Source organism: Choloepus didactylus, chromosome 2 (assembly GCF_015220235.1).
Source record: "Choloepus didactylus isolate mChoDid1 chromosome 2, mChoDid1.pri, whole genome shotgun sequence".
Taxonomy (NCBI): Eukaryota; Metazoa; Chordata; class Mammalia; order Pilosa; family Megalonychidae; genus Choloepus; species Choloepus didactylus.
In genome coordinates this window covers 158,594,160-158,738,338 of record NC_051308.1, presented here as the reverse complement: position 1 = coordinate 158,738,338, position 144,179 = coordinate 158,594,160, and the positions used below count along the sequence as shown (strand labels likewise).

At 38.3% G+C, this 144,179-nt stretch overlaps 1 protein-coding gene across 5 annotated transcripts; it reads right to left on the bottom strand.

Annotated features, from left to right (window-relative positions):
- Positions 1 to 28,261: 28,261 nt before the first annotated feature.
- On the bottom strand, positions 28,262 to 81,866 carry LOC119527103 (SSX family member 2 interacting protein). Of its 5 annotated transcripts, none has more exons than XM_037826757.1 (14): positions 81,738 to 81,866; positions 60,359 to 60,490; positions 59,600 to 59,769; positions 58,971 to 59,183; positions 55,247 to 55,357; positions 53,481 to 53,616; positions 46,575 to 46,650; positions 46,316 to 46,493; positions 43,622 to 43,772; positions 36,665 to 36,801; positions 36,129 to 36,302; positions 32,966 to 33,080; positions 32,359 to 32,521; positions 28,262 to 29,119 (listed from the first exon to the last, which is right to left on the bottom strand). In XM_037826757.1, the coding sequence occupies exons 2-14, from the start codon at positions 60,399 to 60,401 to the stop codon at positions 28,945 to 28,947; spliced, it is 1,842 nt and encodes a 613-aa protein (XP_037682685.1). In that variant the 5' UTR covers positions 60,402 to 60,490; positions 81,738 to 81,866; the 3' UTR covers positions 28,262 to 28,944. The 5 variants fall into 5 exon arrangements, with proteins under 5 accessions (XP_037682685.1, XP_037682688.1, XP_037682689.1 ...); XM_037826760.1 differs by having other exon boundaries at positions 36,129 to 36,299; XM_037826761.1 differs by having other exon boundaries at positions 60,371 to 60,490.
- Positions 81,867 to 144,179: the final 62,313 nt, after the last annotated feature.

Below are 144,179 nucleotides of genomic sequence, written 5' to 3'. Positions count from 1 at the left end.
CATTATCACATGTAACCATAAGTGCTCTCTGAGGAGTCAGGCCTGGTGTTGAACCTGCCCTGTTGAAGCAAGGAGGAAAATGCCCAAGAGCAGAGTGTGGGTCCTTCCTGCCCTTAACACCTCATTCCAACCGGCTGCAGGCCTTCCACAGGCTTGGCCCAAACGAGGCTTGGCTGCCTCTTGGCTTGAGAAACTAGTTGTTCTAGCCCCTGAGGAAGCTTGGCTTTTCCTCCTCAGTGAGGGGTGGGGAGGTCACATAAACTAAAGTTATCCCTTTGCAAGTAGGTGTCAATGACCAGTAGAGCAGGGGAGGAAAGACCATTAGCTTCATGGCAACTTTAAGTAACTAGAAGGTTCTAAGAGTATTTTGCCACATGGTGTGGCATCAACCCCTCCCCTGCTACTGTTTGACTAGTCCTTGTGGGCTCTTGCTTCCCTCTCTAAATAGTAGGAATATCCTTCAGGGCCTTTTGCGCCTTCCCTTTGCATCTGACAGGGCGCTGAAGTCTCTGGTTGCTCTTTTTGTCTTTTCCCTCCACACAAATACTTGTTCATATACTTGTGCCCCAGAGAAGAGCAGTTGCTGAATAAAACAGTGTGCTTGCTTTGCAAATGCAGCTTCCAGATGATGCTCACCACTCCCCTTCCAACTAGATTGCGGCCCCCAAGCAAGACCTCCATTTATGGAAACTCTGAAGTTGCCCGTCTCTGGGTGTGGTTAGATTTTGGGTTACAGTCTTGGTTTGGGAGTGGAGTATGTACTTCATAATTTGTAAGTAGCATCCTGGGCTCTCCTTCTTCACTCCCTCTCTCTTCTGGTTCTCTACAGCCCTGCAGAGAGAAGATTGCCAAAGATCCCTCTGTGATGGTGAAGACTTTGGTAGTGGGTAAGGGGATATCAAATCCTGTAGCTTTCATCTCTCCCATGAAATGAAATCTCTAGCAAGATCTACATTGTTCGGCGACGCCTAGTAGAGTGGTCTTTCCTCTATAGAAACATGAAGGACTGAATTCCTCTTCAAGTTCTGCTTGGATGAAAATAAAAGCTTCTGGTGATAAAAAGCCACCACCTGGGTGAAACTGGTAAGAGTGACAGGACCACACCTGGTCTGACCAGTTTGCCTTTTCTATAGAGCCAGCAGGTGAGGCAAGAAGTGTGCGGTACTCAGAGTTAAAAGGCCTGTGTGCTCCTTTGTTTCTTATTGGTTATGTGGTTATGTATAAATTACCTGATCTTTTCTGATTCAGCATGTTCATCACTAAAAGGGAATAATAACATTGTCTGCAGGTATGCTTCCATGATTGCTGTGAAACTCAAATGAAAATATTTATGAAAACCTCCTTATGTTTGATTCTCCTGCATCAACACTGAAGTCTCTGAGGTGACGGTGTGGGCAGCCTAAAGGAAGGGACACAACTTGGGATTGAACTAGAGAGTTCCTCCACCACATAGTGGCGGTGTCTCACACACGTCAAAGACCTTGAGCTAGTATTGTTTGTAACACAGTTGTAAAAAAAAAACAAGACCCAGAAAGGTTGAACAACTTGCTTGGCCATGTTAGGGCCAGGATTAGAACCCAGCCATAACGCTTTTAGCCAGACTGTCCTTTGTTTTCCTCTCTAATTGGAGATGGGAAAGAAGTGTTTCCTTGGGATCTTCCCAGGGTGTGACTATCCCAAAAAGGGGAGAGGATCTCAGACTTGTTCTAAATGTACAGTAATGGGAGGTTGAGCCCATTATTCATTATGCAGTTAGAAACTTTCTTTTTACTAATGCTCCTCACATGCTATAACAGTGTTGAACATGAATATAGAATTCTTTTGAAAATTTTATAGGCTGGAATTTCAAAATAGACAGCTTAATGGATTGCTTCTCTATTAAATGAGTCACTTGAAATTAAAATTCTCTGCATTTCTCAGAACTGGTAGGATAATTCTCTCTCTGAGGGACAGTTTGCAGAGATAGTTTGACCTGAACTTTGCCAGCCAAAATGCTCGCTGGTCTGCAGACTGTTCATCTTTCTTTACCAGTGTGCTGGTTTGTGTATATTATGTCTCCCAGAAAAAGCCGTATTCTTTAATGCAGTCTTGTGGGAGCAGATTAATTAATCTTTTTGATTAGGGTGTGACCTCTTGATTGAACGTTTCCATGGAGATTTGACCCCATCCATTCAGGGTAGGTCTTGATTAGTTTACTGGAGTCTTTTAAAGGGTGTTTACACAGAGAGCAGAGAGAAGAAAGCACCCCAGTATATGCTAAGCCAAGATCCAGATGTTTGCTGACACTTAGAGACTCTTGGAGATGCAGACAGAAGGACGTTTGGAGATGCTAAGTGAAGACAGAAGGCCAGAGACATTTTGGAGAAAGCCGTTTTGAAACACAAGCTGGGAGCAAAGGACCAATAGTCACCAGCCACATGTCTTCCCAGCTGACGGAGGTGTTCCAGACACCATCGGCCAATCTTCAGTGAAGGTATCATCTTGTTGATGCCTTAATTTGGACATTTTCATGACCTTTGAACTGTAAATTTGTAACCAAATAAGCCCCCTTTATAAAAGCCAATCCATTTCTGGTATTTTGTGTAACGGCAGCGTTAGCAAACCAGAACAATCAGTTTCAGGGACTAAGCCCTGAGCTGGGTTAGGACACAGATGTGGTCTCTAAGGATTGGGTATTTACACTTGACCCCACAGAAGATGGACATCTAGCTGTGAACTGGCTGAGTAACTGGTAGGAATTTTTCCATAATCACATGGTATACATCTTAAATCATGCTTACTTGTGCACAAGTTGGCTGTTTCTCCAGTGGACACTCAAACATAAGAGAATCATGTGGGAGCTCAGGGCCCAGGCCTCTCCCTGACACTCTGTGAAATTCAAAAGGCACACAGCAGCCTGTGTGACCCAGGTCAGCGAATGTTTACACTAACCTCCCTAAGGAGGGAGGGGTGTGCAGATGGTCAGTGGAAGCTGGGTGCCAGGCTCTCCTCTGTGTAGGATGCCAGCCCATGCAGTGCTCTTCTCTGGAGCCCTTAAGGTGTTATCTGACATTCTGAAGAAAGTGAATCTTTCCCCTAGTCACAAACCCCCTCGCCTTCATGTGTTTATGTCCTCATACTCTTGGGAATGTCTTTGTTTTGGCTTCTATAACTGGCCTTGCTAATTCCCGCCTAATTGCAGAGTACTTTCACACTGAGCTCTGTTCCAGCTGCCATCAGAGCAGCTTGACTGACTTCACTCCTGTAAGTTCCCACAATAAAGTTTATGTCTCACTTCATTCCTGGAGTTTCCTTTCATCTCCCTGCTGGACCAGCCCCCACGGGCCAGAACAAATCGCATCCCACCTGTTAGTATAATTAGATCCTGTTAGCCTGAAAGGGGCCTTGCTCCCCCCAGAACCCCTTTTCATTAACTAGACTGCTAGAGCACCTGCCCTCTGGCCCCCTATGCCCAGGTTTCCCCTGGGGTGCCTGAAAACAAGAACCAGAAACAGTTAGGGGTGACTTTTGGCAGAGAGGACAAGGTGAACATGCAGTGTCCCAGGAGCAAAACTGAACTTTAGAAATGAGACTTCTTTTGCAGTCCTGCTGGGGTTTTAATTTTGGTCTGTGTATATCAATAACTCACCTAAAGTGAGAATGTTTTCACATTAGGGTTGATTCTCCTCTTCGAAAGAGAAAATATAAATAAGTTCCCAAGTGCAAAGAATGGTAAAACAGCTTTCTCTCTCCCCCTGCTAAGGGCTCCAAGTATTCTCTCTTTCAGGAATTTTGTCTGTTCCTGCAAATTTACTTATTACCTCTATGCAGATGATTCCCAAGTCATTCTCTTTTTGTTTTTATACTACTCTTTCTACTCTATCTCCTAAACTCTAGCTCCTTATTCCTGTGACTGCTGGACATGGCAGTATATATAAATCACAATATGTACAAACCTTGAACTCATTATCCTATCCAAATGTACTTTTTCCCTGTTTTTGTTATTTAACATGATTGCTTCCCCCCAAGTATCAGGCACAGTATTTTGGGATCATCTCTGACAGCTCTCTTTTACTTACCATTGACAATCAGTTGGTTATCTACTCTTTTATATTGAGTTCTAAAATGTCTTTTGCACCATTCTATCTCCACACCCTTCTCTCTAGTTAAAGTTGTATCTTGCCCAAACTCTTAGGCAAGATACAGCTTCTTTGTGTGGACTCTACTTTCATTTTCTCCAAATTTTATTCCACTGCCAAATTGATTTTCCTTTCTGTATTTTAATTCCTGCATGAGAATTCACAATAGAGCTACATTGTCCCCTAAATAAATAAATGACCATGAATTGAAGGCCATCTGATATTTTGCACATGTCATTTTTCAGTCTTGCCCCATGACACCCCTACATGTATCCTTTGCCCCAGTAATACCGAACCATTGGACACTCCCTTATATTATCCCTTCTGATTCTCTGCTCCCTTGCCTTTACTCATTCTATCTTATCTGCCTTTCTTTCTTTATTTACATCCTGCCAGTTATACAAAGTTTGTCTCAAATGCTTTCTCATTTATTTAGCCACACCAGAAGAATCACTCTAGCACTTTGTTTCTCCCTTTCTTCTGACAAATACTTTTATTCAGCTTTACTTTATAGTTTGAGGGCTTAAGTATTTTCTACCAGATTGTATGTATCTTGAGGACTGAAACCGTTATTTTTTCTTTTTCATATATACTCTTTGTAACAGTTATTAGGTCTGCAATAACACAATTTTTTAGTTTAACTGATTGTTATTTTCATACTTTATTTTTTCTTCTTAGAGGCTGTTGATACACATGCTTCCGTTTCATGTTGCACATCTTTTAATGACAAATCAGTTTACTTGTTGATTTTTCTTTCATATCTGGTTATTAGAAAAAAAATGCTTCAAGCAATTTAGAATGTAAACTAAAACTTTTAGAGAGGTTACTTATATAAATTTTAAGTTATCACTTAGATTTTCACTTTCTATTTGATGACCCTTAAACTTTCCTATTAAATAATTGATCTATTTTAATTTTACCTTTAAGTAAAATCTTAAATTATTAATGTGATTCTAAAAATGATATCAACTAAACATGGGATCCCAAACAAAATAGCTGGATAATGGAAAGGTCTGGGTTAAAAATGAAGAAATATATTAAAATTTCTTTGGGGCCCTGACTTTATTGCTTATGGCAAACTTGATGCTAAAATGTGCCATACATCACTGCTATGACAGGTTTGAGAAAATGAAAAAGACAAAGCTTTACATAAATCAAGCAAAAAATCATATTAAAATGCATAACATTTTACAGAAAAATCAAAATTTTTACTTTTAACTATCCAGAAGCTCTCTTTTCCTTAGGTAATTGTTTGAAATTTCTAAACAGCTTTATGAGAAATGGTATTTCCAATTAATTGCTAGCAAAGCCATTGTGTTTTTAAAGAAATAAGGCTCACAGAAATTTAGCCCCAATTTTACAATATACCCAACTATCACTTAGTATTTAATTTTGTTTTACTTAAAATAATCTCATGGGATGACTGTGTATTTTATATAATTGTAAAAACTCACAATGTTAGAAATTGTAACTTTTGAAAGACACTTTCAGTCTTGTATCCTACTGTTGGTTCTTTCTGTTTTTATGCTTTACTTTAGAAATAAAAAATATTTTAAAAAATATACTATTCCACATGAAAAAAAAAAAATCAGTTGACCATAGATCTGAGGATCTACTTCTGAACTCTCTATTTGATTCTGAATGTTGCACTTTTAAGGCACAGTGGAATGTGGATTATTTTATTATCAAATTAGATATTAAAGCATTGTGTCATTATGCAATTACACTGTAGTTGTGCTGAAAGAATGCAATCCACATAGACATTACCACACAAAGCACTCATCACAGAATTCCTTACTCACAGGAAAGCAAGAGTCAGAAAAATTAGAAATTTAAAATCGAATATATCATCATGGCAGAATCTTCACAAAATAAAAAATGAAAATGAGGCTGCAACCAAGTGGCTTCATTTGTTAGCCAAGCAAGAAAAACCATCTGATAGCTTAGCAGTGGTAAAATTTTATTGCAATATTCTGAGCTCAAGGCCAAGACTGAAATTTTCTGAGCAGGAAGAATCACCCTCATCCATTATTATCAAACACTGAATGGCTTTGGAAATTAGCTTTTGCTACAGACTTGATAATGTTTCTTAATGAATTCAACCTAAAGTTATAAAGCAAAACAGCACTTACAGGTGAATATTATTCCGTTGTAAAGTCATTTAGATCACAACTAAATGAATCACAAATTGTCAAGCTGCTTAATGCATTTCTCATGCTGTCAAAATTTAAAGCAAATTTGTAGCAGATATTTTTTCTGATTTCCAAGTATAATTCCAGCAGTACTCTGCAGACGTTTTGCAAGTGAAATGGAAATTTCCACATTTCAAAGTCCATTTAACTGCGCAATTGAAGAGTTTCCACCTAATTTTCAATTGAAAGTGATTCATCTGCAATGTAATGACTTGCTAAAAGACAAAAATACAGTTCTATAAATGCCTTCCAAGCAATGAATATGCTTAAATAAAATCATATTTTCATGGATTGATATTGGTATTTGGCTTGACAGTAGTATCTGTGTGAAAGGACATTTTAAAAGATTAAATACATAAAATCTCATTACAAATCAGCATTAGCCAGTGAACATTAGCAATTAATTTTGATGATAGGGAGGACTAACTTTAAAATCCAATGAAGCAAAGAATTCCAATTTTCTTGTTAGTAGTGCTGTTACCAAAAAAATATTTGTACTTGATTATTATTACTTTATCATGAATTTCATCAATAAAAAATGTGGAAATACATTTTCTCCTTTGTTATATACATAAGCACCTACCTAATACCTTCAATTTTACCTCTTAGCCTACAAAACCTAAAATATTTACAATCTGGCCCTTTACAGAAAAAGTTTGCCAATCTAAATGCCTAGAACAGTACCTAAAATATAATAGGCACTCTATAACTATTTATTGAATGAACTTTGTTCTGGAATAAGTAATAACTGAAACTAAACATTAAGAATAAAGTTGTTGGAATGCTTCATTCAGAAATTTAAGCAAATAATATTATTGTAACAATCTCTTAGGAGGTCTAGAGTTGTGACCTAAACACTGTCATTGGAACTAGGGTTCACTTTCTATATTTTCTTAATTTTAAAATATAATCAATTGCAGATGCATAATGAATTTAAGTACAGCTTTTCAGGGAAACAAAAACCAATTATATTTAATGCACACATTGAATGTAAAATGTATTCTGGTTCCAGAGACTTTCAAATGTTAAAATACACACACACACTCATACATACATAAATAGATACATGGGATGTGTGTGTGTATGAATATAAAATTAGGAAATCCAATTATTTTCCACAGTTTCCATTCAATTTGAGTATAAGTTTTAAGTCCACATCAAATGCTTAACTATACTACCAGCCATCTAAGGACAGGAGATTCAGCTCTAGAGAAATAAGAGATTGTCTTGTCTCTTACGTAAACCAAGTAGAAAATTGCATATGGGATGTGATCTGAGTCCCCTGCACCTCCCAGACCTTGGCTGGGGAGGAAACACCTGTGAATAAGTCAGGATTCTCCAGAGAAACAGAACCAACAGGGTGTGTGTGTGTGTGTGTGAGTGAGAGAGAGAGAGATTTACTTTAAGGTATTGGTTTGTGTGATTGGGGGCTGACAAGCACGAGATCTGTAGGCAGTCTGGCAGACTAGAAATTCTGGGAAGAGTGATGTTGTAATCTTTAGTCTGAAATCTGTAGGGGAAGCCTGCAGCCTGGAAACTCAAAAAGAAGTAGATGGTATAGCCTTAAGGTAGAATTTCTTCCTTCAGGAGCTCTCAGTTCTTTGCTTTTAAGGCCTCCAACTGACTTAAAGTCAATTGATGGTAGGTGTCAATTCTATACACAAAATACCTCCACAGTAACATCTAGGCCAGTGTTTGGCCAAACAACTGAGCATCATAACCTAGCCAAGTTCACACATAAAATTAACCACCACACACTTATTACTAAATAAGTAAATTATATATCAGCTTAGAAGGTGATAATGACCATGGGAAAAAATAAGTAGAGCAGTGGAAGAGGTATTGGAATGTTGGGGGTTGGGATGCTTTGCAATTTAAAGTAATAGTTAAACAAAGACTTGGAGGAGAAAAATATAAATAGCCAATGAACATCGAAAAAGATCTTAAAGTTCAATTGTAATAAAACAAAAGCTGCAGAGAACAAGAAAATAGTTTATTTATAAAATCAGCAAAAATAACAAAAAAATACCTAAAAGTTCCCTTTTCTAGTGCTAGTGGACAGGTGAATTAACAACATTCTTTCTGAGGGTAGTTTCACAATACAAAATAAAAGCCTTAGTAGTATGCATACTTCTTGGCTTAACAATTCCAATTTGGGGATTTATCCTAAGCAAATAAATAAGTATATAAAGATACAGGTTTGAAAATCGTTATTAAACGTCAAACAAGGAAAGCCTAAACAAATTATTATACATTCCAGCAGTGGACCACGGTGATGGTCAAGTTCGTGTGTCAGCTTGGCTAGGTTATGGTGTCCTGCTCTTTGGTCAAGCAAGTGCTGGCTTCATTGTTACTGTGAGGATATTTCATGGATTTAAATCATTAGTCAGTTGGTTCATCAATGGCTGATTACATCTCCAATCAACAAAGGAAACTTCTTTCTTTAACGAGAGGTCTCATCCAATTAGTTGAAAGCCTTAAAGGGAGAACTGATGATTTCAGCAGCAAGAAAGAAGAACTTCTCTCTCTACTTAGGCCAGCCAGCTTCTCCTGGGAAATTCACCCAAACCTTCATCGGAGTTCCCAACTTGCAGTCTGTCCTACAGAATTTGGATTTGCCAATCCCCACAGTCATGTGAGCCAATTCTTACAATAAATCTTATGATCTGTGTGTGTGTGTGTATCCTGTTGGTTCTGTTTCTCTGGAGAACCCAAATACAATGCCTCACAACTAAAATTATGATGCAGATCTATGTATATTGACTTAAAGATGCCACTAACAATTCTGTGTGTGTGTATATGTGAGTGTGTGAGAGAGAGACAAAGAGAGAAGGGGTGGGGGGAGGGAAATGTTCTAGAAACTCTTTGGATAGTTTCAGGGTGATTTATCCATATTTTCCAAGTTTTCTACATGGCTACACCAGGGGTGGAAAGCAAATGCTATTTGGGGTAGATGTGATACACACACCTGGACTTCCTGCAGGGGAGGAGAAGGGTCATTGCCAAGAGCTCCCCTCATGGCGCCCATGAACACGAAGGTCTGACATCAGGCAGCCTCTGAGGAAGGTCCCTGGCCTGCTGGGCCTTGTTTTGCTGAACTGGTTGCTTTTTAAAATTACTTTAGGTAAATACCATGCTTTACAACTGAAATTTCATTTTAAACACAAGGTGCCATTGGTTTTCCTTCAATTTCAATCACTTCCCCCCAAATTTGTCTTCCTTAATTTTCCTAAGTCAACCTTCACTAGTGAAGGTGCTCATAAAGGGAAACTTAGGAGGGTACATAGTTAACAGCTCTTTATACAAGTTTACCATTTGACTTATTGGTAAGGGATTCCAATGATCCAGAAAAGGTCCCCTGCACTAGCTCCTGGGTGCCAAGGGTTCTGGTTTTCTCTGCCCCACTGAACCTTGGGGCCAGGCCAGACCAGCTATGCTTTTATTCTATTTGCCCAAGAGGATTCACTCCAGCACTAAATTAGCCCCCTACCCCCTCAATCCTAATCTAAGAGAAAGAGAAACAAAGATTAATTTAAAAATCTATTATGGAGATAGCAATATCATCATATTAAACATAAAATTCTTTAGAAAGCCTGAAATCAACCTGCTGCCCTGGCAAACCTCCAGATGGCAAGAATATATTCAGTTTATGCTTTGTGAGCTTTATCCCCCTACTTAAAAAAATGATTTGTGGTGACAAAAGATATGATTATTAAAATACTCCAAATGATCAATATTCTAGAGAGAAGGCAAATCAAGTAGGGTTGAGGGGTTGTGGTGGACAGGATATAGGGAGACCCCTTGATCCCCACCCTCTTGCATAGTCCACTCCCCTTGAGTATGGGTATGGCACGTGACAGCAAAGGTAAAGCATGTGATTACCTGTATGTGTCTACCTTGCTGGAGTCTCCTGCCTGCTGGCTTTGTAAGAGCAAGTAGCTGGTGCTGTGGGCTGCCTATGTTGGGGAACCCATGAGGCAAGGAATTGCGAATGGCCTCTAGGATCTGAGGGAGGCTCCCAACTGACAGCCAGCAAGAAATTGAGGCCATTCTTCCTCCAGCTACAAAACCTGCAGCCTTAGATGACACCTTGATTGCAACCTTATGAGACCCTAAGCTGAGGACTCAGCCAAGCTGTACCCAGACTCCACGCCCATAGATATTGTGTGTGTGTGAGATTTGCGGTAATTTATTATGTGTTCCAGTTTGCTAATGCTGCCATTATGCAAAATACCAGAAATGGATTGGTTTTTATAAAGGGGGTGTATTGGGTTACAAATCAGCAGTCCTAAGGCCATAAAAGTGTCCAGACTAAGGTGTGCCGGTTTGCATATTTTATGTCCCCCAGAAAAAGCCATATTCTTTAATGCAATCTTGTGGGGGCAGATTTGTGCTTTATCTTTGGATTAGGGTGTGACCTCTTGATTGAATGTTTCCATGGAGATTTGACTCCGCCCATTCAGGGTGGGTCCTGATTTAGTTTACTGGAGTCCTTTAAAAAGACCTCCACACCCAGACATGGCTGATGCTTAGAGATGCTTGGAGTTGCTGACAGAAGGACATTTGGAGATGCTAAGCTAAGGACACATAGGAGGTAAGAGAGGGCAAAATGCCCCAAGAGCAGCTGAGAGATAACATTTTGGGGATGGCCATTGAAAGCAGATGCTTGGAGACATCTGGGGATGCTAGCCCAGAGTTTGCTCTGAAGAAGCTAAGAGAGACAAGCCCAGAGACATTTGGGAGAATGCTATTTTGAAATGCAACCCAGGAGCACAGGAACAGCAGACACCAGTCACCTTAGTTTGGACATATGCCTTAGTTTGGACACTTTTATGGCCTTAGGACTGTAAATTTGTAACCAAATAAACCCCCTTTATAAAAGCCTATCCATTTCTGGTATTTTGCATAATGACAGCACAAGCAAACCAGAATATAAGGCATCAACAAGAGTATAGCTTCACTGAAGAACAGCCAGTGGCATCTGGAACAGCTCTGTCAGCTGGGAAGGCATGAGGCTGGCATCTGCTGGTCCTTTGCTCCAGTGGCTTTCTCTCTAAGCATCTGGGAGTCCTGTCTTAGCTGGGGCAAACTCTGGGCTTCATCTCTTAGCTTAGCATCTCCAAACATCCTTGTGTCTGCATCTCTAAGCATCAGCAAGCATCTGTGTCAGCTCTTGAGTTCTCTTCAGTAATCCAGTGAACCAATCAAGACCCACTCTGAATGGGCAGGGTCCACACTTCCAGGGAAATAATTTAATCAAAGGTATCACCCACAGTTGGGTGAGTCACATTTCCATGGAAACACTCAATCAAGAGTTTCCACCCAAGAAGATTGGATTAAAAGATCATGACTTTTGTGGGGGACATAATATATCCAAACCAGCACATGCATCAATAGAAAACTAATACAGGGCTTCAGGAAAATGAAAGTCCAGAAAGGGTATAGATGCAGTGAGAGATGTGGGTCATTCATCAAGTCAAAATTATGCCATGGGGAAATGCAATTTTAATTCTATCTTGGGAACTTCTTCCATGCTCTTCTCTGTGCTCTCATAGCATTTTACCACATAACTCTTATCACACATGGCAATTATTTCAGTACCTGATCCTTAAGGGCAGCAACTGTATCTTATCCATGCTTTTCTCTTCTCCAGAATTTAAATCATATACTGAATGCTTCAAAAGAAAACAGAGGATGGAATTATATGACAACAAAAAGTATCCCTATAAGTAATGACAGAAAATCAGTCATCTTCACTTAACAGGTAGAGGACATTTTCCCTTCAAAATATTCTTTCTCTATCCACTAGAGTCACACTGTCCAGTGAGGAAGCCACTAGCCACATAAGTCCACTGAGCACTTGAAATGTGGCTGTCCAAATGTGCTATAAGTATAAAATATACACTGTATTTCAAAAATTTAGAAACAACAAAAACAAATAAAACAGCATTAATAATTTTTATATTGATTACATTTTGAAATGATATTTTAGATATATTAGGTCAAATAAAACACATTATCAAAGTTAATTTCACCTATTTCTTTTTACATTTAAAAAAATGTGGCTAGTGGACAATGTAAACCACATATGTGGACAGTGCTGCAACTCTTATGAAAGACAGAAAATTACACATTCAGTAAGTACAGTGCACTCCAAACAGAATAGGTCCCAATAGACCTACTCCAAGACACTTACTGGTCAGATTGTCCAACGTCAAAGACACAGAGAGAATTCTGAAAGCAAGAGAAAAGCAATACATCACATACATGGGAAGCTCTATAAGACTATGTACAGATTTCTCCACAGAAACCATAGAGGTGAAAAGACAGTGGCATGATATATTTAAGATACTGAAAGAGAAAAACTGCCAACAAAGAATTCTATATCTGGCAAAACTGTCCTTCAAAAATGAGGGAGAGATTAAAATATTTTCAGACAAACAGACACTGAGAGAGTTTGTGAATAAGAGACCAGTGCTACAAGAAATACTGAAGGGAGTGCTACAGGCTGATAGGAAAAGACAGGAGAGAGAGGGTTGGAGAAGAGTGTAGAAATGAAGATTATCAGGACAGATAAAAGGAGAGAGAGGAAAAAATAAGATAAGACACATAAAATCCAAAAGACAAAATGGTAGAAGAAAGTGCTGCCCTTACAGAAATAACACTAAATGTCAATGGATTGAACTCCCCAATAAAAAGACACAGACTGTCAGAATGGATTAAAAAACAAGACCCATCTATATGCCGTCTGCCAGAAAGTCACTTTAGACACAAGGACAAAAATAGACTGAAAGTGAAAGGTTGGAAAAAGATATTTCACACAAACAACAACAAGAAAAAAATGGGAGTAGCTACATTAATATCAGACAAATTAGACTTCAAAAGTAAAACAATTAAAGAGACAAAGAAGGACACTGTCTAATAATAAAAGGGTCAATTCATCAAGAAAACATAATAGTCATAAGTATTTATGCATCAAGCTAGAGTGCCACGAAATTCATGAGGCAAACACTGAGAACATTGAAAGGAGAAATAGATACCTCTACAATGACAGTTAGAGACTTCACTACACTGCTGTCAACAGTGGATAGAACATCTAGACAAAGAGTCAATAAAGAAACAGAAGATATGTTGAATTGTGTAATAAATGAACTAGACTTGACAGACATTTATAGAACACTACACCCCACAACAGCAGGGTACACCTTTTTCTCAAGTGCTCATGGAACATTCTCTACGATAAACCACATGTTGGGTCACAAAGCAAGTCTCAACAAATTTAAAAATATTGATATTATACAAAACACTTTCTTGGACCATATGGAATTTAGTTGGAAATAAATGACAGGCAGAAGGTCATAAAATTCACAAATATACGGAGGCTAAACAACACCCTCTTAGAAAGCCAGTGGGTAAAGGAAGAAATTACAAGAGAAATTAGTAAATACCTCAAGGCAAATGACAATGAAAACACAGCATATCAAAACTTATGGGATGCAGCAAAGGTGGTGCTGAGAGGGAAATTTATTTCCCTAAATGCCTATATTAAAAGAGAAGAGAGAGCAAAAATTAAGGAATTAACTAACTGTTTACTGGAGGAACTAGAGAAAGCACAGCAAACTAATGCCAAACCAAACAGAAAGGAAGAAATAAAAGATTAGAGTAGAAATAAATGAATTTGAGAACAGGAAAACAATAGAGAGAATCAACAAAGCCAGAAGTTGGTTCTTTGAGAAAATCAATAAAATAGATGGACCGCTGGCTAGGCTAACAAAAAAAAAAAAGAGAGAGAGAGAGAGTGGATGTAAATATATACAATCAGAAATGGGAAAGGAGACATAGCTACTGACCCTGCAGACATAAAGGGGATAGTGAAAATATACTACAAGCACCTATATGCTAATAAACTAGACAACTTAGATGAAATGGACAACTTCTTAGAAAAACATAAACAACCAACATTGACTCAAGGAGAAACAGATGACCTCTACAAATCAATCACAAGTAAAGAGATTGAGTCCGTCATCAAAAAGCTCCCAAAAAAAGAAAAGCCCAGGACCAGATGGCTTCACATGTGAATTCTACCAAGCATTCAGGAAAGAATTAGTACCGATACTGCTCAAAATCTCCCAAAAAATTGAAGAAGAGGGAAAGCTACCTAACTTAATCTATAAAGCCAACATCACCCTAACACCAAAGTCAGACAAATACTACAAAAAAAGAAAATTATAGAACAATCTCTTTAATGAATATAGATGCAAAATTCCTCAACAACATACTTGCAAATCAAATCCAGCAGCACATTAAAAGTATTATACACCATGATCAGGTGGGATTTATTCCAGATAAGCAAGGTTGGTTCAACACAAGAAAGTTAATTAATGTAACACACCACATTAATAAATCAAAGAAGAAGAACCACATGATCATCTCAATCAATGCAGAAAAGACATTTTACAAAATTCAAAATCCTTTCTTGATGAAAACACTTCAAAGCATAGGAATAGAAGGGAACTTTCTCAATATGATAAAGGCAATATATGAAAAACCCACAGCAAACCTCATACTCCATGGGGAAAGACTGAAAGCTTTCCCTCTAAGATCAGGAACAAAACAGGAATGCCCACTGTCAACATTGGTATTCAACATTGTGCTGGAAGTTCTAGCTAGAGCAATTAGGCAAGAAAAAGAAATAAAAGGCATCAAAATTGGAGAGGAAGAAGTAAAACGTTCACTGTCTGCAGATGACATGATTCTATATGTAGAAAATCCAGAAAAATCTACAGCAAAGCTACTAGAACTAGTCAATGAATACAGCAAAGTGGCAGGCTACCAGATAAACATGCAAAAATCTGTAGTGTTCCTATGCACAAGTAATGTGCAACAAGAGGAGGAAATCAAGAAAAAATTCCTTTTATGAATAGCAACCAAAAGAATCAAGTATTTAGGAATAAACTTAACCAAGGCCACAAAAGACTTTTACACAGAAAACTACAAGAAAATGCTAAAAGAAATCAACAGGACCTAAAAAAATGGAAGAACATACCATGTTCATGGATTGGAAGACTAAATGTATCTAAGATGGCCATTTTACATAAACTGATTTATAGATTCAATGCAATACCAATTAAAATCCCAACAACTGACTTTGCAGAAATAGAAAAACCAATAACCAAATTTATTTGGAAGGTCAAGTTGCCCCAAATAGCCAAAATATCTTGAGAAAGAGGAATGAAGTGGGAAGTCTCACACTACCTGACTTTGAAGCATATTACAAAGCTATAGTGGTCAAAACAGCATGATACTGGCATAAGAATAGATATACTGACTAGTGGAATCAAATTGAATGTTCAGAAATAGACCCTCACATCTATGGACAATTGATCTTTGATAAGGCAGTCAAGCCAAAGCAACTGGGACAGAGCAGACTCTTCAATAAATGGTGTTTGGAGAACAGGATATCCATTTCCAAAAGAATAAAAGAGGACTCCTATCTCACACCATATACAAAAATTAACTTGAAATGGATCAAAAACCTAAATGTCAGTGCTAAGACCATAAGACTCTTAGAAGAAAATGTAGGACAATATCTTAAAGATCTTGTGATAGGAGGTGGTTTCCTAGACCTCACACCTAAGGCAAGAGCAACCAAAGAACAAATAGACAAATGGGATCTCCTCAAAATTCAACACTTTTGTACATCAAAGGACTTTGTCAGAAAAGTAAAAAGGAAGCCTATGCAATGCAAGATGATATTTGGAAGCCACGTATCAGATAAGGATTTAATATCCTGAATATGTAAAGGGATCCTACAATTCAACAACAGAAAGACAAACAGTCCAATTAAAATTGGGCAAAAGAAATGGACAGTTTTCTGAAGAGGAAATACAAATAGCTCAAAAAACATATGAAACAATGCTCAACTTCACTGGCTATTATGGAAATGCAGATCAAAACCACAATGAGATATCATCTCATACCTACCAGAATGGCCATTATCCAAAACACAGAAAATTACAAGTGCTGGAGAGGATGTGCAGAAATAGGCACACTTATTCACTGTTGGTGGGAATGTAGAATGGTGCAACCATTCTGGAAGACAGTGCAGAGGTTCCTCAGGAAGCTAAGTATAGATCTGCCATATGACCCAGCTATTTCATTGCTAGGTATATACTCAGAGGAACTGAAAGTTAAGACATGAACGGACATTTGTAAAGTGATGTTTATTGCAGCATTATTCATGATTGCCAAGAGAGGGAAACAGTACAAATGTCCATCCATGGTCGAATGGATAAACAAACTGTGGTATATACACATGATGGAATATTATGCAGCTGTAAGACAGAACAAAGACATGGAACATATAATAACATGGATGAACCTTGAGGACATTATGTTGAGTGAAGTTAGCCAGGACAATACTGTATGGTCTCACTAACATGAACTAACATTAATGAGCAAATTTTGAGAGTTAAAAGCTGATAACACAGGCTACCAGGAGATAGAAAGAGGGTAGAGATTGGGCATTTGATGCTGAAGGACTACAGAATGTTCAGCAGGATTGATTGTATAGAACCAGAAATAGATAGCATAGTACTGTGTGATGGTAGCACAATATTGTAAGTACACTGAACAAAGATGTCTGTGAGTAAAGCTGAAAAAGGTGGGATAGGGGAATGTATGACACCAGAGGTAAAGATAGATAGTAAAGACTGGGACTATATAACTTGGCAAAAACTGGAGTAGCCAATGACAGTTATTAAATGTACAAATATAAAACTGTTTTTACATGTGGGAGAACAAATGAATGTCAACCATGCAGAGTGTTTATTTGGTGCAGGATCTATATTTTCTAAACAATATAACTTCTACAGTCAGTTTGTTCAAACACCACAATTACATGGAACTTTGAATAGGAAGTGAGATATGGTAGGTTTGTATATGTTACAGTGAAATAGCAACACATCCCAAAGTAATTTGGGCAGAGAATAAAAATATATATGCAGGACCCCCCTAAGGAGGTGCGGAAAAATGTGGAAGTGTTGGACTTCCTCACCTGGATTGTTGTTGATGTTCTCACAAACATCAAGGACTGACAGCTTGGTATGCCAAGCCCTCTATCTTGGGACTTGCCCTTGTGAAGCTTGTTGCTGCAAGGAGAGGCTAAACCTGCTTATAACTGTGCCTAAGAGTCTCCCCCTGAGTGCCTCTTTGTTGCTCAGATGTGGCCCTCTCTCTTTAGCTAAGCCACCTTGGTAGGTGAACTCACTGCCCTCCCCCCTACGTGGGACCTGACTCTCAGGGGTGTAAATCTCCCTGGCAACACAGGATATGACTCCCTGGGATAAATCTGGACCCGGCATCATGGGATTAAGAACATCTTCTTGAACAAGCGCTGACAGATTTCAAATGGAGTCAAGAGGTTACTCTGATGGACATTCTTATACACTATATAGATAACACTTTTTGGGTTTTAATGTGTTAGAATAGCTAGAAGTAAATACCTGAAACTATCAAACTCCAACCCAGTAGACTTGGCTCTTGAAGAGGATTGTATAACAGTGTAGATTACAAGGGGTGACCATGTGATTGTGAAAACCTTGTGGATCACACTCCCTTTATCCAGTGTATGGATGGATGAGTAGAAAAATGGGGACAAAAACTAAATGAAAAATAGGGTGGGATGGAGGGTGGTTTGGGTGTTCTTTTTTACTTTTATTTCTTATTCTTATTATGATTATTCCTGGTGTAAGGAAAATGTTCAAAAATAGATTGGGGTGATGAATGCATAACTATATGATGGTACTGTGAACAGTTGATTGTACACCATGGATGATTGTATGGTATGTGAATATGTCTCAATAAAACTGAATTTAATTAAAAAAAAAAAAGTAGGTGAGGAGTTCCCCTGCACTCTGTCAGGGTAAATACCCTCTCAAAGCAGAATCATCTGGTGTCTCCTACTTTAGTTTACTGAGATCTTGAGGACTCAGCACACAATAGGTGCTCAATAAATATTGGTTACATCAGTTTAGGATTTCCTTAGCATTTCCTTTAATTTCCTTACAGTTCCCAATGACCTCAATGTTGCTGGTGTTTTTCTATCCTTATCTTACTCATCCTCTTTGTAATATTTCAACTTCCTTGAAATTCTCTCCTTCCTGGGATGGCTGAGGTCAACTTCTTGATATTCCCTCTCAGCTCCCTGACTATCCACTCCACAGAAAAAGCCTTGCTTCCACATGTGCTTTCTAAATGCCAGTGATCTCCAAGGCTCTACCTTCTACTTCTAATTCTCTCTCTCTCCTTTGTGAGCTGGTCTATGTCCATAGCTTTAACAACCACTTATGTGGTGACCCTCATATCTCAATATGAGGGTCTGGAATGACCTCTCTGCTGGGCCCCAAGCCATATGTACAATTGTCTACTGGACACATGAACTTGGATGCCTCAGAGAGGATAAATTGAACATGTCCAGAACAACTCATTACCTCTGTGTCAGGGGTCCCTAAGACCCCCCTCAGTCTTGATGATTCACTAGAAGGAGTCACGGGACTCAGAAAAACTGTTATACTAAGTTAGTTTATTATAGCAAAAGGATACAGACTAAAATCAGCAGAGGGAAAAGGCACATGTGGCAAAGTCCAGGAGAGACCAGGTGCAAGCATCCAGGTGTCCCCCTCCCAGTGCAGTAGCACAGGGATGTGCTTAGTTCTCCCAGAGTGATGTGTGACAATGTGTGAAGTGTTGTCAAGCAGGGAAGCTCCCCAGGGCGCTGGTGTCTAGAGTTTTTTGGCATCAGTCATTGACATACAGGCCCATGTGACTGACCTCAGATTCTCAGATTCCAGCCTTCCCAGGGACTAAAACAGGCCTTAGGATAAACTTATCTTGGTCACACTGGTCCATCTTGGCCCAAGGTCTCAGGCATACAAAAACACTCTTATCAGGCAGACTATGTCAAGGGCTCAAAGGTTATTTCCCAGGAGCCGGACAAGGGCCAGTCCTGAACACAGGCCTTTCCTGAGAATGTAGAGTTGGAGCAACCTAGGCCTCTGAGCTAAGCCATTTCTAAACAATCCCTCCAAAGCTGTCCTTTAACCACGATTTTCTGAGCCAGAAATCCTCGAATGTTTCATTTAACTCCAGAACAATCAGATTCTAGTTATAAATCCATAGTCTCCTCTCAATCACTTCTCATTTGTATTGCCAGAACCTGATCTCATCTCTGCTTTGCCATCCTTCCAGCAATTCCCCATATTGATTCCATCTGGAAATTACAAGTGTGATAAATGCTTTGACAGAAATATACGCAGTAAGACATTTGTACTAAATGCTTCAGTAAAGGAATGTTCATGGCGCTGTGAAAGGAGAGGGAATAAGTCTTCCTGTATCACATTTGTGCTTGAGTCATTCAGAATATCACCAAGCTTTCAGTGCAAATTCAAAATTCCTTTTATCCATGACACTTTCAGCCTGGCCTCTGCTTACCCCTACCACCAGGCTCCCACATCGTCTCCTCCAACCATACAAAAACATTCGTAGTCTCCCTAAACATCATGCAGTTTCCCATCCCTGGCCTCGAATGTCTGTTCCTTCTACGGGAATGTCTGTTCTTCAATATTTAACGCAAGGAGTCTCTCTTATCCCAACTCCCAAAGACTCTGTTCCCTCTTCTCTGCTCCTCACGCTGATACCTCTGCTCTTCAGAGCACTCATCCGGTTGCCTTAAATTGTTCATGTATCTTTTTCTCCTAGGAGACTGCTAGTTTCTTGAGGACAGTGATCAAGTCGTGTTCAATGTTCAGCACTTAGCAATCTTGATTCATTAAACTTTTAATGAATGAATAAAAGGAAGAAGGGATGTACAGTTCTGAGTGTAAAGAAGGGGTGACTGCCTGCCTGCAGAATCAGGGAAGGCTTTTAGAACATTTCAATTGATAATAGAGGAAAATAGTTCATCATGTTAAGCGGGAGAATGTGCCACGTAATTTCAACAATTCCTTGGACCACGGCTTTTTTGCACAAAATTGCATTTCAATTGCTCCACTATGGGAAGTGAGTGTCAAAAGTCAACCCCACTGAGTTATCCTATCAGATAGCAGTATGTTTAGCGGGGCAGTTGTGTTGAAGAGGTTCTAGAGTCAGAATGCCTGGGCCTAAATGCCAGCTCCACTGCATGTTGCTGTGTGATTTTGAACAAGCTACTTTACCTTTCTTTGCTTCAGTTTCCACAACTGTCAAGTGAGTTTAACGATAGGTCCTACCAACAGAGATGTTGGGAGAAGTAAAAGAAATTTTCTTAAAGCTTAGTATGGTGCCTAACACACAGCAAGGGCTCAATGCATTTTAGACAGCTATTTGAAATTTGAAGTTTCTGCCCCCAGTAACAGTTCTGCCACATATAACATTTTGTGATTTATGGATTGAAGAAAGTTGGCATACAATTTTGAGACACTACCCAGCAGTAAGAGTGTTATAAGTGGGGAGATAAAAGGCTGTTTTTTCCCCCTCAGTTTTGCTATAATGTGATATATACATTTCTAAAAATCATGTTATGCAAAATTGCACAAAAAAGCCACAGAGCTTTTGAGGAAAATGAATTAGATGCGCAGCACTCAACAACTTTGTCAATGATTCATTTTTAAAAAAAAGGAACAATAAAAATAGCACAGTTTTATACATGTTAAATGGTTAGAAAATATATTAACATTGTAATAAATATGGCACTTCACCTTGAAAAAAGTTTGATTGCAGAAGTGAGCATCAGAAGGATTGCAGTTTATGAGTTAATGTGAAGTGTTAGAAGGAAGTTTGCATTGTGCTCAAATTGTATGGTAATATATCAATTGCATTGCACCAAATTTGTGATTTTTTTTTAGGTTCTGTTTGTAAAACAAGTGTTACGGCAGAACTGTTAGGATAGACCACAATTTGATCCCATCTTTTAGAAACCACATCTGAGGCATACATTGAAGGAAATAGTTCTGGGGGATTTTGAACTAAACAATCAAAATTCAAGTCTGAGTTCTGATTACTTGACAAAGGCCTTTGGCCATACATAGGTAACCCTCTGTCCCAGTCTGTGCCTGTGGGTACACGCCTAATTATGGATAGCTCCTCCTTTCACTATCAGAAACTTCTGAGTTTGGACAACAGTCATCCTAGCTGTAATTTCTGAATCTCAGTTATGGAGTGTTTTGTGGTCTGTAAAACAAAAGTTTGCAAAGTCCAGAGAAACAGATTATTCAATCAACAGGAATGCATAGCTCCACGTTTCTTGTCACTGAAGTCATGACTTGGGATACACACACCTTTTTGGCCCTCACTGCAGAGACCAGACTCTTCCTCAAGTTTCTTCCTCCAAGATTAACCATAGTCATTTTGTTTTGTAAGTTGTAAAAGAATTTAAATTAAAAGGATTCATGAGCAGAGAGGTTGGGGCAAGATGGCGGCATAGAGAGGAGTGGAAGCGAAGCAGTCCCCCTGGAACAACTACAAAAAACCAGAAACAACTAGTAAATAATCCAGAATAACTGCGGGGGGACAAACGAGACCATCCACTCATCATACACCAACCTGAATTGGGAGGAATGCCCGAGAACACAGCATAAAATCTGTAAGTAAAACCTGCGGAACCAGGTCGGGAGACCCCCTCCCCCATAGCCCGAGCTGCGGAGCCGCGTGGTGCCAGAGAGAAGCTCTCTCCCAGCAAGCGAATACAGCTCAGCTGAGCTCCAACTGGGGTTTTAAGTAGCAAGTGTGAACTGCTCACTACAGGTACGCAGCCCCAAAAAACAGACAGAGGCTTTGGGTGACGACTGACCTGGGAGAGCCGGAGGGTCGCCTTGACTGGGTCTGAAGGGGACTATCTGTTTCTTTTTCGGCTCAGTGGAGAAAGCCCCAGTCATTTTAAGTTTCCAGGGCTGTGACTTGGGGAAGGGCGGAGACAGCACAAGCAGAGAGCGAGACCATTGAAATGCTAATGACCTCCACCTGGGGGCTCTGTCTTCTCTAGGAGGAAAGGGGTGGGGCCCTTTCCATTCAGAACCAGACCCCAGAGCCTGGGGGAACACGGCCACACCTCCTCACACCAGTCAAGAATTATAGGCTAACAGGCGTCACCTGCTGGGCAGAAAAGCACAGTGACCCTAGGCATCAAAGGGTGGAGCAATTTTCTAAGATACACCCGCAGGGAAACCAGATACTGAATATTTCTTCCCTCTGTTCTGGTCTGGGAAAACCTGATTTGGATAAACAAGGAAACCATGCCTAGACAACAGAAAATTACAACCTACACTAAGAAAAACAAAGTTATGGCCCAGTCAAAGGAACAAACGTGCACTTCAACTGAGATACAGGAATTTAAACAACTAATGCTAAATCAATTCAAAAAGTTTAGAGAAGATATTGCAAAAGAGATAGAGGCTGTAAAGGAAGCACTGGACATGTATACAGCAGAAATCAAAAGTTCAAAAAACCTACTGGTAGAATCTATGGAAATGAAAGGCACAACACAAGAGATGGAAGACACAATGGAAACATACAACAGCAGATCTCAAGAGGCAGAAGAAAACACTCAGGAACTGGAGAACAAAACATCTGAAAGCCTACACGCAAAGGAGCAGATGGAGAAAAGAATGAAAAAATATGAGCACCGTCTCCGGGAACTCAAAGATGAAACAAAGTACAATAATGTACGTATCATTGGTGTCCCAGAAGGAGAAGAGAGGGGAAAGGGGGCAGAAGCAATAATAGAGGAAATAATTAATGAAAATTTCCCATCTCTTAAGAAAGACATAAAATTACAGATCCAAGAAGCGCAGCGTACTCCAAACAGAACAGATATGAATAGGCCTACGCCAAGACACTTAATAATCAGATTATCAAATGTCAAAGACAAAGAGAGAATCCTGAAAGCAGCAAGAGAAAAGCAATCCATTACATACAAAGGAAGCTTAATAAGACTATGTGCGGATCTCTCAGTAGAAACCATGGAGGCAAGAAGGAAGTGGTGTGATATGTTTAAGATACTGAAAGAGAAAAACCACCAACCAAGAATCCTGTATCCAGCAAAGATGTCCTTCAAATATGAGGGAGAGCTCAAAATATTTTCTGACAAACAGACAATGAGACACTTTGTGAACAAGATACCTGCCCTACAGGAAATACTAAAGGGAGCACTACAGGGTGATAGAAGACAGGAGTGTGTGGTTTGGAACACAATTTTGGGAGATGGTAGCACAACAATGTAAGTACACTGAACAAAGGTAACTATGAATATGGTTGAGAGAGGAAGATGGGGAGCACGTGAGACACCACAAGAAAGGAGGAAAGATAATGACTGGGACTGTGTAACTTGGTGAAATCTAGAGTACTCAACAATTGTGATAAAATGTACAAATATGTTCTTTTACGAGGGAGAACAAGCAAATGTCAACCTTGCAAGGTGTTAAAAATGGGGAGGCATTGGGGAGGGATGCAATCAGCATAAACTAGAGACTGTAACTAATAGAATCACTGTATTATGCTTCCTTTAATGTAACAAAGGTGATATACTAAGGTAAATGCAGATAAGAGGGGGGGATAGGAGAGGCATGTTAGACACTTGACATTGGTGGTATTGTCTGATTCTTTATGGTGGGCAATGTCCATGATCAACTGTACAAATACTAGAAATCACTTCATGAACCAGAACAAATGTATGACAATACAATTAGAAATTAATAATAGAGGGGCATATAGGAAAGAACTATATACCTATTACAAACTATATACTACAGTTAGTAGTAGTTCAACATTTTTTCATAAACAATAACAAACGTACTATATCAATACTAGGAGTCAACAATTGAGGGGGGTTGGTTAGGGATAGGGGAGGATTAGAGTTTCCTTTTCTTTTTTTCTTTTTTCATCTTTCACTTTATTTCTTGTCTGGAGTAATGAAAAGTTTCTAAAAATTGAACAAAAATTAAGTGTGATGGATGCACAGCTGTATGAGGGTACCCAGGGGCAAGTGATTGTACACTTTGGATCTTTGGATAATTGTATGGTATCTTAACAATCTCAATAAAAATGAAAAAATGAAAAAAAAAAAAAAAAGATGTGATCCTAAAAAAAAAAAAAAAAAAAAAAAAGGATTCATGAGCAGTTTCCTGAGATCTCTGCTTTTGATAAAAATGAGCAATAGGGCTTCAGAAATACAGGATCCAAGCTGAACTTTCATGGTTTAAGATAAAAAATTTATTTCAGAACTAATATATGTGCTAAGACTTTGTGTAGCTAGTTGTGGCTGGATTTCTACTTTTCTTTGGGGGCACTAAACCTAGAATTTGAACAACCATTTGAAAAAATAATTTATAGAAATTTTCACTATTATTTAATGCTTCTTTGCTTAGAAGGAATAAGATCACACACACACAAAATTCCAAATCTAACAATTAATTACTTCTCAAGCTAAAACAGATTGTTGAAGAAGAGGCTAAGGGAAGGTTACTATATTGGTTAAAAATTGAGTAGATATTCCACATAAGCATTACTCTCCTGAGTGACTATTGGAGAACTGCATCTAATTGAATCTTTTTATTAATCAAACATTAGATGTACATAAGTTTATTCTGAGGAGGCAGTTCTAGGCTGAGAATTACAGAAGAAAAAATTTCAAGGTAAATATTTTAATTCCAACATAATTCATTATACTCAGGTTAACCAACAGGGGACTCTGCAGAGTATTTGTCAGGACTAAGAACCAGCAGTCTTTCCCATAACTAGCTGGGATGAATCATCAGCCACCTCAGTTTATGCCTCATGTATATTAGAGAGCTGATTCTAAGGACGGGAGGGCAGATTCTAGATCAGTCTAAGTGTTCTAGGATATACACAAAAGTTTACTTTTTTTCTAATTAGTACACCAGGCTGGGGCATGGCTTGCTTTAATTGAGCACTGTAATCAAGAATGAAACTGTCTGGTGAGACCAGAAACAAGGAAATTAGATACCTGAATACAGATGCAGCAGGGAAACCATAAACCTCTAGTTTTTAGTCTCCTTTCTCTAAATGGGCTAAAAAAATACATACAAGTTACCCAATTCCACTACTTTAACATTTTCATAATGCAACACTTGTGAAAAGGTGACTGGATCTTTGGACAACAAGCTACTTCTGGTCACTGTGACTATAGTGAGAGGGATGGCACACACACACTAACGTTGCCAGGAGTGAACCAAAAGGCAGTAGGGCAGTACATGCGCAGAGAAAAAGCAGGTTGTCTGCGTGGGAGTAGGAGAGAGATATTTTGGGATTACACAATGGTCTATTTAGGATTACCACTATCATATCTTAATGCCCTAATCTTGAAAAAGTAGAGGTCCAACCCTGAATAGGAATGCCATAGCAACCGTTCACAAAAACAAGGGTGAGACTTGCACATGGACCAAATGATCAAGATGTTTGGTAAGATTATTGGGTGGCAGCTAATGGGCCAAGAATCGAACAGACTCACTTAAAAAGCCATACCAGAAGATATTGTAGCGCTCTCTCTCTAAAAAAGAATGTATTTATTCTCAAGGGTTATTGAAAGAATGAAAAGAAAATGTGCTGTGAGCCAGTGATTGTATATTTCAAATGTTTTGCATGGTGTGTGAATATATCTCAATAAAACCGCATTTAGAAAAAAAGAAAACGTGAGTGCTCTGCATGCTGTAAATGTAAGCTATTTTAATAAATACGTAAAGCTACCATTTGAACATTTTGAAACATATTAAGGGAAGGCTAGGTTTGTAAGAAAAGCTTAAAAAAAAAAATAGACTAAGAATAACCTATTTCACAGTCTTTACCTACCTGGCCCCAATCTTTGTACATGCTTTTTCTACTTCGGTAATAATAAACATTCTTCTGGGGGAGAAAACCCTATAGTGCTTAGCAGGTCAATAATATTTTGATTGTTGAATGAAGACAAAATAAAAACAAAAACACCTGGCAAAACAGAATATATAGTAGCTCCCATAGGGAATGGGAATACAAAACTTTCTGAATAATAATAGTATTTCATTTATACCATGAGGTACACAATTTGCTGTGGATTTTCTTGTGAATTGAATCATTTAATATATTGTTTCTATAGGAAAACTCGTATTTGTTAAGTTAAATTTTAATTATGATTTTCTGGTATCATTGCTTCTTCAATTAAGTTTCACATCATAAATTGCAGAAACAAAATTAAGAGCAGAAAAGAGAATTTTTATCACAAATTTTGTCATTTTTATGCTCTGAAAATTCAAAATGGATATGTCATTTAAAAACAAAATCAAGATACAAAATATTTCAGATTTACAAATTATAAACACAAGATTATCTGGAGCTCTTTCAATAAGCTGACATATACTGTGGAACTGTGATCTAATCATGGCTAAATAAAAGATAGCAGCACAGCCATATTACCATATTGCAAATCTAATCATGGCTAAATATAAGACTGCAGCACAGCCATACTGCCAGGTTGCAAATACCTAGAAAGGGAAGGGAAACAAAATCCTAGGGTTTTTTGTTCTATCATGGAAACCATTCCAACATTATGTGAATAGTAGGGATGACTTTGGAGTTGGAATGTACAGCAAAACACAAGTACACTGAACCTGGCTATTATTTTACTGTTTCTTTCACATCTTAGAATTTAAATTAAGGCTCAAGGAATTCTTCTTTCCAACATGAGGATTCAACCAGTTTTTAAAACGCAAACAAACAAAAAAACAGATGTTGTTTTCTAGTAATCCATTGTCATGGAATACAGTATTCCCCAAAATAAGAAATTTACTTTAAAAATTAGAATGCAAATTGTTTCTGGCAAAGTACATTATGGAAATTCTTGGAAAAGACCAATCTTAAATGTATCACTGACTTCTTAATTTCAGATTACCTTTCCTTCCTTTTTCTTTGCTCAATAGCAAAAGAAAAATTATATCCCAGCTAGGGTTCTTCCTTTCTAATATGATAGTATGTCTGAAATTTGTAGCAATTCTTACTATTTTAAACAGTAAAGTAACCTTGCATCAAGCTAAGGTACTGAGTGACCTACCTACTTTTGCTCAAGAGCTGGATCTTTGAGACTAAAAATAATGGTTACTGTGTTATGAGTAATTTCATTAATGTCTCATAAGATACTCTCAACAATATCCTATTAATCCTGAAAAAATGGCTGCTGCTACACAACCCCAAAGAATTGTATACAGTGAATGGATGACAAAAATAGGCTTCTAGAAATATGATGAATTTAAAGGTAACAGCCACAGATAGGGTGAGTCTAAGTGGTTGGACTGCTAGAAAATGGGAGGACAGACAGCCCTGAACTACAATACCTAGCAAGGTTAGTTCTGTGTAGACCTCTATGCACAGAGACAAGCAGAGTTAGGCACTTAAATCCTGTGAAAAGCCTGGGCCTGTATTTATTATTATTACTGTCATAATAATACACTTTTCATGAAGAAACATGTAATAGAAACATCAGAGACAGAAAAGAGTGCAAGATTGCTCTGCAAAGGAACTGACACGCTTGTGCGGAGCATCATAATATCTGGATTATAAAATTAGATGCTCTTACAGTGTCCTGGCTCCATATCATTAGTGGTCACTAGCTTATTGAAAAATTATTGGCCACTATACAAAGCCCTATCTGGTATGGATGTTACTATACCTGGTACCCTTCTGGTAAAGAAAATATTACCAACCAAATATCTTAACTATCTTAATATCTTCTACCATCCAAATATCTTAAATCAATATTCTTAAATTGTTTTACTCAAAGGTACTTTTTTTGTCTCGTCCCTATTACTCTATAATCAATAGCTCTTTTTAAAATTATAATAGCCTATGTATATAAAATAAAAATCTAATGTAAAAATCTTTAAAATGTTAAATTTAGTAAGTTAATTATCTAAAGAACTCAACTTCATGGAATAGCTTTTGAACATTTATTGCCCAGATGGGTTCAGAAAATTCTTAAACGCAATGTGGCAATAGCCCCAATACATCTATAAAACAGAATACCACTAAAAAAATTTTATTGGCATGAAATACTATAATTATAATAGATGTGTGAAATTTTTAAATCTTAAAGTCTCTTAACATAATCATGTATATTTATGTACAAAACATACATAAATTTTACTTTAAAACATATGAAAGAGATAATTTCAAATTACACTAGACATAATAAATATAGAACTTGCTTTGTTAGAAATCTACAGTATACATTCAAGTAAAGGCTAAACTTCCAATGCCAACTATATTTGAGACAAAAATTAAACATTTACAATAATCAGTTTCCTAAAAGTGCTATTTTTAATTACCTATAAGAGGAAACTCATTCTAGTGCTTTTGTTTCCATTCAAACATCTATACATTCCTTTATTCACAGAACCAGATGTTTCTGTTACTAGAAACGTGTATCCAAAGCGTTTATATCCTTGTAAATCAATTTAACATTCTAGCTCTTTGGGGTGAGGACAGGGAAGTCCAAACAAACAACTCAGACCATCTTTCTTAAATTATTAGAGATGACTGACTTTATGACACACCCTGTTTCAACTTAGATGTGAAATTTTATGAACATATTATTGAAAAAAATTCAAGTCCACAATTTAAGGTAAGTCATCTTTTTCTACATGAGAATTTGTGTAGGTCAAGGAGCATCCACTAAAGCAACCTTCCCGTGATGTGGGTCTGGATGCCGCGCTCCATGTCTGGTTTATACATTCACTTCCAACTTGATTTGGTTTAGTTTCTTCAGGAGTTATATTCAGCATGCTGCTTGAACTGTTGGGAAAAGAAAGGCAGATCTTAATAATTGTCTCCTCCTTCTTTTAAACTTCAGATATGTCTGAATGTCTAAAGTCTGTCACCTTGTCTGGTGCTAAGAATCTGTTTACAATTCTGCCTTCAGAATCCCAAAAGCCATCTATAGATGAGATAAAAACAATGATAAACTAAGTTCTGTAAGTAACTTAATTCATGAGTTGGCATCCAAGGCACAGTCTTTATGTAAAATACTATCCTATACAGAAAGAGCAATGAGGATGTAGTTTTAAAAATTAGCTAGAAATATTTTTAATTATCTTGCTTTAATCTTATTACAAACCCAGATCCAAGGTGCTCCAGAAGCAAGGGATCCAAACATACCAAATAATTTCAAGAACCATGTCAAAGTACACAGCTTCTTTACTGGTAACTAGTTACACAACCCTTGTACGTTTGTTTCACTCGCAGAAGCTAGTAACCGTGAACAGCTTTATCGGAATTATTTTTAAGCTCCAAAATTCTGTTTCCATGCCATTGATACTGTTTACTATAGAACTCACAATATAAGAGGCAAAAAGGCATTTTATAATCCATTTATGTTTACATATATTTTAATTTTTATAGCCTGAATGTTTAAATGCTTTACATATTGTGCCAGTTTGAATGTATTATGGCCCCCAAAACACCATTATCTTTGATGCAATCTTGTGTCGGCAGACGTATTGTGTTGAACAGATTGTAATTCTTTGACTGAGTGTTTCCATGGAGATATGACCCACCCAACTGTAGGTGATAACTCTGGATAATTTCCATGGAGGTGTTGGCCTTGCCTATTCAGCATGGGCCTTGATTAGTTTACTAGAGCACTATATGAGCTCAGACAGAAGGAATGAGCTTGCTACAGCCACGAGAGACACTTGGAAGAACACACAGAGAGCTGAGAGCAAATGAGAGTGACATTCTGAAGAGGAGCTGCAGCTAAGAGAGGACAAAACACCCAAAGAGCAACATTTTGGAGAAAGCCATTTTGAAATGTAACCTGGGAGCAAGCGGACTCCAGCCACGTGCCTTCTGAGCTAACAGAGGTTTTCTGGACACCAATGGCCATCCTTCAGTGAAGGTATCCCCTTACCTTGAACACTTTATGGCCTTAAGACTGTAACTTTGTAACCAAATAAACCCCCTTTATAAAAGCTGATTCATTTCTGGTGTTTTGCGAAAAGGCAGCATCAGCAAACTGGAACACATATATTGACACTAATCCTCAGAACACCTTATGATGAAGACACTAAATGTTGGATTTCTTTATTAATAAACACAAAAACAATGTCTTTAAGGAATATTTACACCAAATATTGCATAACTAAAAATAATTATGTAAAAAAGGTAAAAATTTTAATGCAAAAAAAATTGCAGCAACTGTGTTATGCCCTATCGTAGATATAAAATGCATTATTTGTAAATGGTGACCAGAATTTGCAACTGTATCTATATTACAGATCTAGACAGTTCAGCTTGGTCAAATTTGTGAGATTTCGATGCCATTTTGTGTAAGAAAATAACCAAAATACCTTTTAATTATAAATTAAACTTTCCTTTTCCACTTTCAACCCATCAGCCAAACTATTTCAAAACAGCTCTAACTTCAAAATATATCCCAAACCCAAGTATTTCTATTTCCATGTTATGATCCTAGTCCAAATTTCTATCACCTTTTACCCCAACTCCAATGATGCTTCCTAATTACATCTCCTGGCTTATATCACTATCCCCTCTTATGTTTTCCGCATGATAAAACAGAGTAAGCATTTTTAAAACTTAAAAGATTTTTATTTCACTCTCCAGCTTAAAACTCTCCAATTCCTTTTCCATTGTCCTTAGAATAACATTTGAACTAAGAGTAGAGACTAAAATATTTTACAAATGAAATAATTTCTGGGATTAGCTTCAAAATAATCCTGTGTATGCATTGGGGGCGGGGGGACAACAGCAGAGTGGGATTATATATGAACAAGATTAGTCATGAATTGATAACTGCTGAAACTGGGTGATGGGTACACAGGGGTTCACGAACTTATTCTGTTTCTACAATATTTTAAGCAATAACAATTTTTAAACCCAATCTACTCACCCAGAGCCTACAAGGCCTTACAGGGTATGACTCCTGCCTATCACTTCATCCTTATCGCACCTCTTGCTCTTGCTCACTAACTACACTCACTCCCTCCATCTGCAAACATACCAAGTGTGTCCCACTCAGCGTTCCCTACATTTGCCTGGAGTGTTCTTCCCAGCAATTTTTTTTGCCTCCTTATATTTACTCAGAGTCCTCTTCCTCCCCATTTAAAAATCAACTTTTCCTCTTCCTTTTGCTGCATTATTTCTGTTTTAAAATTCTTCTACTTAACAAGTCTTGCCCAACCTGAGCACTGGGGCCAGTCACTTTCATGCCAGTCTCTCACTAGCACAGGCCGCGTGCTGCTGCTTTAAGCTCCTGCTTCCTAAGGTGCTTGCTAAACTGTCAGGCCCTCAATATCACTGTCCCCAACATCACTATAAGAGGAAAGAAATTACCACCACTTTCCAATTTACTCTTTTGCTCTTTCTATTCCTCTCTATTTCACTACAAATCTTCTGCTTCCTCTGCTCAGTTCAAAATTAATCTTGTAATAGGCTCTGAAGTAGAATATTTATATTAAATCTTAGAAAATGATTTACCAACTCAAGACAGAAGAAAATACCAAAATGCAGTGGTTAACAGTAATATATGGGCTTCCTAGGGGAAGAGAGCAACTTTGTTTTACACTGTCATACTTGGGCACAGAGTCCTCTTTATCACTCAAGATGAGGAGGCGGCTCTCAGTACTTTGCTCTTAGGTGCTAAATAAAAGAAACTTTAAAATATGTATTCTACAAAAACTGTTGAGACACTACACTTTTATTTAAAAGTTAAAATACGTAAAATCTTAAGTAACTCCTGTAAATTAGACCCTACTTTAAATGTGGAATAGAAAGACACACATTATATGATTTAGCTCCAAGGCAGGGACCACATCTACCTTGCTCACTATTGTATTCCCAGCCCCTAGCATGATGCCTATAATGGATAGCCAATAAATATTTGAAGCGTGAATCAATACACTAAATTCCTCAAGGTTTTTAACATTGCTAACTCTCCAGACATGGCAACTTTTCCTTTGTAGTGCAACTCGAGCAATAGTTAGAAATATGTGAAAATATTACCTATAGATTATTACCTATGTTCAGACACACAGGAACGTGCCTGGCAAAAGTCTGAAGTAGAAGGAGAAGCAGGAAGAGATTTAGTAAGTTTCAATGTGCAAACTGGAGACTCAGACACACTGTGAGGCTTCTTTTGCCGTGGTCTGGAGTGTACAGTAAGATCGTCCTGATCAGAACCTGTTTAAAAAAAAAAAGACAAAGAAAACAGTACATATGGTGAAATATTAAATATATTTAATCATAAAAAATGATTCATTTATAGGTCTACATGAGGTCTAAGAGAACAAATTAATCTGACAATCCATTCTAGCTCTATGAGTCTAGTCTATCTAATCTCATGATCTTTGTTATGTATATTCTGTAAACATTTAGAAGAACCTAGTTTAAAAAAATATTTCTAGATTGTGAAATGTCAAAAACTTGACATTATTTCACTCAAAACAAAAGTGATTTCTGGTATGCATTGTCATATCCATTTTGGCAATAGCAAAATAAAATATTAAAGTTGATTTTTTAACACTAATCAGAAAGATATTACTGGCATTCTCTAATGTTTTACATTACTAATTTTATCCTTTATTTACATGAATGTTCAGATTAAAGAGTTTATGAAGTACTCACTTCCTGAGAAGGCACTGAAAAGTTTCATATTTTCTGAATTCTGGTGGTCAAAGGTAGTCATATTTAAAAACTGTTGCTTTAACCAACTGGCTCTTTCTTCTTCAAATGCCTTTCTCTACCACAAAAAACAAACCAAAGAAATACCAATCAATACTTCAACATTCAATAATTCAACACTTAACTGCCATTTCACATGATTTCTCTAGCTATCTAAGTTTGTTCTCTGGCTATCTAGAAAACAACTTTCATTTTTAAAAGTCATATTTAAAAAATAAAAGTTCATATGTTTTTACCTAATAAACCAACTAATCACTATTTTCACTTCAATTTTGAATAAACTCCTATGTACAATGCAAAAGATAATGTAACAGAATATCAGTATAACTTTTAAACATAGAACTTTATAAAAATAAAAGTACATACTTCAGAAAAATATCCTACATTGTACAGCAGTCACTTGTGGAAAAAGATTTATGGCTTCATCAGGCATTTCTCCCATCCTCCAACCATCTACCAGTACCAGGAGCTACTACTCTTAAACCACAAGAGGGCATACGTAGATTATATCAAACATCCCCCTTCTGAACTAAACTAAATTATCTCCCACCCTTCAAGCTCTCTCACCTACCTTCTATCCTTCACTGCCCTGACTATCCCCAGTGGCCAGAGACAGCTAGATCTTCAGACAGGGAAAGACACCAGAGATCTGGGATGGCATGTAAAATAGTAAGAGTTATCTCCTAGAGTAGCATGGGAAAATAGGTTGAGAAACAGGTAATCTAATAAGATAGGTGAAAATGTTAGTGCAAATTGTTTTTGTTTCCTTGGGAAGATAGTTACTGATGAAACAGATTTTTACAATTGTAGAGAAAATCCATGTCAGCTACTTAAAATAACCAATATGTAGTCTTTCATTCCTAAATATTAATATAGAATCACAAGTCACCAGATATTTGAAGAAAACTAATGGCATAAGAGGAAAAGTCCAAGACAATTCAAGAGAACTGATTATAGATAATAGAGATAATTCATGAAATGGAAGAAAGCTCTTAAAAATTATGATGTATACTATGAGACAGATTTATGGGTATTTGAATAATATAATGCTATAGAAAAGAAAAGCAAAAAATAAGGACATTATTAGAAACTTTAAAAACATGAATTCTGCGATAAACTCAGTGGGTGAAGTGAATAAAACTGACCCTACTGGAGGCCAGGTTAATGATCTACAAGACAAATTTGAGGGAGTATCCCAGAATTTAGAACAAAAAGATAATGGGAGAAAAATATGATTCAGGAGACCAAATATTTGTCTAATAGAAGTTCCAGAATGTAAGACAGGAGTCAAAGAACAAAAGAAAATTTCCCTAAACTGAAGAAATATAGCATCCTCAGGCTGAAAGGATCTATTCCCATATCTAGACATATCCTGGTAAAATTTCAGAACTTTAAGAACAAACAGAAAATTCCACAAGTTCCAGAGAGGGGAAAGAAAACAAAACATGGGTATCTACAAAGTAATACAGGTTATATTACAACCAGGCTTCTCACTAGCAAAACCAAGCACTAGAAGAAATGGAATACCTCTTTCAAAGTTCTGAGGAGAAAAGATTGAAACCTAACCAATCAAGTATGAATGAATTTTTGGATATTCTAGAATTCATAATATTTACCACTCACACACTATTTATGAAAAAATTCTCGGGAAGGCAATTAAACAAAATGAAAAAGGAATCCAAGAGCATGAGATAAAAGAAATAAGACAACTGAATGTAATTCAGGAAATCATAAAGGAACTAGGAAGAATATAAAAGAATCGACTAGATGTTGATACTACATGGAAGATAACATTCTGGAAGGAAAAGTTTTAATAAAATAAAATATTTTTCTTTCATGGTCTAACATTATTTTATAATAGAATAATATTTACAGAATCACAATATTATGAATGTTGCTCCTGGTTTTCAATTTTTCAGTCTCAACCTTTGACAAAGTACTTACACCGGGATTATATTACAAAATGGATATAAATGTGATTGACTCTTGACATTGAAAATTAATATCACAAACAAAAATTGAGAAATAGAGGGCCGAGAGAGGTGGAACAAAGGGAAACCACAAAAATTTCCTCATCTTTCATTGCAGGTACAAAGTGATACTGTCTGAAGTTGAGCAAAAATACAATGAAGCACTAAGCATATTATTTACTTAAAAGTAAAAAGAGGCAACCAGGACAACAAAAATAGCAATATAATAAGGAAAGGGATGGAGGAAGAGTGTAGGTGGGAGGTACTTATTCTTCATTGTGGGGAATCAACAGGCCGAGGACAAGGAAAAAAAGGTTGAACTATTTTAAAGTTAAAATAGTACTTGCCCAAAGAATTAGGCAACAGAAACCTTTAAACAGCGGTTACATTTAGGGAATTAAATTGGGGATGGGGGAGAGAGAGATTTTCTCACTTTGTAGCTTTTTGTATAGGTTGAGTATTAGATTTTTTAAATCATGTTCAGATATTATTTCTATAGTTTTTGAAAGGGAAATATGTTAATGTTAATATGTTAATGTATTGTTACTACACATCAAGCTGAAGCATGCATATATATATATATATGTATATATATATATATATATATACATATATATATATATATAACAAAATTCTGTTAATTATTTAATGTATACATTCCTGGGTGAGGGACAGGACAGAGATGAAGAACTTTATTTTTTACCATAACTCCTTGATACATATTTTTAATTTTAACAACAAACATGCTCCAGGTTGCACTGTCTTCTGACACCACATCTATTGGCAGTGGATTAATAACAAGGCCTACAGAGTTCTCTCATGTGAAGCTAAATGTTTAATAGTAGAAAGCCAATCTGAAAAGGATAATGAATGCTTATAGCTTTTAAAGAGAAATCTTCAATTTCTAAATACGGTAAGGACAAAAAGATAACCTATAATACTTTATGTGCTTAGCCTTCCCCTTCCATTTCACATTATTTATGAGATCACTGGTAAAAAAAGCAAAAAACAAAAAAACTCTAGATTAAAAAAAAGGATATCAAAGAAACATTGAAAAGTAGAACTTAGATATATTCTATTGAGACCTACCCAGCATTTTCAAAAGCTCTACAAGGAAAGTTAATTGTTTAAAATACCTCCAATCCAAGGCGAATAGCAGCTTCTGTAAAGCTTCGTCTTTCTCTCTCAAAATTCTTTTTTTGTTCTTTGAATAGGGACCATTCCTCTTTGAGGCGTTCCTTTTCTTCCAACAAATAACAATCTCGTAGTAGTGAAGTGGTATCATCATCACATGCAGTAGCGAACTGCTGCTATTATAAGTTTAAAAACAGTGAGTTCCAGAGGGTCCCTGAAACACTCCAACAAGTTGAAATGAGGAGAAAACATGGGAAGGGAGGTCAACACTTTAGGAAAAGGACAGGAATTAATATAAAGAATCAGAAAGTCAGTTGAAGATTCCCATTTCCAAAATGCTACCACCCCAACTGGCAAAAGCATTGACTACTCAAGGAATGATATGCAATATATCTTTGAGCAAGCAGAAGAAGACTTACTTTAAAAGGGGGAAAAATGCCAAATACCACAGATCTTATGAAATAAAGGGAAAAAAATCTTTTAAGAGTCAGTAAAAATCTGGCCTTTCACATAGTTTTGAAACATAATTCACATTTACCTGTAAAAGTTGCTGCTGAGTTTTGATCATTTCCTTACATTGCTGAATTTCTAACTCAAGTTTTTCAGTCTCTTGTTCATGGTCTTGTCGTGAGATTACATCTTCATCATTAAAACCTTCTAGGTGTACTTTTGAAACTATCACAAAACCAGTAATTTGACATAAGTTTTAAAGCCACCATTTAGTTTAGATTCTTTTTGTACATATATTTAAAAATCAAGGTGATCAGAATTTCTTCTCTTAAAATCTCATAAACTACAATAAAATTACATTTATATTATTTTAACACTATGAATATTAAACAAAAAGCTAAGCAATTATGAAGGGCTCATACCAACTATAAATTCTTATTATTATGGGACTAAATGATATCCTTACAAATAGAATTCCACTGTCAACATTTAATTTATAACCCATATTTTTTCAAAACTACATCCTAATTAAAAACGGACAAACTGGTTATATTCACAGAAAAGAAAAATCATTAATAAACTCATAAACTACATTCGTGTTGATACTTCTTCAAAGATCAGTGCAGTGGGAGAAACTAAGATGGCGGCATAGAGAGGAGTGGAATTTAGTTAGTGCAGGAACAGCTAGTAAATAATCTGGAATAACTGCTGGGGGACAACCGTGACCGACCACACATCGTACACCAACCTGGACTGGGAGGAATGCCTGAGATCTCAGCATAAAATCTATAAGTAAAAACTGCAGAACCACGCCAGGAGCCCCCTACCCCCATGGCAGGCTGAGCTGCGAAACCTCACTGTGGTAGAAAGCAGCATTCTCTGAGCGAGCAAATATAGCTCAGCACACCTCCAACTGGGTTTTAATTAACAAATGTGGACTGCTGAACACAAGCTACAAACCTCTAACAAGCAGACAAAGGCTTCTAGAGACAACTGACCTTAAAGAACCAGAAGACTCCGCTGTCCTGGATGGGGAGCCCAAAAGACCAGGTATTACCTCTGGCCAAGAGTGAATATGGGGGACCATGGACTGGCTCTGAAAGGGGGCTTTCTGTCTCTTTTTCTCTCTTTTAACCTGAGGGGCTCAGTGGAGAGAACCTCAGCCATTTTCAGTTTGCAGTGCTCTGACCCAGACAGGGGTGGAGATAATAGAGCCAGAGAGATAAAGAAGCTATTCAAATGCAGACGATAACTCCTTAAGGGGTGTATATTCCTTAGGAAGAAAGAGGTGGGGCCCAGTTTTACTACCAGTCTTCCCTTCAGAACCAGATCCCAGAGCCTGGGGGAAAACAGCCAAAACAGACATTAAGGGAGTCACACCTCCTTACACCAGTCAGGAGCAAAAGGCTGATAGGTGCCACCTGCTGGGCAGGTTAGGAAAAGTACAGCAGCTAGAGACCTCACAGGAAAGTCTGTCAAATCTCTAAGACACATCTGCAGGGAGATGTGAAACTGAATATAATCCCATTCTGGGATCTGAACCCATTCTGGTCTGGGAAAATCTGATTGGGGTAACCAAGGAAACCAGATGCCTAGAAAATAGAAAACTACAATCTACACAAGGAAAAATGAAGATATGGCCCAGTCAAAGGAACAAACTTACGCCTCAATCAAGATACAGTTGAGATATTGTTTCACTTTAATGAAACAATCTATTAAAGATTTTCAAAGAGAAAATCAAATCAAAAATCAAATCAACAAGTTCAGGGAAGATATGACAAAAATAATGAAGGCTATAAAGAAAACTGGGCAAGCATGAGTAGAAATTGAAAGTTTGAAAAAACAACTGGTAGAATCTATGGAAATGAAAGGCATAGCACAAGACATGAAAAACACAATGGAGACATACAACAGTAGGATCTCAAGAGGCAGAAGAAAACACTCAGGAACTGGACAAGACACCTGAAATCCTACACACAAAAGAACAGATAAGGAAAAGAATGGAAAAATATGAGCAACATCTCAGGGAATTCAATGACAACATGAAGCACATGAATATATGTGTGTCATGGGTGTCCCAGAAGGAGAAGAGAAGGGAAAAGGGCAGAAGCAATAACAGAGGAAATAATCAATGAAAATTTCCCATCGCTTATGAAAGACATAAAATTACAGATCCAAGAAGTGCAGCGTACTCTAAATAGACCTACACCAAGACACTTAATAATCAGATTACCAAACATCAAAGACAAAAAGAGAATCCTGAAAGCATGAAGAGAAAAGCAATCCATCACATACAAAGGAAGCTTGATAAGACTATATGCGGATTTCTCAATAGAAACCATGGAGGCAAGAAGGAAGTGGGATGATATATTTAAGATACTGAAAGAGAAAAACCGACAATCAAGAATCTGATATCTGGCAAAACTGTCCTTCATATATGAGGGAGAGTTTAAAATATTCTCTGACAAACAGACAATGACAGAGTTTGTGAACAAGATACCTGTGCTACAGGAAATACTAAAGGGAGCACTACAGACAGATAGGAAAAGACAGGAGTGAGAGGTTTGGAACACAATTTTGGGTGATGGTAGCACAGTAACGTAAGTAAACTGAACAAAGATAACTATGAATACGGTTGAAAGAGGAAGGTTGGGAGCATGTGAGACACCAGAAGGAAGGAGGAAAGATAAAGACTGTGACTGTGTAACTCGGTAAAATCTAGAGTGCTCAACAATTGTGATAAAATGTACAAATATGTTTTCACATGAGGGAAGACAAGTGAATGTCTACCTTGCAAGGTATTAAAAATAGGGTGGTGTGTCGGTTTGAATGTATTATGTCTCCCAAAATGCCATTATCTTTGATGTAATCTTGTGTGGGCAGATGTATCAGTGTTGATTAGATTGTAATTCTTTGAGTGTTTCCATGGAGATGTGCCCACCCAACTGTGGGTGATGACTCTGACTGGATAGTCTCCGTGGAGGTGTGGCCCCGTCCATTCAGCATGGGCCTTGATTAGTTTACTAGGGCACTGTATAAGCTCAGACAGAAGGAGCAAGCTTGTTACAACCAAGAGGGACACTTTGAAGAATGCACAGAAGCTGAGCAAGTAGCTGCAGTTGAGAGACAGTTCGAAGATGGCTGTTGAAAGCAGACTTCTGCTCCAGAGAAACTAAGAGAGGACAAACAACCCAAGAGCAACTAAGAGTGACATTTTTGAGGAACTGCAGCCTAGAGAGGAATGTCGTGGGAGAAAGCCATTTTGAAACCAGAATTTGGAGCAGATACCAGCCATATGCCTTCCCAGCTAACAGAGGTTTTGGGGACACCACTGGCCATCCTCCAGTGAAGGTACCTGATTGTTGACGTGTTACCTTGGACACTTATGGACTTAAGACTGTAACTGTAACCAAATAGAGCCCCTTTATAAAAGCCAGTCCATTTCTGGTGTTTTGCATTCTGGCAGCATTAGCAAACTAGAACAGATTTTGGTACCAGAGAAGTGGGTTGCTGCTGAGTTTGAAAATACCAAACATGTTGGAATGGCTTTTTAAATGGATAAGGGGAAGATTCTGGAAGAACTGTGAGGAGCTTGATAGAAAAGTCCTAAACTGCTTTGAAGAGACTGTGGAAACATGGATTCTAAAGATAATTCTGATGAGGCCTTGAGCAGAAATAATGAATGTGCTGTTGCAAACTGGAAGGAAGGTGATCCTTGTTTTAAAGTAGCAGAGAATCTGGCAAAATTGAGTCCTCGTGTTGGATGGAAGGCAGAATTTGAAAGCAACGACCTAGAATATTTAGCTGATGCGATCTCCAAGCAAAATATAGAAGTAGAGCCTGGCTTTTACTTGTAGCTTATATTAAAATGTGAGAGGACAGAGATAAGCTGAGAAATGAACTCTTGGTTTCAAAGAAACCAGAAATTAGTGGCCTGAAAAACTCTGGGCTTCCAGGGGGTGAAACCCCAGAAGCTACAGCCCAACATGAGGATGTAACCAAACATGGAACCCAGCCACTATTTCAGTACAAGCCAAGACTGGAGAAGTTAAGCATAAAGGATTTGTGGAAAGTCCTATTGTCTGATGGCTTTGAGCCCTGTGTGCTTCATGCGAAGCCAACAGAATTTTTGCGAGCTCTTTACAGACAGCCCAGCTGCTGGTTGGCACTGGAGGAGACAGATAAGGAACAAACGGAAGGAAAAATTTCTTCAAAGACAGAGCCATGAAGGTTGAGGTCTGGAGTCAAGAGGTCTCAGGCTGGGAGAGTGGAGTGGCCCACACGCATGCAAAGGGTGAGTTTGCCCCGGAGGTCGAGGGTGGGCCTTCCACCTTGACGTTCAGGAAAGGTGTTGCCACCTCAGGCCTCAAAGAGGGTGGAGCACATTCCCAAGGGACTGGGGAGAGCCTGGCCACTACCCCACTGTTCTGAAGGGGTTGAGCATGTGCCACAAAGATGGAAAAGAATCCAGGTGCTGCCCCAATGTTTGAGGAGGGTGGGGCCAAGAAGGTGGTTTCCCTAATGCGTGGATATATTGGAGTACTCACCCCAGAGTTTGGAGAGGAAAGGGCTGCCATGAAAGCCTTTGGAAAGGGTTGGACTCCTGCTCTCTCAAGCCCCAAGGATGCAACGTCATTCTGTAAATGACTCTCAGAGTTTGAAATCTAATGGAGTTTTTTCTGCGGGTTTTAGGAACTGTTTTGGTCCTATTAATAACCCTATTTTCCTTTCAGTTTCTCCTGATGGCAATGGGAATGTTTACTATGACTGTCCCTTCTTTGTATACTGGAAGTACATAACTTGTTCTAAATTTCACAGGTCCACAGCTAGAGGGGAATTATGCTTTTCGATAGACCATGCCTGTAACTGATTTTGATGGGATCTTGTACTTAACTATTGTTAAACTGAAATGATTTAAGTTTCTGTGATATTGTTGTGGGATGAATGTATTTTATATATGGAAAGATCATGTCATTTTGGGGTTCAGGGGGTGGAATGTGCCAGTTTGAATGTATTATGTCTCCCAAAATGCCATTATCTTTGATGTAATCTTGTGTGGGCAGATGTATCAGTGTTGATTAGATTATAATTCTTTGACTGTTTCGATGGAGATGTGCCCCACCCAAACTCTGATTGGATAGTGTCCATGGAGGTATGGCCCCGCCCATTCAGCATGGGCCTTGATTAGTTTACTAGACCACTATATAAGCTCAGACAGAAGGAGAAAGCTTGCTACAGCCAAGAGGGACACTTTGAAGAATGCACAGAAGCTGAGAGAGTAGCTACAGATGAGAGACAGTTCGAAGATGGCCACTGAAAGCAGTCTCTTGCTCTGGAGAAGCTAAGAGTGGACAAACACCCAAAGAGCAACTAAGAGTGACATTTTTGAGGAACTGCAGCCTAGAGAGGAATGTCGTGGGAGAAAGCCATTTTGAAACCAGAACTTGGAGCAGACACCAGCCATGTGCCTTCCCAGCTAACAGAGGTTTTCTGGATGCCATTGGCCAGCTTCCAGTGAAGGTACCTGATTGTTGATGTGTTACCTTGGACACTTATGGACTTAAGACTGTAACTGTGTAACCAAATAGAGCCCCTTTATAAAAGCCAGTCCATTTCTGGTGTTTTGCATTCTGGCAGCATTAGCAAACTAGAACAGGTGGTACTGGGGGAAAAATACAATCAATGCAAACTAGGGACTATAGTTAACAGAACCTTTGTATTATGCTTCCTTTAATGTAACAAAGGCAATATACCAAGGTTAAATGCCTATAAGAGGGGGACATAAGGGAGGGGTATGGTATTCTTGGCATTGGTGATATTGTCTGACTCTTTTATTCACCTTTGTTTAATTCTATCTTTCCTTTCGTTGCTTTTTAGCTGTCATGTTTTTTTTTTATTTGTTTTTCTTTTTCTTTTGTCCCTCTACCTTCTTTGACTCTTATTCCTTCTTTGTGGAAGAAATGGAGATGTCCTTATATAGATAGTGGTGATGGTGGTGAATACATAAATATGCGACTATACAGGAAACCATCTATTGTTTACTTAGGATGGAAAGTATGGGGGGTGAACAAAACCATTTAAAAAAAAACATAGTTTGATGAAGAAACCTTGAGGGCACTATATTGAGTGAAATAAGTCAGACACATAAGGACAAATATTGCATGGTCTCACTGATATGAATTAATTATAATATGTAAACTCACAGACATGAAATGTAAGTTACCAGGATATAGAACGAGGCTAAAGAATGGGAAGCGGTTGCTTATTATGAGCAGAATGTTCAACTAGGGTGAACTAAGTAGACATCATTTACTGGGCAGAAACCTTGATTTTCCTGATTTGAAAACATGCAAACTGTTTTACAAATATCAGGGTTCCAGTCATTAATACAAATCTACTTATAATAAGAGGGAATAATGGTGTCTATATCATTACATTGTTAAGTTAAAAAAAAAAAAACTGCAAAAAATCATGTAATATTCAACTTTTTAATATATATTTCTAAAATAAATGCATATTTGCATATGCATAAAGAAAAGTCTAGAAAGATGTGCAAATTGTTAAGTATTACTTAAAGAGAATAGACCTGAATATTCTACTTGAGATACTTCTGAATTGATATTTTGCAATAAACATCCATTATCTTGAAAATAACTTTAAAATGATTAGGAATATAGAAATATGCAATTATCTAGGAATAATCAAGAATAAAAAGTTTATATATCTATACTATACTATAATTAATATTTCTCAATTTTCAAAATTTAGTAAAAGAGAATCTGTTCACTTAATTCAACAGTATAACATACTCAGAGAAGATGGATACATGATGCTCTCTTTTCAAGGAAAGATTCACTCTGAGAGCCAAGTTTATTTTTCTCACTGAGATTCAAACCTCACCTCAAGAAATATGCAGTATCTTGCTTTACAAACCACTAAACTGAGTCTTGGGTCTGAGCCCATAACATGGTTTTCCAAGTGACTAAAAGAGTAAGAACTTACTAAGTGTCACAATTACTTTCCTTGCATTTAAGCAAGTAGTTACCTTGGTTATCAAGTTTTTCTACATGATTTTTCAAAATCCTCCACTGTTTCCTGATGCTGTTTGTAAGTTGCTCTCTCACAGTTTCACAGGAAAGGTCCCACATACTCTCTCTACTCAGTTCCCCAGCATCATCTTCAAAATCAGAGATAACCTAAGAATGGTGAAAAATAAAAAGGAAAGAGCAGTATCTCAAAACGGCTTTACATACCTAAGTAGAAGTAATCAGACTGCCTGCCAGAGAGACTTACCAAAATCATTTCTGTGCTTTATCTTAAGCGTGTGTGTGTGTGTGTGTGTGTGTGTGTGTGTATACACATATATATATATCTTGAGAAAAAGCAATTAATAGTAAAGACAGAAATTCCCCAATTCAGGTCTTTTCAAACCTGAATTTGTATTCAAATGTAGTTAGTGATGAGTCACGGAACTGTTTGATGAAGAGATAGTCACCTGCTTAGTGCTGTATCAGGTGCTTTCATATGTTATTTAACCTTCAGAATCTTGTTACAAAGTGGGAACTGAGGCTTAAAGAAGCAGAGTAACTTGCATGATGTCACACAGCCAGGAGGCAGAACAAGAGGCAGAACTGAGATTTGAAGTTAGATCAACCTGCCTCTAATCCTAGGCTGCTTAAACAAATATCTGAGACAACGTCCAAAGTAAAAGCAATTGTTAATTTTAATTTCTTTATATGTTTTCTTCTTACACAACTGGAGATATTTTTCTTTGTATTCAGACAATAAATGAAATCATGAGAAAATGTACCAATTATACTGATATATGATCATATAGAATCAAAGCCAGATAAGGAAATGGGAAAATAACACTCAAGTATATATATGTAATAATAATCTGCATCTACATAAAATGGTCCCAATTTGTTATAATATTTGGGAAGATGGGTAAATATACTAACTTAAACATTAAAAATCTTGCTGGAGAAAAAAAATAAAAGATACAAGATGAACAGAAAGAAAGGCTGATTGGATTGCTCTCACATGTAGCAAGAATGAGGGAGTCAACGAGTGTGAAGACTGTAACAATAGGCTAAGGTCAGTGGTAGGCTAGCTGAGGTCAGCAACTCCAAGGCAGAACAGGAGCAGGTGGGTGAAAGGACCAAAGTGTGGTTCATTGTGATTCTGATTCATGGCAATCAGTCCTCTGGTGCTACTTGCCAGTAACTCTTCCAGGAGTTTTTTAAAAAAATAAATGATTACTGCACATTCCCTGATGAGTCAAACTCTTAAAAACACTAAGTGGAAAAAAAAATAATTTAACCCAAATTTTAGGTACATATTTTGGCTACAAGTAAGTATGCAAATAAATAAATAAATGAAACCTGGATGCTGCCTAGGCATTCCAAAGTTACATTTTATTCCTCTTACTTATAATGCTCTTTCTTTCCTGAAAAGAAAGGGATGGATGAATTACCTAAATTTTAAGAAGAAAAGTGGGAAAATTAATCTTTTAAAAACAAGAAATATATTTAAGAGATTATCGTTTCTCCAAATTTAAACACTTGAATTGTGAAAAATTATAATACAGGATACTATGCAATATCTGAGTAGTAGGGAGGAAAACAGTTAATCACCTCAAAAGTTTAAAAGAACATTCAAATAATATTTTTTTTTAAATGTAAAGAAAACAAAACACACACACAAAAGACGGTGGGTTGGATGGCTTATTGTTGGGCTGAATTGTGATATCACAAAATAAAAAAATCTGAAATATAAGTGGAAGAAACAAGCTTGAGTGAGTTGTTGGCAATTAGCACTTTCAATCAACATTATTTTCAAATTTTAATCACTAATGTGAATTTACTTTAACTTAGAATTTAAACTTATATGTGAAGCAATTAAGTGAAAGAACTTTCCACCATTTACTACTGCAACTTTTTTCAGATCTCTGCACATATTTTTTTACCTGTACTGAAAGCTTCCTACCTCAAAAACATCTACTTATTTTTTAAAGAACCAGCTCAAATGTCACTTTCTCTGTGATTTCTTCCTTGGGTCCTCCTGTGTAATTGTTTTGCTTAACACATTGTACCACCTTATTATAACACTTATCATACACAATAATTACTTCTCTACATGTCTGTTTCCCCCCAATAACAACTTCTTCTGAGGGAAAAAGTCAAAATATTTTTAGATTTTTTTTTCCAGGGACTAGAACACAAGGCACATTTGATACACTTTTTAACTGAATCTAGTTAACAAAAGTTTTGCATGGTATGAAAAGTGGAGCCTACATTTCAGTTGCATAATAGAACTATTCAGAGGCTATTTGGCACAATGGTTAGGAGCATGAATTCTGATAGACTTGGTTTCCTATCCTAGCTCTGTCATTAACTAGCTGTGTGATACTGGGCTACTGTTCCTCATCTATGAAATGGGGATAATTGTATTATCTAAATCATCAAGTTGTTACAATGAAATGAGACAATGTTTACAAAGTATTTATCAATAGAGAGCTTGCAACCAATTAAGTCCCCAGAAAATCATGTCCAACATTTGCCAGCACATGTCTGGAAACATACAGGGACCTTTTTTTTTGGTTGTCATAATGACTGGAAGTAGCACAGCAGAGTGTTCTGTCCAAAATATTAAGAGTATTCCCACTGAGAATAGCTATCTAGTGTCTTAATTGTACTAGTTAGCAACTTGAAGACTATGAGAGAGAAAAGCTACTTACAGCTCCTGTGCCATCATCAGCTCTTTCTCTGGGTCTCTGCTTTTGGGGAGAAAGAAGAGAAATCATTTCCTTTTTCATTTGCTGAAGAACTTTCTTAAGTTCAGCATTTTCCAGTAGGATTTGTTTCTGACGATATTCATAATCATTCAAGAGAACTTTATACATTTCATCTTCATTCCTGAGAAAGAAACCAACAGTATGAAAATGCAACATAGAAAGAAAAGTCTGGTTAAATTTATTAACTTAAATTCAACTCTACCTGGCTTCAGTTTTACCAGTCCTCCATGAGCCTCTCTTCCCATCAGCTCTCCCCACGTAATTTAAAACGTCCATTGCTACAAACATAAACACACAAAACAAAACCAATTCTTCCCATACGTATTTAAGTTTTTAAACTCTAATATACTCTACATTTTAGAAACATAAGTCAACCTGGTATACAAATTAGGATTTGGGATCAAATAGAACTGATTTCAAGTTCTAATTTCATCATTTGTAAGCAATAAGATCTTGGCAAGTTAAGCCTGTTTCATCAATAGAATGGGAACAACAAAATTACCTACCAGAGAGTTCTTGTGAAGATTAAAGGAAATAATGAATGCAAAGCACTTAATGCAGCACCTGGCACACAGTAAGTACTAAATAAAAGTTATTTTATTATTATTGTCACTATTAATTGTATTATCCTCAGGAGTTGGCAAATTGTGGAAGGGTAAGGGGCCTTGAATAGCCAAAAACATCTTGAAAAAGAAGAATGAAGTGGGCAGACTCACACTTCCTCACTTTAAAGCATATTATGAAGTCCCAGTGTTCAAAACAGTATGGTACTGGCATAAAGATAAACACTGATCAATGAAATAGAATTGAGAGTCCAGAAATAGACCCTCAAGAAGAACCAAAAGCAGGGATGAGAACAGACATTTGCACAATGACGTTCATAGCAACATTATCACAACTGCCAAAAGATGGAAACAATCCAAGTGTACATCAACCGATGAATGAGTAAACAAAACATGGTATATACATAAGATGGAATATTTTCAGCAGCAAGAAGAAATGAAGTCCTGAAGCAACAACATGGACCTTGAGGACATTACGTTGAGTGTAATAAGTCAGACACAAAAGGACAAATATTGTATGATTTAACTAATATGAACTAACTATACTATGTAAACTCATAGACATAGAATCTAGAGTATAAGTTACCAGGAGATAGAATGAGACTAGAAAATGGGGAGCAGCTACTTAAGATGTGCAGAATTTTTAACTAGGTGGAATTTAAATGAGTGGAAATGGACAGAGGTGATGGTAGCACATTATTCTGAGTATAATTAACAGTGCTGAACTGTGTGTCAGTGTGGTTGATAGAAGTTTAGAGTCATGTGTGTCAACAGAAGGAAAGCCAGACGTTAAAACATGGAAATGTATAACTTAGTAAATCTTGTGGTGGACAAGGACTGTGATTAACAGTACACACATAAAAAATTTCCTCTATGAACTGGAACAAATGTATGAAACCATTACAAGGAATTAATAACAGAGTGGTATATGGGGAAAATGCAACTACTACAAACTATGGACTATAGTTAATACTAATACCTTAATATTCTCTTATCAATAGTAACAAACGTACCACAGTGATGCTAGGAATCAATGACGGGGGGATGGGGGATAAAGGATGTTTTGAGTGTTCTTTTTTTTTTTTTTTGCTTCCTGGAGTAACAAAAATGTTCTAAAATTTGATTGTAGTGATGACTGCACAGATACGTGATGACACTGCAAGCCACTGACTGTATACTCTGGATGGACTATAAGGTGTGTAAATATATCTCAATAAAAATTCATTAAAGAAAAAAGTCATTTCATTATTATCATCACTATTAATTTATTATTATCAGGAGTTGGCAAATTGTGGTCTGTGCGCAGCTGCCTGATTTTGTAAATAAAGTTTTACTGGAACACAGCCATGTCCCTTTGTTTACACATTGCCTATGGCTGCTTTTGAGCTACAGTGGCAGAGTTGAGGAGTTGTGACAGAGACTGTAGGCCCCACAAAATAAAAAACATTTACTATTTGGCACTTTACAGAAAAAAATTGGGCTAAGCTCTGCCATTATCATCACCATCATCAAAGGAATCAAGGCCCTGACAGTAGCAATGTCTCTTCTGCCCCAGGTGAAAATGGAAGCAGTTGACATGAGAAGGAAATAAGATAAGAATGCACAGGGTATTGTCATTTTACAGGTGATAAAATCATTATGAAACTCACTTTGAGTTGGGTTTAGACCAGGAAATCTCACGTTATAAGGAAAACGTTACTAGAGTTAAATCTTCCATCAACTCCTTTAATTAGGTGTTATATTTTATATTTCCAAAGTTTCACCCTGCTTTCCTTTATGAATGATCTTAAAAACCAATGAGGTCCAAGTAAGGTTAAGATTTATTACCTTAGGATACCCCCAAAGTTTTCCAACTTTGTTTTCATTGCTTATTATTTCACTTTTATTATTTTTCAATAATTTTTAAATTAAAATATCCAAATAAATGCAAGAGTTCTGCTATACAGAACGACAGTGATGTGGCAACACTGAACTGCTTGCTGGTGGTGGGCAGAGTCCACCATATGTCGGCTTGAAACGACTGCTCATCAGCTGTTATATAAAAGTCCACATTCAGTTTAGGAAAGACAATTTAGTGGTATCACTGTGTAATGTAAGTTAGAGGACAGCCTACAATCCATCTGGAGACCATTCTTCAATAAATAAATGCATGGCTTCTTCCTCCTGTATTTACCAGACCAGCAAAAATTATTTATGTAGCTCTACTGTATAATCTACACTATTTATTTGAAATTATGTACATACTTGGATGACATACCTATAAATTAGTTTATAAAAGGGTAATTCTAGAAGTATAACTTAGGTGCACATATAAGCATAACTTTTACAGGCCATCCTTTTGAACTAATTGCTTCAAAAATTCACAGCTATACTTACAAAGTTGTGAATACTTACAATATTTACAAATCGACATCAATGATTTGGTTTGAACAATTTTCTGAGGTTAACCTTAAAGTAATACTTCCTGTGACGTTCAGAAACTGATCCTGATTTTTACTATTAATTTAATGAGTTCTTGCTATGGATGATTAAATTGTCCTCTAGCTTGGTTTTTCTCTAAGCACTAATCCTACACCTTTCATATTAAAAATAATATGCAATGAGAAATTTAATCCTTATATGCAATTAATGAAGCATAGTGTGCCAGTTTGAATGTATTATGTCCCCCAAAACACCATTATCTTTGATGCAATCTTGTGTGGGCAGAATTACAGTCTAATCAGTGTTGATTAGACTGTAATTCTTTGAGTATTTCCATGGAGATGCGGCCCACCCAACTGTGGGTGATGACTCTGATTGGATAATTTCCATGAAGGTGTTGGCCCACCCATTCAGGGTGGGTCTGAATTAAATTACTGGAGCACTATATAAGCTCAGACAGAAGGAGCAAGCTTGCTACAGCCAAGAGGGGACACTTTGAAGAATGCACAGGAGCTGAGAAGAGAGTAGCTGCAGATGAGAGACAGTTTGAAGACAGCCACTGAAAGCAGACTTTTGCTCCAGAGAAGCTAAGAGAGGAAAAAAGCCCCAAGAGCACCTCAGAATGACATTTTTTGAGGATCTGCAACCTAGTGGGGAATATCCTGAGATAAAGGCATTTTGAAACCAGAACTCTGGAGCAGATGCCAGCCACATGCCTTCCCAGCTAACAGAGGTTTTCCGGACACTGTTGGCCATCCTCCAGTGAAGGTACCCGACTATTGATGCATTACCTTGGACACTTTATGGCCTTAAGACTGTAACTCTGGACTCGGGCAAGATGGCGGCATAGAGAGGAGTGGAAGCTAAGTAGTCCCCCTGGAACAACTACAAAAAACCAGAAACAACTAGTAAATAATCCAGAATAACGCGGGGGGACAAACGAGACCATCCATTCATCATACACCAACCTGAATTGGGAGGAATGCCCGAGAACACAGCATAAAATCTGTAAGTAAAACCTGCGGAACCAGGTCGGGAGACCCCCTCCCCCATAGCCCGAGCTGCAAAACCTCTTGGTGCCACAGAGAAGCTCTCTCCCAGCAAGCGAATACAGCTCAGCTGAGCTCCAACTGGGGTTTTAAGTAGCGAGTGTGAACTGCTCACTACAGGTACGCAGCCCCAAAAAACAGACAGAGGCTTTGGGTGACGACTGACCTGGGAGAGCTGGAGGGTTGCCTTGGACTGGGTCTGAAGGGGACTATCTGTTTCTTTTTTGGCTCAGTGGAGAAAGCCCCAGTCATTTTCAGTTTCCAGGGCTGTGACTCTGGGAAGGGTGGAGACACCACAAGCAGAGAGCGAGACCATTGAAATGCTAATGACCTCCACCTGAGGGGTCTGTCTTCTCTAGGAGGAAAGGGGTGGGGCCCTTTCCATTCAGTACCAGACCCCAGAGCCTGGGGGAACACGGCCATACCTCCTCACACCAGTCAAGAATTATAGGCTAACAGGCGTCACCTGCTGGGCAGAAAAGCACAGTGACCCAAGGCATCAAAGGGTGGAGCAATTTTCTAAGACACACCCGCAGGGAAACCAGATACTGAATATTTCTTCCCTCTGGGACCTGAGCCTGCTCTGATCTGGGAAAACCTTATTTGGATAACCAAGGAAACCATGCCTAGACAACAGAAAATTACAGCCTACACTAAGAAAAACAAAGTTATGGCCCAGTCAAAGGAACAAATGTACACTTCAACTGAGATACAGGAATTTAAACAACTAAAGCTAAATCAATTCAAAAAGTTTAGAGAAGATATTGCAAAAGAGATAGAGGCTGTAAAGGAAGCACTGGGCATGTATACGGCAGAAATCAAAAGTTCAAAAAAACAACTAGTAGAATCTATGGAAATGAAAGGCACAACACAAGAGATGAAAGACACAATGGAAACATACAACAGCAGATCTCAAGAGGCAGAAGAAAACACTCAGGAACTGGAGAACAAAACACCTGAAAGCCTACACGCAAAGGAGCAGATGGAGAAAAGAATGAAAAAATATGAGCAACGTCTCTGGGAACTTAAGGATGAAACAAAGTACAATAATGTACGTATCATTGGTGTCCCAGAAGGAGAAGGGAAAGGGGGCAGAAGCAATAATAGAGGAAATAATTAATGAAAATTTCCCATCTCTTATGAAAGACATAAAATTACAGATCCAAGAAGCGCAGCGTACTCCAAACAGAAGAGATATGAAGAGGCCTACGCCAAGACACTTAATAATCAGATTATCAAATGTCAAAGACAAAGAGAGAATCCTGAAAGCAGCAAGAGAAAAGCAATCCATTACATACAAAGGAAGCTTAATAAGACTATGTATGGATCTCCCAGCAGAAACCATGGAGGCAAGAAGGAAGTGGTGTGATATATTTAAGATACTGAAAGAGAAAAACCACCAACCAAGAATCCTGTATCCAGCAAAGCTGTCCTTCAAATATGAGGGAGAGCTCAAAATATTTTCTGGCAAACAGGCAATGAGAGACTTTGTGAACAAGACACCTGCCCTACAGGAAATACTAAAGGGAGCACTACAGGGTGATAGAAGACAGGAGTGTGTGGTTTGGAACACAATTTTGGGAGATGGTAGCACAACAATGTAAGTACACTGAACAAAGGTAACTATGAATATGGTTGAGAGAGGAAGATGGGGAGCATGTAAGACACCACAAGAAAGGAGGAAAGATAACGACTGGGACTGTGTAACTTGGTGAAATCTAGAGTATTCAACAATTGTGATAAAATGTACAAATTTGTTCTTTTACGAGGGAGAACAAGCAAATGTCAACCTTGCAAGGTGTTAAAAATGGGGAGGCATTGGGGGAGGGATGCAATCAGCATAAACTAGAGACTGTAACTAATAGAATCATTGTATTATGCTTCCTTTAATGTAACAAAGGTGATATACCAAGGTGAATGCGGATAAGAGGGGGGGATAGGGGAGGCATGTTAGACACTTGACATTGGTGGTATTGTCTGATTCTTTATTCTGCTTTGATTTAAGGTTATTTTTCCTTTTGCTGCTTCCTAGCTGTCATTTTTTTTGTTTCCTCTTTCTTTTGCCTCTCTACCTTCTTTGACTCTCCCTCCTGCCTTGTGGAAGAAATGCAGATGCTCTTGCTTAGTATGAGCAGAATGTTCAATTAGGATGAACTCAAATGTCTGGAAATGAACAGGGGTGTTGGTAGCAAGATGTGAGAATAACTAACAGCGCTGAATGGTGTGTGAATGAGGTGGAAAGGGGAAGCTCAGAGTCATATATGTCACCAGAAGGAAAGCTGGAGGTCAAAAGATGGAAATGTATAAAACTGAATCCTATGGTGGGCAATGTCCATGATCAACTGTACAAATACTAGAAATCACTTCATGAACCAGAACAAATGTATGACAATACAATTAGAAGTTAATAATAGAGGGGCATATAGGGAAGAACTATATACCTATTACAAACTATATACTACAGTTAGTAGTATTTCAACATTTTTTCATAAACAGTAACAAATGTACTATATCAATACTAGGAGTCAACAATTGAGGGGGGTTGGTTAGGGATAGGGGAGATTTAGAGTTTCCTTTTCTTTTTTTCTTTTTTCATCTTTCACTTTATTTCTTGTCTGGAGTAATGAAAAGTTTCTAAAAATTGAACAAAAATTAAGTGTGATGGATGCACAGCTGTATGAGGGTACCCAGGGGCAAGTGATTGTACACTTTGGATCTTTGGATAATTGTATGGTATCTGAACAATCTCAATAAAAATGGAAAAAAAAAAAATGATATCATGTAAAAAAAAAAAAAAAAAGACTGTAATTCTGTAACCAATTATAAAAGCCAATCCATCTGTGGTATTTTACATCCCAGCAGCATTAGCAAACTAGAACACACAGCAAAAATACTTATTTTTCAGTAGTTAGTTGTCTCAATTTCTAGCTTATATGGATATACACCATCTAAAATCAGTCGTATAAAGCATGTAAATGACACTTTGTGAGTTACTGTGTTCAGTCCTTTCATATCTCTTAGCATAACATTAGCTTATTTATCCCCTTAGCTGTATTGTAGCCAGCTGCTCCTTACCTATTTTTTTATCTTTCTTGTTCATAACAAGTTGATGTAGACGTTCCTTTAGTTTATTATACTCACGTTCTTTTCTCTTCATATCATGATTATATTGAGTAGCTCGGCTTGCAATGATATTTTGTAATTTCTGTACCTGAAAAAAGCATTTTCTATCAAATGAGTCCCTTTAGGATTCATAAATCCAATTAAAATTGACAAATTAAAAAGAGAAAGGAAGCCCTAGTATCTACTTCTTCGTATAATAGTTTAAAAAATGCTAGGAATCTTCTTTTTCCATAAGCACTGGAAGTCACGTGAAATAAAAAAAATCATTAAATGAATCATGTAGTTTTCATTTTCTTAATTTTGAAATTTCCAGAGATGCTAACTTTCTAAATTATCTTTACACCCTTTGCCCTACATATAAGCTCTGATAATTTAGAAACTAGAAACTCTTACAGAAGAATTAAAGTGATTAAAGCATCATATGAAACAAATAGAATTCATCTGACCATTTTTAGTGACTTACTTATATTACTGCCTTGTAATCACTATTTCTTATGAATCTGTGACAAGGTGAATTAGGCAGTGGCACATGAAAGCAGATCAACAGGCTCATTTTTAATATGATCAAAACCACAGGTTTCAAACTAGACTAAGCCTAAACAGCAGAGAGAATCCAATTCAAACATTTGCTGAGTGCCTACTACAAGCCAGGCACTATTGTTCAATGTTTATATCTGTGACCGCTTCTCAAGCTGTTCTTGATAGGAAGTAGGTTCTATTCTCCATAGACATTCTCAATCCCTGCCAAAGTCACATGATTAACTTAAGCCCTACTAAAGAAGAAGTGTATTCAAACCATTTAAGTATAACAGAATGAGCCAAAATTTTCTATGAAATAACTCAAGGAAATGTATAAGCAATGTTGTTGGTTTAGTTAAGATACTTAATTACCCGCATACTAAATATAATAATAATCAGTCCAAATATGGTAAAACAAATCTGTCTAAATTACTACAAGGGCCTTTAAAGCAATATGCTCCCCTAAAAGCCTTTAACTATATATATTTAAAGCAACATATGCAACACTGAAAATATGTATTACATTTTTACAGTTATCATACAGTCAGGAATCATATTGTGGTACAATAAAAACGAGACAGTTTATTAGTATATAAATTAAAAAACAATGCTATTTATTGCATTAACTTTACAGATCCAATACTAAGTAACCACTAAAGCAGAAATCAGATTAGAATTTCGACATCTTTCACCTCAAATGAGATTTTTAATGTAAATTGCTTTAAAAACAAACAAAACAAAACCACCATAATCTCCCAGCCCATTCAGTCAAGTAATTGCTTGTTTAGAAGAAAAATGTCAATATGTAAGATAATGCAAAGGGCATGTCAGATATTAAGTACATTTATGGCAGAGAATAAAAGATCTGCATTTAAAGCACCTGTGTGACCAAGAAAAAGAAAGAGTGAATTTGAGTCCAGGATGGACGGTATAGTACACTGGTTGTTAAAAGCTATGATCTAGTATACTAAGCTGAATGGACCAACTTGGGATGGTGGGTAGGGGCGGCGTGAGTTTCTGACCTCTCTGTTAAACATGATACAATACTGTACACAGGGGTCCACCAAACCAATTTGACAGAAGATGAATAATTTGTTCCTTCTTGTACAAGTTACTTGTAAAGTAGCTCTTATGGCCACCTCAGATTACCAAAAAAAAAAAAAAAAAATTCATTTGATCTACAATAACAGACAACTCACCTCATCCTTCTCATTTTTAAGTAGCTGAAGCAAATTTCTGTTCTTGCACTGTAACTGTCTGTCTCTTTCCTGAAGCCCGATCATTTCTCTCCTGGAGGTTTCCAACTGTTCCTAAAATAGTTATATGCAATCTTGATTGAAATAAGCATAGGATTCAGAGCAATAGAATTCTTAAAAGATCAGTAAAAAGAAGTTACACATACCAGCTAGTGTTTATGTTCTAAAGAAGTTTAGTTGTATGCAAAAATGTTTATTTAAAGCAATTATTATAAAACAAATTTTATATATATACTAAAGAGCTTTGTGCCTCCACCCCCCACCCCTTCAAAGTGGTTCCTTTGGCAGGCTCTTCTCTTATTCCAATGATCCTGTCATCGAACATTTTAAAAATTTCTTTTTAACACTGCCTCTACAGCACATTCCTTTGACTCTCTCTTCAGATGTAGCAATATCATCATCCTTTGAGAGTGGATTTAGCTTTGAGAAAGACTTAAAGACTCACAGTTAATTCTAAAGAAGACAGGTGACCAAGCAAAATGACAATACCTCAGGTGAAAAAAGGTGGGACTACAGCTCAACTCTCCCTTGCAGGCAGTAAACTCTGAGATGTTTCCCAAAAAGGAATGGTAGCATTCCTGGAATTAGTATGGGATAAGATGGCCACTTTCAATTCACTTCATGTATTTCCTGAGAAACTGTACCAAGCTCTGTATGAGGGTAGGTACTCATCTGGAGTAGTTTTTAAATATATGTCCCTTTATAATATCAAAGTCACTCAAGTTATGTGATAACTGATCATAACAACTTGCACCATCTCTGTAACAATGGCTCTCAAGAAAATACAGAAAATTTAGGAGTATAACTTGGCAACCCTAAATTTGTCAGAATTTTTGGCACCCTCTGCTTTGGAGAGTTGTAAACTTCCTATCATGCCAAACCTTTTGGTATGGCTGAAGTAAAGGGCACTGGGCCAGTTGATATGTCCCATATATGTCAAATCTGAGATTTATTTACTCAGTGATTACCAACAGTTTCTAAACTCATCATTATCCTTGCAAGTCTAAACCTCTCCTACATTTCTTATCTGAATGAATTATATACCACATCTTCAGTAGCTCAAAACAGAGATATCATCAATTTATGACTCCTTCTTATTTCCCAAATTTAATTTGTTATAAAATCCTACTTATTCTACCTCCTAAGGTTACTTCATATCTCACTCTTATTTACTATCCCCACTGGCACTAAACCTTAGTTTAAAGCCCAAAACCTCTCCAGTATGGATGACTGCAAAGGCCTGCTAACTGATGTCCTTGTTGCCAGGCTTTCTGACCCCAACCTCCATCCCAAATACAAATCTTCACCTCCCCCTTTATTTCTCCACCCTCTTGCCAGAAAGATATTTTTAAAATGTCTTCCTCCTATATACAATCCCTCAGTGCCTCCCCATTCCATATCTTTTCATATCATCGGGAGCCTAGCTCCGGCCTCACTTCTCAACACTCTTCATCACACATTGCACACTCTAGCCCCTAGAGAACTATTTGCTGTTCCTTAAAAATGTAATACTTTCTCATGCCATCATGCCTTTTGCAGGTTATATTTACCCTCCACTCTGCCAAGAACGTCCTTTCCAAACACTAGCAAATTTCTATTCATTCTTCAAGTCTCAGGTCAAGTGTTACCTCTTCTGTGAAGACTCCCTCGACCACATACACCAAGAACAATTAATGAAGCAAATGATTACAGTTCAATGTGTTTCCCTTGACTGGATTGCAATTTCCTTGAGAGCAGAGACTCAGTTTTATTCATCTTTGAAAACCAGTACCTAGCACATAAATACTTAATAAATTTTGCTCAACAAATCAAACGGATCAGATGCTAGATCTAGAAACTCTTTGAGGGTGAGATTGGCAACTTTTCCCACTGATGACACATTTTTGTCCACAGTTGATCCAAAACACCTGATTCTGGCCTAGGTCAAATCCCAATTAGAGGATATTCTGGAAAACACTCTATGCTCTGGGTAACTGTAATAAATGACCGCTCCCTACAGAAAAGGCTCAATAGCCCCAATCACCAGCATCATTATATAATAATTCACTAACAACTTACAAAATATTTAGCCAAGGGTGCCCAGGATAGAAAAAGTTTTAAAAGCAGAATTATTGCCCTCCAGGGGTTTACAACTATAGGCCAACCCAATCACTTTCCACAGTTCTCTCTAATCTAGAAGACAATTACACTGGGGACTGAATCATGTCCCCCACAAAAGGCATATTCAGGTCCCAATCCCTGGTCCTGTGAGAATGGACCTATTTGTAAACAGTACTTTTGAAGATGTTATTAGTTAAGGTGTGCCCAAACTGAATGAGAGTGGGCCCTAATCCAAGATGGCTGAAGTCCTCATAAGCAAAGGGCACTGGACACAGAAAAAGAAGCCATGAGGAGTAGCCAGAAGTTGGAAGTCAATGGAACCCAGAAGAGAAAGAAGACGTGGTCATGTTGTATTACCATGTGACAGAAAAGCCAAGGGACCCCAAAGATTGCTGGTCAGCCTGAAAACACTGACCCAGGAGAAAGCAAGCCTTCTAGCCTTTAAAACAGTGAGCCAATAAATCCCTGTTACTAAGCCAACCCACTGTATGGTATTTGTTTTAGCAGCTAGGAAACCAACACAAATAGTATCCATAATGCATAACCTTTTTAAAAGCCCTGAGGGTACCATTTATCCCTCTCAGCCCACTACAGTTCCCCAGCCTGCCAGGATACCCTGTTGGATGATCTTTATCCCTTACACATGTAGAATGTGCAAGAACCTGAAAACATCATTAAAGATAAAAACATAATGCTATCATTGTATATGAGCTAAGAAAACAACATATGATAGCATTAGCCAGTGACAGGCTGAAAGGGGAGGCTACAGTTAAGGAGCTAAGAGGCTTCTCTAAATCAATCTCCAAATGTTCCCGGTATTCACATATAGCATGCTCCCTACTAGGCGACTTTCAAATATTACATATATAGATTTTATTATACTCTTATATAGCTCAGAGATTCAAAATTCTGTTTTTTGTCTTGTGTCGTTTTTTCTTGTCTGTTCTTGAGGGGGGGGTGAGGTGAGGAGAGGGCATAGAGGGAGGAAAATCAGGAAAAAGTGGAAGGCATGAACTAACAGGTGAAAAAACTAAAAAGAAGCTGATCTTCTGAGAGTACAAAAATTCAAGGGCTTTTATTTTCAAAGTAAGGAAACCTCATATAGAATAGTATATTTAGAAAAAGATTTGGCTTGGATTCTAGTATTAAATGTATTACATCCTTAATAATATAAATAATAATATAATTCCATACTATACCATGATTTTGAAGGCCTTCCCGCTCCTTCTCAAAATAAGTAAGAAAAAAAGAAAACATAAAAGAAATTGAAGAAAAGGAAGAAAAAGAAAATATTTTAATGTTTTCACAGGCTAATGCTCCTGTGAAAAATATTTCCTTTGTTCAGAAAAGCGAGCAAGTTTACTATAGCTTTCTCAGGCCATGGTCTTCTCTGGAGCCCCAGGGACTTCTAAAAGTTGGAAGTTATCTGATGACTTTACTTTGTTGGCCTGCTTTCACTGCTGAGCTTTAGGCAGCCTCTAACAATAAGACTGTTTTAAATTAAGCATTTACAGTAATGAATTACATCATAATGGCATTCAAATGCAGACGGATAGGCAATGTCTACCTTAAGTTTTGTGTAGCAGTTCTGTAGATGGTCCATATCACTTCCCAGTTTCAGATTCTGTGTTTCCACATTTTCCTGAGCTAGAAGGTTCTTCCGCTGAAGTACAAGTAGTTCATTCATACAGTTTAAAACAGCAACTATATTTAATTCTCTCTTTGCCTCTTTACCTTTGGATTCTTCATATAGTGAAGGAAAACCGAAAGTAGTCAATTCCTGGTTGGGGAAAATGTTTTTCTCAAAGTTGGTTATCAAACAACTTAGTAAAGAAACAAAATAAAGAAACACCTGAGATAGTTAATAGCATATACCCCAAAGGACAAAGAATTAAGAGAACTGGGCTCTTTTAGCCTCTGCTCTGTAATAACCTAAATGATCTGGAGAAGGCACTTAGGTTTCTGCATCACTGAAATGAGGGTTGAACTCTCAGTGAAGGAGCCCTGGGGTAATGGAAAAGCCAAACTGCATCTCCAGATAAGAGACTCTTGTATATAGACTAGAGGGCCACAAAGATTTTCTGTAAATTCAGTATGTTATAAGACCCGGGCTAGCTTGGCAAATGTTTTTCTCATAAAAATTTGTTCTATTATATAACAGGATTTATGCTGTTGTTACTTACAAAAACATGTTACCTGATCAAGATATGAAATACTCTGCTCAATATTCTCTTCTGTGCAGAAGGCACTGAAAAAACTGTGCACATTTTTTGATAAAGGTATTGAAGAACATAGCACTTGCTGTGAGTATAAGCTTGATGGAGACATCTTTGTTTCTGAGGTATTTTGAGAGATATTTTTGCTTTCTGAAAGAATACAAGGCATTTATATAAGTTTATTAAAATATACGCAAAGCTAACAATTTCCATTACCAAAGATTCTGAATTTTACATATATTTTTAAGTAAGGATTAAAGCTATTTTGTATATGAAAAAAATACGTTTTCCAAAAAGAAATTATGAAGAGGTATTAGTAGGCATGTTAAGTTACAATATATTATCTTAACTTTCTTCCCAACAGTACTTTTAGGTTTAAAAAAATAAGAAACAAATACTTCTCTATACCACTCAAAGTTTATGTGATGAAAAGAATAGGTCAGAAGTCAGAGAAATGCATTACATAGCTACTGAATAATACATTTCAAATGTATAAAAATTCCCTCAAATGTTACAACCAAGTAACCTATTATCTATCCAAAGTATTTAACCCAAGTAATCATGGCACAAGTCTTAGCTCTCCCTGATAATTTTACTGAAGTTCAAAATTATATATTTTACATTTATTTGTCTCTCTTTCTAGCCACATCTTCAATATTTGTAGTAACTATTTTATAATTTATTTTAAAAGTTCATCTTCATAATTATTGCACTTTGTTTCCAGTTTAATCTGAATTACCTGAAGACAGACCTGGATCTGTAACAGTCATCCAATCTCCCATAGCAATCACCAGAGCCAGGATACCTGAGGAACTAGTTCAGCAGTGAAGCATTTAGTCCATCTGCTGTCACTCTTCTAAGTAGGCATCTCCTTAAAAAGCAAATCATAGAAAAACAGCATCTAATGTAATTAAAATATGAAAGCAAACATAAAACCAATGTGTAAGAGTTAATCGTATGCGCCTCAAAACAGGATTTTGCAATATTACTCCCATGCATAGAAATAGAGACATCATAGCACTCAAAAATAATATACATTTAGGCAAGGATAGCATCAAGGTTAAAGGCTTTCCAAGTTTTACTGCAAGTATTAACATTACTACACATGCAAGATATATGATTTGACTCATAAGGTACAGCATTGTACCAAGCAATAAATATTTCTATATTTATTTTAAATATTTTTTTATTTTTATTTTTTATTTTATTTTAAAATAAAGTACAATTCTTATTTATGTAGATGACATGATAAAAAACCTTATTTTGACCAGCATTCCCGTTTTTTGTTTGTGTTTACTAATCATATTAGCAGAACTTTTCTTTCTAATTACAATTTCCAATGTTGGCAAAGATATAGGGAAATTAACACTCCCATATACTGCCCTTCATAAAGATTACATCAATTTATACTACTACCAGCAATTTGGCAATATATATATATATATCAAAAGTCTTAAAAATAAAAATAATTTTGATCCAGAAATTCCACTTCTAAAATTTTAATCTAATAAAATAATATGTTCATTGATTCATCTACAAGTTGTTCTTTGTAATATCAAAAAAAGTGGAAATACTTTAATGTTCCACAGTACGGGACTGTTTAATAAATGATAACATAGCTATACAATAGAACACTGTGTAACCTTTAAATACAACTGTGTAAAATTAGGGTAGCTAACAAGTATCTATAAAGGCCAAAAACACAAAGGAATGAAGGGGACTAAGTATAAGAAACATATAACCTTTTTGGTTTATGATTCATGTTTCCATTTTTTTTTTATAGAGATAATGGAGACAGAAGTATTCTTCCATCATAAGAAAACAAATGAAATTATAAGTGGCAATTGGAGGAGGAGGGGAGACTGTAGGCAAGTTGAGAACACATGCTAACACATGGGACAGCTGCTTCTCAGCTAAAATAAATTGCAGTCAAAAGAAAAAGCAGGTCCTGTGTTGCCAGATGTTTGTATTTTTAAAGAGATGCTAAAATCCTGGATTTTTATGGTAAGTCTCCAAAGTTTCAAATGTTAGAAGCTAATTTAAAACAATTTTTTAACACTATGCCAGTCACTGTGGGAGGGAAGAGTGAACAGGAGGGGAATATAGAAGAGCCTTCTGGTGTGCAAGAAACATTCCACATCTTGATCTGATAGGTGGTTACACAGGTATACAAATGAGTACAATTCATCACATCATACACTTAAGATCTATGCCCTTGATTGTATATAAGTAGTACCACAAACAACAATTATGGCACCATATAAGCCAAACAAAATGTGTCATCAGGCCATACCTGGACTGTGTGGATCAAGAGTTCATAACCCCGGTTCTGCAATATTTAAGATTATGGGAAAATATTCATAAAATAATGTTAAAGTTAGATGAAAATTTTCATTCATTTAATAAATATTTACTTGAACTCCTATTATGTACCAGGTGCACTTTTCTAGGTACAGGGGAGGCCCTACATCAAGTAGCTCATATTCTGGTAGAGGGTAGAAATAGCTAATAAAAAAACATATGAATAAATCAACATGACAATACTCAAGAGAGTTATAAAAGCTAAAAAGAAACTAAAACTAAACATGAGAGAGTGCTGCAGTAGGAGGTATTTAGATGAGTTAGGCTAGTTGCAGGTGCTGATATCTGAACTGAGACCTAAATGATAAGTCACAAGATGAGCAAGGATCACAGCAGCCCAGGTTAGAGAGAAAAGAAAGTACGAAGATCCCAAAACTGGAAATGAATTTGGTTTAAGTCTGAAAAACAAAAAGGGCAGTGTGTTCGAAGCACAGTGAGCAAGGCTAGAGTTAGAAAGTTGGATTTCTCTAAATTGTAACAAAAAGATATTGAAGGGTTTACTCAAGAAAGTAATATGATCTCCTTCACACATTAAAAAAGATCACTTCACCCATTAAAAAAGATGACCCTGGCTACTTTGTAAATAGACTGCGAGAGTAGAGGCTGGAAGAAATCAGGAGGTTACTATATAGTAGTCCAAGCAAGAAACCAGGCTTACACTACAGTTGTAACAGTAGAAGCAGAGAGAAGGATGAATTGGGGATGTGTTCTGGAGAAAGAAACTTCAAAACTCGTGGGTGGATTAGATTGTGGACAAAAGAAAAATCAAGGTCATATAACAGTATGCAATATATACAAATGTACATGGTGTTTTATGGGTTGTATTAGATGTTATGTAAGCACACACACACACACACACACACACAAAGACACACCGAAGGTTATCCAGTCCAGCACTGATCTTTTGCTATTTTTCCACTCGTGTGCCTTCACCCTGAACTATTATACACCTCCCATTGTCCTTAAATGGGTGCCTTCTGCAACAGGATGAACAGGTTAAAGTTGAATCTGCACCAAATAAGAAAAACACTGATTTTACTTTTTGGCTTTCAGAGATAGTAGCTAGAAGCAGAACTGGGTTCAAGGCACAAGAAACCTATCTATTCTAACCCATGTGACTTTGGGTAAGTTACTCAACCTCTCTGAGCCCTTGTTTCCTCACTGGTAAAACTGCCATAATAATGGCACTTACCTCACAGGATTCCCCTAAGGATTAAGTGAGATAATGCATATAAAGTGTAATTAAATATACATGTAATTAATATTGGTTGTTATTGTCATCATCTAGGCATAGGGTTGACTGTTTGGCATAAATGACAAATTCTAAAACCTGTAACAAAATGCACTGTTGCTCTTAATTAAAAGTTGAACACATCCTTAGGTGCTCTGGAGACAGATATCCTTACACAAAACACATTAGGCAGTAATATAATTCTATGTAATCATTAAATTAGGGGGGAGGGACAAGATCAGAAGAAAACATAAATAGGCACCTTTTCAGGTCTTTTGTTAAAATATTTGTAAATAAGACACAAGAGTGTCCAAAGTATCTTCTCTTCATACAGAAAGATCACCTGACACTAAAATGTGTCTACTATACATCCATTCCAATTTTTAAATTGGAATTTAAGTCAGCTACTCTTTCTCTATGAATTTAGCTCCCCCAGTGTCTACAAGTTTAGACAGAGAATTGTTCCCTACAGTCCTGTTATTAAAAAATAAAAGCCACTGCAAAATATTCAGGTCTAGTTAAATGTTCACCGTGAAAACCAAAACTCCCTTTTGAAGTCCTATGAAACAAAGAACTTACTAACAGTATATGATTTCATACAAGCTAAAAGTTTCCACATTATCCTCCTCTGTATCACTGAATACTTAATTATACATTATGAGACTTCTGATAAAGGAAGTTACCCAACCAGTTTTTCCAGGAAAGGAGACAGAAGACTCTTTTAATATGCATCCCCAAAACAAGAGAATCATTAAAGTATTCTCTTCTCACTCAATTATAGCTAAAATTTCACTGTTGAAGGTTATGAATTATTTTTATGAAGATGTTAAAATATGTCAATTTTAATTTCAAGACTAAAAGAAAAAAGGTAACAAAACTGTTTTGCATAAATCTAATGCCATCACAAGTCTATTTCAACTTGAAAGTTTCAAATGAAGGATTCCATTAAAACTTGGTGCTGAAACAAAGAATTAACTTTATAGATTCATATAGTCATAGCAAACCATTATATAGTGGACATGATCATCCATGACAAGTCATATAAGAATGAACTTGGTTATAATAGCATTGTTAGTATAGTTTAATTAGAATAAGCAGGAAAAAAAGTTAGTGAATTGAGCTTTGATTCAAGTAAAGCTCACAATTCTCTCTCCATACTGTTTGTTAGCCTACCTGCTCAGATTCCAAAATAGGCAAAAATTCACAAGTGAATTTTATGAGCAACACTTGACGATTAAAGGATTTAAATGCCTTATAAAAACCATTTCATTCACCTAAGATTGTTAAGAAACAATCTTAAAATAAAATGAAGCAAGAAAAAAAAATCCATAAACAAAGAATTCTCTTTCTCACTATCCTCAACATCATAGAGATGTTTTTGTTCCTTCTTGATGGATAACATCTATGCAGTTACCAAAAAACTTCCTTGGTCCAAATACTTCTAAATGTAGATTCCAACCAAAAAGTCTTTATAATAGAAAATCTTACTAATTACAGTAAAATTACAATTTCTGTAAAAATATTAACTTACTATTTTTTAAGAACTACTTTGGCTTCACTATATGTTGCTATAGGTTCCAAAGTACAAATGCTGTTTTACTTCAGGTATAATATGAGCAAGGCTACTCTGCTCTTTCTTGAATAAAATTATTAGGCAGAGCTTAAGAATTATCTAATAGCATTCTTTTGGTTTCTATAAGTAGTAAGACATTTCTAAAAGAAGGAAGATCTTAATAAAGTTCATAAATCTTATCATTCTTCATGTAAAAGTTTGTCGTTTTTTTTTTTTTTTTTACATATATTCTTTTTCTATATTACATTCTGGAAACTTAGGCTCAGGGATTGCTCAAGGTGGCATTTCTAATTGGTGGTAAAGCCAGGACAAAAATTCCAGTCTTCAAAAGTCAGTGCTCTTTTCACTATATCACCAACTGCCTTTCAATACAAAACATGTAAATCTATATATACAGCAGTTAAAAATATAATATAATCAAAGATTTCCATCAAGTTTCTATTTAAGATTGTGTTCTATAACTCGTTTTAAACAATTCCATTCAGAACATACAATTCTTAAAAAAACTCACCTACTACTTAAATTGAGACACACTTGTAAAATTCTTTGCTTTGGAAATATGTGGTCGCTGGGAGCTGTTATTTACCCCAGAAAAGGCCATATTCTTTTAATCCATTCTTGTGGGTGCAGACCTCCTGTAGGTAGGACCTTTTCATTAGGTTGTTCCAATTGAGATGTGACCCACCCAATTCAAGGTGGGTCTTAATCCTTTACTGAAGCCCTTTATGAGGGGATAAAGTTCAGAAAAGCGGAGAGCTATCAGAGAGAAATGCCCCAGAGATGCTAAGAGAGAACCCACAGATGCTCAGAGAGAAAGCCACTGGAATCAGAAGCTGCAGGCAACCTGGGAGCAAAGGACAAGCAGATGCCGGCCACAAGTCTTGCTATCTGACAGAGGAATCCTGGATGCCAGCAGCCTTTCTTCAGAGAAGGTATCCTCTTGTTGATGCCTTAATTTGGACATTTTTACTGCCTTAGAATTGTAACTTGTATATTGCATTCTGGCAGCTTTAGTAAACCAAACAAAAAGCATAAAAACTTAGACAAATGAAATCAGTTCCATATAAAGTTTAATGAGGGTGGAATTAAATACACCCATTTTACCTTGTCGGTGCTTGAGTGATTATTATTTAAACAACACTGAACTAATCACAACTATTTTTCCATCAGAAAAGCTGCTTGGCTAGTCGTCTTCTTCCTCTACCCAAAAGACTCAAGGTTCTCAATATATCTCAATCACCTGTATTCTTTAGGGTAGAGAGCCTCTAAGATGGTCCCCATTTATTCCTGCCTGCTGGTGTACATACCCTTGGATTATCCTGCTCCTTAAATGTGGGCTTGATTTAGTAGCAAGCTTCTAATGACTAGAATACAGCAAAAGTAACAGGATTTCACTTCTAAAACCAGGTTACAAAAAGGCTGTGGCTTCCATCTTAGGGGTCATCTCTCTTGGTCCCCTCATTCTGGAAAAAGCAAGCTGACATGTTGTGCATAGCCCTATGAGAGGTCAAGATGACAAGGAACTGATAACTCTGGTCAACAGAGGCCTGCCAAGAGCATTCTGAATGACTTTGGAAGTAGATCCTCTCCCAGCCAAGCCTTACGATGACTGCAGCCCTGGTCAACACCTTGATGGCAGCCTTGTGAGCCTGAGGCACCCAGCTAAGCCACACCCAGATTTCTGACCCAGAGTAACTATAAGATAATGGGTGTCATTTTAAGCTAAGTTTTGGAGTAATTTCTTATGCAGCAATAGATAATACAAGATTTAAATTTCAACATTTTAAATATATAAATTTATGAGCCCCTTCCAAAACCTAATGACCCCATAATTTACTTGTCTCCTGCTGACACATAACTAAAAGTGATACCATACAATACAAATACAAATAATCAGATTTATTATAATAACACCATTCTAGTTTGGATGCCTCCTTCAATAGTCTATGAACATCCAGAAGGTAGGTGACGTATTCATCTCTGCAGTCCAACAGGTTCTAAAACACAGCAGTTACTCAATAAATGTGTATAAAATGTCCTACATATGGCACATTCGCTTTAGCCTCTGTACCTCCATCTGTGCTTTCTTCTTTAACCTACCTCAAAACTAACACTTTTTCAAAGCACATATCAACCACCTTTCCACAAAGCCTTCTCCAACTACTCTAGCACACAATGCTCTGTTCTTGAAGCCCTTCATATACCTACTAGTTTGTTTCATCTTCCCGTTAATTCTAAGAACCACATATCCAACATTTCTGTATTCCCCCCATTAAACTTAATAGTAATCAATGAGTACTGAAATAAATAATTAATACTAAGTTATTTCTAGCAAGCAGAAATGGATAAAGGAAAACAATGGAGAAAGTGGAAATGTCGTGAGGCAAGCCTTTAAACAGCATTACTCCTGATTCCCAATTCTCATCTTCCCCAATCTCTCCTCTCACATCTACCAAGTCAGAGAGCTCAGCATAAACGTAAGTAGTATCTTGAATAAGATTACCTTCACACAGTACATTATTTTAAGTGTTCCTTTCAAGTTCACTTGAAATTCAAACTTGAGAAGGCTCAACTGTGTACCTAATCAGAATTCTAAAACAAACTCCAAGTGTCAGAAAATAACAGCTTTTCATTATACAGGAATGTAGTAACATTATACCATCTGGGCTTCTAACTATCACACAGGATTTTGCACAAATAGTTAACCAAAGTCTTTGCTAAAATCTCACAAAGTTAGAGTTACCAAATTGCTGGATTAAGAAAATAAAATTGTTAAAAATTAAGTCTTTAAACATCAGCGCTATTTTACAAGTATACAAATTCAGTCATAAAACTTAAGAATTCAGTTATCAGCATATTCCAAACAGATGCTACTACTATCAAAAACCAAATATAGTATGATTATTTAAAGCATTACAACTACCTTCCACTATAATTTTGTCCCAAAGGAACTACAGCTTTTAATTCCATACAAATACCTTTGTTCCTTAAACAAAACCATTCAGGTATGCGAATCAGTACAGTAACACACTAAATTCAACCTCCTATAAAATACACTTTTTATAAATTTAAAATCTAAATATTTGATCTAATGAGTGGCATAATAGTGTAGCTTTCCACAGAAGTACATTTTTCTTCATTAGTCAAATTTTAATATCTGTGATTGGCTGAAACTCAAAATTTGATATTATCCTAATAATTTGCCTCCTCCTTGTTGAACAGGTGGCTGTTAGGAGGATTTATAGTTGGGAAGTCCAGGGCAAATAACATAAGCCTTAGAGACCTGGGTCAGACTATGGTCATTAACTAATTCAGTTAGTTATCACAAGACCATCTCTCTGAGCTGGTTTACTCCCTGTAATACGAGGCTGTTCATAAATACCCCTTAGGATTGTTGTGGGTATTTAATGAGATAACAGGTGAAAACTATGCTAGAACATAGGAGATTTATTTAACACATATGCCAGGTGCTGTTCTGAATGCTTTACATATATTATTAAGTCAATCCTCTCAGCAACCCCAGGAGTTATCCATCTATTATTTCAGTTTTACAGATAAGGAAATCACGGCACAGAGAGATTAAATAATTTGCCCAAGGCCATAGAGCTAGCAAGTGGCACCCCTCCACAACGAACCCTGGGAACTCTTAACCATCATGTGTTGCTGTATCAGTAGAACAGAAGCTTACAAAACATTATCTCCTACCATCATTCCTTTTAAAGACAGGACTTTTAATCCTAGCTCCCAAAGCGAAGCTACAAGCCAAAATTTGCCATTAGAAAGCTACCCTCTTAGTAAGCAGGGAGCTATATGCTATGCTTTAAAAGTTTCCAGGATTCTGCCAATTCCTTACATATCCTTGAACAGATTATTGTTGCAATAAGAGAAACAGTATGGCATAATGGTTACAAGAACAGGATCCAAAGTCAGAACATCTGGCCTCAAACCCCAGCTCCACAACTTACAAAATGACCCTGAATATAAATCTCTCTACCTCATTTTCCTCCTCTGCAAAATGGGAGTAAAAACAGTCCTTATATTATAGGATTATTATGTGATTAAATAAACTTATGCAGGTAAACAACTTAAAATGGGGTCTTGGGTACCCAGTAAGCACTCAGGAAACGTTAACTATTATTAGCTATTTTACCTACTTGGAAAGATTTCCATGATATTTTGCTGAGTAATAAAAAAAAGTTGCAAAACAAATATCTAACATGATCTTATTTGGTCTTTTAAAAAAACAAAACTATATGTAAGTATATATATATAGATAGAAATTCTGCTCCATATAGACATTTGTATAAGAACAGAAAAACCTGGAAGGAAAGACCAACCTGACAGTAGGAAGGGGAGTGTGCTAGTTTGGATATATTATGTCCCACCAAAAGCCATATTCTTCGATGCAATCTTGTGGGGGCAGATGTATTAGTGTTGATTAGATTGGAATCCTTTGAGTGTTTCCATGGAGATGTGACTCAAATCAACTGTGAGTGAAACATCTGATTGGATAATTTCCACAGAGGTGTTACTCCGCCCATTCAAGGTGGGTGTTAACTGGATCACTAGAGTCGTATAAAGGAGTTCACAGACAGAAGGACCTCAGAGCAACTGAGAGTGACATTTTGAAGAAGAGCTGCAGCTAAGGAGGACAAAATGTGCCAAAAGCAACATTTTGGAGAACGCCATTTTGAAACGCAACCTGGGAGCAAGCGGACACCAGCCACGTGCCTTCTGAGCTAACAGAGGTTTTCCGGATGCCAATGGCCATCCTTCAGTGAAGGTACCCTGTTGTTGAGGCCTTACCTTGGACACCTTATGGCCTTAAGACTGTAACTTTGTAACCAAATAAATCTCCTTTATAAAAGCCAATCCATTTCCTGGTATTTTGCAAAGTGGAACAGGGAGGCAGGAGCAGAACTTGCATTCCTTTCTGGAAGGAAGGATGAAAGAAAGAAAAGAAAGAGAAAAGGAAAAAAATGGGTACTCTTTGCTTTTTTTGTGACTTTCAAATTTTCTGTAGTGGATGTGTGTATAATCAGGAAAAAAAATCCATGTTTTTTAAAAGGCAATTGCAGAGAGAACCTAAGATGGTGGATAGGTGACACAGGGCAAAAAAAACACCTCTGTGAAAAATACTAGATAAAAGCCAGAAAGTGACCCAGAACACCAGTTCCAGCGATGCACCAGCCAGACAAGGTCTGCTAAATCCACAGGGACCGTGTATTTGGTGAAACTGGGAATCTGTGTTCTGAAATGAGTGAGTGAGCCAGCTGAAAGTCCGGCGGCCGTGCTGCGGTGTAAGGAAACCATGGGTTGGCGTTTGGAGACAGACTAGTTCTTTAAAAAAAAAAAAAAAAAACCCAGAAGCAGCTGTGGATATGGCGGTGAGAACCACGCAGTGAAGTGCGGCAGGAACGGGCTGTGCCAATGCCTCAATATCTGGCGTGGAAGATAGCCCTTCCCATACCTGCTAAATGTCTTGGAGCCAGGAGGGCAGAGGGGAGCCAAAAGGAGAAAGAAACCGCGCCCCTTGCAGCCATCTTCCTGGCAGGCTGGGGACGCCCCTGCCCGGGGCCAGAGCCACAGCCCAGAGCTGCGCCAGGGGTCCAAGTGTGACTGGAAGTGTTTCCCACAGCACTGTGCACATGCCACAATATCGGCCATGGACAGTGGCCCTTAGTATACCCACAGCTAATTATCCCAGAGCTGGGAAGGAGGAGCTGTGTGAAAAGGGGGAAATTAACATGCCCCATTCAGCCATCTTTACAGCAGGCAGGGAACGCCCCTGCATGGCCCAGCGGCCCAGGGCTTCCCTGGAGGGCCAGTGTACACTTGTGACATAGCACAGCCTTCCCTCAGCAGAGGTCCTGGAAGGGCACGGCTGAGAAGGGGGACCTGCTCGGAAATCCCAGGGACCCTACGCCAATACCAAGGACTTGTGGGTCAGCAGCAGAGACAAGCTGCAGCAAGACTGAAATGAAGGCTTAGACTCTTGCATTAGCCTTAAATCTCCGGGAACACCTGGGAGGTTTGAGTATTAAAGCTGCCCTGCCTCCCTAACCACTCAGACACACACCCCTCATTCAGGGCGGACAGCACCAACAACACACCCAAACTTAGTGCACCAACTGAACCCCACAAGAATCAGAACCCCACACACCACAAAGACAAAGTTGGGGAGAACTGACTTGAGGGGAATAGGTGGCTCGCGGACACCATCTGCTGGTTAGTTAAAGTGTATGCCACCAAGCTATAGATCTGACAAATTAGAGATTGGTGTTTTTCATATTCTGAAAGAACCTATCAAGTAAAGCAAATGCCAAGAGGCCAAAAACAACAGAAAATTTTAAATCATATGATAAAACCAGACGATATGGAGAACCCAAACCCAAACACCCAAATCAAAAGATCAGAGGAGACACAGTACTTGGAGCAATTAATCAAAGAACTAAAGACAAACAATGAGAGCATGGCACAGGATATAAAGAACATGAAGAAGACCATGGCACAGGATATAAAGGACATAAAGAAGACCCTAGAAGAGCATAAAGAACTTGCAAGAGTAAATAAAAAAACAGACTATCTTATGGAAATAAAAGAAACTGTTGACCAAATAAAAAAGATTCTGGATACTCATAGTACAAGACTAAGAGGTAGATGAACAACAACTTAGCATCCTCAAGGACCACAGAATGGAAAATGAAAGAACAAAAGAAAGAATGGGGAAAAAAATTGTAAAAATCGAAATGGATCTCAGGGATATGATAGATAAAATAAAACGTCCAAATTTAAGACTCATTGGTGTCCAAGAAGGGGAAAAGAAGGGCAAAGGTCTAGAAAGAGTATTCAAAGAAATTGTTGGGGAAAACTTCCCAAACCTTCTATACAATATAAATGCCCAGCGAACTCCAAACATAATAAATTCAAATAAACCCACTCCAAGACATTTTCTGATCAGACTGTCAAATACTGAAGAGAAGGAGCAAGTTCTGAAAGTAGCAAGAGAAAAGCAATTCACCACATACAAAGAAAACAACATAAGACTAAGTAGTGACTGCTCAGTGGCCACCATGGAGGTGAGAAGGCAGTGGCATGACGTATTTAAAATTCTGAGAGAGAAAAATTTCCAACCAAGAATACTTTATCCAGCAAAACTCTCCTTCAAATTTGAGGGAGAGCTTAAATTTTTCACAAACAAATGCTGAGAGAGTTTGCTAATAAAAGAGCTGCCCTACTTCACATACTAAAGGGAGCCCTACCAACAGTGAAACAAAGAAAGGAGAGAGAGATATAAAGAAATTTAACAGACATATATAGAACATTACATCCCAAATCACCAGGACACACATTCTTCTCTAGTGATCATGGGTCTTTCTCCAGAATGGACCATATGCTGGGACTTAAAACAAGCCTCAATAAACTTTAAAAAATTGAATTTATTCAAAGCACATTCTCTGACCACAATGGAATACAAACAGAAGTCAACAACCATCAGAGACAGAAAATTCACAAACACCTGGAGGTTAAAAATGAAGGGGAGATGAAAACATTCCCAGATAATCAAAAGCTGAGGGACTTCATCACCAGTAGATCACTCCTATAAGAAATGCTAAAGGGAATTGTGCAGGCTGAAAGGGACACTAAACAATTGACTGAAACCACATGAAGAAATAAAGATTTCCAGTAAAGATCACATGGTAAATATAAATACCAATACTACTGTATTTTTGATTTGTAACTCCACTATTTACTTCCTACAGGATCTAAAATACATAAACTGTAATGATAAATCAGTGGTTTTGGACTCAATGTAAAATATGTAATTTTTGACAAAAACTACATAAAGGTGGGGGAATGGAGGAGTATAGGAACATAATTTATGTGTCCTATTGAAGTTAAGTTGGTATTAAAGAAAAACAAGATTGTCAAAGATTTAAGACGTTAAATTTAAGCCTCATGGTAAACACAAAGAAAGTATGAGAGAATATGACCATAGAGATGAAAAGTAGAGTATGGGTTACGAGAAGTGGGGAAAGGGGCAATGGGGAGTTAAAAAATGAGTGTAGGGTTTCTGTTTGGGGTGAAGGGAAATTTCTAGTAATGGATGATGGGAAGGTGATGGCATTGCAACATTCTAAATGTGATTAATCCTACTAACGGAATGCTAGGGAGGGGTTGGAATAGCAAGATTTAGGCTATATATATGTTTCCACAATAGAAAAGAAAAAAAAAAAAGTCTAAATAGATAATGACAATTAAATGCCAAGGATGATTCTGGATGGGATCTTAGGATGGAGGAGAGAAGGCTCAAAGGGACACAGTTGGGACATGAGGAAAAAAAAAAAAAAGGAAATATAGAATGTAAGCTTTGCATCAATGTTGAATTTCTTGAACTTCCTAGCTGCGCTTAATGGGATTGCATAAAAGAATGTTCTTGTTCATGGGAAATGTATATGTGAACTATATTTTTTGTTCAAGGATGTGTCCAGCTTGCTCTCATATGTTCAGAAGACAGAGCAATAGATGATGGATGTTAGGGAGGGAGGGAGGGAAAGAAATGGTGGAGTAACAGGATGTTAAATTTGGTGGATCGGGGTATCGGGGGAGGGGGGTCATAGTATGCTGGTGTTCTGTGTATGGGGTTTGTATTGTTTTTGCAACTGTTCCTGTAAGTTTGAATTTATTTCAAAATAAAATTAAAATTAAAAAAAAAAAGGCAATTGCACTGCTGGTAACAGAGGCAATGGGGTGAATAGTGCCACTCTCAAACATCAATACTAATAGCAGAATGGTGTGAATAATGAAAAAATTATTTATTTCCAGATTAATCAATTAATTTACAGGAGGCAAGCAGTCTTGTTGGGCAAAAACTGATTGGAAATTATTCAAATGTCCTCGAGTTATTCAGATAATTATGTAAGGAAAATAGAACTTTACCAGAGGTCAGTAGTTTGTAATTTTGAATTTGAAATGCTTAAATCTTTTCACTAATCAATTTTACTTCTAGGCATCCAATACCATAGTCAGTCATACAAATGAGCAAACAAAACATAGAAGGACATTGTTGATTGTAGCATTACTTGTAATGGCAAGAAGCTAGAGACAATCAAAATATCCATCAATAAGAAAATGGTTAAAAACAACATGTATGGTACAGCCAGAAGTAGGGCTGCTCCGGGATTACTAAAGAGTGAAATCAATCTGCAGGTATGCATAAAAAAAGAAGAAGTTTTGTATTAATGAGAATAGCATGATCACATTTTTTGTTAAAACAAATATTTACATTTAGGAGAAAGGTCTGAAAAAGTTATAAACTGTTGCCAATGACATCCCTGGGGAATGGGGGTCAGGCGAGGTAGAAGATCAGGGCTTTCACTTCTGGCACAATACACTATATACAGCTTGAATGTTTTAGGACATGTATTATTTCATAAAATATTTAGAGGCAATGGATTCATGCAGAGTTAAATGAGATAACGTGTGTGAAGAAAACACACCTACCTCAATCCCAGAAACCTTTAGTGGAAACCTCAACTTATTTACTTTCCACCAATCAAGTACACTTCTAGCATCTATTCAACATATTCACACATACAAATAAGCAAGGAAAATGTAATCTTCATAATGACGCCCTGCTGTGTCAAAGCAGGTCTACCGGAATCTAGCCCATTAGAAGACAGAAAACAGGAACACAGAAGCCATACTTTACCCTCACTGCTGTGAAGAGTAAAGATGCAGAGTATTGCACACCTAGCCAAGGTGGACTCTCCTTCTGGCTCAATAATTTAACTTGGTAGGGACAAAAAGGAGGGTGAAATTGACTTTTATTTAAAATCAGTAAGGTTCATTTTAAGAAGAGTGTCCTTACTACATCAACCTTTTATGAATCAAACAAATAACAAGGTGCCATTTCTCTGCTTCAAGACAGCAGCTCGTGAAGTTATACAAGGTATGTACTTAACAGTCTATGCCACACCATCTGATATTTGGTTATACAGTGACTTTTTATTGCTAATGTTTTCCTCTGTTTCAGTTTTGGCTCTCTAATTAAACTGTTAGTTATTTCAGGGTATTGTCACTTCAGGGAAGCTGCACAGGGTACTAAGAGCACCAGACCCCGTGTCAGGGGCTATGGATCTCAGTGCCATTCCTATCATTTACTGAGTGACCTTCAACATTTCTTTGGATCTCGGTCTCTGCATCTGTAAAATTAGGAGGTTGAACTAGATAATCTTTAAAGATTTTTTCAGTTTTATTATCTATGATTTTTACATTTATCAAGGGACCTAATATGAAATTGAGTACAGCTATTTATATCAAAATTATTTCTTGACATTTTTGTAACAGAATGTGCATATACTGTGTTTTCACAACCAAATGTTTAGCAAATAAGACTCTACCTAATTTTAATAATAATTTATTAAGCATATACTACTTGCTTGGAATAATTTTATGCACTTTACATACATTAACTCATTCAATCTCACAGCAACTCAGCAGTTATTTTTTTCCTCTAATACAGATGAGGAAACTGAGGCCCAAAGAGTTTTCTTGTCCAAGGTCAAATAGCTTAAATGTGACAAAGCCAAGATTGAAACCCTCGTAGTCCAGCACATTTAACCATTATATCTACTATCGTCTTTATTGCAGGAGAGGCAAGAGTACACAAGAGGAAAGATGCCTTTTCAAATTGAATACACACATAGGTACTCTCTTCTCTACCAGCTCACCTTGAGACTTAATTACAATGTCAGATAGCACTAATTAAAATATGAACTGTATGAAAGTAGATAAAACATTAAGTGTTGCAGCAATTTAAAAAAATTCTTTGAAAAACCTAGTAAATACAGAGCCAAAATTGTCAGGCATTCCTCGAATTGCCATTCCCATCTCTCTGTGTTCCCTGAACACTTTGGTTTAACGTACCTGACAGTACTGGTACCAGTCTGCCTGTAATGAAACTTCTGAGTTCCTGGTTGGCAGGATTGTCATCATCCTGTTTGAACCCCGCCTTGATACGGAGTACCATAATTGACCCATTGTCAGAACCCAATAAAGTCTGCTGAATGAATGTCCAACTAATTTAATGGCATATTAGTGTGAAGTGTGCTATTGGAATATTATGATAGACAAGTCTCAACACTTTAGCTATGCTGCAACTTATAAAGGCTTTCAATTTAATCTTGATTGGTGCCAGTTCAGAGAAGCGGCAAGGTGATTTGATGTATAAACCAAGAGCATGAAATTTAGAGACGGTACAACAATTTCAAATTCTTCCAATGCACAAGTAGATTGAATAATAGCAATCATATCCTTAAAAGAGGACTAGTAAGAAAAAAATGAAAAGAAAAAGAAATACTATTTAAAGTCTGCCTTATTTTTAAAGTTTGAAAATCAGCTAAAAAACAATTACTATTCATTGATATTTTGATAATTCATTCCTAAAATAATTAGGTAAACTAATAAATTTTAAAGGTAGTATAACAACTCACTAATTACCAAAGGCAGTAATCTGGTGGAAAATGATATTTAATCACCATTGAAAAATAACAAAGAAACCAAATATAACTCATGAATCAGCTAATAGTTTTTTTCAATGATTTAGCTCAAATTCAATTATTGGTTATGATTCTCAAAAACAGTGGCATCAACATCACCTGGGACCATCACCTGGGAAAAATGCAAATTTCTCAGGACCCTCTCCACACCTACAGAATCCTAAAATCTGGGGGTGGAACCCAGAAATCTGTATTTTAACATGCCCTCTATGTGATTCCATCAGAATATGCTATTAGAATGTGGTTCCATACAACTTGGTATTCTACTCACAAAGTTTAGCATACCGACTACCAAACAGGAATTCTTATCTAAGGGTTCTACAGAGTGATTCCAAGAATAATGTAGAAGTATCCACCAAGGTACTACATGAAGGTTGAAAAATGGAAGTCAAAATAACAGTCCTAGAGAATGCCTGGTTAAGCAAGCTTATTAAATCTTAGAGAGCAGACAGAAACCTTTGAAAAACAAATAGCACGGCAGCAGAATATTCGTATATCCTAGTCACATACTCTACAATCCAGCAAGTCTACTCCCAGGTATAAACTCTAGAGAAATTCTTGCATATGTACACCAGGAGGTGTGTACAAAAATAGCAGCACTCTTCATAACAGCAAATCAGCACAAAATGTAACTCGGGAAACAACCCAAATACCTATCAATAGGAGAATAGATAAATGGTGACACATTCTTTAAAAAACTGGAATATTGTGCCGCAATCAGAAAAGTTCATTGACACACAACATAGATGAGTCTCAGCATTATAAAGTGAAAGTTAGAAAATAACGCATGTAACATACATAGTTTTGTGCATGTACGGAAAATTTATAGATGCAATATAACTGTATTTAAAAAGACAGGAAGAGAATGATGAATATAGGATTGAGTGAATAGTTGCCTCAGGTGAGAAAAACAGGATGGGACACAGGGGCCCAAATGGTTATGCAGAGGTTAAGGTCAGGGTCCTAGCTTTATGTTAGGTGGTGCCTAATATATTACTAAAATTAAATAAACAGGTGAACCAATGATGAGAGTGTGTCATGAGCCAAGGAATCTAATTCATTGCACCTGAAGTCATTAAAAAATAAATACATATTACTCTTCAAATATTTGTTTTAAATTCTACCATGCCAGTCTGGCCGTAGAGGTACCAAGAGTCCTGGGTTCTAGATCAGACTACTGCCAGGTCAGGGATTAAAATGTTTTGGATCACAGAACCCAAAGCCAATGACCCTAACCCCTAAAAAGTTCAAAAATAGTTGGCTATAGTTTCAAAGGATCTATGAAGCCATCCAGAGATTTGCAAAAGATCCATGGTCCTGGAGTTAGGCTCCCGTACCAGCTAATTAGGTGAAACTGGTAGAAGAGAAGACCATGAACTGTGATCATCATCTGCAGCCCAGATGTGGCTCATCAGCTATGTCAATTAATCCTTACAATGGCCCTAGGAAGAAACTGAGGCTCAGAGGGGTTAGGTAACTTGCCCACAGTAACAAATCTGAAAGGGAAGAATAAAAATCCAGCTATCTAACCCAAAGGTAAGAATAAAAACCAGCTATTTATGATTCCAAAGTCTCCCAGTTCCTGGCCGCCTTCTGATACCCTGAGTAAATGATGTAAATTCTTTGCTAAACTCTAGGGCCTGGAGATTAAAAGACATTAGGGTATATTTAGAAAGCATCACATGAGGTAGTTGAGTCCATACAATATAACAGGGAGCAAAAGAACCCTGAAGAACATCAACATTTAATAGGTGAGTGAAGGAGACCTAAATGTATGAAACAAAACAGAAGGGGACAGAGGCTCTAGGAAGCAGAGGGAGAAGACAGTTCTAAAGAGGAGGGAGTGATAAAGAGCAGCAAAGGGCAAGATCTGGACAGAAACATGCTGGATTTGGCAATTTGTGACTTTAATGGCAAAGCTGAGGGGATAAAAATGGAAGTCAGATTACAGAAAGGCGATCAGCAAATAAGAAAAGATCATTTCAAGAGACTTAGTTCAACAGAATGTATTTAGCTTTGCTGAACGCAGAGGCTAATTTATTAGACGCTTGTGGATAGATCCACTAGTGACAAAAAAAAACTCTGTCCTCAAGTCACTTCTTGTTCAATTACATCATTTTTATATCAAACAAATAAGCGCTCAATAAATGTAAGCTATTTTCCCAGGCACCATTCTGGATATCTAACATTTTTCTTATTTAATCTTCACAACCCTATGAAAGAGGTATTGTTCTCCCTAATTTACAAATGAAACTAAAGCGGTGAGGATAACTAACTTGCCTAAGGCCACAAAGCTAGCAGTATGGTGGTCAAGCCCAACATTTGATTCCAGAGAATAAGAGGAAGGGAGAGAAATGTGTGAATCACAAGTTAATAGATGGATCTGTAGATATTATAGTTAAGATTGTTCTGATTGCCTAACTGGTTGCAGTTGAATTCCTGTTGAAGAACTTAATTTTGTTAATTTGAAAGCCAATTTATGTCTTCTCTCATCTCAAAATCCTACATTGCTAAAGCTTGATATTTTATGCTTATGACAGATTTTGTATACTGACTATAATTATTTGTATTATTTCTCCTACTGGATTGTAAATTGCCTGAAAATAGAGCTATATCCTATTTATCTTTGTACCCCCAATAAAGGTTTGTGATATGAATAATTATTTCTGCTTTTCTAAAGTTTCTAGAGGTTTCAATAAAGTATTTTTCAAGTTTTTAATTGCTGTGTAGGGCTGTAATTTCTAAGATATTACATGGATTGTCTATGTGCAGGACATTTTTTGATCACTCCTATTACTGATTTTGATGGAAATACCCTTCTTAAATAAAAATCAAATATTCCCCTGAATAACACTTCCAAGGGGTCCCCATCATCTACTGGTCAAAATCCATAACCCTGGTTCTACAACATTATCAGTAACCCAGCCCACCCTGCTCTAACTCTACCAAACCACCTGTAATTCCCCAACTGTATACACTGCAGAACATACCAGTTGCCTCCATCAAAACACAGCTGAAATTCTCTTCTATAGCCTCTCCATAATGCAATTATTTTTTTTTATTTTTTCTCTCTCACTTAATACACTGTAATTTCCTAGAAACAAATTCTTCAAGGCAACATTAGTCTTTTTAGCCTCAGGTCTGACAAATAACAGCCTAGTAAGTGTTCAATAAATGTTTACAGAAAGAATAAATTATTAAAGCATAATTCAGTAAATCTGCTGCTACTATATGAAATAATAATAATGACCCACTATCAAAACGTGTAATTTTAGGTTATTTTCCATTACAGATAATGAATGGTGTAATTCTCTATCTCATAAGTTCATGAAAATTGAAGATAACTTGACTTTCGTTACTACCTAATCATAATCACCAAAGACACAAAACAGGCCCACATAGTATCAAAATCTCTTTGTGTCATGAGCAAATGGGTCAAACCAATAAAACTAACTACAGGCATATTCACATCCATAGTAAAAATATGGGGGAAAAAAAACAGCACTTAGAAAGCTTTGGAATTTCTTCAATTTAAGCATGTGAAATGAATTAAAATCACACTATTCTGGGGCAGTGTCTTTCTCATCTTTTTATCCCTAGGTACATACCACACAGAAGGCACTCAAAGTCTTCTTTAATAAAACCTGTGTCATAACTTAGCCAAAGAGCAGACTATGCTGGTTTTAGGAGAGCCCAAATACATAATCTTGACTTTGTGCTGGCCTTGCATCCTCTGGAAAATCATCTGAACAGTGAACATTTTAGTTTTCTCATATACTGCCTGAGCATGTTTGGAACATAATGTATCTTAACAAGTCTTCTCACAAGGCTCTATGTGTAATGAGATCTTCACATTTCATCCTAGAATAACTAAGTCTTCGCAGCTATCTTCAAGCTGTTTCACCCATGTTATTTAATCCCAGAGCTGTATTATCTTCATTGCACAGATGGGGAAAGGGAAGGGAAGGAAGAGTATAAAATGACGGCTAAAGATGCCCAGCGGGTCACTAAAAGAGCCTTCATTTTTAACTATCTGTTCCTAATCCTCTTTTCAAAGAACTATTTTGGGGGGAGACTTTCATCAACAGCAGAACACTTGTCAAATTACTTACTTGTCAAACTTTTTCTTAGTTTGAATGAATAACCTAAGATTCCTAGGCCTGTGGGTTATGATAACTCTAGGAGATTTGATGAATTAAGTTTTGCTGACAATCCAAATTCATAAATCTACCTCAACTTCTTCTAAATTTCAAGGTAGTATGGCCTATGCTAACTCTAAAGGCACTTTTTCTCTCCAGAGCTCTAATTCTTTTCAAATTTTATTCAGTTTCCTAAATGTGTCAAGTCATACCTCCTTTTCCAGTTCGGGATCAAATTATAAGGCTTTTTCTTCTACCTGCACCATGAAGGGTTCCAAGGCATCTACCTTTCACAGACCTAGCCTCTAAATCTGAATCCTTAGAGGAACCCAGTAATTTTTAGGTCTAGGAAACCCCACCCTCACACTTCTGTACCAACCTCTGAGAGTGCCTCTTCTAATTCTTAACTTAATATGGAGTCTGGAAAAGGGAAATCTTAATTCTGTTGCATGCAAGAACTATACCACCGTTGCTAGTAATAACACCTTGGCATTCAACTATGGTTCCTTAAAATGAGATAATCTAAGGATTCTCATTATTACATGTGCCGAGAGAACATTATTTAGTAGATTCCAATCCCTGGGCCCAAGTGACTTGCATAACTGGGCGATCAGCATAGGTTCAAAAGGGTGCGGGAGCTCACAATTCGGTTTACTGTGTGATAAAACTGCACATCAAAATATTCTCATACATGCCTTCATCTTTGATGATGTGCTTCCTCTAGACTTTTAACTAGACCACTACGAGGGTTCTCTTCCCTTGCAGCGGACACGGGCCTCCCAGTAACTCATTTTAAAGACTGCCTCTTGCGGTTTCCACTCGCAAATCCCCGAATCCCGATCCCTTAGTCTCCACAACCTCTAAGGACACACTGCAGCTCCAAATCGGCCATCCCCTCCTCCCACACGTCTCCGCGATGCTCTTCATTCCACACCAAACACCACCTTCTCTCCATCACGGTGAGGGTTTGGGGCTCCCCAGCTCGCGGGCCCCCGAGCTGGCACCTACCTCCCACCCCCTGTGCCAGGCGCGATCGGGGTCAACGCTCTTCCGCACCGTCCAACGGCCCCAACGGTCGCGCGGAGTCGCCCGCGGAGCCGCGGGGAGCCGAGCCAGGTGTTGGCGCTCACCTCTGCGGCGCCCGCCCGCCCCCCGCCAGTGCCCGCCCCCAGCCCGCGCCCGGCCCTGTCCGCGCCGCTCTCCCCTCAGCGGGCGGGCGCGTCACAATCCCCGCTGCGGGCAACACTGCTCACCGTCACAGCCACCGGGAGCGGCGGGGAGTCACCGCTCGGCGTCCTAGACAGCCTCCAGCAGCCCCGGGGGCCCTCACAGCCGCGGCGGGACGCAGCCCTCGCGCGGACAGCCTCTCCTCCGCCCCCAGGATCCCGCTTTCTCCGCCCCCCTGCCGGGCTCCGCCCCGCCCCCCGCGGCCGCCTCCCGGCCTTTGCAGGTTCCCGAGGTTCCCACCCCGCCCCCGCGCGGTCTCTGGCCGGACCGCCTCCCATTGGCTCTGCCAGTTGCTAGGCGATGAATAACCGCGGCCTGCATTGGTCAGGTGGGGGCCTCCAGAGTCTCCTCCCCACCTCCAAAAAAACCCGAAGTAAAAGAAAACCTTATCCCTAGAGCCCTAGCGGGATGCGGGCGCAGCTGCGGCTGCGGCTGGGGCACCTGTTACGCCCTGTGATTCACCCGGCCGGGCTCCCCTCCCCGCCCCCTCCTCACGCCAGCAGAGCTCGGGGCCGGGGACTCTGTGGGGGAGGGGGCTAAGGCTGCCTAAAGCACGCTTTCGCAGCCCAAGTGAACCCCAGCACCCATCCAAGGATCAAAAAGTGGATGCTCCTAAAAGTGCCACGTGCTTTCGCAAAAGTGGAGAAATAAACCAAACAACAGCCGGCACCCAGGATTAGGTCAGGCCCAAGGGAAGGGAGGGAGGTTCAAGCGTCGGAAATCGTGGATGCAAACAAACCCAAACCCAAAAGTACGTGTAAAATTAGAGCAAAGAAACGGACCTAGGCAGAAGACAGCGGGCAAAGAGAAGAGTCTAAGAACTGGCACTCGTGAGCTATAAGTTTATGCAAAAATATCCAACACCCACTCAGCAAAATAAGTGCGAAGAAAATGTATGCCTGCTGCACCGTTGCCAGGGTCGCGGCGCCCCTCCCCTGTTCCGTGTAAGCCTAAAATTCTCCAGGGAAAGGAAGAGGCCGGAGAAAGGAAAGAGATCAGACGAAGAAAATATGAGTTGAGTTAAAAACACAAAGATGTACTTGAGTGGATTTTGTTATTTATTTCTTTTTTTTTAGTGAAGCCAAAGATTTGTTCAGGAGAAAGACAGATTTGACATTTTAAGGAGGCTCCTAAGAGCACTTTGAAACCAAAATAGTATGAGACAAGAACAAAAAATGTTAACACTGAAGAACTGGAGAGGGAGAAGACACCCACCCCACAAATCCCACCCCACCCCCACCCCACCTCCCCACTTAGGGATTTACGAGTATCCCTAATCCTGGATGAAGGATCAAAGTGAGAAAATGAGTACGCTATACGACATCCTCAGGCCTATACGACATCCTCAGGCCTATATTCGTTTTCAAGAGCTGCCTTAACAAATTACCGCAATCTGGGTGGTTTTAAACAACAGGAATTTATTCTCTCACAGTTCTGGAGGCCAGGAATCCAAAATCAAGGTGTCACAGCATTCCTTCAGGATGCTCTGAAGGAGAATCTGTTTCATGCCTCCCACCTTCTGGTTCCTTGATTCACAGATCATCACTCCCAGTCTCTGAGTATCTATGTCTTTACATAGCCTTATATTCTGTGTATTTTCTTCTCTTCTGAAAACACTTGTCATTGGATTTAGGGCCTGTGCTAATCCAGGATAATTTTCTCTGGAGATCTTTAGCTTGATTACATTTGTGAAGACCCTTTTTTGCAAATGAGGTCAGATTCACAGGTTCCCTGGAGATATATATTTGGGGCTCAACATTCAATCCACTACAAGGATCCAGAGAAATCCTCTTCTTTGCCTTTTGGCCGAAGCCATCAGGTGGTCAGGCTAGATGCTATTGAGCATAGTTGAAAGATAGCCACATAGTCAGTTAGGGTCCCTTAGAGCCCATCACTGTAAGGACACCTTTAGCCCAGGACTTGTGGGAGGGAGACAACGGAGAAATCAATTATTACCAGTTACTACCTTGTTCCCTAATCCAGAGCACTGGTGGGGTGGGGATGGAGGGTTACCTGCTCCCATTGTGGGTTTTGAACTTTCAATTGTCTACCCCCAAACCCACCTCCCTTTCCATCTCAAGAAACAGCTTAATGTGACAGTTTGTTCTAGTTTGCTAATGCTGCCGGAATGCAAAACACCAGAAATGGATCAGCTTTTATAAAAGGGGGTTTATTTGGTTACAGTGTTATAGTCTTAAGGCCATAAAGTGTCCAAGGTAACACATCAGCAGTCGGGTACCTTCACTGGAGGATGGCCAGTGGTGTCCGGAAAACCTCTGTTAGCTGGAAGGCACGTGGCTGGCATCTGCTCCAAAGTTCTGGTTTCAAAATGGCTTTCTCCCAGGAAGTTCCTCTCTAGGCTGCAGTTCCTCAAAAATGTCACTCTTAGTTGCACTTAGGGTATTTGTCCTCTCTTAGCTTCTCTGGAGCAAGAGTCTGCTTTCAACGGCTGTCTTCAAACTGTCTCTCATCTGCAGCTCCTCTCTCAGCTCCTGGGCATTCTTCAAAGTGTCCCTCTTGGCTGTAGTGCCTCTCCAGAACGCCACTCACAGCTGCATTGAGTTCCCTCTGCCTATCATCTCATTTATATGGCTCCACTGATCAAGGCCCACCCTGAATGGGTGGGGCCACACCTCCATGGAAATTATTTTATCAGACTTATCACCTACAGTTAGGTGGGGCACATCTCCATGGGAACACTCAAAGAATCACAATCTAATCAAGACTGATACATCTGCCCACACAAGATTACATCAAAGATAATGGTGTTTGGGGGACATAATACATTCAAACTGGCACACAGTTTTTCTTTAAAATAGCCCTTAAGGCTTCATTTTGACTATTTCACTTCCTCGCCTTAGACAAAAAGCAAGGTCCCACTCTCTGATTAAAAAGAGTAATTGAGATCAATCAATTCAATAAGCAGCATCTGGCACAGCCTGTTAGTGACCTACTTACTAACAGAGTTAGATTTTATGAAAATTTGGGACAGCCTGAGGTGAGTTCAGAAAGATTGGTCATGTCCCCAGGCCCATGGATGGATGAGATCTGTCTGAATAAACCCACTGCCTCTCAAACTGTTGATCCAAGGACCGTTTTACACTCTTAAAATTATTAAGGGCTTAAAGAGCATTTCTTTATTGTGGGTTATATCTAGGATATTTATCATACTAGAATTTAAAACTGAAAATTTTTTAAATATTATTTTAAAATATCAATTACATTTTAACATAAATAGTATATTTTTAATGAAAAATAACTATTGTCCAAAAAAATTGTAAAAAGAGTGGCATCATTTAAAGTTTGCAAATATCTTTAATATCTGGTTAATATAAGACGTCTGGATTGGTCATATCTGCTTCTGTGTTCAATGTCTTGCACTTTTTTCACGTAACTTCTGGAAAACTCCACTGTACACTTGTAAGAAAATGAGAGTAAAAAAGGCAAATAAGATCTTAGTATTATAATAAAAATACATTTTTTTTTACCATCACCACTATCCATTACCAAAACTTTTCCATCACCCCAAACAGCAACTGTACCAATTTAGCATTAACTCTCAATAACTCAGGCCCCTGGTAAGTTGTATTCTAGTTTCTGACTCCATTAATTTGCTTATTCTAATTCTAATTATTTCATGTCAGTGAGATCATACAATATGTGTCCTTTTGTGTCTGGTTTACTTCACTTAACATGATGTCTTTGAGGTTCATCCATGTTGTCACATGTATCAGAACTTCATTCCTTTGTATGACCGAATGATACAGTATTTCATTGTATGTATATATCACATTTTGTTTATCCATTCATCAGATGATGGACACTTGGGTTGCTTCCGTCTTTTGGCAGTTGTGAATACTGCTGCTATGAAAATCGGTGTGCAGATATCTATTTGAATCCCTGCTTTCAATTCTATATATCTAGAAGTGAGACTGCCAGGGCATATGGTAATTCTACACTTAACTTTCTGAGTAACTGTCAAACGGTTTTCCACAGTGGCTGCACCATTGTACATTCCCACCAATGCTGAACTGGTGTTCTTATTTCTCCACATCCCCTCCAACCCTTGTTATTTTCTGTTTTTTTTTTTTTTTTTTTTTTTTCAAATAGTAGCCATTCTACTGGGTGTGAAATGGTATTTCATTGTGGTTTTGATTTGCATTTCCCTAATGGCTAATGATGTTGAGCATCTTTTCATGTGCTTTTTCGCCATATGTATATCTTCTCTGGTGAAATGTCTATTCAAGTCTTTAGCCCATTTTTAAATTGTGTTGTTTGTCTTTTTGTTGTTGAGTTGTAGGATTTTTTTTTTTTTTTATTCTGGATATGAAGCCCTTATTGGCTTATTTTCTCCCCTTCTGTAGGTTGTCTCTTTACTTTCATTATGAAGTCCTTTGATGCACAAAACTTTTTCATTTTGATGACATTCCGTTTAGCTATTTTTTTTCTTTTGCTGCTGTGCTTTTGGTGAAAAGTCTAAGAAGTCATTGCCTAACACAAGATCCTGAAAATGCTTCCCTATGTCTTCTAGGAGTTTTATAGTTTGGGTTCTCATATTTAGGTCTTTGAATCCATTTTGAGTTAATTTTTGTATACACTGGTTTTTCTCTGTTTGAATGCTTTTCCCTCTAACATGTATATTACTTACCTCTCCCCTTTCAAGCCTATTCAAATATCACCTTCTTTGTAAGGCCCAAGCTGACAACATTGTTTAAAATCCAAACTTCTCTCCAAATATCTCTTATGTTGCTTCCATATCCTCTTCAATCGCACTATACAATGCATTTTTTTTTTTTTTTTTTTGGTCTTTCTCCTCCACTGGAATGTAAGCCCAGGAGGAACAGAGATTTTTGCCTGCATTGTTTACTGTTGATCTCTTCTCCACACAGATGTCAGAATCATCTTTCAAAATCAGATCCTCCCCCAACCCCCATCCACTCTTAAGACCCACTGATGGCCTCTCATTGCATTTAGCATGAAATTGAACTTCCTGCCTAGACCTGCACAGCATTATCTGGCCCCCTTGCACCTCTCAGAACTACTCATCTTGAACCACTCTTGCCTTGACACACCAAGTGCCAGCTCCAGAGGCCCCCTATTCGGTCCTGTGGCCCTTTGTTTTTGCCATTCAGTCTGCCTAGAATCCTCTTCCCACAAAGGTTCATGTTGGGCAGAAAGAAAGACACCTATTACCACCTACAGGGTAGGAACCTCCCCACTTAGAGGATAGGAAGAGCATACCAATGCCTGCTACCAGGAACAGCAGTCCTAGCATCCCCACCACTCCACAACTCAAGCAGGCAATGGATGGAACAATGTTTACTCACAGAGAGAAGAGACAAAGCAAGGTCAACTCAATAGTGGGCATCAGTGCCCCATGGACAGCAGGTCTCAATCCACAAAGCAGAGAGATAGATGATCTACGCACACCTTGTGCTTGTGTCATAGTGAAGGGACCTGGCTCCCTCCCCACCAGGAGCAGGTATAGCAGAGTGGGTGAGTCAGGTGCCATAAAACTTACATCCTTTAGTCAGGCTGTCTCCAGTGAATGTTTACATATGCTCTGGGCAAAAAGCCCAAAGGTCACTATCTGTTAGGGGATGTGTTTTACCTCAAGGCACTCGGGAGAAGGGAGTCAGCCCACATTTATCATCCCACCTTAGGAACCAGGCTAACACATCCAGTTCCAAGCACAGGGTTTCTTTCTGGGTAACAGGAAAAGGCTTGCAGGCTGCACTCAGACTGTCCCCTATTATAGCCCAAGGCTCTGATTTCTTTTTCATTATTCGGATCCCACCTCTCTATATAGGAACCTTCTCGGGCTTGGAAACCAGCCCCTCGGTTATTTTACTGTATTTGCTTCCTTTCTTGTGTTCTGGCTCCTCAGGCTGAGGAGAATATAGGCCCCATGAAGGCAGGGACTAGATGGTAGTGTTTGATCCTGTAACCCCAGCTCATCCAAACCTGGCACCCAAGTTTTGCTTACCAAACAATGGTGAAATTGGGAGGGACATGGATAGGAGGAAAAGAACATTTGCTTTTTATTTTTATAAACTTCTGTTACATATGAAATTTTACAAGTATGTATTATTCTGATTTTCAAACGTTTTAATTTTGCTGAAGTAAATAGATCCCAACTGCAATATATAAAGTTACTACCCACCCCCCACGCCCACACTCTATTCATATATGTTCCTCAGAGACAAGGTTTCCAATATCCCTACAACATTCAGGCTGTTCAATTTCTACTACTATTTAAATCTGGATAGTAATGGACCAAATTACAAAGGGCTTCTGCTGTAATTCATACCATCTGTATTATTTCAATAGCAGCAAAAATTTCTGGATCTAGTAGGGAACATTTCTTGTTAGGGCCTGCAAGTTATCACAAATGAGAATATGGGCTGAGTCACCTCTACTTCATAACTCTGCTTTCATTAATTCTGTGTTCTGGCTAGGACCTGCCAAGGCAGGGTGGGTAAATGAAGTCTTTTGCTAAATACTGTGCTAGGAACTTTCAATCCCTGGCCTCATTTAATTAACCAGATCAATTTAAGGTTGTTTGTAATTAACTGCAAAATAGTATGGGACAGATTCCAAAAACCAAGTAATCAGGAATACTCATTGGAAGAGAAGGGACTGGAATAGGGCCATGGAGTCATCTTCATTCTGCAAGCCTGGCAGTAGTCCTATGTGTTGAAAAAGCCCACAGACCAAAAGTTGCCACCACTGCTTTCTGACTTCTAAAAGGTGGTCTTAACCTGAACTGGGCTTGTGTGCCAGTTTGAATGTCTATGTCCCTCAAAATACCATTATCTTTGATGTAATCTTATGTGGACAGTTGTATTTGTGTTGATTAGACTGTAATTCTTTGATTGAGTGTTTCCATGGAGATACGTCCCACCCAACTGTAGGTGCTAACTCTTAGATAATTTCCATGGAGGCGTGGCCTCGCCCATTCACTGTGGGCCTTGATTAGGTCACTGGAGCCCTATAAAAGCTCAGACAGAAGGAGCAAGCTTGCTATAGCCAAGAGGGACACTTTGAAGAAGGCACAGGAGCTGAGAAAGGAGCTACAGCTTACAGAGACATTTTGGAGATGGCCTTTGAAAGCAGTCTTTTGCTCCCGAGAAGCTACGAGAAGACAAATGCCCCAAGAGCAACTAAGAGTGACATTTTTGAGAAGCTGCAGCCTAGAGAGCAATGTCCTGAGAGAAAGCCATTTTAAAACCAGAACTCTGGAGCAGATGCCAGCCACGTGCCTTCCCAGCTAACAGAGGTTTTCCAGACACCACTGGACATCCTTCAGTGAAAGTACCCTCTTACCTTGGACACTTTATGGCCTTAAGACTGTAATGTTGTAACCAAATAAACCCCCTTTATAAAAGCCAATCCATTTCTGGTGTTTTGTTTAACAGCAGCATTAGCAAACCAGAACAAGTTGGCTTCTTTGACTTTCTGAATCTCTGCATCATACTGCCTTTTCAAAGATGACTAATTTATGGCCAATCCCTTTGGATTTGGGCCGATAGTAGTCTGGCTTGAAATGACAGTGCAGTCCCATTTACAAAGTGCTGGCTGAATTTTCAGAAAAAGTAGATCACTGTTGCTCCTTTCTCCTTCCACCTCTGCACAGGTGAAAATTCCTGGAAAAGTAAACTGTACCCTCCGCCACTACCGCACACACATAGAAACATACAGAACAGCAGACTAATGTCTGGTCATTCTCTAGGTGTTGCATTCCTAGTGCATTAGATTTTTGTCTGGTCTGCTGAGAACGTTTTGTCCTTTCTTTTGAGGACCCTTTTGGAACTAGAACACTTGATGAAATTTACTGAGCTCTAGCACACTTTGGTTCTCAATTCTCCATTTGTCCCCATATTGATTGTTCTAGTTTGCTAATGCTGCCAGAATGCAAAACACCACAAATGGACTGGCTTTTATAAATGGGATTTATTTGGTTATACAGTTACAGTCTTAAGGCCATAAAGTGTCCATCAACAAATGGTACCTTCACTGGAGAAAGGCCATTGGCATCCAGAAAACCTCTGTTAGCTGGGAAGGCAGCTGGCATCTGCTCCAAAGCCCAGCCTCAAAACGGCTTTCTCCCAGGACGTTCCTCTCTAGCAAGCTTGCTCCTCTTCAAAAGGTCACTCACAGCTGCACTCCGTTCAGTCTCTTTGATTCAGCACATTTATATGGCTCCCCTGATCAAGGCCCACCCTGAATGGGCAGGGCCATGCCTCCATGGGAGTATCCCACCAGAGTCACCACCCACAGCTGGGTGGGGCACATTCCAAGCAAATCTAATCAGCACCAAAAGTCTGTCCCACAAGACTACATCAAAGATAATGGCGTTTGGGGGACAAAATGCGTTCAAACTGGCACATTGATTTATTAATTTTAAATATGCCATGCGGAACCTGATTATACATAAATCATTCAAACAATTGATAAGGTGCTATTACAGAAAGTTTCTCATGTACCAACCAGAGTAGTTCTCAAACTATACTTCCAGGAGAGAAGCACACTTCCTTTAGTGTGTACACACATGCAAAATATGCATGCTATACACACACATACACACACACTTGATAGGAATCATTTTGAGCATTCAGGAGGACTTCTCTGAATTCTGATATAATGCTATGATCATGTTAATTCAAGTCCTAGACACAAACACATCTTCCTCAGTAACCAGTCATACCAGTATAATATGGTTTTTATATTTTTACTGAAAATCTGTGAGGTCTCATTATATAGTGCATAAAATTTCACTTTTAAGAAAATTGTCATCATATATGTCTCCTCCCAGATCTCTCCTTCAGTCACTTGGGTCCATGAGGACAGCACTGAGCTGCCAAACTAAGCTTGGACCTCCTTCATCTGGGCATTCTATTAAGTAAACAATAAATGTTTTGTGGTCTAAGTCACTGTTAGGTTGTCACTTGCAGCCAAAAGCATTCTATCTGAGAATACTTTGAAAGAAAGGACTCTCATGAAGTGACTTGAAGGTGTGATATTTCATTTTATTGGTACAAGTATACTCAGATGTCATGAATTGAAATAGTGACATGAGAAAAAAAAGAAATGAATTACAGAGTTATTCACAAAGTACTAATTGGATGGAATAATAAATGTGAAAAATGTGGGCCCATTTATGCTTTGTATTATAAATATATATCTATGATATTAACATTTTTTATGGATTATATTTTCTTTACTAATTTAACTGAAACTGAAATATTAAAGCAGGTTGATAAATACAACTTTTCACAAAATGATTTATTGCTATTGTGAAATTTTCAGGCCATAGCACTTATGTTTTTTTTTTGCTAGTTCTTGCTTTTAGTAATAGATATTTTCCAGGAAAAGTCATGTGTAGATACGTTTATAAATCAAATCATATTCCAAATGTACTAGTGAAGATAGATGTTTAAAAGAAAACTGTGATAAATCTTTTTATGGCTTTGGCAGAACAAATAATCTCTTAATCATTTATTCATTCTATATGGTCATATTTTAATATGCTAGATTTCCCTAAAAGGGTTTAGCTATCATCATTTAAAACCCAGACTTCTGTGCAACCATTTTAATGAGTATTCTATAACATGAATCACACTGTAGAAGGCTGAGGCATTGCAATCAACCAAACAGTTTTCATATATTTGTATTCTTTAGCTGGCAATTCAATGTTATCTTACTTATAAATTTCCATTTGATATCATTTTTATATTTCACTGGGTAAAGTTTCTTTTTCTGCATTGTCAGTTAAGAAGTAATTTGGAGGCTTGGTTCCTGATGGATTTCATTTCAATTATGTCATCAGATAATTGCTCAAATTTAAGAATAGTGGAATAGAGTCCTCTGTATACTAAGAAAGAGATGCCCACATGGACATTCAGATTTTAAAAACATTGATATCACTTAAAATACAGAATTGATTTAAACTAACAGCTTAAGACTTAAAAATCATATGTGAGTCTGCCTGTCCCTTTAAAAAGAAAAGCAATTGTGTTCTGGTTGCTGGGCTCTCTCAGATTTATTTTATCTTAGCAGCTGTTCCTGAAGTCGACGTTATTCAGATGAGGGTTTTCAAACTCTTTGTTGCGTTTTTCAACTCATTGTATAGGCTACCAAACACAAACCCCAAATTTAGCATGGGTTGGGGGTGGAGACTTTGGAAATATTGGAGAAATGAAATAATATTGAAAAATATTCTATCCAATTTTCATTTAATAAAGATAAAACTATTGAATACCATCTGCTTGAAGCTTCAATAACAAGGCAAAAATCCGGAACCTCTAAGCACCAAAAGTAGAATGATATATTTAGTAATTAATCTGTGTGTGGGGGTGGGGAGATAGGGCCCTAAATGGAAAATTCTGTAGTTATAGAAGGTGGGAAAAGAATATATTAAACATTTCTTGCCACTCTGGAAATAAGTCTATTATAAATTTTGCATAACATATGCTACTCTTTGATCTAGAAAGAATAATTTTACAATTCATACACCTTCTATTTCATTTATTTTTGTTTCATTTGCTTTACAGGAGACAGCATAGCGAGGTCATTAAGAGTGCAAACTCTGGGCAAGAATCTTGGCTCTGCCACACACTTGCTACATAAACCTGTACTTTTCATTTAATTTTGAAACTAAACCAGTTAGCTTTGGTAATAAGAAAGTATAAGCAAACTTTAACTTATTTCAGAGTTATCGGCCTCATTTTTATGCCATATGTAATCATTTCCTAGTATTAATATTAATGCTTTATTGAGAGCTTACTACTTGTCAAGAACTGTTCTAAATGCTTTATGTTTTAGCTCACTTAATCCACACAACAACCCGATGAGGCAGGTATTACTGTTGCTTTTATTTGCAGATAAAGAATTAAGCATGAAGTGGTTAAGTAACTTGCCCAAGATCACACAGCTAGAATTTCAGAGCTAGGGTTTACAAAGCTCTTCACTTAACCACAATGTTATTCCACTTATCCCTATCATTTTCCTTAGGACTGCTGCAGTTTCTGTGGCTCTCCAGTCATTTTTATCATTTTTATTAAAATGCCTGCTATTAGTGAATAGAAATCTTCAAACCGGGCTAAGCCCACCCCTGAGGGTACATGAAGACTCTCCAAGCCTTACAGAGCATGAATAGTTTTAAGAAAACCAATTCTAAATCCTCACGTTTCATTTCTATGCTTTGCTAAAACTGATCTGCCTGAGAACATGCTTGTAGTCTCTTTTCCATTCCCCTTTCACAATTACCGTTTTCCTACTGAACAAAAGAAAGTCATTCTCCTCATAGAGCTCACCTCTTACTATGGTATATTGTTTCCAGGTGCACAGAACAAGGACAATTAGAAGCTTGTTGGTACTGATGTAGAAAGCAAATGACTATAGAATTGCCACTTGATATATCATTAAAAATAATTTAAGTGATAGATCATTATGTGATTTTTGACATATAATGAATTGAAAGGAGTTTGAAGAATTGAATAACACTGTTCCAACAAATTCCTTCCATTTCCATCTACATAATTTTGAACAAAGTGCCTCTGCATTTATATCTATATAAACTGTATCAAACACATAAATAGAATTGGGGTGGAACTCTGTCTCATTCCAGCTATAAATAAATTCATCCACAAATACACTGGAAAAGAAAATCTCCTTCCTTCCCTTTCATTAACAGATGCATCTTCAATAAAATTTTATTTATTATGTTTAATAATATTTACCAATTTGTAATATAGTTATTGCTTGATCAATTGTGTACTATTAATAATTATAGTGATAGCTCCACCCAGGTGACATTTTTTAATACCTAGAACCTTAGAATCACAAGAAAGTAAAATTATGTAAACATATAATTATCATGACTGTTGTGAAGAAGAATGATGTCATGATCTATAAAAGATTTTCAAATGTGAAAATATGCAGGAAGATATTCTGTAGGGGAAATGGAGTGAAAATATGAGTTCAAGATGAAAAAGGAACAATGTAAATTTTCTGACTTTTGAAAAGGAGCTAGTTCATGTGTATTTAAAATGAATAATGTTGGGTAACAAATCACTGTGGGATTTAGATTCTTCAGGATAAATTTAAAAGAGTGAACGAACAGCTTTACATTAGCATTAATTACAATATACTGGAAATTACACTCTTTGTAAACTTATAATGAAAAATTATAGATGACAATATAAAAATGTGTGAAAGATACAAAATTTTTCAACATTCCTTCAGGAAGTATGTGAGCAAAAAGTTGGAAGACCACTGATCTCAAGGACCACAGAGAATCTTCCTAGGAAACTTAAAATCTGGTTCAGCTAATTATTAACACAACCATTTTACACATAAAATCATGGCTACTATGTAAAATAAAATGCCCTTGACCACTGCTCTGCGTGCCCTGAGCATTCAGCAAATGCTCGTGAGTGAGAACTGAGTATTCCACCTTGAGTTGTTTCAGGCACTATTTCCTATGCTATCATTCCATTTCTAATGAAGGCCTGTGGTAGCCAGGTCTACCGTACGGTAAAGAAAATGTTGCATTCCAATAAGCTCGATCTATAAGCTGCTTAGGATATATGTTTTCCTAACCCAAATTTAGGATCTATGACCTGATAAATGAAAAGTGTCCTTTGGCAGTTAAACAGCAGTTTATTAGAAATTGGAAATTTCCTGAAAATCCAAGGCCTCAGGTCAAAATAAGTAGACATAATTCACATCCTATCTGCTGTCTTAGAGTGAAAGTCTTACAACTTATTCTAGAAAGTTCCAAAATTGGACTATAGAAAGTCAGGATTCTCATTTAACTTTGCTACTAATTAGTCATGAAATCCTTAAGACATAACTTCTTTGGGCCCTTTTTAAAATTTTCATCTGCAAAATAAACAGGATTATTTACATGTGTTTTGTTTCCCTTCTGCACAGAAGTTTATTCATTCATTAATTCAACAAACCTTTACTGAGCGCCTCCTAAATACCAAGTACTGTACAGGTGCTAGATGCAAAACGTGAATGTGACGAAACCCCTTCCCTCAAGAAGCATCCAAGCTGGAAGGAGATTAAGACTACTTGGTCAATGATAATTACAATATAAAGTGGTCAATGCTGTTATAAAGGAATGTGGAAAGCATAGTGATGGCTCAAATGAGGGAAGTTTCAAGTCAATTGAGGACGACTTCACAGAAGAGGAGAAACTTGAATGAATTAATATTTTTTTGTTCCTTGGATGATTTTAATTTCTTTTAAAATTTATTACTTTTGTAAAATGAGGTAATATATTCCTATAACACAAAATTCAAAGGGAATAATAAAGCACAGGTAATTCTTCTTGCTGCCTTGACTGTTTTCTGTTGGCAAACATGATTCAAAGATAGCAGCATTAAGTCTCTGGTCCAGGGACAATGTGAAGTAGTAGTTGCAGTGGTGGATTGACTATATTCATTTTTCCATTGCCCATGCATTGGTCTCTGGTTGTCAAGAGGAAGTTATGGGGGCTGCAGAAACCACATCTCACTGTCTCCCCAGTTGTGTGCTAGTGACAGCAACTACTGATTCCAGTTTGCAGATCCTTGGGTTCCAATTATGGCAGTTTATTTTTCATCCATTCAACAAATACTCCTAAGCCCCTGTTAATATGCCAGTCACTGTTCCAGGTGCTGAGAATATGTCAGTAAACAAACAGCCCCAAATCACTTCCCTGATGGAGCTTACATTCTACTGACTTCCATAGTTCCAGGGGAAGCCTCTTGATTCCCCACCTTCTCATGGTAAGAGGTAGTAGCTCTTGTGATCTACGGGTAATGCAATATTCTGGGAGTTATTCTTGGAGGCCCAGCCTAGAGTTCCAGCCCTTCCTATGACCCCCACTGACCTAATTCCCTATATTAAATCCTTTTCTGTCTAAAATAACTGTAATGGTTTTTGTTTCCTGTCCTGCATCTTGACTGAGTTATCTTCGTCTCTGTGGATGATGAGGGACCCATGCAGTATATGACCTTCCAATATCTGAGCAGTACAGAACACTTAGGATTTTGTCTGAAGAGGGAGATGGCTATGAATGGGTAACCTATACTGTCTGCCAAGCCCCCTCCCTACCATGCTGAGACAGGTGCGCCTCTTCTGAACTCCATAGCCTTGTGCTTCCTGGGCCACAGCGTTTGTACGAGGACCTCTAGGATATATAGCACTTCCTAACTGAGGGGCTCCTTAGGGACTTTGCAAAGGCTGTAATTGCTTTGATCAGTCTGCATCTGGATGATTTATTCAGCATTTCCCCTTTCTGTTCCTCCTTGGATTTGGTTTTCAATGTATGGTACCTAAAACAAACAACAGAAGAAATGAATTCAGTATCTCTTATCCTAACATCTTGACAAGATTAAATTTATTTTGGTCTCCTATATGGATTTTCATGAAGCCCACTTAAATTATTTTTAGACTTCAGCTCAGAGGTTATTTTATGGCCAGATGGGGAATGGGTGAAGGTAAGCTGCAATAGTTTGAAGAGAGTGATGAGGATTTGGAATATCTACTGTGGAGAATAAGTTTCACAAGAATCCCAATTTTTATGGCAGTGATCTACATGGAATATGGGATATCTCATACCCTCTGAGTTGTTAATATTTCTTAGGCTTTTACTTAATAGAGTAAAGGCTATACAGCAAGACAAAATAATAAATGGTGACTTAATTAAAGACATGGTAGCAAATACCTCATCTACAACAACTCTAAAGGTATGTAGGGAGTTCCACTAAATTCAGAGACAAAAAACTAAACCCCTATATTATTAGTTTTTTTCTATGATCCTTCTATCCCTGACAGTATCCATAGTACCTAAAGCTGGGTCCTGAAGGATAAACAGGTTTAGATGGGTGAGGGTAGAGGGAAGAGGAAGTCTAGGCAGCCAGGACAGCAGGATCAAAGGCTGATAGCAACAGGAAGTAGTTCTATTTGCATTAGACAGAATTCTTTCTGCTGTGCCAGAAACTCAACTCACACCAGCTTATGCAAAAATAGGCATTTATTGGATTGCAAAACTGGGAATAATAGAGGTAAATTTGGCCTCAGACATGATTGAATCTAGAGTTTCAAACAATGTCACTAGAACCCTCTGTAGAATTGTTGTTCTCCTCTCCATGCTTCTTTCTTTCCTCTGTGCTTTGGAGTGTCTTCCTAAATTCTCCTCTGGGCTGACAGTCCTATTGGAGCAGAGAACCCTGGGCCAGGACCAGATCCCACAAGGAAGCATCTTCAGCAAAATGTTCTAAGTCCCCTTCCATGGCTGGGACTGGCTGGGGCCAGTAGTGTTGCCTGAGTCTGGACTGGGACCCAAGTGGACCCCTGCCCTGTTTTTCCCCTTTGGTGTGCTCCTCAACCTGCTTCCCTGTGTGTAGATTCAACCAAATGTCCCAAATTGCTCTGTTACTCACTCTCATGGGGTCATCTTTGGGCTCTGAGGCTGGGCCCTGGTTCCAAGAAGGTGGCCTGATGAGCAGATCATTCCCATTGACCAGCACAATATGTCTTTTGTGGCATTGCGTGAGATTGGGCTGCCAGATGGTGCTGACATGGGTGATTCTCATTTGCTTCAGACTCAGGGTGAGTTCAGGCCTTTGGGCTTCTGACAACCCACTGCTGATCCTTGGGCTTGAGCTACATATGTAGGCCCCCATGTCATCTATTGACCATCCAATCTATAGCACTTGAGGGTGGGGTGGTTGTGGCAGGCATCCTTTACCCTGGCACCACTGCACCAGAGCAATGACCCACCATGCGTCAGGCAGTCCTCCAGCGTTGGCCATGCCTTGCTCCTTCCAGGGCTTTTTCCCTTTTTTTTTTTAGTTTTATTTTATTGAGATTGTTCACATACCATACAATTATCCAAAGATCCAAAGTACACCATCAATTGTCCATGGTACCATCATGAAGCTGTACATCCATCACCACAATTATTTTTTTTTCCAATTGTTAGAACATTTTCATTACTCCAGAAAAGATATAAAGATGAAAAATTCAATTCATTTCCTCCCCTACCCCTAACCAGCCCTCTCCATTATTGACTCACAGTATATTTGTTGCTGTTGATGAAGGAATGTTAAAATACTGTTTACTATAGTACATAGTTTGCAATAGGTATATAATTTTCCCTGTACACCCCTCTATTTTTAGCTTCTAGTTATAGTGTCATAATTTGTTCTAGTTCATGAAAGGGATCTCTAATATTTGTAGAGTTAATCACAGACATTATCCACCACAAGAGTCACTGTTTTATACCTTCCCATTTTTTAGTCTCCAACATTCCTTCTGGTGACATGCATGACTCTAAGCTTCCCCTTTCCACCACATTCACACACCATTCAGCACTGTTAGATATTCTCACAATAATGTGCAACTGTCACCTCTGTCCACTTCCAAACAGAGGTTCAACCTAGTTGAATATTCTGCTCATAATAAGCAACCGCTCCCCATTCTTTGGCCTCATTCTATATCCTGGTAACTTATATTTCATGTCTATTTGTTTATATATTATAATTAGTTTATATCAGGGAGACCATGCAATATTTGTCCTTATGTGTATGTGTCTGACTTATTTCACTCAATATAGTGCCCTCAAGGTTTCCTCATCAAATCATTCTTTAAAAGATGGTTTTGTTCACCCACCATACTTTCCATCCTAAGTAAACAATAAATGGTTCCCCAAATAGTCATATATTTATGTGTTCACCACCATCACCCTATCTATATAAGGACATCTCCAAGTCTTCCACAAAGGAGGAAGAGTCAAAGAAGGTAGAAAGACATAAGAAAAAGAAAAAGAAAGAAATTAAAAAAAAAAAAAAAACCATGACTGCTAAAAAGCAACAACAGGAAAGATAGGATTAAACTAAAATAGGATAAAAGAGTCAGACAACATCACCAATGCCAAGAGTCCCATACCCCTCTCTTATGTCTCCCTCTTATAGGCATTTAGCTTTGGTATATTACCTTTGTTACATTAAAGGAAGCATAATACAAAGGTTCTATTAACTATAGTCTCTAGTTTGCATTGATTGTATTTTTTCCCCAATACCACCCTATTTTTAACACCTTGCAAGGTTGGCATTCAGTTGTTCTCCCTCATGGAAAAACAAATTTGTACATTTTATCACAATTGTTGAACACTCTAGGTTTCACTGAGTTGTACAGTCCCAGTCTTTATCTTTCCTTTTTCCTTCTGGTGTCCCACATGCTCCTAAACTTGCTCTTTCAACCATACTCACAGTCACCTTTGTTCAGTGTACTTACATTGCTGTGCTACCATCACCCAAAATTGTGTTCCAAACCTCTCACTCCTGTCTTTTCCTATCAGTCTGTAGTGCTCCCTTTAGTGTTTCCTATAGCACAGGTATCTTGTTCACAAATTCTCTCATTATCTGTGTCAGAGAATATTTTAAGCTCTCGTTCATATTTGAGGGACAGTTTTGCCGGATATAGGGTTCTTGGTTGGTGGTTTTTCTCTTTCAGTATCTTAAATACATCACCCCACTTCCTTCTTGCCTCCATGGTTACTACTGAGAAATCCGTACATAGTCTTATCAAGCTTCCTTTGTATGTGATGGATTGCTTTTCTCTTGCTGCTTTCAGGATTCCCTCTTTGTCTTTGATGTTTCATAATCTGATTATTAACTTTTGGTGTAGGCCTATTCAGATCTACTCTGCCTGGGGTATGCTGCACCTCCTGGATCTGCAATTTTGTCTTTCATAAGAGATGGGAAATTTTCATTGATTACTTCCTCTATTATTGTTTCTGCCCCCTTTCCCTACTCTTCTCCTTCTAGGACACCCATGACACATACATTCATGTGCTTCATGTTGTCATTTAGTTCCCTGAGACTTATGTCTCCCTCTTATAGGCATTTAGCTTTGGTATACTTCCTTTGTTACATTAAAGGAAGCATGATACAAAGGTTCTGTTAACTATAGTCTCTAGTTTGCATATTTTTCCATTCTTTTCCCTATCTGTTCTTCTGTGTGTAGGATTTCAGGTGTCCTGTTCTCCCATTCCTGAGTGTTTTCTTCTGCCTCTTGAGATCTGCTGTTGTATGTCTCCATTGTGTTTTTCATCTCTTGTGTTGTGCCTTTCATTTCCATAGATTCTGCCAGTTGTTTTTTCAAACTTTCAATTTCTACCTTATGTTCGCCCAGTGTTTTCTTTACAGCCTTCATCTCTTTTGTTTTATCTTCCCTGAACTTGTTGATTTGGTTTTTTATTTGATTTAGCATATTTCTTTGAAAGTCTTTAATAGATTGTTTCATTAAAGTGAAACAATATCTCAACTGTATCTTGATTGAGGTGTAAGTTTGTTCCTTTGACTGGGCCATATCTTCATTTTTCCTAGTATAGTCTGTAGTTTTTTGTTGTCTAGGCATCTGATTTCCTTGTTTAACCCAGTCAGATTTTCCCAGACCAGAAAAGATTCAGGTCTCAGAAGGGGGTTATTTTCAGGGTGTGTCTTAGAAGAATGACAGACTCTCCTGTGAGGTCTCCATTTGCTGTGCTTTTCCTAATCTGCCCAGCAGGTGGCACCTGTCAGCCTGTCACTCCCAACTGGTGTAAGGAGGTGTGGTCTCCTTAGTTGCTGTTTTCCCCCAAGCTCAGGGGTCTGGTTCTGAAGGGAAAACTGGGCCCCACCTCCTTACTCTTAGGGAAGATACATCCCCTAGGGAGTTATCATCTGAATTTGATTAGTCTCTCTGACTCTGTTATCTCCACCCTCATCTGGGTCAGAGCGCTGCAAACTAAAAATGGCTGTGGCTCTCTCTTCTGAGCCCCTCGGGTTGAGAGAGAGAAAAAAGGGATGGAAAGCCCCCTTTTTGGAGCCAGTACATAGCCCCCCCAGTTTCACCTGCTGGCCAGAGTTGACACCCAGTCTTCTGGGCTCCCCCTCCTAGGACAGAGGAGCCCTCTTTAAGGTCAGTTGTCACTAAAAGCCTCTGTCTGGTTGTTGGGGGTTTGTAGCTTGTATTCAGCAGTCCACATTTGTTAATTAAGACCCCAGTTGGAGCTCAGCTGAGATATATTTGCTTGCTTGGAGAGTGTTGCTAGTTTCTACCACAGCAAGGTTTTGCAGCTTAGCTTGCCATGCGGGAGGGGGCTCCTGGCTTGGATCTGCAGGTTTTACTTACAGATTCTATGCTGTGATCTCAGGCATTTCTCCCAATCCAGGTTGGTGTATGATGTGTGGACAGTCATGGTTGTCCCCCATCAGTTGTTCCAGATTATTTACTAGTTGTTCCTGGTTGTTTATTAGTTATTCCAGAAGACTGACTAAATTTCACTCCTCTCTATGCTGCCATCTTGCCCCTCTCTTCTCCCATGGCTTTTGATACCATTGCTCTGCAAAGTCCTCATGCTCTTCTGATCAATATCCTCTCTTGCTTCCAATTGATATGGTGATGTGCTTTTCTGGATCAATTGTAAGCCATCCTGGACAAGTAATGTGCAATCTTTGTGAAAATGACACAACTCTTAACTTTTTCCCATGGGTCCACTTCCTCTCCTGTTGGTGGAGGTAAGTGGAAGGCAGGAGTGCAGTCAGCATGGAAACAGGTCACATTCTATGAATGAACTGATTATGGGCTAAAGAATTCAAGACAATATGCAATCGGAAGATGTGCTATTCTACATTTAGGCTATAAAATTCCAAATGGTAAATATAACGCAAGCAGAAAACAAATGGTCATTCACTTTTTCTATCTGGCTGGAAATACAAGCACCAGCCAATGTTGCAATTGAGGAAAAAATTCTTCTGACCTCTGAAACCCTCAGTGCTGGCTTTTGAGCCCTCCAACTGATTGGATGAGGACATTACCCACATTGCTGAGGGCAGTCCCCTTTGTTGATTATATTTGCAGTCAACTGATTGTAGGTAAAATCCCATCTATGAATTACCCTCAAAAGTAACAAGCAGGCTAGTACTTGACCAAACAACTGAACCCTATAATCTAGCCAAGCTGACACAAGAAATTAACCATTACACTCTAGATAGGACTTGCATTTGTGGTTATCATCAACAAAGCACAGTAACCACCTTTGAGAGAGTCATTGGCAGTCTGTGTTCCCAAGTGGTACAATGGATGATGCTGCATCATGAGTAATCATGTGACTAGCATTAAATAAATGCTACAGGGTTTTCAGGGGCAAGAAGATTGAAATTGTTTCAGTACAAAAGAGGGTTGAAAGAGACTAGCAGTGTGAGCAGTAACAGCATTGCTGCCTTTTTCTCATGGTAGGAGACATGCTATTGGCCAGGAGGAACAATGCATTTGACAATAAAGAACATGAAGAGATGGTTCCTGGACTTGAATAGAAAAGGTGATGCCTGGGCACTACAAAGGATGTTCATATAAACTAATTGGACAATAAATAAATCTGAAAATACCTCTTTTTGACTCAGTATTCTAAATTTTCAGCAATAAATTACTATACCTTACATGGGCCCAATAATTTTGTAATATGTGTTTTAATCAAATAGTTTTATAGGCAGAGGCTGTGCAAAAATTATTTGTCTGGGGCCCACCCTTCTCTCCATCTCTGACTTCTGTCTATCTTAGTGATTTAGCCTCATTTTATGTACTGTGGATAAGCTGTCTCCAAGAGGTAGGGAACATGGATAAGGTAGTTCTTGGTTTACATCTTTATTGTTTGCCACCAAAGAGAGAAGAGATCTATTCCAGAAAATTCTGGGAAGAGACTCTGTTTCAGGTTGGGTGATGTGCCCACTCTTTGAACCCATCACTGTGTCCTAAGGAATGACTGGTTCAGTCTATATCACCTACTAAAATCCTTTACCAGACACAGTGTCAGCATGATTGGCCATCTCGCCGGTACCACATGGAGTGAGGAAGGAGCCAGAAAGTGACTGTTGCTGTTACCAAAGCAAGAGAGATGCAGGATAAATGAAAACAATGGATGCCTCTACTAAATAAAGTGCCTACAGTGGAATAGGGACCCTGGAAAGATGAATGCAGACAAATCCTAGAAGACGTGATTGCAGGATATTTTGATTAGAATTTGTTCAATAACCAATGTGGAGTCAGTGGAATAAATTTGAATACCTTGTCTAATAATCTGTAAGTTTTATAAAATAATATTCAGCAGAGGCCCTACAAAATAAAACTTAAAAAAGGTAAAAGGAGTCTGATTTATATATTCCAAATTGGCAACACATGAGACATGTACCCAAATCAAAGTAATACAATTAATGAACTTCACTTTCACTTTTATGAGAAATAAATCTTTAAATTCAACTTTAAGGAATTATACAAAAGCAAACATACAAACACATTATAAATATTCAAACAAACATGGCCCTAAAAAAGAAAAACAAGTATTTGAAGTTTTCATCTGCACAGAAAGTTTTGCTGTATCATTTATTTAGTGTTAAGAATAATCGTCCCATTGATAATAAAATGTCCCCATTTTGTCAACTATGTATATATAAAAAAAACAATACGAACAAACAAAAATGGAAAAACAAACACTGCTTGAGGTTTTTCTAATGTTTTCAGAACTGATGTTTGCATTTCTAAAATATGATGAGCTATTTATAATTGCAGACTTTTCAGAATTCTGAATATTTAAATGCTGCTACCTGATTTTACAAGCTGTGGTGGTTTGAAGCTGTTATGTTCCCCAGAAAAACATGTTCTGAAATTTAATCCATTCCTGTGGATGTGGACCTGTTGAAGTGGCCCACCTCAATCTTGATGGTCTTAATCCTATTATTGGAGTCCTTTACAAAAGAACAAAATTCAGACACAGAGAGAGAGAAAACCACAAGAAGCAAGAAACTAAAATGAAACCCAGAAGGGAAGGAAAAGACCAGGAGATGAATCCATGTGCCTTGCCATGTGACAGAGGAACCAAGGATCACCAGCAGCCAGCCCCAGAATGCCACAGTCTTCAGGGAGAAAGCATCACCTTGATGATCCTTGATTTGGATATTTTCCCAGGTTCAAATCCATGAGCAAATAATTTCCCATTGTTTATGCTGAACCATTTTATAGAGTTTGCTTAAGCAGCCCAAGAAACAAAAATATAAGCCGAAGGATTTAAGCTAAAATTGCAAGTGATATGGATAGAACATTCAAACTCTGAGCAGATGGCTCTTTAATGCTAGAGAAATACACTGGTGGTAATGTGGTATTATCTGAGAATTCAAAAAAAAGCACTTCAAAAATATCTCCCATATCCAAGTGTCTTAGTGCCTGAAATCCATCTCTAGCTGTAAGGAAAGGTAGAGGGCATATGTTGTTTTTGACTGCCTAGCATCTATTCTTCTTTCCTTAGGAAATCATCTGTCCCAAACAGTTTGGTGGAGTTGATTCCAACCCCAAACTGAAGGTGGGCATGACACCAATTAGAGTCTTGACCAATCAGAGTCCTGACCTCAGTGATTAGTTAAGGGACAGGTATATAACCCAATGAAATCCGTCTGTGGGGATTTGGATGGAGGCACTGAGATAGAGTCAGTTCTTCCCTGTGAAGCTAGTGGTGAGGGTGAAATAAGCCTGGACTTCCTGGGGCCTTGCCCCTTCGTCTTCATCCGCCCCCTCACATTGGCCCCAGTGGGGCTGGGATTGGGCAATGCAGTTGTAGGCTCAGAGCCAACCAATGCCATTCCCCATTGACTTTTCTAACTCTCCGAGATACTCTAGGATGAGTCATTTAAGTCCACAGAGCACTGGCTTCTTGGAAAGGGAACCATGGTACCCTATGTAAATGCACAGTATTAATATCACTGGTAATACTCACACAAGGAGAAAAAAAGAGACAAATCTCTATTTGTAAGGAATCGCTTAAATTTTCTTCTTCCTTGGATCAGGGCTCTTAGAAGGAGATAAAAGGACATTCAAGTTTTCTCATTAAAAAGGTAAATATAAATACTGAATTTATTATAGATACAGTAAAGAAGTCCTATACATTGTAAAGGTCTTAGAGTATTATAGTCAGTAAGTATCTTTGAAATAGACCCATTAGCTTCTGGCTCCTGAAAGTCTTCCATGGTGACTAACAAAATGCCAACAGTGGGGAGAAAGGCATATGGTAAGATTATTTCTCTGAATGCACTTAACTTCCTCCTCATTTCCAACTCCTGCACGGTTCCAGAAGAAACCATCTCTAGATTCAGGGGAAGTGCTTAGCAACAGTCATAAATATAAATGCTCATGAGTAGTTTGTGTATGTCTTCTTCTAGTTCTGTCCCTACCTTCCTTTGAAATCACTTAATACCTGCCTGCAGTGAGACAGAGGGACACGGTGTGACAGGCAGTGTTCTAGGCGTCAGGGATATAACAAACAAGACAGATAAAAACCTTCTCTTGTGGAGCTTGGACTTCCTGCTGGGCAGACAAAAAGGAAACAAACAAACAAATCAATCAATAGTCGTAACAGCATGAGGAAAATAAAATAGGGTGTGCAACAGAGAGTGGCAGGCAGCTGGGATACCTCAGTCATCCTAAAATCGTGGGGCACAGAACTCTAGGCAGAGGGGGTCAGAGGTGCAAAGGCCTCGAAGCCAGGACAAGCACAGTGTATCGAGGCATGGGAGAAAATCATTGTGGAGCATTAGTTTCCTATTGTTGCTATAACAAATCATCACAAACCTAGTGGCATAAAGCAACACAAATTTAATTATCTTATGATTTGGAGGTCAGAAGTCCAAAATCCCTGGACCAAATTCATAATGTCGGCTGGGCCATGCTCCGGGAAGCTCTAGGGAGATTCAGTTTCCTTGCCTGTTCTAGCTTCTGGAGGCCACCTGCTTTCATTGGCTCCTGGACTCTTCCTCCACCTTCAAAGTCAGCATCTTCAAATCTCTCTCTAACTCTGACCCTCCTACCTTCCTCTTATAGGGACTCAGGTAATCCAGGATAATCTTCCCTTCTAAAGATCCTTAACTTAATCACCCCTGCCAGATCTCTTCTGCCACATAAGATAACATATCCACAGGTCTGAAAACATGAATGGACATCTTTGCAGGGGTCACTGTTTTGACTAACACAGAATGTGAAGGAGGAAAATGGTGGAGAGTTTGAACTTCACTCTGCTAAGTGGGATGGGAAGCTATCAGGGCAGGGTAATGATCTGATTTAAGTTTTATACATGATCTGAATGTGGTGTGGAAAATGGAAGTAGTGATGCAAAAGTGGAAACCAGGAGACCAATTAAGAGGCTATTGCATTGGTTCAGGAGAGATGATGGGGGCCCAGCTTTGGGAGAGTTGCTTAGCTTCTCTGTGGCTAAGGATTTTTGCCATAAAATAAAGTTAATATTGCAGGACTATCCCAAGTTAGCATGTAAAAGACCCAGTGTAGTACTCAACACCTAATAGTGCTCAAGAAATGGTAGCTATTATATTTATTATGCTTTAAAGTTTAAGTTCTAACAACAAAAAAAAATTAGAGCACTGCAGAGGCAGATGAAATTTTAAAGAGCATGAAAAGAAGCCCAGAGAGAAGAAGCAACTTGCCCAAGGAAACCCTGTAAATTACCAGATAGATAAGAAGCAGTGCATCAAAAAGAAGCAAGGAGAAAGAGTCACTTCCTATCCTTACAGTAACCAGAAAAGGCAGCTCAGAGCTCAGTGAGAAAGGCACAAGGCAGCCCATCCTGTGACGCATGTGGGCAAAGTCCATCTGGTGTAAGGTGGGGTTTAGGAGAACTTGCATATGGCATCCAAAGATGTGGCTTCAAATCCTGCTACTTATTGACTATGAAATTTGGGGAAAATCACTTAATCTGCCTTTACCTCATGTTTTCCTCTTTAAAATAGGGGATAATATACTCCAGAAGTTTGGCATGAAGTTCAAATGAGAAACTGAAAAGTTATAAAGTATTATTAAGCCTCACCCCATCCCCACTCCCTGTAGCCTAGTTTCCACTCCTCTTGAATCTTTAAAATTATGGGAGACTGCTTATTTTTAGTTGTAGAGCAAACCTCACCTTTTCACATGGGTTTTTGACTGAGTGTCAACTTCTTGATGTCCCTGTCTATAAAATGGATCTAGTGAAGTTTACCAGTTTCTACTTCTGAATACATCAGTATTTTCCTTCAAAAGTGGACACTCAAACGCAAAATGTGCTTTTTATCAAGTAATATGGTTCTAAGATTTTCATTTCTCCAAGTCTTTTTCTGCCTCCAAATTCATACGTTTTCAACTGGAACTTAGATACAATAAAAATAACTGTACTCTTTAAAAAGGCAAAATAGATTTGATGCTATAATGCAATGGAATTATTTATAGCAGTTCAAGGAAGCAGTTAGCTGACTAGCAAATACATGCTTTATGTAACAGAGTTTGGAAAGGCTTTAAAGAGCATTAGGGATGAGAAAGTTTTAAGAGCAAATATATAAACCAACTCAACTATCACCCAAAAGGCCAAAGCTAAAATAACAATAGTATCTTTCAGCATTCACGAGCATGGACTACGATATGCCAGCTTGTGGATGCTTTGTCTGATTATTATCTGCTCTGAATTCAACATGACACCCTCCTTCCCTCATTCTTTTTGTTTGCAAGAGTTCTCAGCTGTGAGTATATCAAATGCTGTCTAGAATTAGGCCCACCTTCCCTCAGGGGAGAGTCCACTGGTCTGTCTTCTCTACTGAGGCCTGAATGGAAATAAATCAGCCATTCAATATGTCTAATCAGTTGAAAACTTATTCCCTGAGGGGTGACCTCAATCCCACAGAGAATGGAGGCAGATTAGCATATTGCAGATCCCAGGGCTCTAGGCGTTGTCTGGTAAACAAAAAGAAATTAGAAACACAGGAGAAGGCCACAAATGCCAGGACAAATTAATGCTTTAGTTTATGTTTATCTTGTTTATTTATTAAAATGTGTTAATGTTTATCTTTGTTTAAATAAAGGTTTTTGAGACAAGTGGTGAGTTGTCTGTAAATAATTTTCTGGTCAGACTACAGTGTGGGGATAGAAAGGGAGGGGTACTCAGTCATCAGAACACACCAGGTTTGGACTGTGCAAGTGAAAGCTTCATTGTCATTGAAAATAAAGATGACTTCCTCCTACCACCAAATTTTGTTACCTGTTGGTTTAGTTTTCAGTGAGGTCTCGATTATATTGTAGGCATATGTATAGCTGAAAGAATAGAGACAAAAAATGAGACTAAAGATTAGCAGTAATTTTAGGAATTACAGTAGTCAGAGGAACATGTTAAATGAAACACAGAAGATTAGCAAAATTCAGAATGTGGGAAACTCTATAGGACAAATGACTTGGGGTCGCCAATAAATAAAATGCAAAGAAAAAGCGATGCGGGAAAGGGGAAACCTATAGAGTAAAAGGGATTTAAGAGACATATCAAGCAAATGAAATATGTGGACCCTGCTTGGATCTTGACTTGAATAAATAAGCATTAAAAAAAAATCTGTGAGACAGTTGGAGAAATTTGAACACTGGATATGTGATGAAAGTCTTATTTTTCAGAGATACATATTGAATATTTATAAATTGAAATGATATGATGTCTGGGATTTGATTCAAAATATGAAACTTGATTGGCCATTGGTTGATAATTGTTAAGATTGGGAAATGGACTCATATGGTCCCTTATACTATCCTCCCTACTTTTGCATATGTTTGAAATTATCCATACTAAAATAGTTTTTAAAATGAGCAAGCTGTGAATAATAAAACAAATTTTTCTTTTTAGAAATATACTATATGAATGGATTTTAAAATGTGGTATATACACGCAATGGAATATTATTCAGCCATAAAAGGAATCAAGTTCTGATACATGCTACAACAGGGATGAACATAGAAAACATTTCATTGGGTGAAATAAACTGGACACAAAAGGACTAATGGTGTGTGATTCGTCTTATGTGAAATATTTAGGATAAACAAATTCACAGAGACAGAAAATAGATTGGAGGTTACCAGAGGCTGGGGTGGGGGTGGGGTGGAGGGAGAAATGGGGCGTTATTGCTTAATGGGTACAGAGTATCTCTTTGGGGTGATGAAAAAGTTTTGGTAATGGATGGTGGTGATGGTAGCACAACATCGTAAATGTGATTAATGCCACTGTAAAAACAAAAACACTATAGTACTTCTAAACATTCTTATATAAGGACACTATAAAAGTCAAAAGAAAGTCAAAAGCAGAGGAGCTCTTCTCTAAATGAGTTAATACGCATAAAGCACTTAAAACAATGCCTGATATACTATGAGATGAGTGTTCAATAAATGTTAACCATTGTTATTTTCTTAAATGTAATGGGTCCAAACCTTAGACTACAACTAGCAATAGAGCTTGAATTTTCTACTAATGAATATAATCACTTTTTCAGCCCCACTTTCTACCACAGTGGTAGACAAACCTCAGTCAGTTCTTCAGTCCACCCAAACTTTTACCTGTGCTTGCATGTAAGTTGCAGAAGCTACTACAGATCCAAAGCATTGGGGTTGGGGATGAGGGAAGTCCACCTGATCCTCAGTATCTTCTGTTCATGCTCATCTGCTGAGAGATCCATCATCCCGTATGATCCCTTCACCTTTGCGGTTTTCCATCTTCATGGCTCCTTTGAATTTGTTGGGTTTCTAATCTACATCTGGGCCAATCTCAGGCCCTTGGGAAGCACACCACTGCCCTCCCACAGTGGGGACCTGTTCTGGTTTGCTAAAGCTGCTGAAATGCAAAATACCAGAAATGGATTGGCTTTTACAATAGGGGTTTATTAGGTTACAAATTTACAGTTCTAAGACCATAAAAGTGTCCAAACTAAGACATCAACAGAAGAAGATATCTTAACTGAAGAAAGATCCGTGGGGTCCAGAACACCTCTGTCAGCTGGGAAGGCTCGAGGCTGGCATCTGCTGGTCCTTTGCTCCAGGGTTGCATTGCTTTCTCCAAAATATCTCTAGGCTTCTGTCTTAGCTTCTCTCTCTCAGCTCTTGTGCATCCTTGCTTCTTTTTCCTGGGGCATCTCTCTTTAAGCATCTGTGGGTCCTCTCTTAGCTTCTCTGGGGCAAACTCTGGGTTTTATCTCTTAGCTTCTCTTCTGGTTCTGGTTTCAACGGCTGTCTCCAAAATGTCTCTGGGTGTTTTCTAAGTGTCTCTGCTTTCTTCAAAATGTCTCTGCCTTTTTATCCTCTCATAGAGGATGCCAGTAAACTAATTAACACTCACCTTGAATGGGAGGGGTCACATCACCATGGAAACAACCTGATCAAAAGGTCCCACCTACAATAGGTCTGCCCCCACAAGACTGGATTAAAAGAACATGGCTTTTTCTAGGGTACATAATAGATGCAAGCTAGCACAGGACCAAAGAGTCTCTCCAAGGCCATTTTTTTTCCCTGGGGTTTTCCTACATTCCTCAGCTCTGCCTGGGAGACAAGATGTGGATCAATTCATTTGAACCTCATAAACCTATCTGGGTTTTTTGCCCCTTTATCCCCTCCATTGCTCCTGGTCTAGGTTGAGCCCAAGAAGCTAGTGCAGGGCCTCCTTTCTCTGAGACCCACTAATAGATATTTCTCACGTATCTATCCTTTCCCTCCATGCTGCCTTCTCTCCCAACCTCCAGAGCCGCTGTTCTAACTCAGCTCCATCCCTCTCATAATTTTCTGCATCTTTTAATACTCAAAATGCAGGAAGAAGCCACTACTTTCTCTGCTTTCTCCTTTCATATCCTTTCTCTGAGGCAATGCTTAGAGAAAGAGGAGCTGACTAAATGGGGAAAAGAAATAATGGGAACTATGTCCACAAATACTTTAATTTTTCTGCCATTCCCACAATGCCTGAATGGACAATAGTAAACAGCTGAGTTCTTAACCTTATTCAAATTTCCATAGTTAGTTGGATGTTTTGGAATATCCAGAATGGTGATCATACTGAATATCTACCCTCATCTCAGCCCCAGTGGGGACAGACATACTCTCCCAAAGTATGTTCAAAGGATGTTCCTGCTTGAATATCTTCCAAAGAGACATGAAATCTATTCCGATAGAAATAACAAAAGCTTATAAACTCAGACCAAGAGAAATGTGGCCAGACAGGTGGAATATTCAAGGTTTAGCACTGTTTGAAAGACAAAATGGAAGCTAGTACAAGTTTGTCTTGAGGTTTTAGTTTCAAGTCATTCCATCCTGCTGCACATCTGGAAATCACGCCATGTGCCATCATTTCTTAAGGCTGCCATAATAAAGTACCATGGACCAGGTGGCTTAAAACAACAGAAATTTACCATCTCTTCTAGTTTGCTAATGCTGCCAGAATGCAAAACACCAGAAATGGATTGGCTTTTATAAAGGGGGTTTATTTGGTTACAAAGTTACGGTCTTAAGGCCATAAAGTGTCCAAAGTGAGGCATCAAAAATCAGGTACCTTCACTGCAAGATGGCCAACGGTGTCTGGAAAACCTCTGTTAGCTGAGAAGGCATGTGGCTGGCGTCTGCTTCAAAGGCTTTCTCCCAGGACATCCCTCTCTAGGCTGCAGTTCCTCAAAAATGTCACTCTTAGTTGCTCTTGGGGCATTTGTCCTCTCTTAGCTTCTCTGGAGCAAGAGTCTGCTTTCAACAGCTGTCTTCAAACTGTCTCTCATCTGCAGCTCCTCTCTCAGCTCTTATGCATTCTTCAAAGTGTCCCTCTTGGCTGTAGCAAGCTTGCTCCTTCTGTCTGAGCTTATACAGTGCTCCAGTAAACTAATCAAGGCCCATGCTGAATGGGTGGGGCCACAACTCCATGGAAATTATCTATTCAGAGTTATCACCTACAGTTGGGTGGGTCACATCTCCAGGGAAACACTCAACCAAAGAATTCCAATCTAATCAATACTAAAACATTTGCCCACACAAGACTGCATCAAAGATAATGACATTTTGGGTGACATAATACATTCAAACTGGCACGGCATCTCACAGTTCTAGAGGCCGGAAGTCTGAAATCAAGGTGTCAGTAGGACCATGCTTCCACTAAGTCTGCAGGGAAGAATCTGATGCATGCCTGGCTCCTGGCTTCTGGCTGTGGCTTGCAGATGATTCTCTGCCTCCACCATCACATGGCATTCTCCCATGCCCATCAGCATCCAAATTTCCTCTTCTTATGAGGACACCAGTCATACTGGCTTAAGGGTCCACCCCTCTCCAGGATGACCTCATTTGAACTTAACTAATTCCATCTGCAATGACCCTATTTCCAAATAAGATTACATTCAGAGGTACTAGAGATTAGGACTTCAACAACTCTTTTTGGGGGACACACTTCCTAGCATCGTGCTAGTAGTTTAGTTCATTTATCCATTTGTACATTCAGCAAATATTTAGCCAGCCTCTCTGTGCCAGGTGCTGTGCTAGGGGTTCAGAGTCACAAGAAAAAGTGAGGCAGTTTGGTCTTTATTAAGTATGTCATCAGGCTTGTTTCCCAATCCAATTTTACCAGTTGGTGGATATGAATTTGAAAAAACATTAAACCAGGGTTCTGGCTCGAAACATTAGTTATTACGGGTTAAGGAGTGTGTAGTTAGGAGATGTGTGATTTAGAAACAATCATTAATAGTGGCCTTCAGCTGAACAGACTGAGAATAGAATGAAAAGGCCCTTTATTAGCGTAAAAAACTGTGCAGACGAGCCATGTTGATGAGAGCACATTGTGCCATCTGAGTATCAGGTTAAATGCCAATGCATCATTACCGGTCTAATGAATTTTAAAAGTATCATTCTAACTCCAATCTGCTGAGCAGCAAAGATAAAGAGATTCTGCTGCCACAGCTGAAAACACTGCCACCACTAAGGCACTTTCTAAACCAGACTGGATTACAGTTTGGACCCTTGGGAAATTCCAGCCTCAAAACAAACACGTCTTTGAACTTGAAATTCTTAGCCCATAAAGACCAAGGAAAAAAGCATAAATTGCAATCTAACAATTAAGGGATCAAAAGATCATGTTTTCACCTTAATTCACAGTCTCACCTATTTCCAGAATTTCTAGCTCACTGAAAGTAGAGAAAATTAATCAATATTAATTTTTTGCTTACACCAAAATGAAAAGTGGAAACCTTCTTACTGAATCTCTATTAAGTGATAATTACGGGACTTACCACCAGTTGAATAAAATTATCGGTTAAAAGGAAGGTCTCCTTTTAGAAGTTACCGGTTTTTTGTTGTTTTTTTTTTTTTTCTTGCCAAGGAAAATATTATTATTTATAGAATAGTTAAGGGGTCATAGCTATTTCCATATGAATTCTAAACAAAGTGGGTATTCAGATGCGCTTCTTTTTGGGAATTGGTGACTTTGAAAATTCAATCTATAAGAGAAAAACAGTAAGAAATATCCTTTCTCAAATACTCCTATTATAATCATAGTGTAAGGATCACTCTATTTTATAGACTATACTTCTTTCTATTCAAACCACATTTTTGTAACAGAAGCTATATCTCTATGAACAACTACATAGAGAAAAGCATAAATGAAAAACGAAAAACAGCTTCTCCAGCTAAGAAAAATGAAACACCTCTCCATGGTGTTTGTAAGTGATTGAGGAACCAGGTTCCAGATTGTATCAGAGGTAACCACATAGAAGGGAGAGGGTTTGCTGATTCAGTCTTTTTCTTTCCCCCAAATTAAGCATCTTACCACAAAGTGCCAGGGCTTCATTCGCAAGTCAAACTGGGTAATTCTTAGGCAACTTTATATGTGGTATTGATAATAAAGAGTGATCTAATAAGAGTCTTCAATCCAATGATTAAATGGCAATGGATTATTTTGTTTTCCATTTTTCCAATTAGTCCAGATTTCTCTGTTTCTCCCATTTTGTGCTGTTGCCTGTTTTTGCCCCAAAAGAGCAACAAATCTGCCTCCAGCTTCCTCCTCTTCACATTTTTGATCAGTAAATACAAATTTCTAAAGAAAGTGGTCTTACAGAGTTTAAATTTGTATTCATAACTGGAAATTTCTCCTTTAATCTCTCCAGGTTTAATTGGAAAGAGATTGGTCTTTATGCCTTTTTTCCTTCTGTTGAATCTATTCTTGGGGCCAGACAGACCCGGAATATTAGTTTTCCATATGTACTATGGACAGATTTCCCTGACTTTCCAGGTCTTTGTAGGCTGATGAAACACCAAAACCCACATTCATAGCCCACCTGATAATGGGTATGGACTTAACTGGTTTTTTTTTCATCACCTGCAATTCCTAGATCTCTCCAGTGTAATTGGTTGGTAATTTTCTAACATTGCTTTCGGGTTGGTGATATACAAAAAGTCAAGTTCCGTGGCTGGAATCTAGAGATTCTGGTTATCTGAAAGTTAACATTGTAGTTCTCTCTCATCATCTAGTATGGAAGTTATCAAACATCCCCATTCAACACAAACTCTGGCATGCCACAGTGTGCTACCTGGTCTCCTATTATTGGTTAGTTTGAACAGCAGGGATGAAAAGATATTAAGTCGGCCAAGTTGACCCATTGCTGAGGGTCATATAATGCTCATCCCTCCCTCCCCCACATCTATCATCGCATTAGGTCCTGCTGAAGTTCAAATGATATGCAAAAATGGCCTTCGATTAGGGGCAAAACAGGTTTGCTAATACGCTCTCCTTTTCCAAAAAGTTTATTTACTAAGCATGTCCACTAAAGATATGCAACCATAGGTCTCTGCAGAACGGGCAAGCCATGTAACTTATATGGGAGAACTGATGGACACAGCCTCTGAAGGCCGGCAGATCAAAGAAAAGAGGAGATTGTCAGGCATGCTCGGTTCCATCTTCAAATTCAATGTGGACATTCTACAAATATGAAAACAGTTCCAAAGACGCTGGGTTGGCATAAACACTAATAAGGTTCACTCAGTCCTTCCCTTGATTCTTTAACAGTAATGCACACACCTCTTCCACACTAAAGTTACCCAACACTTTAAGAGCCAGAACATCTTCCTCTTCTTAATGTCATCTTTTCCCCTTACAAGAGTCAGAATTTGGTCACAACTACATCCACAAATTCATAATCAATTATTCTCTTCCCTTTTGCTCTTCTTCTGTGGTCCTGCTTTGGTAAGGTTCCTAACACCTCATCCAAACGATTGTTATTTATTGCTTCCTTTGTACTATATTGGGTTTTGAGAGGGATAGCTAAAGAAAGGTTGAAGAAAATATTAATGAATTCCTGGCAAAGAATTTTCAAGATAGAATTAATTTTTTTTTACTTGGAGTTTTGTTTTTGTTTTTTTTTTTTTCACCGTAGCCATGCTATTGTTTCAGCTTGCCTTTCAAAGTTTGAGCTCTTTCCCAAGGCATATTCTCTTTTGGGAAGAAGAGCCAGGTTGTAATTCAAGATCGCTGCAAGTGGCATGAACCTCTCTGAATTTCTTGAGGCTCTAGGCTTTCTCTGGTCTCAGTGACCTGGTAGAAAATTATCCTCTCTCCTCAGGAAGGAGCTAACAATCTCTATTCTCCTTATGTTAAAGAAAACTTACACTAGGATGTCAGAGAGGACTAGAGACATGATCATGCATTCATTCATTCATTCCTTTTATTTGTTCATTTCTTTTGTTTGCTATCCCTTTTTTATCTGTAACCTTTCTAAACCCAGAGATTAATATGGTTCACTATCACTAGTGCCTCAGAACTAAAGGGAATTCTAATATTTGTGGAATCTCTCAAAGAACATGAAGTGTGATCCTAACACACATTAACACTTGATAAAATCCCTGCCTCACTTAGCCATTTCCCCCACCCCCTGGCAGAGCTCTACTATCTCTCTCCTCAAATGAGCCTTCAAAACTCCTCAACTCTCTAGCACTATTATTATTTAGATTATTTTAGCTGTTAGTCCACTGGTTCCCATTTACTATTATACAAATATATAGTTGGGGGAGGGGGGAGGTGGAAAGAGACCACTCCCAAAGAGGTATGGCTTGGTCCTAGGAATCTGCATTAAACGATATCCCAGACAATTCTGATAGAGAGGAGGGGGGTGGTCATAAAGAGCAAAGGGAATTGCATTTCAGATGCAGTACCAGTAAGCCAAGCTCCTTCCCCTTCTTTCCAACCTCCCAATTCCCATAACAAAAGCCCAAAGAGCAAGTTTGTTAAGACAGAAATCTCCTCAGAGGGTAAAGAAAGAAGTTCAGCAGGCAGAAACCAAATTCTCAGGCAAGGGGTTAGTAAATGGTTGGTGAAAATTCAAATATTAATCATTTTTGTCTGGTCACCATTCATTCATTTGTTCATCCTTAAAAACATTTATTAAGTCACTAATATGTACTGAGACAGTAGCCCTGATATTGGGATACAGCAATAAACAAATCAGAGTATGAGCCATGCCCTTATTTACCTCATTCTGGGTTCCCCTCCCACCCAGCCAGACTCTAACTGCAGCTTTCTGGGTGGTTAGGTCTTCTAGGAGGTTGCGCCCCATGACTGTTCCCTGACAGCAGACGCGGGGAGCAGACGCTACAGTACCTGTTTCCATCAGCAGTTCTCTGAAGGTGTCTGTTGACTCTCAGCATCTTGCGAAGTCCTTGATCCTTGGTGCCAGGGCTAAGTGGCTTGGCATTTCTGTGAAGGAGACTGCTCACAGTAAGTGCTACTAAAGGGCAGCAGAATGCTAGGTGTTTTAATCAGGGTACTCCAGAGAAACAGAACTGACAGGTACATATTTACATTTATGTATTATGGGAATTGGCTCAAGGGACCATAAGTGCTGGCAAGTCCAAATTCTGTAAGACTGGTCAGAAGCTGGAAACTCCAATAAAGGTGACTTGGAATTCACCAGGGGAAGCTGGTTGACTGAAATAGAGGCAGAAATTCTTCTTTCTGACCACTGAAATCCTCAGTTCTGGCTTTAAAGGCCTCCAACTGATTGGACTGTCCACATTGCTGAGGATAATCTCCTTTGTCAACTGTAGATGTAATCAGCCGTAGATGCAATCATACATGCAAATCCATCTATGAAATATCCTCATGATATGAAATATCAGGCCAGTGATTGCTTGACCAAACAACTGGACGCCATAACCTAGCTAAGTTGACATGTGAAATGAACCATCACACTAGGTCACTCTTTAAAGGCCCTTGCTCAAAGACACTGGAGCAGGTTGTTCAAATTTCATTACAGTAGAGATGCTTCTAAAGGAAAACAGTCCCATCACCCCCAAGAATGTGTCTCCAAACTCCAAACTGAGAAATACCAATTGAAGAAAATAGCCTCTGATTCTATTAAAATGTCCTTCAATTACATATTATCATGGAGAATAGAAATTTTATCTATATAATACAAAAAGTAATCTCTTGAAATTATCATTAAAAAAGATAGAAAAAAACACATAGGGAGTTTAAGGATCATTCAGAATACACCCACGGGTCCCAATTTAAGTTCGATCCTGCATCCATGCTGAGAAAGTAAACTTCACCCCACCACACAGAGAATTTCACTTATAGCCATCTCCTTCTGTGGTGTAAGACTACGGATGCTGGAGGAAGACTTGGAATGTTGACTGTCTAATGACTTAGAACGACCTTGCAGACTTCGAAAGAGTCCTGTTAGGACTGATGAGTACAAAGGTATGTAACCAAGGAATGAGCAAAAGCTGAACTTTTTTCTTCACTCATGCACAACCCCAACCCTGGGCAAATCAAACCCCAGAAACTATCTGTGATGGTTAGGTTCATGTGCCAACTTGGCCAGCTGATGGTACCCAGCTGTCTGGTCAAGTAAGCATGGGCCTAACCTTTGCTGCGAGGACGTTTGTGGCTAGTTAATAAACCAACAGGCTGGTTTGTTAAATCATCAGTCAATTGGCTGCAGCTGTGACTGATACATCAACAAAGGGTGTGTCTTCCACACTGCGAGAATTCAATCAGCTGGATTTAATCCAATCAATCAGTTGAAGACTTTTAAAGGAGACAGATAGAGACCGTCACTTCTTCGGCTGCCCAGCAAAGTGTTTTCCTGAGGAGTTCATGGAAGTTGCCAGTTTGTTTCCTGAGGAGTTCCTTGAACACGTTCATCGAAGTTGCCAGTTTGTTTCCTGAGGAGTTCATCGAACATCTTCACTGGAGTTGCTAGTTTGCTGCTTGCCCTACAGAATTTGAACTCATGCATACCCACAGTTGCATGAGACACTTTTATAAATCTTGTACTCATAGATCTCTCTCATTGATTCTGTTTCCCTAGAGAACCCTAACTAATACACCATCTCATAGCTCCCCAGGATAATTACGAGCAGCAGACACTGCTGGCTGCCTACTTAGTATCTATTCCTCCCTTCTTTATGACTAAGAGAATTCCAATTTTGTTCAAGGTGACAATGTACCCAACCAAAAGACTACATTTCCACTGTAGCCAAAGTTGATGAAAGGATGTGGTTTTGGCCTTAGTCTAGTTACAGGTGGAAACTACTGGGCAGGGCAGCAGAGAGTAGGTTTAGGTAGTTTTTGTCTCTAGAATGTGGAGGCCATGATACAAGGCCTGAGAGAAGGTCTACTTCTGGTAGAAGTGGAACCGCCATCGTTTGTCAGAGGCAGCCATGGGCATGAAGCCATGTGCTGAGGACGGCAGGACACAGGGGCTTGTTAGATCCTTTGTACCAGCCCCAGACTCCCTATCTCTAGACTTTATTTTTGTGGGAAAAAAAAACATCTAATTTGTTTAGACCCCTGCTTTTAGAGGTTTCAATTACTCACAACAAGTACAATTGCTAATTGATAAGCTATTTGACAAAATTTGCATGCTACCCTAGCAACAAAATTTCAAGTAATATATCTGTGAGATTATTCTGACAGTAGGTTGGGTTGTCTCTTCTTTGAGACTTGGAAGTATTTTGAAATAATTTATTATTTTCTTCTCTATCAGAATGAAAAATAAATCCATATTTCCTAAATCTCACAGTTGTGTTGACATAAAGTAGAATTCATAGTTTGTTTTTGTTTCGGGGGGTGGTTCTTTTGTTTGTTTACTTGTTTACTTTTGAGTCCAGACTGACTCAGAGAAAAATGGAATGTACATTTTCAACCTTCCCAAATCCCTGTTATATTTTCTCTCTTTTTAGGTATAAAAACAAGATCTAAAACTCAGCATCCCCTTAGTAAATCATATTACTTTTGACTTTAAGGAAAGTTAACAGAGGTAATTGAAAGTGCCAGTAAAAACTGCATTTATTTGAAATTCCCACTCCCATTCAATCTTGCCCAAATATTCCCTAAATTCCAGAGAAACCAGAGTTTTAATTTGTTGCTAACCAAGAGTAAAGGTACCCATTTAGAAATATAACATGGAGCTCTAGGAATTAATTTTATGTCATAGGCCTGGCATTCTAATTCTGGAATTCAATAACATATCATATCCTTTTTTTTTTCCTTCAGAATAATTTAAAATATCATACAGTTTTCTGCTTCTGAGCTCTCAAGTATTTCAGGATACCCTTAAAATAAACCCTGGCTGGTGTCCTCAAAGAAACATAATTATTTATTCAATGTTCTATCAAATCATACTTCATTCCACAAAGGATTTAGGGCAGCTTACAAGATGATATGAAAAAAAATTAAAATAAGAGACTTTTAAGGACTAAGACTTATAAGGATGGGCATTAATAAAGTTAGAGGTAAGATTAGCACACAAAATGTAATTCATGTGTTTTTATATATTTGCTAGAGATGGGCCACAAATTGGGTTTAATATTTCTAGTGGTCAGAGGAAAGTGTGAAACCTAGTTAGTTTAGGATTCAGAACGTTCTGTAAGATAAAGCAAATAGAAAAAAGCAACCAACCAACCAAAGAAAACCCAATGTGCCAGTGAAGCATAGTTCTTGATTTTGGGTCTTTCACGATCTGAAATGTCATGAATAATAACCTTGACAATATCCCTACTGACATATGTACATTTAGGATTTTCACACCACTGTTTATTATAGGGTATCTTAAAGCAGGCTAACTCTGCAAAAAACATTCTACAAGGAACAAAATAAAACAGTCTCAGTATGTTGCTTTCTGCAGCTTAATCTAAATATAAAATCTGGACTCCAGAGTAGTGGTTTTGAACCAGGCATCTTGGACACTATTGAATTCCAGGGAGGTGCTTCAGGAGCTGCCCTGGTTGGAGGAGCTGGGCAGAGTCTGAGAGATCCAGGATTTTGTGATCACCTATTATCCTTTTTTATAAATCACTGGATTAAATTTTCTAACATTTTTGCTGAGAATTTTTGCATCTATGTTCATGAGGGATATTGGTTCATAGTTTTTTTCCCTTATAATGTCTTTGTCTGGATAATGCTGGCCTTATAAAATGAGTTAGGAAGTGTTTCTTCCTCTTCTACTTTCTGGAAAAATTTGTGTAGAATTACAATTATTTCCTCCTTAAATATTTGGTAGAACTCACCATTGATACGGCCTCACATTTCTCACTTCCTCAACCAAGCCTCTTCTAGGGTTGCAGGATAAAATACAGAATTTCCAATTAAAATTTGAATTTCAGATAAACAACGAATAATTTTTTAGTGTAAATTTGTCCCATGCAATATTTGGAATATACTAAAAAATATTTATTGTTCATCTGAAATTCAAATTTAATTTGCCCAAGAGAATTGAAAACATGTCCACACAAAAACTTATACATGAATGTTCGTAAAACATTATTTATAATAACTCAAAAGAGGAAACAGCCCAAATTTCCATCAACTGATAAATGGATACTCAAAATGTGGTATATTCATGCAGTAGAATATTATCCCACCATAAAAAGGAACGCTACAACATGAACGAAGATTGAAATACATTATGCTAAGTGGAAGAAGCCAGATACAAAAGGCCACATATTGTACGCTTTCATTTATATGAAATGAGTACAATAGGCAAATCCATAGTGACAAAAAGGAGATTAGTGGTCACCAAGGTCTGGCGGCAAGAGGGAATGGGGAGTGACTACTAAGGGATTCAAGGTTTCTTTTGGGGGTAATAAAAATGTTCTGGAATTAGTGGTAGCAGTTATACAAATTTGTGACTATACTAAAAACCCTCTGAATTGTACAATTTAAAGGCGTGAGTTTTATGATATGTGAATAATATCTCAATAAAATCTATATATAATTTTAAAAAATTAACTAGGCATCTGTAATATTTGCTAAATCTGACAGCCCTACTCCTGGGTGCATCTGATTGGTGATACCTAAGTTACACATCTCTGCACTATAGCTGCAAAGGAATATGGGAAATGTTGCTTTGGGACTTATAATATGGAAAACTATCAAAAAATGTAGGGTGTGGCAACAAGATGGCAGACTGGTGAGCTGTATGTTTTAGTTACTCCTCCAGGAAAGTAGGTAGAAAGCCTGGAACTGCGTGGACTGGACACCACAGAGCAATCTGACTTTGGGCATACTTCATACAACACTCCTGAAAATGTGGAACTGCTGAGATCAGCGAAATCTGTAAGTTTTTGTGGCCAGGGGACCCGCACCCCTCCCTGCCAGGCTCAGTTCCGTGGGAGAGGGGCTGTCAGCTTCGGGAAGGAGAAGGAGAACTGCAGTGGCAGCCCTTATCAGAAACTCATTCTACTGATCCAAACTCCCACCATAGATAGACTGAGGCCAGACACCAGAGAATCTGAGAGCAGCCAGCCCAGCAGAGAGGAGACAGGCATGGAAAAAAAAACACGAAAAACTCCAAAATAAAAGCGAAGGATTTTTGGAGTTCTGGTGAACATAGAAAGGGGAGGGGCAGAGCTCAGGCCCTGAGGCTCATATGCAAATCCCGAAGAGAGGCTGATCTCTCTGCCTTGTGAACCTTTCCTTGATGGCCCTAATTGCTTTGTCTCTTAGCATTTCAATAGCCCATTAGATCTCTGAGGAGGGCCCTTTTTTTTTAAATCCTTTTTTCTTTTTCTAAAACAATTACTCTAAGAAGCCCAATACAGAAAGCTTCAAAGACTTGCAATTTGGGCAGGTCAAGACAAGAGCAGAACTCAGAGAGCTCTGAGACAAAAGGCAATAATCCAGTGGCTGAGAAAATTCACTAAACACCACAACTTCCCAAGAAAAGGGGGGTATCCGCTCACAGCCATCATCCTGGTGGACAGGAAACACTCCTGCCCATCGCCAGCCCCATAGCCCAGAGCTGCCCCAGACAACCCAGTGTGACGGAAGCGCTTCAAATAACAGGCACACACCACAAAACTGGGCGTGGACATTAGCCTTCCCTGCAACCTCAGCTGATTGTCCCAGAGTTGGGAAGGTGGAACAGTGTGAATTAACAAAGCCCCATTCAGTCATCATTTCAGCAGACTGGGAGCCTCCCTACACAGCCCAGCAGCCCAGAACTGCCCTGGGGGGACAGCACTCACCTGTGACATAGCACAGTCATCCCTCAACAGAGGACCCGGAGTGCACAGCCTGGAAGAGGGGCCCACTTGCAAGTCTCAGGAGCCATATGCCAATACCAAGGACTTGTGGTTCAGTGGCAGAGACAAACTGTGGCAGGACTGAACTGAAGGATTAGACTATTGCAGCAGCTTTAAAACTCTAGGATCACCAGGGAGATTTGATTGTTAGAGCCACACCCCCTCCCTGACTGCCCAGAAACACTCCCCATATACAGGGCAGGCAACACCAACTACACACGCAAGCTTGGTACACCAATTGGACACCACAAGGCTCACTCCCCCACTCACCACAAAGGCAAAGCAGGGGAGAACTGGCTTGTGGAGAACAGATGGCTCGTGGACGCCACCTGCTGGTTAGTTAGACAAAGTGTACTCCATGAAGCTATAGATCTGATAAATTAGAGATGAGGACTTCAATTGGTCTACAAATCCTAAAAGAACCCTATCAAGTTCAGCAAATGCCAAGAGGCCAAAAACAACAGAAAATTATAAAGCATATGAAAAAACCAGACGATATGGATAACCCAAGCCCAAGCACCCAAATCAAAAGACCAGAAGAGACACAGCACCTAGAGAAGCTACTCAAAGAACTAAAGATGAACAATGAGACCATAGTACGGGATACAAAGGATATCAAGAAGACCCTAGAAGAGCATAAAGAAGACATTGCAAGACTAAATAAAAAATGGATGATCTTATGGAAATTAAAGAAACTGTTGATGAAATTAAAAAGATTCTGGACACTCATAGTACAAGACTAGAGGAAGCTGAACAATGAATCAGTGACCTGGAAGATGACAGAATGGAAAATGAAAGCATAAAAGAAAGAATGGGGAAAAAAATTGAAAAACTCGAAATGGACCTCAGGGATATGATAGATAATATGAAACGTCCGAATATAAGACTCATTGGTGTTCCAGAAGGGGAAGAAAAGGGTAAAGGTCTAGGAAGAGTATTCAAAGAAATTGTTGGGGAAAACTTCCCAAATCTTCTAAACAACATAAATACACAAATCATAAATGCTCAGTGAACTCCAAATAGAATAAATCCAAATAAACCCACTCTGAGACATATTCTGATCACACTGTCAAACACAGAAGAGAAGGAGCAAGTTCTGAAAGCAGCAAGAGAAAACCAATTCACCACATACAAAGGAAACAGCATAAGACTAAGTAGTGACTACTCAGCAGCCACCATGGAGGCAAGAAGGCAGTGGCATGATATATTTCAAATTCTGAGTGAGAAAAATTTCCAGCCAAGAATACTTTATCCAGCAAAGCTCTCCTTCAAATTTGAGGGAGAGCTTAAATTTTTCACAGACAAACAAATGCTGAGAGAATTTGCTAACAAGAGACCTGCCCTACTGGAGATACTGAAGGGAGCCTTACAGACAGAGAAACAAAGAAAGGACAGAGAGACTTGAAGAAAGGTTCAGTACTAAAGAGATTCGGTATGGGTACAATAAAGGATATTAATAGAGAGAGGGGAAAAATATGACAAACATAAACCAAAGGATAAGATGACTGATTCAAGAAATGCCTTCATGGTTATAACGTTGAATGTAAATGGATTAAACTCCCCAATTAAAAGATATGGATTCGCAGAATGGATCAAAAAAAAATGAACCATCAATATGTTGCATACAAGAGACTCATCTTAGACACAGGGACACAAAGAAACTGAAAGTGAAAGGATGGAAAAAAATATTTCATGCAAGCTACAGCCAAAAGAAAGCAGGTGTAGCAATATTAATCTCAGATAAAATAGACTTTAAATGCAGGGATATTTTGAGAGACAAAGAAGGCCACTACATACTAATAAAAGGGGCAATTCAACAAGAAGAAATAACAATTGTAAATGTCTATGCACCCAATCAAGGTGCCACAAAATACATGAGAGAAACACTGGCAAAACTAAAGGAAGCAACTGATGTTTCCACAATAATTGTGGGAGACTTCAACACATCACTCTCTCCTATAGATAGATCAACCAGACAGAAGACCAATAAGGAAATTGAAAACCTAAACAATCTGATAAATGAATTAGATTTAACAGACATATACAGGACATTACATCCCAAATCACCAGGATACACATACTTTTCTAGTGCTCATGGAACTTTCTCCAGAATAGATCATATGCTGGAACATAAAACAAGCCTCAATAAATTTTAAAAGATTGAAATTATTCAAAGCACATTCTCTGACCACAATGGAATACAATTAGAAGTCAATAACCAACAGAGACTTAGAAAATTCACAAATACCTGGAGGTTAAACAACACACTCCTAAACAATCAGCGGGTTAAAGAAGAAATAGCAAGAGAAATTGCTAAATATATAGAGACAAATGAAAATGAGAACACAACATACCAAAACCTATGGGATGCAGCAAAAGCAGTGCTAAGGGGGAAATTTATAGCACTAAACGCATATATTAAAAAGGAAGAAAGAGCCAAAATCAAAGAACTAATGGATCAACTGAAGAAGCTAGAAAATGAACAGCAAACCAATCCTAAACCAAGTAGAAGAAAAGAAGTAACAAGGATTAAAGCAGAAATAAATGACATAGAGAACAAAAAAACAATAGAGAGGATAAATATCACCAAAAGTTGGTTCTTTGAGAAGATCAACAAGATTGACAAGCCCCTAGCTAGACTGACAAAATCAAAAAGAGAGAAGACCCATATATACAAAATAATGAATGAAAAAGGTGACATAACTGCAGATCCTGAAGAAATTAAAAAAATTATAAGAGGATACTATGAACAACTGTATGGCAACAAACTGGAGAATGTAGAAGAAATGGACAATTTCCTGGAAACATATGAACAACCTAGACTGACCAGAGAAGAAATAGAAGACCTCAACCAACCCATCACAAGCAAAGAGATCCAATCAGTCATCAAAAATCTTCCCACAAATAAATGCCCAGGGCCAGATGGCTTCACAGGGGAATTCTACCAAACTTTCCAGAAAAAACTGACACCAATCTTACTCAAACTCTTTCAAAACATTGAAGAAAATGGAACACTACCTAACTCATTTTATGAAGCTAACATCAATCTAATACCAAAACCAGGCAAAGATGCTACAAAAAAGGAAAACTACCGGCCAATCTCCCTAATGAATATAGATGCAAAAATCCTCAACAAAATACTTGCAAATCGAATCCAAAGACACATTAAAAAAATCATACACCATGACCAAGTGGGGTTCATTCCAGGCATGCAAGGATGGTTCAACATAAGAAAATCAATCAATGTATTACAACACATTAACAAGTCAAAAGGGAAAAATCAATTGATCATCTCAATAGATGCTGAAAAAGCATTTGACAAAACCCAACATCCGTTTTTGATAAAAACACTTCAAAAGGTAGGAATTGAAGGAAACTTCCTCAACATGATAAAGAGCATATATGAAAAACCCACAGCCAGCATAGTACTCAATGGTGAGAGACTGAAAGCCTTCCCTCTAAGATCAGGAACAAGACAAGGATGCCCGCTGTCACCACTGTTATTCAACATTGTGCTGGAAGTGCTAGCCAGGGCAATCCGGCAAGACAAAGAAATAAAAGGCATCCAAATTGGAAAAGAAGAAGTAAAACTGTCATTGTTTGCAGATGATATGATCTTATATCTAGAAAACCCTGAGAAATCGATGATACAGCTACTAGAGCTAATAAACAAATTTAGCACAGTAGTGGGATACAAGATTAATGCACATAAGTCAGTAATGTTTCTATATGCTAAAAATGAACAAAATGAAGAGACACTCAAGAAAAAGATACCGTTTTCAATAGCAACTAAAAAAATCAAGTACCTAGGAATAAACTTAACCAAAGATGTAAAAGACCTATACAAAGAAAACTACATAACTACTAAAAGAAATAGAAAGGGACCTTAAAAGATGGAAAAATATTCCATGTTCATGGATAGGAAGGCTAAATGTCATTAAGATGTCAATTCTACCCAAACTCATCTACAGATTCAATGCAATCCCAATCAAAATTCCAGCAACCTACTTTGCAGACTTGGAAAAGCTAGTTATCAAATTCATTTGGAAAGGGAAGATGCCTCAAATTGCTAAAGACACTCTAAAAAAGAAAAACAAAGTGGGAGGACTTACACTCCCTGACTTTGAAGCTTATTATAAATCCACAGTTGCCAAAACAGCATGGTACTGGCACAAAGATAGACATATAGATCAACGGAATCGAATTGAGAATTCAGAGATAGACCCTCAGATCTATGGCCGACTGATCTTTGATAAGGCCCCCAAAGTCACTGAACTGAGTCATAATGGTCTTTTCAACAAATGGGGCTGGGAGAGTTGGATATCCATATCCAAAAGAATGAAAGAGGGCCCCTACCTCACACCCTACACAAAAATTAACTCAAAATGGATGAAAGATCTCAATATAAAAGAAAGTACCATAAAACTCCTAGAAGATAATGTAGGAAAACATCTTCAAGACCTTGTATTAGGCGGCCACTTCCTAGACTTTACACCCAAAGCACAAGCAACAAAAGAAAAAATAGATAAATGGGAACTCCTCAAGCTTAGAAGTTTCTGCACCTCAAAGGAATTTCTCAAAAAGGTAAAGAGGCAGCTAACTCAATGGGAAAAAATTTTTGGAAACCATGTATCTGACAAAAGACTGATATCTTGCATATATAAAGAAATTCTACAACTCAATGACAGTAGTACAGACAGCCCAATTATAAAATGGGCAAAAGATATGAAAAGATAGTTCTCTGAAGAGGAAATACAAATGGCCAAGAAACACATGAAAAAATGTTCAGCTTCACTAGCTATTAGAGAGATGCAAATTAAGACCACAATGAGATACCATCTAACACCGGTTAGAATGGCTGCCATTAAACAAACAGGAAACTACAAATGCTGGAGGGGATGTGGAGAAATTGGAACTCTTATTCACTGCTGGTGGGACTGTATAATGGTTCAGCCACTCTGGAAGTCAGTCTGGCAGTTCCTTAGAAAACTAGATATAGAGTTACCATTCGATCCAGCGATTGCACTTCTCGGTATATACCCGGAAGATCGGAAAGCAGTGACACGAACAGATATCTGCACGCCAATGTTCATAGCAGCATTATTCACAATTGCCAAGAGATGGAAACAACCCAAATGTCCTCCAACAGATGAGTGGATAAATAAAATGTGGTATATACACACGATGGAATACTACGTGGCAGTAAGAAGGAACGATCTCGTGAAACATATGACAACATGGATGAACCTTGAAGACATAATGCTGAGTGAAATAAGCCAGGCACAAAAAGAGAAATATTATATGCTACCACTAATGTGAACTTTGAAAAATGTAAAACAAATGGTTTATAATGTAGAATGTAGGGGAACTAGCAACAGAGAGCAATTAAGGAAGGGGGAACAATAATCCAAGAAGAACAGATAAGCTATTTAACGTTCTGGGGATGCCCAGGAATGACTATGGTCTGTTAATTTCTCATGGATATAGTAGGAGCAAGTTCACAGAAATGTTGCTATATTATGTAACTTTCTTGGGGTAAAGTAGGAACAAGTTGGAAGTTAAGCAGTTACCTTAGGTTAGTTGTCTTTTTCTTACTCCCTTGTTATGGTCTTTGAAATGTTCTTTTATTGTATGTTTGTTTTCTTTTTAACTTTTTTTTATACAGTTGATTTAAAAAAGAAGGGAAAGTTAAAAAAAAAAAAAAAGAAAAACAAGGAAAAAAAGATGTAGTGCCCCCTTGAGGAGCCTGTGGAGAATGCAGGGGTATTCGCCTACCCCACCTCGATGGTTGCTAACATGACCACAGACATAGGGGACTGGTGGTTTGATGGGTAGAGCCCTCTACCATAGGTTTTACCCTTGGGAAGACGGTTGCTGCAAAGGAGAGGCTAGGCCTCCCTATGGTTGTGCGTAAGAGCCTCCTCCTGAATGCCTCTTTGTTGCTCAGATGTGGCCCTCTCTCTCTGGCTAAGCCAACCTGAAAGGTGAAATCACTGCCCTCCCCCCTACGTGAGATCAGACACCCAAGGGAGTGAATCTCCCTGGCAACGTGGAATATGACTCCCGCGGAGGAATGTAGACCTGGCATCGTGGGACGGAGAACATCTTCTTGACCAAAAGGGGGATGTGAAAGGAAATGAAATAAGCTTCAGTAGCAGAGAGATTCCAAAAGCAGCCGAGAGGTCACTCTGGTGGGCAATCTTACGCACACTTTAGACAACCCTTTTTAGGTTCTAAAGAATTGGGGTAGCTGGTGGTGGATACCTGAAACTATCAAACTACAACCCAGAACCCATGAATCTCAAAGACAGTTGTATAAAAATATAGCTTATGAGGGGTGACAATGGGATTGGGAAAGCCATAAGGACCACACTCCACTTTGTCTAGTTTATAGATGGATGAGTAGAAAAATAGGAGAAGGAAACAAACAGACAAAGGTACCCAGTGTTCTTTTTTACTTCAATTGCTCTTTTTCACTCTAATTATTATTCTTGTTATTTTTATGTGTGTGCTAATGAAGGCATCAGGGATTGATTTAAGTGATGAATGTACAACTATGTAATGGTACTGTGAACAATCGAAAGTACGATTTGTTTTGTATGACTGCGTGGTATGTGAATATATCTCAATAAAATGAAGATAAAAAAAAATGTAGAGCGGGTGTTTGAAAGATGTTTAACAGCTTCAGGTGACAGATGCTTACTACAGATTCTGAAGACAAAATACCATCTCTACCACTTACCAGTTGTAGGATTGAGAGTTTATTTCTCCATCTGCATCTCATTTTCTTTTTCATATGTAAAATTTGTCCATAATAGTATACCAATAGCTTCCTAACAACTCACTCTTTTACTCCTGCAGTCTTTTGTTTATCAGAGCAGCCAGAGTGATCCTTTCAGATCCTTTTTAGATAGTGTCACTTTTTTGCTCGAAGCTCTTCAAATGTTTGCTAAATTACTCAGAGTAAAAGGACTAGGTTCCATACTAAGGAGAAACTTTTGGGAATGGAAACAAAATTGAGCAGGGCAGGAATAATACACATACAGGAAAGATAAGGTATGGACAAAAGTGGTGGAAGGGAACAGAGCCAGGAAATCTCAGAAAGCCAACTATCATATATTTGTTTTAACTCTAGATGAAAAATAAACAAAGTGGGAACTCTGTGATGGTAGAAAAGACAACTTGAACAAATTTCAATTAAAATAAGCAATAGAAAGGAACTGAAATTAAATCTCATGCAAAGTGTGATGATTTGAAGCTGTATGTACCCCAGAAAAGATCACATTCTTAAAGTTAATCCATTCTGGTGGGTGTAGATACATCATAAGTAAGATCTTTTGGTGAGTAAGATCTTAACTCAAATTGAGATGTGACCCACCTCATTTAGGGCAGATCTTAATCCTCTTACTGGAGTCCTTTATAAGAGGAGAAAAGACAGAGACATGATACACAAAAAAGCCCTAGGGAAGCTCAGAGAAAAGAGCCAGAGAAGCTGAGAAAGGGTGCACAGAAAACAGAGAGGAAGCCACTGAAGCCAGAAGCTGGAAGCAATGAAACCTGAGAGAGAAGGGAGGGGCGAGCCGATGTCTCCATGTGCCTGGCCATGTGACAGAGGAGCTGAGGATCACCAGTAGCCGGTCTTCAGGAAGAGAGCATCACCTGTTGATACCTTGATTTGGACATTTTCACGGCTCAGAATGTAAATTGTAATTAACAAATCCCCATTGTAAAACCAGTCCATTTCTGTTATATTGCATTTCATCAGCTTTAGCAAACTAAAACACAAAGTAATTGGAAGTTTAAAGAGAATAAGAAATAGAATTATATCCTGAAAAAAAAAAAAAAGAAGGAAAGAAAGCACACAGGAAAAATAGTGCCTTTAAAAGAGACAAAAACTGCAACCAACCTACTATTTCAAAATAAGCTAAAATTCTTTAAGAGAATAATATAAGATATAAGAGAACAACATATATTAGAATTAGTAAAATGCAGAAATGAGATGACAAAACTCAGGAAAGAGGAATAAACAAAATATATTTAGATATACAATCTTATCTAGGAAAATCACAGGAACAAATAAATACAATAAATAATGGCTTAAAAGAAATAGAAGGTGAAAGAATAAAAATGTTAAAAGTAAAAAAGTTATGAGAAGGGAGAGAAAATACAAATATTGAAGATAGGTGAAAAAAATCCATAGAGATAATAAAATTTGCTGAAGAGAAAACTAAAACAAGAGAATACTAAAAGCTATAATTCAAGAAAAAAATTTGCTGAAATAAAAAAAATGATCTGAAAGTATATAATGAAAGAAGACACCATTTACCTGAGAATATTGATCAATATTGACCCAAGATGAGCACCATGGCATGATCTACTAAAATCACTGGATTTTAAAGAAAAAGAAAAAATCTTTTGGACATCTAGGCAAAAAAAAAAAAAAAGGAAGTGACTTATAAGGGAATGAATATTAAATTATCTTCAGACTTTTCAACAGCAACACTTTATGCCATAAAAAATTTGAGTAACGTATTTAAGACACTCAGAGAAAGAACATGCGAGCCAACAATTTTATATTCAGCAAAATGACTTTCAAGTATATAAGGTACAAGCTGTTATCAACATGCTGGAACCCAGGGAATTTTGTTCCTCTGAGCTCTTGCCAAGCGATTAACTTGGGAAGTTGTGTCAGACAGCCAAAATGACTCAAGAGATATTGACAGAAGTATTAGTGGCAAGCACTGAAGATAAAATTGCCTATAGAGAGGCGGGGCAAGATGGCAGACTGGTGAGCTGTATGTTTTAGTTACTCCTCCAGGAAAGTAGGTAAAAAGCCAGGAACTGCGTGGACTGGACACCACAGAGCAATCTGTCTTTGGGCATACTTCATACAACACTCATGAAAACGTGGAACTGCTGAGATCAGCGAAATCTGTAAGTTTTTGCGGCCAGGGGACCCGCGCCCCTCCCTGCCAGGCTCAGTCCCGGGGGAGGAGGGGCTGTCAGCTCCAGGAAGGAGAAGGGAGAATTGCAGTGGCTGCTCTTACCGGAAACTCATTCTACTGATTCAAACTCCAACCATAGATAGACTGAGGCCAGACACCAGAGACTCTGAGAGCAGCCAGCCCAGCAGAGAGGAGACAGGCATAGAAAAAAAACAACACGAAAAACTCCAAAATAAAAGCAGAGGATTTTTGGAGTTCTGGTGAACACAGAAAGGGGAAGGGCAGAGATCAGGCCTTGAGGCGCATATGCAAATCCCGAAGCAAGGCTGATCTCTCTGCCCTGGGCACTTTTCCTTAATGGCCCTGGTTGCTTTGTCTATTAGCATTTCAATAACCCATTAGATCTCTGAGGAGGGCCGTTTTTTTTTTTTTTTTTTAAATCCTTTTTGCTTTTTCTAAAACAATTACTCTAAGAAGCTCAATACAGAAAGCTTCAAAGAATTGAAATTTGGGCACGTCAAGTCAAGAGCAGAACTAAGAGAGCTCTGAGACAAAAGGCAATAATCCAGTGGCTGAGAAAATTCACTAAACAACACAACTTCCCAAGAAAAGGGGGGTGTCCGCTCACAGCCACCATCCTGGTGGACAGGAAACACTCCTGCCCATCGCCAGCCCCATAGCCCAGAGCTGCCCCAGACAACCCAGTGTGACGGAAGTGCTTCAAATAACAGGCACACACCACAAAACTGGGCGTGGACATTAGCCTTCCCTGCAACCTCAGCTGAATGTCCCAGAGCTGGGAAGGGGGAGCAGTGTGAATTAACAGAGCCCCATTCAGCCATCATTTGAGCAGACTGGGAGCCTCCCAACACAGCCCAGCAGCCCAGAACTGCCCTGGGGGGACGGCACTCACCTGCGACATAGCACAGTCATCCCTCAACAGAGGACCCGGGGTGCACAGCCTGGAAGAGGGGCCCACTTGCAAGTCTCAGGAGCCATACGCCAATACCAAAGACTTGTGGGTCAGTGGCAGAGACAAACTGTGGCAGGACTGAACTGAAGGATTAGACTATTGCAGTAGCTTTAAAACTCTAGGATCATCAGGGAGATTTGATTGTTAGGACCACCCCCCCTCCCCGACTGCCCAGAAACACGCCCCACATACAGGGCAGGCAACACCAACTACACACGCAAGCTTGGGACACCAATTGGGCCCCACAAGACTCACTCCCCCACTCACCAAAAAGGCTAAGCAGGGGAGATCTGGCTTGTGGAGAACAGGTGGCTCGTGGACGCCACCTGCTGGTTAATTAGAGAAAGTGTACTCCACGAAGCTGTAGATCTGATAAATTAGAGATAAGGACTTCAACTGGTCTACAAACCCTAAAAGAACCCTATCAAGGTCAGCAAATGCCACGAGGCCAAAAACAACAGAAAATTATAAAGCATATGAAAAAACCAGACGATATGGATAACCCAAGCCCAAGCACCCAAATCAAAAGACCACAAGAGACACACCTAGAGCAGCTACTCAAAGAACTAAAGATGAACAATGAGACCCTAGTACGGGATATGAAGGAAATCAAGAAGACCCTAGAAGAGCATAAAGAAGACATTGCAAGACTAAATAAAAAAATGGATGATCTTATGGAAATTAAAGAAACTGTTGACCAAATTAAAAAGATTCTGGACACTCATAGTACAAGACTAGAGGAAGTTGAACAACGAATCAGTGACCTGGAAGATGACAGAATGGAAAATGAAAACATAAAAGAAAGAATGGGGAAAAAAATTGAAAAACTCGAAATGGACCTCAGGGATATGATAGATAATATGAAACGTCCGAATATAAGACTCATTGGTGTCCCAGAAGGGGAAGAAAAGGGTAAAGGTCTAGGAAGAGTATTCAAAGAAATTGTTGGGGAAAACTTCCCAAATCTTCTAAACAACATAAATACACAAATCATAAATGCTCAGCGAACTCCAAATAGAATAAATCCAAAAAAACCCACTCTGAGACATATACTGATCACACTGTCAAACATAGAAGAGAAGGAGCAAGTTCTGAAAGCAGCAAGAGAAAAGCAATTCACCACATACAAAGGAAACAGCATAAGACTAAGTAGTGACTACTCAGCAGCCACCATGGAGGCAAGAAGGCAGTGGCACGATACATTTAAAATTCTGACTGAGAGGAATTTCCAGCCAAGAATACTTTATCCAGCAAAGCTCTCCTTCAAATTTGAGGGAGAGCTTAAATTTTTCACAGACAAAGAAATGCTGAGAGAATTTGCTAACAAGAGACCTGCCCTACTGGAGATACTAAAGGGAGCCCTACAGACAGACAAACAAAGACAGGACAGAGAGACTTGGAGAAAGGTTCAGTACTAAAGAGATTCGGTATGGGTACAATAAAGGATATTAATAGAGAGAGGGAAAAATATGGCAAACATAATCCAAAGGATAAGATGGCCGATTCAAGAAATGCCTTCACGGTTTTAACGTTGAATGTAAATGGATTAAACTCCCCAATTAAAAGATATAGATTCGCAGAATGGATCAAAAAAATGAACCATCAATATGTTGCATACAAGAGACTCATCTTAGACACAGGGACACAAAGAAACTGAAAGTGAAAGGATGGAAAAAAATATTTCATGCAAGCTACAGCCAAAAGAAAGCAGGTGTAGCAATATTAATCTCAGATAAAATAGACTTCAAATGCAGGGATGTTTTGAGAGACAAAGAAGGCCACTACATACTAATAAAAGGGGCAATTCAGCAAGAAGAAATAACAATCGTAAATGTCTATGCACCCAATCAAGGTGCCACAAAATACATGAGAGAAACATTGGCAAAACTAAAGGAAGCAATTGATGTTTCCACAATAATTGTGGGAGACTTCAACACATCACTCTCTCCTATAGATAGATCAACCAGACAGAAGACCAATAAGGAAATTGAAAACCTAAACAATCTGATAAATGAATTAGATTTAACAGACATCTACAGGACATTACATCCCAAATCAACAGGATACACATACTTTTCTAGTGCTCACGGAACTTTCTCCAGAATAGATCATATGCTGGGACATAAAACAAGCCTCAATAAATTTAAAAAGATTGAAATTATTCAAAGCACATTCTCTGACCACAATGGAATACAATTAGAAGTCAATAACCATCAGAGACTTAGATAATTCACAAATACCTGGAGGTTAAACAACACACTCCTAAACAATCAGTGGGTTAAAGAAGAAATAGCAAGAGAAATTGCTAAATATATAGAGACGAATGAAAATGAGAACACAACATACCAAAACCTATGGGATGCAGCAAAAGCAGTGCTAAGGGGGAAATTTATAGCACTAAACGCATATATTAAAAAGGAAGAAAGAGCCAAAATCAAAGAACTAATGGATCAACTGAAGAAGCTAGAAAATGAACAGCAAACCAATCCTAAACCAAGTACAAGAAAAGAAATAACAAGGATTAAAGCAGAAATAAATGACATAGAGAACAAAAAAACAATAGAAAGGATAAATATCACCAAAAGTTGGTTCTTTGAGAAGATCAACAAGATTGACAAGCCCCTAGCTAGACTGACAAAATCAAAAAGAGAGAAGACCCATATAAACAAAATAATGAATGAAAAAGGTGACATAACTGCAGATCCTGAAGAAATTAAAAAAATTATAAGAGGATATTATGAACAACTGTATGGCAACAAACTGGATAATGTAGAAGAAATGGACAATTTCCTGGAAACATATGAACAACCTAGACTGACCAGAGAAGAAATAGAAGACCTCAACCAACCCATCACAAGCAAAGAGATCCAATCAGTCATCAAAAATCTTCCCACAAATAAATGCCCAGGGCCAGATGGCTTCACAGGGGAATTCTACCAAACTTTCCAGAAAGAACTGACACCAATCTTACTCAAACTCTTTCAAAACATTGAAAAAAATGGAACACTACCTAATTCATTTTATGAAGCTAACATCAATCTAATACCAAAACCAGGCAAAGATGCTACAAAAAAGGAAAAACTACCGGCCAATCTCCCTAATGAATATAGATGCAAAAATCCTCAACAAAATACTTGCAAATCGAATCCAAAGACACATTAAAAAAATCATACACCATGACCAAGTGGGGTTCATTCCAGGCATGCAAGGATGGTTCAACATAAGAAAAACAATCAATGTATTACAACACATTAAAAACTCGAAAGGGAAAAATCAATTGATCATCTCAATAGATGCTGAAAAAGCATTTGACAAAATCCAACATCCGTTTTTGATAAAAACACTTCAAAAGGTAGGAATTGAAGGAAACTTCCTCAACATGATAAAGAGCATATATGAAAAACCCACAGCCAGCATAGTACTCAATGGTGAGAGACTGAAAGCCTTCCCTCTAAGATCAGGAACAAGACAAGGATGCCCGCTGTCACCACTGTTATTCAACATTGTGCTGGAAGTGCTAGCCAGGGCAATCCGGCAAGACAAAGAAATAAAAGGCATCCAAATTGGAAAAGAAGAAGTAAAACTGTCATTGTTTGCAGATGATATGATCTTATATCTAGAAAACCCTGAGAAATCAACGATACACCTACTAGAGCTAATAAACAAATTTAGCAAAGTAGCGGGATACAAGATTAATGCACATAAGTCAGTAATGTTTCTATATGCTAGAAATGAACAAACTGAAGAGACACTCAAGAAAAAGATACCATTTTCAATAGCAACTAAAAAAATCAAGTACCTAGGAATAAACTTAACCAAAGATGTAAAAGACCTATACAAAGAAAACTACATAACTCTACTAAAAGAAATAGAAGGGGACCTTAAAAGATGGAAAAATATTCCATGTTCATGGATAGGAAGGCTAAATGTCATTAAGATGTCAATTCTACCCAAACTCATCTACAGATTCAATGCAATCCCAATCAAAATTCCAACAACCTACTTTGCAGACTTGGAAAAGCTAGTTATCAAATTTATTTGGAAAGGGAAGATGCCTCGAATTGCTAAAGACACTTTAAAAAAGAAAAACGAAGTGGGAGGACTTACACTCCCTGACTTTGAAGCTTATTATAAAGCCACAGTTGCCAAAACAGCATGGTACTGGCACAAAGATAGACATATAGATCAATGGAATCGAATTGAGAATTCAGAGATAGACCCTCAGATCTATGGCCGACTGATCTTTGATAAGGCCCCCAAAGTCACCGAACTGAGCCATAATGGTCTTTTCAACAAATGGGGCTGGGAGAGTTGGATATCCATATCCAAAAGAATGAAAGAGGACCCCTACCTCACCCCCTACACAAAAATTAACTCAAAATGGACCAAAGATCTCAATATAAAAGAAAGTACCATTAAACTCCTAGAAGATAATGTAGGAAAACATCTTCAAGACCTTGTATTAGGAGGCCACTTCCTAGACTTTACACCCAAAGCACAAGCAACAAAAGAGAAAATAGATAAATGGGAACTCCTCAAGCTTAGAAGTTTCTGCACCTCAAAGGAATTTCTCAAAAAGGTAAAGAGGCAGCCAACTCAATGGGAAAAAATTTTTGGAAACCATGTATCTGACAAAAGACTGATATCTTGCATATACAAAGAAATCCTACAACTCAATGACAATAGTACAGACAGCCCAATTATAAAATGGGCAAAAGATATGAAAAGACAGTTCTCTGAAGAGGAAATACAAATGGCCAAGAAACACATGAAAAAATGTTCAGCTTCACTAGCTATTAGAGAGATGCAAATTAAGACCACAATGAGATACCATCTAACACCGGTTAGAATGGCTGCCATTAAACAAACAGGAAACTACAAATGCTGGAGGGGATGTGGAGAAATTGGAACTCTTATTCATTGTTGGTGGGACTGTATAATGGTTCAGCCACTCTGGAAGTCAGTCTGGCAGTTCCTTAGAAAACTAGAGATAGAGCTACCATTCGATCCAGCGATTGCACTTCTCGGGATATACCCGGAAGATCGGAAAGCAGTGACACGAACAGATATCTGCACGCCAATGTTCATAGCAGCATTATTCACAATTGCCAAGAGATGGAAACAACCCAAATGTCCATCAACAGATGAGTGGATAAATAAAATGTGGTATATACACACGATGGAATACTACGCGGCAGTAAGAAGGAATGATCTGGTGAAACATATGACAACATGGATGAACCTTGAAGACATAATGCTGAGCGAAATAAGCCAGGCACAAAAAGAGAAATATTATATGCTACCACTAATGTGAACTTTGAAAAACGTAAAACAAATGGTTTATAATGTAGAATGTAGGGGAACTAGCAGTAGAGAGCAATTAAGGAAGGGGGAACAATAATCCAAGAACAACAGATAAGCTATTTAACGTTCTGGGGATGCCCAGAAATGACTATGGTCTGTTAATTTCTGATGGATGTAGTAGGAACAAGTTCACTGAAATGTTGCTATAGTATGTAACTTTCTTGGGGTAAAGTAGGAACATGTTGGAAGTTAAGCAGTTATCTTAGGTTAGTTGTCTTTTTCTTACTCCCTTGCTATGGTCTCTTTGAAATGTTCTTTTATTGTATGTTTGTTTTCTTTTTAACTTTTTTTTTTCATACAGTTGATTTGAAAAAAGAAGGGAAAGTTAAAAAAAAAAAAAAAGAAATAAGACAAACAAGGAAAAAAAAAAAAAAAAAAAAAAAAAAACGATGTAGTGCCCCCTTGAGGAGCCTGTGGAGAATGCAGGGGTATTCGCCTACCCCACCTCCATGGTTGCTAACATGACCACAGACATAGGGGACTGGTGGTTTGATGGGTTGAGCCCTCTACCATAAGTTTTACCCTTGGGAAGACGGTTGCTGCAAAGGAGAGGCTAGGCCTCCCTGTATTTGTGCCTAAGAGTCTCCTCCTGAATGCCTCTTTGTTGCTCAGATGTGGCCCTCTCTCTCTGGCTAAGCCAACTTGAAAGGTGAAATCACTGCCCTCCCCCCTACGTGGGATCAGACACCCAGGGAAGTGAATCTCCCTGGCAACGTGGAATATGACTCCCGGGGAGGAATGTAGACCCGGCATCGTGGGATGGAGAACATCTTCTTGACCAAAAGGGGGATGTGAAAGGAAATGAAATAAGCTTCAGTGGCAGAGAGATTCCAAACGAGCCGAGAGATCACTCTGGTGGGCACTCTTACGCACACTTTAGACAACCTTTTTTAGGTTCTAAAGAATTGGGGTAGCTGGTGGTGGAAACCTGAAACTATTAAACTACAACCCAGAACCCATGAATCTCGAAGACAGTTGTATAAAAATGTAGCTTATGAGGGGTGACAGTGGGATTGGGAATGCCATAAGGACCAAACTCCACTTTGTCTAGTTTATGGATCGATGTGTAGAAAAGTAGGGGAAGCAAACAAACAGACAAAGGTACCTAGTGTTCTTTTTTACTTCAATTGCTCTTTTTCACTCTAATTATTATTCTTGTTATTTTTGTGTGTGTGCTAATGAAGGTGTCAGGGATTGATTTAGGTGATGAATGTACAACTATGTAATGGTACTGTAAACAATCGAAAGTACAATTTGTTTTGTATGACTGCGTGGTATGTGAATATATCTCAATAAAATGATGATTAAAAAAAAAAAAAAAAAAAAAATTGCCTATAGAATTAAGACTAAACGAGGGCTAAGAGGGAGAGAGAATTATAGGCAATAGCTGTATGCTCTGACAAGATGCACACAGAGAAACTTTTTTTTTTAATGGAAAGAGAATGGAAATAACAGAAGCAAAGAACATTTTAAACTGCTTTCAAGAATCATAATTGACAATGATCATATTAGTATTATCATTCTGAGGCTGTTGTGTATATAATATGGGATAAAGCAAATGTGTAAATATGGGAAATTCTAATTCTGTTTTCCCCTGTGTCCTTGAGAACCAGAATTCTCAGTGTGGAGGGAAAGAATGTGGAAATTTGCAGTCTTGATATTTGAATGGAAAATGTCAGTATGAACACCTGAAGAATTTTATCTCCAAAAAACAAATATGTGTGTGTGTATATAATTTTCATTGTGTGTGTGTGTGTGTGTGTGCGTATGTATCTCCACTGAAAAGTTCTGGAAATAATGACCAGTTCAGGTATCCATGGGCAAAACCTAGTGCCCAGATCATGGTCTTGAAATACTATTGCCCACCAAACGAAACCAAGACTTCTTGGACAATTGGCTAACATCATATCTGGAGCAGGAGATGTATAAAATGAGCCTGGAGCATCTTGTTTTCAAGATAACAAAAGACAATAGGGTCATGTTAAAAAGACTCAGGCGGCAACTTGGTCCCACTGGCCAGAGATGAGGAAATTCAAACTTCAGCAATGAAAAGTAACCACAATGGATAGAAACTCATAAAATGTTTAAATCAATAAGTTTATAATGACAGTTTTAAAATATAAAAAGAATTGTTCACCTTCAGAGGATAATAGGGAACTAATTTATTCCTATCTTGAAAATTAGTATATAAATGGAAAAGAATAAAACATTTATCCTGCCTTTCCTACATGAACTGCACTGTTGTATAGTCAAGTAGTAGATGAGGAAACCAACTCTTCATAAAATTATTCCAGCTAATAAATAAAAGCAAAATGACAAAATTTACTATAGCTGTTTTGCAAACCCCAGTGAACTAATGGATCTAGGAAATGAACATCCATAGCTGCTAACGTCGCAAGAGAGACATCAGACATTTTGGGCCTCCTGATGAAAGAACAAAACACCTCCTATGATTTTGCCAAAGGAATCAGTCCTGAGCCTGGCCAAGCCTCTGGATCTAGCACCCAATCTACAGGAAGCACAGAGGAGAGTGGAACATGTTGAAGGCACTATTCAGCAAAATCCTAACTGTGAAAAACTCTACAGTTCAGTGATCCCAAAGTGTGGTCCCAGACCAGCCACCCTTGCATCACCTGGGAACTTGCCAGAAATGCAAACTCTCAGGTCCCCTCCTGACCTGATGAAACAGAAACTCTAGGAGTGAGCTCCAGCAATCTGTACCTCGGCGAGCCCTCCAGGTGATCCTGAAGCAGGCTGAAGTTTGAGAACTACTGCTTTAGTTCTAATAGCCAGGATTCTTCAATAGAATTTAAGAAAAGGAAAGGGATGGAGGAGGGACCTGTAGATGAAAAGAGACATCTAATGGCTTAAAAGAAATAGAAGGTGAAAAAGATAAAAATGTTAAAAATCAGAAAGATAAGAGGAAGGAGAGAAAGTACAAAGACAAGATAGGCAAAAAAAGATCCATAGAGACAATAGAAGTCACTGAAGAAAACCAAAGCAAGAGAACAAATATTGAAAACTAATTCAAAAGAAAATTTGTGAAAATAACAAAGAGATATTTGAAGTGAAACAATAAAAGAGCCTAGATAGACTGAATTATAGTTTCTGAGAATGCGCACTTGGGTGAGAGACCACAAAGAACCACGAGTAAGTTACTAGTAAAAAGTTAAGAATGTGATTACGTTTAGAGAGAGGTGAAGGCTATGAAAATGGTTGTGCTGACTTACATAGAAGGATTTCTGGAGTGGCAGGCAAAGTTCCGTTTCTTGCCCTGGATGATTGTTACAAGGGTGTTTTGATGATAATTCACTAAGTTATGTACTTGTTTTGTATGTTTTCTATGTTTTTGTTTTATTTCATAATAAAATGTTATAAAAATTGCTGTTGTTTGAATGACACTATTTAAACCTCTTGGGCCTTTGCTTCTTTGCCTGAGCCAAGGCTTTTGCTTGATCTGGAATTTTGCTTTATAACCCAAATAATGTTGACCTTATAGTAGTTATTTGTCATGGTTATGGGAAATAATTCTATACATTATAATTCTCCAGGCCAGTGTTTAAATTATAAGGCACCATAAAGAGTGAAAGGTAAGCCAAAGAATGGAAGAAAATATTTGCAACACATAAAACGGACAAAGGACTAGTATCTAAAATACACAAAGAATTCATTCAAATAAATTAGAAAACTGGGCAATACATTTGAATAGTCACTTCATATAAGAGGAAATCCTAATGGCCAATAAATATATGAGAAGCACTCAACCTCACTAGTCATCAGGGAAATTAAAATGAAAACCACAATGAAAAGTCACTAGATCAGCAAAAGTTAAGCCTCACAATTCTGAATACTGGTAAGGATGCAGGAGTTTTCTTATATTGCTCATGAGAGTGTAAAATTGGTGAAATCACTGTAGAAAATTCTCTGACAGCATCTACTAAAGCTGACTTGACACATATCTTATGATCCAGTAATTCATTCCCAGATACACCACAGATATTTGAGATGTTTAAGTGAAATGACAGGTGCAAAACTATTCACAGAAGCATAATTATTTTTAATAGCCCCAGATTGAAACAACCCAAACATACCATCATCAGTAGAATGGACATATTGTGGTATATTCACAATATGGAACACCAAACAGCAATGAAAATGAACACTCCACCACTTCATGGAACAACATGGAGGAGCTGTACAAACACTTACAGTTATCACAGGGATTCATTCAGGTCTCCAAAGGGAGTAGCAGGACATTTCAATAGATAGATTGGTCTGTAAACTCAGACTTATTCTGGTGCTGGAACATTCTTGTCTAGAGAATCATCTCCACCTTGGAGCTGAGGTGTCATGGGGAAGAGGTAGAAGTTAAAGTTTCTGATGGCATCTGGGGCCAGGGAGAACTTCAGATTCTCGCTTAAATATGGCATGACATTCAGAAACTAATACTAGAACTGGGGACCCCAGACCCCACTGTTGGAGTCAGTGGGGACTCCCTGAACTGGAATGGATGCAGACAGAAAGTTCACCCACTGTGGGATTTTTCAAAGGGTGGGGCAGAGGGGAGCTGTAGGAACCTAAGACCCTGAGACACTAGAATTGGCAGAGGCTGCGGATAATGTGTCCAGGTTCCCCAGCAACATATCGCTGGTTGGATCTTCTTGGTGACTGCTGCTGCTGCTGCAGCTTTTGCTGCTGATGGTATTTGGCCCAGTGCTTCTTGAACTATACCTGTCTTATATGCTTGCTCACTTTGAGTTTCTAGGCCAAAGTCTTGCCCTTCTTTGTAGCTTGGGTCTCTGTTTCTCTCAAGGAGTTTCTCCAGCTCTTGCAACTATTCTCTGCTTCATCCCCGGGGCTTCTTTGTGTGGTACAAGAGTTCCAGATATTCTTACATCCTTCATTTCTGCTCAGTCCCTGTCCTGGGTTCTTGCAGACTATTGTTGTTTATTATATTGCTCTTTGGTGCCTTTACTACATTCAAAGAGTTGAAAAGAAAATACTTTTCTTCCATTAATTGTCAATCAACAGTCCTGTGTCCTTGACCCCACCTTGTCCATGACCTTCTTGCATTTGTCAGTTTGATCTCTTTTTCTTCTGCATCTTCTACCTCTCTCTGTCTCTGCTGGATCCTTCTCCTCATCCTTTTTCTGACACTGCTGGATGGAATTGCCCTCCAACCAACACCTCACTCACCCCTTGGGATTCAGCTCCATAGCCCTCTTCCAGGAGTCCCTACCTGATCCCCAAGCTAATGTCTTTCTATGAGCCTGGATAAAGTACATCTCCTTTTCACCCCACTAACCATAATGACAGCAGATACACAATGAGTATTTGCTGAATGGATGAATGAGTAACTGGTTATTGAGAAAAGGTGATACTCAAAATTAGTCCATTTTGCTTCAGGTGGGCATAAGTTAAAAAAGTACAAAATTGATTTACTTTATGAAGTCTGGAGATTTAATTATGCTATGCCTTTTCTCTGTCAGCACGAATAATGATGAGTCAGCTGCAATCTCTTAGTAGTGAAAGCTTTTATCATCCACCATACACAAAATTACTGCTTTCCCGACCACAATGAACAGGGGCCCCCTGATCACTGCACATCTTACTGCAAAATGCATATAATGTCCCCATTTTCTCACAGAAAGCCTCTCCTGGTGGTCGCCACTCTATTAAAAAAAAAAAAAAAAGGCTTCAAGCTTTCCTTCAAAATTGTATGTGGGAAAAGGGTTATGTTTGCCAACCATGTGAAACAAAATGCAAGATGTTATACTTAATTACAAGAGTGAGAATTAATTTTCACTCATCTCCCCTGTGTTTCTTGGGGTGTTGCAGATTGCTGCTTTTTGTGGCTTGTGTCTGAGTGACTCACTGTTGAGAATAAGCACCTCTCTAACTCAGGAATAGAATGAAGATTAATGGTCTGCTGTCAATCCTGTCGGTTCACAGTTTGAAAGCTTGTTTTGCACAGATGTTAATACTAATCTGTGGCTTTAAGACACTTCTTCCATTATGCCAATGTTCCCTTCCAATGTCCCCTGTGGAGAGCTTTTGTCTGTTTTATTACTCAACCTCCCTTAACACCAATTCTTACCTGATGGCAAGAAATAGGCTGGAATGTAAGAAGACAACCTCCAGTCTGAGTTAGGGAAAGAGGACTACATTAGAGAGGGGGAAATTATATATATATATCGGTACTTATAAATAATAGATTTTTTTCATAGTTTTTATTTATTTATTTATTTATTTGTTTATTTAATCTTCATTTTATTGAGATATATTCACATACCACGCAGTCATACAAAACAAATCGTACTTTCGATTGTTTACAGTACCATTACATAGTTGTACATTCATCACCGAAATCAATCCCTGACACCTTCATTAGCACACACACAAAAATAACAAGAATAATAATTAGAGTGAAAAAGAGCAATTGAAGTAAAAAAGAACACTGGGTACCTTTGTCTGTTTGTTTCCTTCCCCTATTTTTCTACTCATCCATCATAAATAATAGATTTTTATACTGTATCCATTAGTTATATCAATAAACATTTATTAAGGATATGTTATGGGCAGATACTATGCTAGGGTGCTGGGGATATGATGTTGAATAAAATCTACTCTCAAAGTTCTAACAGTCTAGTGAAAGTTAGCCCTGGACTATCATGGAGTGGTATGCTTTACAGGTTAATCCTAATCTTTAAAAATTCCACATTTTTATTTAGAGTCATCACTCACATGAGCAGTGGTCTTTTCTTTTAGATTATGAGAGAGAA

Coding starts and splice junctions, on each gene's coding strand:
- LOC119527103 (XM_037826757.1), bottom strand. CDS start 60,401: ATGGGAGATTGGATGACTGTTACAGATCCAGGTCTGTCTTCAG. Junction 53,617..55,246: donor TTAAAAATGAGAAGGATGAG/GTGAGTTGTCTG, acceptor TGCTTTTTTCAG/GTACAGAAATTACAAAATAT. Junction 46,494..46,574: donor ACTGGTAAAACTGAAGCCAG/GTAGAGTTGAAT, acceptor TTTCTTTCTCAG/GAATGAAGATGAAATGTATA.